At 42.4% G+C, this 144,179-nt stretch overlaps 2 protein-coding genes and 1 pseudogene across 2 annotated transcripts; all 3 read right to left on the reverse strand.

The window, feature by feature from the left end:
• Positions 1-5,721: 5,721 nt before the first annotated feature.
• On the reverse strand, positions 5,722-32,390 carry COQ2 (coenzyme Q2, polyprenyltransferase). Its single transcript, XM_061420666.1, has 7 exons — positions 32,101-32,390; positions 19,797-19,963; positions 14,870-14,991; positions 13,064-13,149; positions 11,083-11,216; positions 7,279-7,467; positions 5,722-6,400 (listed from the first exon to the last, which is right to left on the reverse strand). The coding sequence occupies exons 1-7, from the start codon at positions 32,351-32,353 to the stop codon at positions 6,236-6,238; spliced, it is 1,116 nt and encodes a 371-aa protein (XP_061276650.1). The 5' UTR covers positions 32,354-32,390; the 3' UTR covers positions 5,722-6,235.
• Positions 25,719-28,611, reverse strand: LOC133249792 (recombining binding protein suppressor of hairless-like; annotated as a pseudogene).
• A 7,054-nt stretch (positions 32,391-39,444) lies between the features above and the next one.
• Positions 39,445-90,083, reverse strand: HPSE (heparanase). Its single transcript, XM_061420665.1, has 12 exons — positions 89,502-90,083; positions 68,178-68,323; positions 65,543-65,668; positions 56,224-56,397; positions 53,717-53,885; positions 53,213-53,260; positions 52,574-52,667; positions 52,031-52,137; positions 50,377-50,491; positions 46,817-46,935; positions 45,526-45,672; positions 39,445-40,011 (listed from the first exon to the last, which is right to left on the reverse strand). The coding sequence occupies exons 1-12, from the start codon at positions 90,056-90,058 to the stop codon at positions 39,852-39,854; spliced, it is 1,962 nt and encodes a 653-aa protein (XP_061276649.1). The 5' UTR covers positions 90,059-90,083; the 3' UTR covers positions 39,445-39,851.
• Positions 90,084-144,179: the final 54,096 nt, after the last annotated feature.

The following is a 144,179-nucleotide window of genomic DNA, read 5'->3' on the forward strand; positions in this document are numbered from 1 at the left end:
ACTATGGAGAAAAATAAAGCAAGAAAAGAGAAAAGGAAGTTTGTCTATTTTGAGTGTGTACTTTGAGAAAGGGAAGACAAAGATGTAGGTTTCACCAAGACGGTGGTATTCGGGCAAAGCCTGAAGGAGGTGAGGGAGCAGCATTGATGGAACCCTGGGGGAAGAATTCCAGGAACTGCAAGGAGGCCTGCAGAGCTGGAGCAGGGGAGCAGGGAAAGACTGGAAGGAGAGTTGGGAGGAAACAGATAGCCTTATCACACAACACCAGAGGGCTATGCTTAGGACATTGGCTTTACACTGAGATAACTCGGGCACCCCTGGAAAGTTCTGAGAGGCACGACAAGGGCTAGCTTGTGTTGTTATGTGATCACCCGATGAGAACAGAATGAGAGGGGGCAAAAAGAAAGGAGGGAGGCCAGTTAGGAAGTACCAGTATATTCAGGGTATATCACAAAATACTTGTAGTATATAAGTACGTAGTTCAGAAAAAGATGGTGACGTGGACCAGGGTGGTCGAAGTGGAGGTAAGGAAAGGTGGTCTTCTGCACCAATTTTGAAGGTGGAGCCCAGAGGCTCTTGTGATGTCTTGGATGTGCAATGTGAGAGGAGAGGAACCATAGGCAATCCCAGGATTTGGCCAGAACAACTGGAAGAGTGGATGCCATTACTGAGGCCGTACAGAGGGTGGGAGGAGGTTTGAGAGGGAAGACGGACAGCTCAGTTTTGAACATGTTGAGTTGGAGGTACCTATTTGGAATTCAAGGAGTAGCGTCAAGTAGGCAGTTTAACAGTCAATTCTGTTCAAGTTCAAAGGGAAAGTTTATGCTGCAGGTACACATTTAGGAAAAATCAGTATACAGATGACATTTATTTATTTTGTGTGTCTCTGTTAATAATTTATTTATTTTAGTTGGAGGCTAATTACTTTACAATATTGCATTGGTTTTGCCATGCATTGACATGAATCTGCCATGGGTGTACATGTGTTCCCCATTCTGAAACCCCTCCCACCTCCCTCCCCATCCCATCCCTCTCATCCCAGCACACTGGCCCTGAGCACCCTGTCTCATGTATCGAACCTGGACTGGTGATCTGTTTCATATATGATAATATACATGTGTGTATATATATATATGTGTGTGTGTGTGTGTGTATGTGTATATATATATACATATATATATAAAATACATGTTTCAATGCTATTCTCTCAGATGACATTTAAAGTCACGAGACCAGATGAGATTGTTTTCTTGTGCAATCCTTATACCACCACCACGAGGTAGGTAGTATTTTACTCATTTTAGATATAAAGAATCTGAAGCTGGAAAGATTTAGTTGGCTCTTAGACAGTTAGTGGACTTAAATGTTCATTCTTCTCTCAGTTTTCATCTGGCAATAAATTGTTCTGTTGTTGCTTAGTCGCTAAGTCGTGTCCAACTCTTTTGGAACCCCATGGACTGTAGCCCACCAGGCTCCTCTGTCCGTAGGATTCTCCAGGCAAGAATACTGGAGTGGGTTGCCAACTGCCTTCTCTAGGTGATCTTCCAGACCCAGGGATTGAACCCATGTCTCCTGCATTGGCAGGCGGATTCTTTAACGCTGAGCTACCAGGGAAGCCCTACGGGTAAATTACTGTAGGTAAATTATTTCTTTAGGCCTAGTTTCCTTTCCTGCAGAGTTAGAGGAGAAACAGTTTTCTGACTGGATGGTGTGAGAATCCCACATCTCCCCAGCAGTCCAGCAGGGACGCCACTGATTGAAAATGGGAGCCTCAGAGGAAGGGCTCAGGCACCTTCACAGGTCAAAGGGTCAAGTCTCTGTTTTAATCTGGAATTTATATATTGGGACTTCATGTAAGCTTCTATTTGCAGAATGCATTTCTGTTGCCTACTTAACAAAAGTTAGAGAGATTCACTGGACTAGGTGGTCTCTATGGACACTGCTACTGCCAAGTTGCTTCAGTTGTGTCCGACTCTGCGATTCTATGGACTGTAGCCTGCCAGGCTCCTCTGTCCCTGAGTCTCCAAAAAATACTGGAGTGAATTGCCCTGCCCTCCTCCAGGGGATCTTCCTGACCTTACGTCCTGATCTTACGTCTCCTGCATCTTTACAATTAGCACCACCTGAGAAGCCCTTCTACATCCCCTACCTATTCCAATAAGTCCATTTATTCATCCAACAAGCAATTAGTGGGTGCTCCTACTGTTCTAGGCTCTGTGCACTGCTTTTATGATTCTAGCTCAAGGTTGAGAAGGGAAGGAAAGCTAGGAAGTTTTTTCCCATTTTCTGATGAAAATGTCTATAGATGAGGTGGACTAACTGAAGATCTATGTTTCTACTGGCCGGTTTATCCATCCATCCATTATCAATCTTCTATTAATCATCATCTCTCTCAACTAATTCAAGAAAAAGCATCCAGACAAATAGAAAGACAATACTGTTGGTAGCACTGAACTCTGAAAGTGCTGACATACTGGTTTGCTTCAGTGTTTTTCTTTTTCCATAGCTGCTTACCTTTCAAAGAAGGGAATGGGGGAGAAAGGAACTAACATTCTTTGAGTTTTTATCATGTGCCACGAAATTTATCAGCTTTGCCTCACACCAACCAACTGAAGTTAAATTTTTTCCCCTGTGTTTAGAAGATAAGGAAACTAAAGCTCTGAGTTTATGTAATTTTTATAGATCAAATATTTTGCATATGGATGATGCCATATAGTGTGTTACTATATATCAGAAATATGTTAGTGACTAGTGCAATACAATGTTTTTCTAGTAGCCACATTTAAAAAACAGGTAAAATTAATTGTAATAATATATTTGACTCAATATAAAAAAATGTGATTTCAGCTTGAAATCAGTAAATTACTAATGAGATTTTTGCACCTTTTATACTAAGTCTTTGGAATCTGGTGTGTATTTAACACTTACAGGATATCTCAATTAAGCCACGTGTCAAGTGCTTGATCGTCTCATGTGGCCAGTGGCTACACTGGGCAGTAGAGCATATAGAGCAGAGCCACCAGTTAACCCAGAAATAACATCTTGCTGTTGTTGTTCAGTCGCTCAGTTGTGTCCAACTCTTTGTGACCCCATGGACTGCAGCACACCAGGCTTCCTTGTCCTTCACCATCTCCCGGAGCTTGCTCAAGCTCGTGTCCATTGAGTCGGTGTTGCCATTCTGCTGCTAAGTCGTTTCAGTCGTGTCCGACTCTGTGTGATCCCATAGATGGCAGCCCACCAGGCTCCCCCTGTCCCTGGGATTCTCCAGCCAAGAACACTGGAGTGGGTTGTCATTTCCTTATCCAATGCATGAAAGCGAAGTTGCTCAGTCATGTCCAGCTCTTAGTGACCCCATGGACTGCAGCCTACCAGGGTGCTCCATCCATGGGATTTTCCAGGCAAGAGTACTGGAGTGGGGTGCCATTGTCTTCTCTGCGGTGATGCCATAGAACTAAAGTTTACATTATTAGTTTAAAACATGAAATTTAAGACCAGTGTCTATCTAATGTTATTATAAAGCCATATTATAATAACGTATTACCCATGACATATCTATTTTTCTTTAGTCTTCATTATATATATATGTTTATATATTTTACTCATGTGTATGTGAAAATCTGAGCTTCCCAGATGGCTTAGTTGGTAAAGAATCTGCCTGCAGTGCAGGAGACCTGGGTTCAATTCCTGGGTCAGGAAGATCCCCTGGAGAAGGAAATGGCAACCCACTCCAGTATTTTTGCCTGGAGAATTCCAAGGACAGAAGAGCCTGGCAGGCTACAGTCCATGGGGTCGCAAGAGAGTCAGACATGACTAAACAACCTGAAAATCTGTATTTTTATTATGGTGCCGCACATTGTGAATTTTTTAATGTGTTGTTGAACACCATTCATAATTTCTAACAGTGGCAATTAACCCTGGTTCTGGCACGTATTCAAATGTTAGCTCACTGATGTGATAAAATACAAATATTTTTTGAATGCCTACAGTGTGCTATACTGGGGCTATTTTAGTGGATAAGACAAAGTCCCAGTTATCATGGAATCTGCTTTCAGACAGATGATTCTGAAATCTACAAGATTATTTTTAGCCCCGTTTGAGAAACTGAACCACAGGAAGATCAGGTAACTGGTGTGTGTTAAAGGAGAGACTCAAACCCAGGCGAGCTGACACCTGGACTTGCAATCTCCGCCAGTGCTGCACTGGTACCAAGAGTTGAAAGGACAGGTCACAGGAGCTCAAACAATTGTTCCATTAGTTTACGTGTTGAAGCTGCCATAAATTACCTCAAATTTAGTGGCTTAAAACAACACAAGTTTATGATCTTACAGTTCTGGAGGTCAGAAGTCCAAACTTGGTCTCATGGCACTAAAGTCAAGGTGTCAGCAGGGCTGGGACCCTCAAGGGGCTCAGAGGGGATAAGCTGTGTCCTTGTCTTTCTCTGCTTCTGAAGGTCACCCACATTTCTTGGCTTGTGAACCCTCTATTGCCTCACTCTAACCTCTTGCTTCTGTCATTACATCTCCTACTACTGACTTGACCTTGCCTCCTTCTTGGAAAGACCCTTGTCATTACACTGCAGCCGCCTAGATAAGCCAGGATAATCTCCCTGCCTCAAGATCCTCCTCAATTATACCTGCAAAGCCCGCTTACCATATAAGGTGATATATTTTCTGGCTCTGGCATTAGGACGTGGACATCTTTGGAGGGCTGTATTCAGCTTACTACTGTTATGGGCATCATATGGGTAAAAACTTGTGCTTTGAGAAAAAAAAGTCACGGTTGGGGTGGAAAAGGGAGTGCTTTCTAGTAATTGCATTTGTAAAGTATCTTTTCTGTACAGTTCAGTACTACAGCTTGGTATTAAGTTTGCTTGGGCTGCCTTAACAAAAAGGTGGTTAAAAACCACATTCACTTTCTCATGTTCTGGAGACCAGAAGTCTGAGGTCAAGGTGTTGGAAGTGCTGGTTTCTGAAGCCTCTCTCCTTGGCTTGTAGGCGACCATCTTCTCCCTGTGCGTTCAGTCATCTCTCTGTGTTTGTGTCTCTGTGTGTGTCCAGATTTCCTCTGACAGGGACACCAGTCACAATGGTTTAGGGCTTACCCCGGCAACCTCATTTTCACTTACTAACCTCTTTGAAGACCTTGTCACCAAATATGGTTATGTTCTGTGTTACTGAGGGTGGGTTACAACTTTACTATATGAATTTTAGGGCAAAACAATTCAGCCCTTAACAGGTTTTAACATATACCAAACTCTATCTAATGGGGGCTTCCCGGGTGGCTCATATGGTACAGAATTTGCCTGCAGTGCAGGAGACTCAGGTTTGATCCCTGGGTTGGGAAGATTCCCCTGGAGAAGAGTCATAGACAAGGCCAGATCATGGCGGGCTTGCCAGGTGACTAGACTTTTAGTTTGTACTTGGTGACTGGGAAGGTCCTGGAGGGTTCTGAGCAGAGCAATGCCATGATCTGATAGAGGACTTAAAAAAATGATTCTGGTTCCTGTGTTGAGAATATTCTGAAGGGGGCAAGGAAAGAAATAATTATTACACTTAACAAATATACCACTATCCTATAAATTACAATCGGCTGAGATAAAAAATAAACAGAGACTAAAATAGTCCCTGGTGACCGCCTGCCCATTCTAGTCCCCATGGCTGCACACAGAGGCTTTGCAAATAAACGTCAGGGGTGAAAATAAGACCAGTATGTACAGGTAGAGTAGGTAAAAAAAAAATTTATTTAATTACTTAAATTCTCCTAAAATATAAAAACCAGAATCGTTTCCTGAATTATAGCTTTTGGCAGTAAGTAAAGGTCAATGCAAAGAACAGTAAGCCCCAACTTTCTATAACAGCTTTTATTTTTTCCCCTAAAAAGAGTCCACTTTCCTCGAGACATTCATTTAGATGAGACATATATGAGGTTTTATGGCTAAAGTGCTAAAAATCATATAATTCCTGTAACTCTAGATGAGGATTACACCAGGAAGAAAGCATTAATTTAAACACTCCAGGTCCTAAACTGCAAATCCTAAACAGGCCCTGGTTCCTGTGACAGTCTGACATGTACATACTTGAACTAAAATCTAGGCCAAAATGCTCTAAAACTTCATCCACTAGTCTGTAATTCAGTTACACACTATAAGACTTATTCAAATCTAATTATGTGGTAACAAGACCTGAAAGTATTTTGTAAAAGTTTGTTTTAAAAATCCCTAGATAAACGTAATCTGCTAATTTTCCATTCTATTTTCTATATTTTTCCTTGTTTTATCTGTCTCCTTTGCTTTGCACAAGTTCCCAAGGACAATCCCTAAAAAAATTATGAGTCCTATTGTTCGGTTGGAGGTGAACTTTTCCCAACAGTCCTCAGGTCTGTGGATGTCCAGAGTGTAAATCTAGGAGGAAAGAGCACATGCTGTGTGAGACCGCAGCATCACAGATAAACATGTCACTATGAAGAAGATAACGTTGTAGAATTTTAAGCAATAGGAAGCCTTTAATGCACCTGAGACTATTTCCCAACTAGAAAACAATTGACCATATCTTTCAATGGATAGCCTCTAAGCTGTCCTAAAAAGCAGCACTTGACAGGTGGAGGAACACTTGGAGAGGCAACACATGCTATTTTTAGTTCTATTTAGAAAGTTCTTTATACTGATTGATCTAAGATCTGCTTCCCCCAGCTCCTACCCTCCCTTTTAGCTTTATCCTTTGGAGCAATGTTTCTCAACAGAAGAGCAAGTTACATTTGGGCAGGACAGCTTTCTACTGTGCAGGGCTGTCCAATGCATCAAGAGATGTTTAATGTACCTGGCCCTTACTCTGTCTACATCTTAGCATTTTGTATCTTATCTTGCCTTGATCTCAATGCCAGTGGGACGTGAACATGTGAGTGATTAGTTTGCTAACCATCGATAGATGCCCACATTTAAAAAACATGGTTGTGTTGATCAGTTTGCTTCCAGAGTAATTCAACTCAAGTCACAACCTTAAGACATTGCTCAAATTTTCCTAGACATGCATCAGAAATAATTCCAAGAAAATCAGAAGGAAAAAAATATCTAGGTTTAGGTTTATACTGTTTCTCTAAAATAATACAGCTAGCTTTTTTATATGGCATACTGGGGCAGGGAAGGGACAGTCAAATCAGCATAAACCAACCAACTGTTTTAGGAAGTGTCTTGCTTGGTAAAACACAGAGGGCATTTTGTTTAAATGATTTTTATAATTTATGCCAAGGAAAAAAGAGGGAAAGGAAAGAAAAAGACCAAACCTGGTGAGCGAGATGGGCTCCCACAGCAGCCAGGGCAGTGTAATAGGGCACAGTCTGACCACTGTTCACTCCCACCAGGCTCAGTGCCCCCAGCATGGCCACACTGAAGCCACTGAGCCACTTCTTGGTGTCTTCACGGAACAGCAGTGCCGTGGACTTAAGCCCAATCAAAGCATCATCCTTCTTATCCTAACGTTGGAAAGCAGTAAGATTGATTTTACTGAGATTTTATTCACATACCACAAAGTTCACCATTTTGAAGTATGTAATTCAGTGCGTGTGTGTGTGCTCAGTCCTTCAACCATATCCGACTCTTGGCAACCCTATGGATTATAACCCACCTGGCTCCCCTGTCCATGGGATTCTCCAGGAAAGAATAATGAAGTGGGTTGCCATGTCCTCCTCCAAGGCATCTTCCTGACCCAGGGATCAAACCCACATCTCCTGCATTGGCAGGTGAGTTCTTTACCATTAGGGCCACCTGAGAAGCCTTGTGCAACCATCACTAATATTTGATTCCAGTAGAAACTGTGTTTTAAAGACCACGCAGGGACTCCCTAGTGGTCCAGTGGTAAAGAACTTGCCTTCCAACGGAGGGGATATGGGTTCAATCCCTGGTTGGAGAACTAAGATCCCACAGGCTGCAGGGCAACTGAGACCATGTACTGCAATAAGAGAGCCTACAAGCCTCAGCTAGAGAAGCCCACGTGCCACAACAAAGACCCAGCATAACGAAAAAATAAAAACATAAAAACCATGTGGATATACCGTAAGTTGTGAAACATGACAGTAACTCAGAAACACAGTTGGATCAAAAATGAATGTGCAGGCCAAGTCGAAGTTAAATGTTACTGCTAAAATGATCTTCCAGGTCTATTTCTATGTATCACTGTACTTTTACAATCCTATACTGACTTTTACTAAATTAGAAATCAAACTCAAGTCTAATTCTTCACATAGCTCTTCTTTACTTCAGAGTTCTCAAACTTCATTTCCTGTATATTTCAATCTTGCTAAAATCAAACATGTAGAAAAATGAACACTTGCTACCTAACCACATCCATTCAGATTTCACTTCCAGCTCAGTTTATTCCTTGCTTCTCCCATCAAACCCTTCCTGTTTAAGTAGAGCTAGGTCTTGATGATACACTCACACGTGGCAGACTGGTCTCCTCTAGCAACTTTTATTTGTAAGCATTTCTATTTATTGTTGTAATCACGGTCATGTGACATTAGAGACTGCATGCAAAGTGGGCATGGAGGGAATGTACCTCAACATAATCAAGGTCATAGAAGACAAATCCACAGCAAACATACTCTATGGTGAAAATCTGAAAGCTGTCCTTCCAGAATCAGAAACCAGATGAGGATATCCACTCCTGCCACTTTTATTCAACATAGTACTGGAATTCCTCGCTAGAGCAATTGAGCAAGAAAAAGGAAGAAAAGACCCCCAAATTGGAAAGGAAGAAGTAAAACAATCACCAGCTGCAGATGACGTGGTTTCAGATATAGAAAACCCTAAAGACGCTGCCAAAAAACTACTAGAAATTATAAACGTGTACAGCAAAGCTGTAGGGGACCAATTTTATATACAGAAATTTGTTGTGTTTCTATACACTGAGTCTGCAGAAAGAGAAATTAAGAAAATAATCTCATTTACAGTCACAACAACAAAATACCTAGGAATAAATTTAACCATGGAGGTAAAAGACCTGTAGTCTGAAAATATGAGATATTGTTTAAAGAAATGGAGACACAAAGAAATGGAAAAATATTCCATGCTCATGGATTCAAAGAATTAAAATTACTAAAATATTCATACTTCCTAAAGCAATCTACAGTCAATCCAACCTCTATCAAAATACCAACAATTTTCTTCAAAGAAACAGAACAAAAAATCCTAAAATTTGTATGGGACTACAAAAGACCCTAAAAAGCCAAAGCAATCTTGAGAAAAAAGAACAAAGCTGGAGGTATCATATATCCTGATTTCAAATTATACTACAAAGCTATCATAGTCAAAATCGCATGGTATTGGTAGAAAAACAGACACATATAGATCACTGGAAACAGAACTGAGAGCCCAGAAATAAGCTCACCTGTACATGGACACAGAGAAGGCAATGGCACCCCGCTCCAGTACTTTTGCCTGGAAAATCCCATGGACGGAGGAGCCTGGTGGGCTGCAGTCCATGGGGTCGCTAGAGTCAGACAAGACTGAGCAACTTCACTTTCACTCTTCACTTTCATGCACTGGAGAAGGAAATGGCAACCCACTCCAGTGTTCTTGCCTGGAGAATCCCAGGGACGGGGGAGCCTGGAAGGCTGCCGCCTGTGGGGTCGCACAGAGTTGGACACGACTGAAGCGACTTAGCAGCAGCAGCAGTACATGGACAATTAATTTACAACAAAGGAGCAAAGAACACAAAATGGAAAAAACTTTCTTTAATAAATGGTGTTGGGAAAAGGAATGAAACTAGAGCACTATCTTACATCATATATAAAAATGAACTTAAAATGGATTAAAGATTTGAATGTAAGACCTGAAGCCATAAAACTCATAGAAGAAAACATAGGCAGTACACTCTGACTGATGTCAGTCTTAGTAATATCTTAATGGATATATCTTCTCAGGTAAGCAAAACAAAAGCAGAAATAAATGAATAAGGCTACATCAAACTAAAAACCTTCTGCACAGCAAAGGAAACCATCAACAAAGTGAAAGGACAAACTACCAAATGGGAGAAGATATCTGCAAATCATATATCCGGTAAGGTTAATGTTCAAAATATATAAAGTACTCAACAACAACAACAAAAACCCAGTTAATAAGTGGGCAAAGGGTCTGAACAGACATTGCCCTGAAGAATTTTTCTAAAGAACACATACAGATGGCCAACAGGCATATGAAAAGATGTTCAGCATGATTAATCAATAGGGAAATGCAAACCAAAACCACAAAGAGATACCACCTGAGGCTTGTTAGAATGGCTATCAGAAAGACATGAAATAACAAGTGTTGACAAGGTGAGGGAGAAAGAGGAGCCTTGTGCACTGCTGGTGGGCATATGAATAGGTGCAGTCACTGTGGAAAAACAGAGTGGAGATGTCTCAAAAAGTTAAGAACACAACTACTGTATGATCCAACTGTTCCACTTCTGGGTATCTACTAAAGAAAACAAAAGCACTAATTCAAGAAGATACATATGTACCCCAGTGTTTATCACAGCATTATATACAAGCTAAGATATGGAAGCAACCTAAGTGCCCATCAACAGATGAATTGACAAAAGACATGTTATATACATACAATGGAATACTATTTAGCCATAAAAAGATAAAATCTTGCCATTTGCAACAACATAGATGGATCTTGAGGGTATTATGCTAGATAAAATACTATATTAAATAAAAAGTCAGACAGAAAAAGACAAATACCATACAATTTCACTCACATGTGGAATATTAAAAAAATAAACGAACAAACAAAACTAAAACACATAGATATAGAGAACAGATTAGTGGTTACCAGAGGGGAAGGGGCTGTGGGCAGGGCAAAATGGATAAGGGGAGTCAACAGTATGCAGATGGGTAGAAACTAAACTTTTGGTGGTCAAAATACAAAGTGTATATAGAAGTCAAAATACAATGCTGTACAAATGACACACATAATGTTATAAACCAATTACCTCAATTTTTTTTAAAAAAAGCCTAAAGAAAAACCTTTCAATTTGCTTAAAGTTATTAAAAAAAAAAAAACCAACAGTTAAACCAAAGTTACAAAAAAGGATATTTCTTTACCTGATGGGCATAGATAGTATCGTATATCAGAGTCCACATAATTCCAGAAAAATAGAGAGGAAGGCAAACAGATGGATCACAGGAGCCCTTGACAGCAGACCATCCAAGCAACGCTCCCCAATTAAATGTCAACCCTGCAATCAGTGAAACAGAAAGAGAAGACAAGTCTAAATGTACTTTAGAATCCCACAGGGGAGGCAGCAGGCGTCTGCATGTATTGAGCGCCTCCATGAATCCCACAGGGGAGGTAGCAGGTGTCTGCATGTACTGAGCGCCTCCATGGACAAGGCTCTGTGTGTGCTGCTGTCTCGTGTTTCTTTCTTAAAATCTCCCAAGTGTCTGTCGTGGTTATTAGCAACACTTTAGAAAACAGGAAAACAGAGCCAGAAAGGGTAATTAAAAATTACATTGCTAACAGAGAGAATCAGAGAAGGCAATGGCACCCCACTCCAGTACTCTTGCCTGGAAAATCCCATGGACAGAGGAGCCTGGTAGGCTGCACTCCATGGGGTCGCTAAGAGTCGGACACGACTGAGCGACTTCCCTTTCACTTTTCACTTTCATGCACTGGAGAAGGAAATGGCAACCCACTCCAGTGTTCTTGTCTGGAGAATCCCAGGGACGAGGGAGCCTCGTGGGCTGCCGTCTGTGGGGTTGCACAGAGTCGGACACGACTGAAGCGACTTAGCAGCAGCAGCAACAGAGAGAATAATATCCCACGATAAACAGGGGGGTTCGTGGGAAGAACATGTGTCCTATGTAGTGTGACGCCTGGCACAAGCAATAAATAGTGATGCCTTAGGGCTTGCACTCAGACCTGTCTGAGTCAAACTCCTGTGTCCTTTCCTTTATTGCTGTATTTCCCCTTCAAGTTACAGAAACAAAGGGTACAGACAGAAACACTGGTTCCTCACCCCCTCCCTAAGGGCTATAAACAAACATCCGCATGGCGACAACTCCTAAGTATCTCTGTGTCAGCCTAATCATGTCTCTCAGCTTCAGATCAGATCCTGAGCTGCCTGCTAGACATCTCCCACCTGCAAGTCGCTCAGGCACGCTGACACGCATGCTCTGTGGGACCACAGACGAGAGGCACTTCATCAGCTGAGGAAGAAGGATTCCAAGTGGAAACAGGCAACGTTGGAGGGGAAAAAAAAAGGGTATCTGAGAAAAGAAGTCTAGGACTCACTGAGTCTGAGGTACCTGAGGGACTTGCTCATTCAAGACGGTGAATGTGTTTCAGTCATTTTTATTTTTCTAGCACTCGGTATGATTCCTGACACAAAGTAAAAGTTAGGGTTTCAATAAATACTTAAAAGTAAATATACTAGCTTTCTTAATACGCTTCAAGATTATTCTAGGAATAGAATAGAAAAGTCTAGAACAGTTATTTTTGCAATAGATTTTGACTTACGTACCTATCTTCCTCTTTCTACCAACTGACGTGCCAAGTGCTATGTTAGATGCGGCACCATCCATATATAAAGAATACTTTATCTTCCAGGCGTTTACAGTTTATTAGCTGGGACAGAGGGCAGACTCTCAGCACCTTCCTGTTGAACTGCTGCTGTTGGAATGAGTAAGTGTCACGTGAGAGTTCTACGAGAGAGACTGGCTGAGTCTAAGGAGGCTTCACAGACAGGGAGGAAGCGCTCACAAACTGTGACCCTTCTCAGTACACTGCATCTTCAGGACGGGTAGGCCGAGGTGGCTAATTGTTTTCTTCATGACATACCCAGATTTTTCAGACCATTTCAGGAAACAATGATGATGACCTTAGCAATCGTCCAAGACTTTTTAGCCAAAAAAGCAGCTAATTGCCCTCTTTTAAAATATGAAAATTTATTCCTGGTTTGGAAAATTTCACAACTGACCTGACATTTTATCTCTGTCACATTACACACACATGTGTATGTATTATATATAAAAGCACAGCTTGAGGGTATTGAAGGAGATACTTATGTAGTTATTTCAAGCTCACCCAAGGCTAACTGAGGCCAGTATGTAATTCGTTTCATTAGCGGGTAGGTGGTGACAAGAAGTAGGGATGCTGCTCCAAGAGCTATACTGAAATCAAGAAAAAAAAAAATTAAAAAGATTAGTGTCACCATCCCTTAAAAATCACTAAAAGATAACAATAGTAACACTAATTAGGAAATGATTTATCTTAAATTATACCTTTTTATTTGGTAAAATTTTCTTCCTAGACCTTGATTCCTGAACTTTAATTAGTATAAAGGATGATTAGAAAATACCTAAAGTGCTATACACAGGGACCTCAGCTCAGTGCTCTGTGATGACCTAGAGGGGTGCAGTGGGGGGTGAGAGGGAGGTTCGAGAGAGGGTATATACGTATACTTATGGCTGATTCGCATTTATGGCAGAAACTAACACAACACTGTAATGCAATTATCCTCCAATCAAAAATAACTTAAAATACCTTCAGTGTTATAACAACCAAACAAAATAAGAATAGCCAACACGTATATTGCTTTCATGTATTAGACTTCCCTGGTGGCTCAGATGGTAAAGCGTCTGCCTACAATGTGGGAGACCCAGGTTCAATCCTTGAGTTGGGAAGATTCTCTGGAGAAGGAAATGGCACCCTACTCCAGTACTTTTGCCTGGAAAATCCCATGGACGGAGGAGCGTGGTAGGCTACAGTTCATGGGGTCACAAAAAGCTGGACACGACTACTACTCTAACTGCTCTACATATGTTAAGTTGTAATAATCTTCGCTACAACCCTAAGAGATGGGCAGTTTTATCTTACTTGGTTGATTGGTTGTTTTTTGTTTTTTTTTTTTTTGGCAGAGGGAAAAACTAAAGCAAAAAGAGAAAGTAATTTGCCACGTGTCCTAACAGCTAGTCAGCAGGGCTGGACTCAGGCCTAAGGCGTCTGGTCCGAGTATCCAACACAATATTCCCCATATGCTACTGCCTGTCTAGATTTCGCTTTAAAACATCGAGACAGCAGGTAAACTGAGATGTCCTAACAGAGAATGGGAGTCCAAATACCCCTCCCTGTATGCAGGACAAGGCATTATTTCTCTGGAAGATAAGGTCACAAAGCACCTAGGAAAGGAGGACAACATCAAATGTTCTCAGGATGCTCACAGCTCACCTGGCATTACACCTCTAGGAATAACCTTTCAAAGTGTTATCACTCGACTGATAAGATACCACTAGACTATCAGGATAAGACATGCAGTAAGTCTAGTCTCCATATGCTTATTCTCTGAGCTCCTCCTCTTTTCTGTCTTATTGAAGCACTATGTAGTCAGCAGCTGTCTGATACACAGAAGTTTAATTCTGTCTGTGTTTAAGAGGTTCACAAATGACTCCTTTGTTCTTCTGTCACTGATTAGGAATACGACTCTGGGAAAGACCTTTTTTTGCAAAGTGAGTACAATCATTCCTGCCTCTCCTGCCCCTACTGCTTCAGAGACACTACGTGGATAGGAAAGATTACACAAAAGGGTTTATACACACACTCCTGTGCATGCACCTAGAAAACCTAGGAAAGTGCCTTGAGTCCTTCAGGGAACACACAGTGCCAAGTGCTGGAGGTGGTGTGGGACACACGAAATTGCTGATCTCATCATTCCTTCGGCCGAAAGCATTCCTGACTTTATACAAGTATGCGGTGATTTACTCAGATTGTTAACTTTACAGATGCTTGATTAGGTAATAAACAATTTTGTGGTTCAGGTACTTCAGTTCTATATCTACTTCTGTACCAAACGAGAGATTTTATGCATGATTATGAAAAACACATTTACTGTACCTGTAGTAATTCAGACACAGAAGAACGCCCAGGGCCAAGGTCAGCTGTCCCCCAAGAAAAACAAAGGACCGAAAAGTTGAAATGTCTCCAGCAGCTATTGGGCGACTTGCTGTTCTTGTAACCTTAACACATAAAACAGATCCCTTAGTGTCGAGAAATAGCTCAATTATTTACTTAAACATTGACTCAAGAGACTGGCCCACAGTACCCACTAAGACAGACACATGAATAAAAAGTGAGCACTGGAAGTACTGCCGAGAATCAAAGTTCCTATTTAAACCCGCTTTGAAAAGAACTAAAAAGTCCCACCATTCACTCCTCTTTCTGTCGCCCATCCCCATCTACAAGCAAAACAAAGCCACTGCCCGATCTAACTATTTAGCTACCCAGCTTAGCAAGTACATGCTCAATTTCCACAGAACAGTGAGGGACAAAAATAACGGGACTGTCAGGAAGGGAAGCTGCAGAGCATGTCAGATAAGGGTGCTATCACGTGAGTACGGGAAGCACCGCAACAGATGTCAGATATGAGGAAAGAAGACAGATTATCTGAGTCTGAAAGTGGGAATGGGACTTCCATGGTGGTCCAGAGGCTAAGGCTTCAAATTCCCACTGCAGAGAGCCCGGGTTTGAAACCTTGTGATTATTCTAAACTCAAGCACAAATAAACAACATAACCAAAATCTTCAGCACTGCTGGAAGTTGAGAACTCAGGATCTGGTATCAGAGAGCCCAGCATTTGAATCCAATTCCATCACTTATTGGCTCTGTGAATTCTGGCAAATTACTTGACCTCCCTCGGTTTAGGTTACTTACTTACTAAAGGAAAAAGAGCAAGAGAGGGAGAGGTAATAATAGCACCTACTTCACAGTGCAGTGTCTGATGCCATAAATATTAACTCTAATTAGTATATTTTTGTATGACTTATATCAAGGGTTTAGCAAACTATGGCCTGTGAGCCAAATTCAGCCTTCTGTGAGGGCTGAAGAATTGATGTTTTTGAACTGTGGTGTTGGAGAAGACTCTTGAGAGTCCCTTGGACTGCAAGGAGATCCAACCAGTCCATTCTAAAGGAGATCAGCCCTGGGATTTCTTTGGAAGGAATGATGCTAAAGCTGAAACTCCAGTACTTTGGCCACCTCATGTGAAGAGTTGACTCATTGGAAAAGACTCTGATGCTGGGAGGGATTGGGGTCAGGAGGAGAAGGGGACGACAGAGGATGAGATGGCTGGATGGCATCACTGACTCGATGGACGTGAGTCTGAGTGAACTCCGGGAGTTGGTGATGGACAGGGAGGCCTGGCGTGCTGCGATTCATGGGGTAGCAAAGAGTCGGACACGACTGAGCGACTGATCTGATCTGATCTGATCTGATGAGCTAAGAATGGCTTTTACTTTTTTTGGTGATTGAAAGTAAATCAGAGAAAGAGTATTGTGCCACATGCAAGCAGGCTGAAATTCAAATTTCAGTGTCCACAAATAAAATTTTATTGAATCAGTGAAACGCCCATTTTCTTACATACTGTATGTGTCTGCTTTCATGCTGTAACAGAATGCAGTAGTTACAACAAAGACTACACGGCCCACAAAGCTAAAATATTTACTATCTGGCCCTTTATAGAAAAATTGTGCTGACCAGATTTACAGCATGCCTCACTGTGTAATGAAATAGTTTGTCAGAAACTGTAATGATTCATCTTGGTTAGTGCCAGAACTGAACATTTTATCCTTGATTTGGTTCTTGTAGTTTCAAGTGGAAATAATATTTATGTTCTTTTATTTGACTTAGGATATTATGCTTATTCCTGCCAGTATTTGAGTGTTACAGTATGCTACTTAATCTAAGAGTTATATACACATCACCCTGTTGAATCCTTATAACAACTGTTTTTAGCCACTTGAAGGTTCTTGCCACTTCTAGGTTTTGGGAAACTGAGACAGAGAGGCTCAGGAACTTCCCAAGGTCACAGACATGAAGGCGGCACAGTCAGTCCAGTCCCACCAAGCACGGTACTAATCAGAAGATTACACTGCCCCTTCAGTACGAGGGAAACTGCCTGGCTAAACGTGAGAGCTGAAAATAAAGCACCCATCAAAAGACTAAAAATGATGTAACATGATAATAAAAACAGATTCTATGTGATTTTTATGAAACTAGAATGCTCACAGCTGACAAAACCAAATCATTAACACCTGTGCACTGAGATTTTTGGACATAATGTTTATCACATGACTAGCAGACTACATACCTTATGAACAAAACACATTTAGTCCAGATAACCTGATAGCAATTCACTTATCATTTAATGTATCAGCAATTTACTTAGTCATCTACTATATTAACCAAATGGAGAAGGAAATGGCAACCCACTGCAGTATTTATTCTTGACTGGAGAACTCCACAGACAGAGGAGCCTGGCGAGCTATAGTCTATGGGGTTGCAAAGGGTTGGACACGACTGAGCAACTAACATACACGCATACGTATGTGTGTATGAAGGTTTAAGCAAAACCTTCAGCCATAAACATATACTTAAGGATATACAGCCTTTAAGAAACTGTGAGGTAAGCATTACAATTTGACCAAGCTTTTCAACTCACTCCCTCAAAGAGATGCTCATAACATTTTAAAATTCATGTTAGCAAAACCACAGCTATAAAACACTCACTTAAGTGGTCTGCTGTATGTCAACACTGACTCTGGATTCTTCTAATCAGTGCAAAATGGCATGGGGGAGATGTAAGATATCTAATCAGTTCCCTTTTATCTAGGGAGAAAAAAAATTCACTTAAGAGAAAACTAAAATGGCTCTATTTTGTTAATTTTAGAAGTAGAAACAGTTGGTCGGTTTGATTATGTTATTCTAAAGTATGTTATTTTTCAATTAAATTTTTAATTAAACTTTTTTTGAAGATAATTTGTGGATTACTAGGCAATTAAAAAAAATGTCTGTATTTTAAGAAATATAGAAACCCTATGTATCCATTATCCAGTTTCCTCCAAGGGGAACATTCTGTAAAACTTTACAATATCACAATCAGGAAACTGACACCAAGCTGCTCTAAATGTGTTCAATAATTATTCTGAAGGGATGTACACTAGAAGCCTCATTCACATGGTTATACAGAATGAAAAATCGACCAGGAAGTGCAACCTCCCAAATTAAGAAAGTGTGCATCGCTTGGCATGGATCAAGGCATCCTAACTGGGTCAGCGAGACACAGAGATGCCTTTACTGTGCATCACGTGACTCTCTGCCACTGTCCTACCCTCCAGCCACACATACAAACCCACAGTTGCAGCCATCGAGCATCACAGACTTCAGCTCACAGCCTGCCTCTGGATCTGCTACTCCCTCTACCTAGGCTGACCTTCACCTTCCAGCCCAGCCTTTATTTTTGGCATCTTATTCTGTCATAGTGTGAAGGTCACCTTACCCTATCTGAAAAAGTTCTCTCTAACCCCGTCCATGATGCTAAGGTAAGGTAGGCGGTCTTCAGTAAGTTTCTTTATGGACACTATCTCTTGATAGCTAATAGTACTAAACTGAAGTCAGCAATGTTATCTTTCATCGATGCAATCCCAGAATCCATCACTGTGTCTCATTCACAGTAGGTATTTGATAAATGTTTTTGTATTAAAAACTAATGTGAACTAAAAATCTAGATAGCATATTAAACCTAGATAGCATATTAAAAAGCAGAGACATTACTTTGCCAACAAAGGTCCGTCTAGTCAAGGCTATGGTTTTTCCAGTAGTCATGTACGGATGTGAGAGTTGGACTACAAAGAAAGCTGAGTGCCAAAGAATTGATGCTTTTGAACTGGTGTTGGAGAAGACTCTTGAGAGTCCCTTGGACTGCAAGGAGATCCAAGCAGTCCATTCTAAAGGAGATCAGTCCTGGGTGTTCACTGGAAGGACTGATGCTAAAGCTGAAACTCCAGTACTTTGGCCACTTCATGCAAAGAGTTGACTCATTGGAAAAGACTCTGATGCTGGGAGGGATTGGGGGCAGGAGAAGGGGACAACAGAGGATGAGATGGCTGGATGGCATCACCAACTCGATGGACATAAGTTTGAGTTAACTCCGGGAGTTGGTGATGAACAGGGAGGCCTGGCGTGCTGCAATTCATGGGGTCGCAAAGAGTCGGACACGACTGAGCGACTAAACTGAACTGAACTAAGAATCATCATAGGTGTGCTTTACTTAAGGAAAACTCAGACTTATAGGGAAGGCAAACCCCGGAAGATTATTCACTTTATGTGTTATATGATTATTTACTTCACATAATTCATCCTGGATTTCTTACAAATTGAATATTTACTTGATCTTTTACTCAAGCATTTAATGAGCTTGTAGTTGTTATAGTATGGCTGCTGGAATAAAGGGAAAACAAAATGGACCTTTCCCTTGGGAGAAGAAATATAATGTATCAAGTTTTAAGTGAAGTTTTCTCTGGGGGCTTGGGGAGGGGGGATAAGGAAGACTGGCATTTTCTATCCTTTCTATTCTTTATATTGAGTGTTTCAGACTAAGCATGTATTGTTTTTTCTAAGGAGAAAAAAAAGATGAAATTATGTTTTGCAAATGCTAGTAGGGCTGCCTTGGTTCATTTAAATTAAGGTTTGATTTACACAGAAATAGTTATGGTCCCAAAAGTTCTCAAAGGAAGGGCTGACAGTTCTTTCAGACACCCATGGGTTCTGGATGGAATTTTCACTTTCACTTCCAATATCCTTACTCTGGCCTTCCAAGTTTGAATTCATGTTGTAAAAAGAAAGTGCACACGGCCCCCACAGCTGCTCCTGGGTTAAGAAAGGCAGCTCTCTGCACTTTACAACACCAGCTATTCAGAGGATACCAGCACTTGCTATTTCAGCGAGGACACTGAGGAGCCCCTGCGCCTTTCTGGGATGAATCTACCTTTTTATCATAGTCCCGGTCCCACATGTCGTTAATAGTACAGCCGGCTCCACGCATCAGAACAGCTCCAGTGCCAAACAGGGATAACATGTACCAGTCTGGGAGACAACCTGGGTCTGCTGCCAGACCAATGCTCCAAGTACACGGCAGATACAGCAGCCAGGTTCCTGAGCAAAAATAAAGAGACAAAAAAAGGGTACATATTCAAGTTAGTTAACTGCTTTCATTTGCTTGAACACTGCAGCCAAAAGAAGCAAGGAACACGAAGTCAAAACCACATGACAAAACTGGGAAAATAAACTTGAAACTCAGGTCACAGACGACTAGTCTCCCTAATAGGTAGGGTTCCCAGAAACTGGAGAGATATCAACAGCCCAACTGAAAAAAATGGACAAAAAACGTAACGGAAAATGCAAATGGCTTTTATACCAATGAAAAGATACTCAACCTGATAAACACACATCAAAATTACATTGAGATAATATTTTTCACCTATCAGGTTGACAAAAGCCAAAGTCTGACATACTCTGGGGATTTGGATACTCATGTATTTCTGATGAGGTTTGGAGGACAAACTGAGAATTTTTTCCTATATATGTGTGTGTATGTGTGTACATATAGGCACATGTGTACACATATTAAACAAATATATACATTTGAATGTATATTCATAAACTATGCCAGGAAGGACACATTAGAAACTGATACCAACAGCTGCTTTCAGGGAAGAGAATTGGTACGGAAATAGGAGTGGAAGACTTAGTTTTCACTTTACATACACCCTTGTACCTTCTGAATCATGTCATATGCATTATTATATGCATGTATTACCTGCTCCAAAAAGTGAATAAAACTTTATTTACTGTTGTTAATACAATATAATAAAATGACTTGGGGAGAGAGGGATTAACCTACTTTTTTTCAATAAAATACTTTGCTAGAACAATACATGCACAAACGTGAGTAGTTCTGGTACTCAGCTCCTAAACTAGATGCTGCTGCTGCTAAGTTGCTTCAGTCGTGTCCGACTCTGTGCCAGCCCATGGGGCTACCCCGTCCCTGGGATTCTCCAGGCAAGAACACTGGAGTGGGTTGCCATTTCCTTCTCTAATGCATGAAAGTGAAAAGTGAGAGTGAAGACGCTCAGTCGTATCCGACTCTTCGAGACCTCATGGACTGCAGCCTACCAGGCTCCTCCATCCACGGGATTTTCCAGGCAAGAGTACTGGAGTGGGGTGCCATTGCCTTCTCTGCCTAAACTAGATGAAATTAAGCTAATTCTTTAGAAGGACTGATGCTAAAGCTGAAACTTCAGTACTTTGGCCACCTCACGAGAAGAGTTGACTCATTGGAAAAGACTCTGATGCTGGGAGGGATTGGGGGCAGGAGAAGGGGACGACAGAAGATGAGATGGCTGGATGGCATTACCGACTCGACGGATGTGAGTTTGAGTGAACTCCGGGAGTTGGTGATGGACAGGGAGGCCTGGAGTGCTGCAATTCATGGGGTCGAGAAGAGTCGGACACGACTGAGTGACTGAACTGAACGGAACTGAAGCTTTCCTTTCCTATTGAGAAATATAATACAAACCGTCCCACCCCCACCTCAATCCCTCAAACGTGTCCCTCTGGCATGAGGATTAATTTAGGCTGATTACCTTTAAGAAACAGAAGACCGAGGAAGTTTTCTTGTTACAGAATAGTGCTATTATCAGATAACTGCAAAAAATATGGGCTAGGTGTGCTGTGGGAAACTTGGTAGGACCTGGAGACCAGAGATAACTGTTTACTAAACATTTGCTTTTCTATCTCCAGTGAATTATCTTCCTCCCCACCCCTTTGAGGTTCCAAACCACTACCTGCAATATCCTGCCATGTCTTTAGCTGAAGATGGTATTTAAGATGAGGATATTTTGACCATTTTGGTGAGTTGCTCAGTCTTCTTGGGTCTCTCTCCAGCATTCATACAATTAAACTTTTGTTTGATTATCTCCTATTAATGTGTCTCATGTCAACTTAATTCTTAGACTTAGAAGGGTGGAGGATAATTTCTTCCTCCTCAAAAAGTGAAATAGGACATTTGGCTAAAGAAATCAGATACTGCACGAAAATGGTCAGATGACAAAGTCCTTAGGATCATGTTTAAGCCTCATTAAATTTAAGCTTTATTCATCTGCAAATATTTATAAAGCGCATGCTTTGTACCAGAGATGTTCCAGGAATTGGGAATACAATGGTGACTAAGAAGAGAGATGGTTTCTCCCTTCATACAGCTTGTAAATCAGAAGGGAGAAACCCAGTTAAGCAAATAATAACAATAAAATAGACCAATTCAACAACAGGGCAAGTACAGGATCCTACAAAGGCATAAGACAGTGCCACCCAAGTTAACTGGGGACAACGGAGCAGAGAAAAATCAGGAAAGCTTTTCCAAAAGGGGTATAAGCACACACTGCAGAAAAGGCAGATCAGATCAGATCAGATCAGTCACTCAGTCGTGTCCGACTCTTTGCGACCCCACGAATCGCAGCACACCAGGCCTCCCTGTTCATCACCAACTCCCGGAGTTCACTGAGACTCAAAGGCAAGGCAAGGAGAGGCTAAGACACAGGAAGGAGCAGTCTACAGCTGAATTTAGGTCGTCCTGGGGAGACTCACATTCAGTGTGTCCCATCTCAAACAGTAACAACAATACCGTTCAGTAAACGTTTGTGCAGTGTCAGGCAGTGCTCCTGACGCTCTCTCCATACAGACTCATTTAATCGTCAAAGACACCCTTATAAAGCAGGCACCGTTATTACTCCCATTTTACAGATGAGGAAACAGATGCACAGAGAGGTTAAGTAATACACAGTGGGTTTCAGAACTTCCTTTTCCCTGCACTGACCAGTAGAGTTCAGAGGAACAGGAGTGGCTAGCTAAACCTGTTCTGATAGAAAAGAAAGGCCACTACTTCACAGGCATTTTCCTGATGCAATAAGAACTGAAGGTTTTACTTAAAAAAGAATTCTAAAGACAAAGATGTGTAACCACCTATAGCATTTTATGTTGGTGTCAAGATTTCCTTGGCTGTAAGTCTGTGTTATAGGTTCCGCATGCACTGATGGGAAGCTGTAGGGTACTCCTACAAATGAGGAAGCTTTCTGTAATGAAGGTTCTAGTGTCTGCTCCTAGCAAGTGATACCAGACACTCAAGTATATTAAATTTGAACGTTCAGTCTTTCTTATCTACAAAAGAGGCGAAAGAACATCTATCTCTTAGAGTTGTTACGACAATGCTAATAACAGTGATAATGAAAAACAATTACAAATTCAGTGTTACCTGCGACAGGTGCTGTCATATACTACTTTTGATTCTCACAATAAACATATGCAGTAGGCTATTATATTTACTTAACAAACACAGAAACTGAAGCACTGAGAAAGTAATTTGCCCAAGGCCACGCAGACAAACCTAGCCAAACCTGAAAGTGAAAGAGTTAGTCGCTCAGTCGGGTCTGACTCTCTGTGACTCCATGGACTGCAGCCCACCAGGCTCCTCTGTCCATGAAAATTCTCCAGGCAAGAATATCGGAGTGGGTTGCCATTCCCTTCTCCAGGGGAATCTTTCTGACCCAGGGATTGAACCCAGGTCTCCTGCACTGCAAGCAGATTCCTAACCTCCTGAGCCCCTGCTGCTGCCGCTGCTGCTAAGTCACTTCAGTCGTGTCCGACTCTGTGTGACCCCATAGATGGCAGCCCACCAGGCTCCCCCGTCCCTGGGATTCTCCAGGCAAGAACACTGGAGTGGGTTGCCATTTCCTTCTCCAATGCATGAAAGTGAAAAGTGAAAAGTGACAGTGAAGTTGCTCAGTCGTGTCTGACTCTTCACGACCCCATGGACTGTAGCCCTCCAGGCTCCTCCGCCCATGGGATTTTCCAGGCAAGAGTACTGGAGTGGGTTGCCATTGCCTTCTAGGCAGCATATTAAAAAGCAGAGACAACACTTTGCTGACATAGGTCCGTAGAGTCAAAGCTATGGTTTTTCCAGTAGTCATTTACAGGTGTGAGAGTTGGACCATTAAGAAGGCGAGCACTGAAGAACTGAAGCTTTGAAACTGTGATGTTGGAGAAGACTCTTGAGAGTCTCTTGGACTGCAAGGATATCAAACCAGTAAATCTTAAAGGAAATCAACCCTGAATATTCATTGGAAGGGCTGATGCTGAAGCTGAAGTTCCAATGCTTTGGCTACCTGATGTGAAGAGCCGACTCACTGGAAAAGACTCTGATGCTGGGAAAGATGAAAGGCAAAAGGAGAAGGGGGCGGCAGAGGATGAGATGGTTAGACAGCATCATGAACTCAATGGACATGAATTTGAGAAAACTCTGGCAGACAGTGAAGGACAAGGGAGCCTGGTGAGCTGCAGTCCATGGGGTCACAAACAGTCCAACACAACTTAGTGACCGAACAACAACACAGACAAACACGGCAGAAGTCAACAAAACACGGCGGAAGTCAACGTGGCCGGAAGTCAAATCCAGGCAGTTTGCCCCTAGACTATCACTCTAAACCTCTACATAAATCTATCTAAATCTCTACATCTCTAGCTAAATCTCTACATAACCATGAATTCTTTTTCTTTTGCCCTCCTGATACTCAGCAATGTGTTTTTGTCTTCCCTATGACACTTTTGCGACTGATTATCAACATGATATTTTCATTCTGTTCTCTCCCATGAAGAAAGATAGTGAGAATACAAATAGGTGTTAGAAAGATATATTCATTACATAAAAAGTAAAAACTCTCCGCACAACAATGTGAATTTACTCAGTCCCATTGAAGTGTACAGTTAAATATGGATAAAATAGTATGATTTATGTTATGAGACTTTTACCACAATAAAATTTTTTTAAAAAAGAAAAAGTAAAAACTCTCTGGGAAATTATAAATAAATTGAGCAAGCATTCTGAAAGGTGATGAGTGGACCAGGAGCTTGTATAAACTGAGTCTAAGATTCATGTACTAATAGATACACGTATTAGTAGATAATAATAGATACATGTACTAATAGATAATAATAGATAATCTTCAAGACAACACCAACAGCCATAAATGCAGTAAAACCAGTTATACCACCAATTTAGTGGAAAGAGCACCACCTACTGAAACTTCCTAAAATAATGTAGTCTGTGACATGGTTGTAGGAAGTTGTAATCCTTTCTGAAAAACAGTGAAACCCACTTTTTAACAATAGCAAACTTCAGCAAATTAAAACATCACACATAGGGGCTTCCCTGGTGGCTCAGTGGTAAAGAATCCACCTACTAATGTAGGAGATATGAGTTCGATCCCTAATCCAGGAAGATCTCACATGCCACAGAGCAACTAAGCCTGTGCGCCACAGCTATCGACCCTGTGCTCTAGAGCCCGAGAACCCCCACTACTGAGCCCATGTGCCACAACTGCTGAAGCCCGTGGGCCCAGAGCCTGTGCTCTGCAACAAGAGAAGCCACCACAGTGAGAAGCCCACGCACCACAGCTGGAGAGTAGCCCCTGCTCGCTGCAACTAGAGAAAAACCCACGCAGCAACCAAGACCCAGCACCGTCAAAAATAAATAAATAAAATTATAAAACCATACACATAATACCCACAAAAGAAGAATTTAAGCAAAGAAAAATCATATCTGGAATTCTGATACTGTCAATAAATTATTCCTGGCATACAGTAGGGGCTCAAAAGAATGCTTGCTGGATGAATTCTAATAGTACTGAGACTGCCCAGGTGGGGCTAGTGGTAAAGAACCTGCCTGCCAGTGCAGGAGACATAAGAGACCTGGGTTCAACCCCAGAGTCAGGAAGATCCCCTGCAGGAGGGCATGGCAACCCACTCCAGTATTCTTTTTTTTTTTTTTCCAAGTTCAAAATAAAATGTTTAACTTACACATAATACAAGTTATGTACAACCTGAACAAATGTTGACTGAGTAGATACATTTCTGCACAGGAAAAGGGGAGGGAACACTGTAAAAATCAACATGTTCCATGCCATTAACTCATTAATGACTAAATGGCCACATTTAATTTCAGTAAATGTTAGAACCTCTTAGATTACCACTATAAATACATTTAAAAAAAAAAGCAACACAGAGAAATAACTATCAATGGTATTTGAGAATAGAGACTAAGTACACTGAATGTATTGCAGGCAAGGCAGAGGCATTTTTTTTTTTAAAGCTTTTGCACAGACTTCATATAATCTTAAAAGAAACATGAATGCAGGCCTTTACAAGATTTGACTTGCTGAAATCAAAACACCTTCCATTCAAAAAAAGTCCTAAGACTTCAGCTTTTAAAAAAATAATAAAATAAAAAGAACAGTTCCAGCCTTGGACCAGAAAAGACCTGGAAGAGTATGGTAATTAGATTAAACAAGCATGGTCAGGCTTGGAACCTGAATGTACTTAAGAGCAAAAGCTCAAAGTGGGTGGGGAGGAGAACAACCTATTTGGTAACAAAGGTGTATTATATATGTGATATAAAAAAGGTATGGTGAAAATGTACCTTTTACTAAAGCTTATACAAGTTCCTTGGTCCATAAAAACTATGTTAGATTTTTGTCTTCTAGTTTGATTAACATTTTTTTTTTGAGGACTTCCCTGGTGGCTCAGACAGTAAAGTGTCTGTCTACAGTGCGTGAGACCCGGTTTCGATCCCTGAGTCGGGAAGATCCCCTGGAGAAGGAAATGACAATCCACTCTAGTACTATTGCCTGGAAAATCCCATGGACAGAGGAGCCTGGTAGGCTACAGTCCATGGGGTCGCAAAGAGTCAGACATGACTGAGCGACTTCACTTTGATTAACTTTTACTCCAGCCACATCTCTATTTCTCGCCCATTTAAACAAAATCAAACAAAAACCAACCAAACAAAAATAACAGCTGAAAAAAATCGATTTCCAGAAGTTTGTATATTTAGATGTTTTTTTGTTTTGTTTTACTGTGGCTTCTGCACTTCAAATCAGCACTTGCAGGTAATGGGGTTTTTGAACAGTATAACCCGGTATGAAAAGTTTTCCCAAAAAACCACAAAAGAGTGTTCATTTTTTTCTTTTTTTTGTCAACATTTTGCCGCACTCAAGTCAGTGTAAGTCCTAGCAAAAAGACGGTAGTTAGGACACAACTGTTGCTGCAGATGATGTGACACTGGTTGAATTTGTGCTGACGTTTGTGTAACTTCCCTCGCTCTTGTGTTTGATCCACTGGGGGGCACTTGGCTTGAGTTGGCTCGAAGGATTGCTCCCGCTGCACTGCAGTGTGGCCGTGGCCCTGGTCCTGGGGTACAGGTGAAGGTAAGGCTGGTGGAATAAATGATTCCATCATTACGGACCAAAGTTACTGGAACCTGGACTGGCTGCCGGACCCATCTCCAGCCTTCTCGGAATGCAGAAATGTCTGGGACAACACAGAGCACACTCTCTCCACATCTACATAGTTTCAGCTTCTACATCCCCAAACCACACTCGTAAATTTGGAGTGAAATTCTGTCCTGTAAGTTCAAGCATTGCTAGTCCCCACCGCCATTCAACTGAAGACTTTCTACGACAGGCACAGGTGTGACTGGGGCAAGGACAGGGCCCATCCCCTCATAAAATGTATACTCTGCCTTATCTGTACTAATGATTGTCCAGGAAGCTCCATCATTTATCATCTCTTTATTTCGTTCTTTTGGGCATGGAGTGGCCTGAAACTGGATTATTCTTTCTTGAGAAGGGCACAAGTACATTCTTTCTGTATCCTTAAGGTAAAACGCACATTTGTGGAGCTGTGACACAGGATCATCGGCATCCAGTAACGCGGTCTGCTTATCAACCTTCCTAAATTATCAATCTTGGGAGTGCCATGCCAGTAACTGAACACACAAGTTTGACTGTTTGTCCATAATGGATGTATCCATCGCGGACTGTGAATTCTTCTCCTTCTGATTCATCATCATCCAAGAGATGAATGTAAAATGCTCCCCACTGCTGAGAACTGGCATGGAAATTACCACCTTCTACATGCAAGTATCTGGTGCTAACTGTCTGGGATCGGAGTCTATTAAACAGAGCCACTTTTATTCCTGAGGCAATGCAGAGGTCAGCATTTTTCAGTGACGGCTTCTTTTTGGAAGGTTTGGAGATGACTTTTATCCGCTTGCTTAGGAACACACCAATGTCATCACTGTTGCCATAGAACATCTTTACAGACAGCATGAAGTGCTTTCTCTTGTCTGAATCAGATATATACAATGTTTTGGCTGTGCAATAGTTCTTTTCTTCCAAGTTCAGTTGCTGCATTTCTTGGTCACTATTTCCTATTCCAATAAAAGCACATGGTTGAGATTCCTGTTCTGAACAACCATCGCGTTCCATTTGTTCTTTTTTTTTTGTTCCATCCACTGCCCATAAGATACACACAAGGAGGAGGGCAAAAAAACCTTTTTTCATTTCCATATGACTTCTGTGCAACTTTTGCATGAAGAATAAGCACTGTTTGATCCCCTCGTTCTTTTAAATAATTTCACATAGCTTCCCTAGTAAGTCGTTTAGGTGGAAGCTGCTCACCAGATTTTCCTGTCACAACAGGCGCCATCTTCCACCTCACTCCAGTATTCTTGCCTGGAGAATCCCATGGACAGAGGAGCCTGGTGGGCTAGAGTCTACAGGTTCGAAAAAAGGCAGACACGACTGAAGCGACTTAGCACACAGCACAGTACTGAGACTATTAATAGGTTGTCTGAAAAGTCCTACAGTCATCTTATGTAGAACCAAAGCAAGCAGGCAGGTATCCTCCTAACATCAGATCAGATCAGATCAGATCAGTCGATCAGTTGTGTCCAACTCTTTGCGACCCCATGAATTGCAGCACGCCAGGCCTCCCTGTCCAATACCAACTCCCAGAGTTCACTGAGACTCACGTCCATCGAATCAGTGATGTCATCCAGCCATCTCATCCTCTGTCGTCCCCTTCTCCTCTTGCCCCCAATCCCTCCCAGCATCAGAGTCTTTTCCATACTTAATACTATTTACCCAATCTTCTCCAATTCCAATTTCTCAAGTAATGGCTAACACTCTCGTGCATGTATTATGTCAAGCACTGTTCTAAGGACTTGACACTTACTAACAAATTCTCATGACAACTTTACAAAGTCAGTATTCTTAGTATCCTCATTTTACAGATGAGACATGAAGGCCCAGATGGGTAAAGTAACTTACCAGAGGTCCCTCAAGTGAGCAGAGTGAAGATTCACTGGCTCTACAGTTTTACTCATATATAAACTCTTTACAGTCTCTTATTATGTGGTTGAGCCTCTAAGGGAGAAGCCAGAGATTTATGGAAATGGGACTTAGAGCAGTTGCTGATATTAGATGCCCATAAGCCTACACTACATACGGCTCTGTGACACATATCACAACAATAGAATAACAATGATTAGGCTTCAGGTTAGAATTAGGCTTAAAATTTTATGCCTATCCACTTCAATCTGGCCCCAAAATGCCATGGGTCGTGATGACAAGACTGTGCCTACCATTTAATTGACTTTTTCACTTTAACTGCTGATTGTTATAAATTCTTAGTGCTCTGATCTCAAATTCGTAGTGCATAAATTTAGAATACCAAAAACAAGGCCTAATTTGGGGGTCTTAGCTGAGCAAAGGTGGAGGGACTATATCTAGGCATTTGAATGTATTTACCATCCACTGCTTAAAAAAAAAGAAAAAGTTGGCTTAAAGCTCAACATTCAGAAAACTAAGATCATGGCATCTGGTCCCATCACTTCATGGAAAATAGATGGGGAAACAGTGGAAACAGTGGCTGACTTTATTTTTCTGGGCTCCAAGATTACTGCAGATGGTGACTGCAGCCATGAAATTAAAAGATGCTTACTCCCTGGAAGGAAAGTTATGACCAACCTAGATAGCATACTCAAAAGCAGAGACATTACTTTGCTAACAAAGGTCCGTCTAGTCAAGGCTATGGTTTTTCCAGTAGTCATGTATGGATGTGAAAGTTGGACTGTGAAGAAGGCTGAGCGCCGAAGAATTGATGCTTTTGAACTGTGGTGTTGGAGAAGACTCTTGAGAGTCCCTTGGACTGCAAGGAGATCCAACCAGTCCATCCTAAAGGAGATCAGTCCTGGGTGTCCATTGGAAGGGCTGATGTTGAAGCTGAAACTCCAATACTTTGGCCACCGGATATGAAGAGCTGACTCACTGGAAAAGACCCTGATGCTGGGAAAGATTGAGGGCAGGAGGAGAAGGGGACGACAGAGGATGAGATGGTTGGATGGCATCACTGACTCAGTGGACATGGGTTTGGGTGGATTGTAGGAGTTGGTGATGGACAGGGAGGCCTGGCGTGCTGCGGTTCATGGGGTCGCAAGGAGTCGGACACAACTGAGCGACTGAACTGAACCATTCACTGCAATGGTACATGCCGTCAGCCAGATTACCTGGAGTTCAGCCTCCACCCCACCCTCCCCTCTGTCCATTCTTATTCTGTCCAGCTCTTATTCAGCCTTGATGCCCACTATTTTCTATGCTCAACTGGGGTTCCAGACGAGCTTATATCCTTAGTGTACCAACACTCTAACTCTACCCTTGAGTCTTTGCAAAAATAATTCCCCCACCAATGAGGAACTCTTTCCTCCTCTGCAAAATCTACCTGTCCTTTGAGGCAGGGGTCCCCAATCTCTGGGATCTAATGCCTGATGACCTGAGGTGAAGGTGATGTCATAATAATAGAAATAAAGTGCACAATAAGTTCGATGCACTTGAAAAGTGAAGTGAAAGTCGCTCAGTTGTGTCTACCTCTTTGCGACCCCATAGACTAAATAGTCCATGGAACTCTCCAGGCCAGAATACTGGAGTGGGTAGCCCTTCCCTTCTCCAGGGGATCTTCCCAATCCAGGGATCAAACCCAGGTCCCCACACTGCAGCTGTATTCTTTACCAGCTGAGCCACCAGAGAAGCCCAAAATGCACTTGAATCATCCCAAAACCATGTCACTCCCCTACAACCCCCAACATTGGGAAAAATTGTCTTTCTTGAAACCAGCCCCTGATGCCAAAAGTGTTGGGGACCACTGCATTGAGGTACTTTCTTCTCAACTTTTTCCAGCAATGAACACTCACAATAATTACTCTTTTCCTGCTGTACTTACTATCTGTATCACTTATATTTGATCCCATACTTTCCCAACTCACCTAATCCTTTGTTTCTTTTTTTTTAACCAGACTGGGAGTTCTCTGAAAGGACAAAGTTGCCACAGCTCTTTCTATCCCTAAGGCTAGGCGATGCAGTAGGACTTCAATCTTTCAATATTAACTGCCACGGTCTTCTAGACACTAGAAATAAAAGTCCCATATAAGTGGAGTTTATGCTGTATTGGAAAAGTGTATCAACCAATAAATGCATAAGGCTAGTGGCGAAGGTAATGAAGAAAAATGAGAGGTAAAGAGAGAGAGACTGCAGTGAAAGGTGAATACGTTACACGGAAAAGTCAAGGAAATCCTCCCTTAGCAGGCGACCATGAGCTGATTAGTCCACAAGTGCAATGCCTGCTGCATTCGAATGAATTAAATCTTTGTGCTACGAACAGTGCAGGGCAAAGAACTAAGAAACTCGGCATCATCCGGTCTGGCTCTCCAGAGAGCCTTGGTTTCCTCTGCATTTGCTTTGGGGGCCTTGCAGCATTATGGGAAAGATGAAACATAATGAATGTGGAAATGCTTGCACACTGTGCTACTGCTAAGTTGCTTCAGTCGTATCCAACTCTGCGTGACCCCATAGACGGCAGCCCACCAGGCTCCCCCGTCCTTGGGATTCTCCAGGCAAGAACACTGGAGTGGGTTGCCATTTCCTTCTCCAATGCATGAAAGGGAAAAGTGAAAGTGAAGTCGCTCAGTCGTGTCCGACTCTTCGCTACCCCATGGACTGCAGCCTACCAGGCTCCTCCGTCCATGGGATTTTCCAGACAACAGTACTAGAGTGGGGTGCCATCGCCTTCTCCGCTTGCACACTGTAAATCTGCGCAAATGCAGGTATGCGGGCACGGAATTTCTGCTCGATTCATAACTTACGAACACGGTCTGTGGGATGAGCGGAGTTTCTGCCCCGCTCAGATGCTCAGGATTCAGGGAGGGGGTGACAGCCGGCCGGGCACTTTGGAGATCGCCCTGTTCGGGTTTCTCGAGGGTAACGAGCACCTGGAGGCCAAGTCGCGGTTTCGGGATTCATTTCCATGACGCCCGCAGCCCCCGGACTGCCGCGTCCGTACGCACTCACCTATGGGCTTATCCAACCGCATGAGACGCAGGTAGGGCTGCAGAGGGCGGGGCGCCGAGTTTACGACCGCGGCTGCCGACAGGCTCAGCGGACGCCCGCGCGGCCCCTGTCCGGGCGAGGGCTGCCAGTTCGCCGCGTGGAGCCCGCGGGCCGCGTGCACCAGGGCCAGGGAGCGGCCGCGCGTGCCCCACAGCCATGCCTGAGTCTCTGCCCGCAGGCCCCGCACGAGTCCCGCGCCGCACGCACCCAGCATGGCGCTCGGGAGAGCCCGGACCCACGGGGGCCTGACGTCATTCCCGAGCGTCAGGTCAGCGGCAGGCTGCGCGGTGACGTCAGCGGGATGACCGTCCGCGCCAGTCCGGCCCCATGGTCCAGAGGCCTGATCCTTTCGAGTAACGTGAAAAGTGTCGCGGTCACCTAGCGCTGTGAAGGAGTTCCTCAGAGAAGGGAATTCCTGGTATCAAAATACGTAGCAGTTATTATAGGGAAAAGTAAAATAAAGCCACCTGAGAAAAACCTACTGAAGCCCAATACTGGTTTGCAGTAGAAACTGTTTCCTTTTTAAAGCTAAAAGGTCACCAAGAATGTAAACTAAAGCCATATTCAGGGTTAAGGACGTTCATTGCGCAAATGAAAACCTTAAATTTGATAGTCAATTCAGAGTTCGTATAACCCAGAGGCAGCGAGTGTGTGGGGTCCTGTGAGCTTGCAGCTGGGACATCTGGTCTGAGCACTTCATTCTTGTCAACTCCTGGGTGGCCTTGTGTGCCAGGCCCCTTGACAGGCACTTTACATGTATTATCCCATTTAATCATTACTGCGTGACTGTGGGCAAGTCTTGCGTTTGAATTTTAGTGTTCTAGGGAATTAGGTTAGTCTTTAAGTGCCTGTCTTAAAAACCCCGATCAGTAATTCAGTGATATCTTGAGTCTCCAGTGGTGGTGGCCAAGGAAGTAATCCTTTATAAATTTAGGAAACTAGTTCACAACTAGTTCAATAACTCCCGAAGCTTGCTCAAACTCATGTCCATCCAATGGGTGATGCCATCCAACCATCTCATCCTCTGTCTTCCCCTTTTCCTTCCAGCATTATGGGAAAGAAGAAACATAATGAATGTGGAAGGGCTTCCATACTGAACACTCTGCTTAATTGTAGACAGCAGGATCCAGGCACTGGGAAATTGTATTCTATATTTGTAAAGGAAAAAATACATTCTCCTGTACCTGTTTATTCTCAACTACAGCACTGTATGACTTGTGACACCAGACGTGTGGATTTTCCACACATCAAACACTTCTGCAACACCCAAGTGTCCTGAAATTTTACTCAATTCTGGTGCTATCTAGCTGGAGTTTGCATCAGCTCCCACAGGTTTTAGGCTGAGTCCTATAAGACTGTTGATAGTCCCCTTTCAGTGAAAGTGGCTCAGTTGTGTCTGACTCTTTGGGACCCCATGGACTGTAGCCCACCAGGCTCCTCCTTCCATGAAATTTTCTAGGCAAGAATACTGGAGCAGGTTGCCATTTCCTTCTCCAGGGGATATTTCAAACCCAGGTATCGAACACAGGTCTCCTTCAGTGCAGGTGGATTCTTTACCTTCTGAGCCACCAGCGAAGCCCATCAAAAGTCTAGATTGTTACCTGTGCTTCTGAGCTATCCTTGTTGGGAGGAAAAAAGTTTGCCTCTCTAGGTTCTTTTGACTAGTCTCAGACTTAATTGACATGAGACAGATTAATAAGAGAAAGTAAAATTTAACTACATTTGTAGGAGGAATCCTAACATGAGGGCCCCCAGAGACAGTCAGGTAAAATGAGGTATAGATGATCTCCTGGATTAAAGAGAAGGGGATAGGGGTCTGGGACTTCAAAGAGAAAGATATTTCACAGAGAGAACAAAAAGAGCAAATGTTTGGTAAACAAATATTTGCTGGGCCATATAGAAATAATAGGACACAGAATTTTATTTTTTTATCAAATGTTTTTTAAATGAAGTTTTATTTATTTTATTTTATTTTGGTCATGCTGCATGGCTTGTGGGATCTTAGTTTCCTGGCCAGGGATTGAACCTGTGGCCTCTGCAGTGGAAGCTGAAGTCCTAACCCCTTGACTGCCAGAGAATTCCCCAGACAGAGAATTTTAACAGACAGATTTTTCTAGGTTCCTCCCTGTCTACCAAACCTAGCTCACATTGTACTGTACTTATCTATGGTGATAACTCCCTTCCTGGAACACATCCTCTTTCTCCAGTTTGTAGGAAGTTGGAGAGGGAAGGAGGTAAAAGCTCTTCCTGATCTATTTGTTTTTTTTTTAAAAAAAACAACCAGTCTACAGTAATCCTCACGCCAAAGAGACATATTTTGGGGTGATAAATTTTGCTCCCAGGTGGCACAGTAGTAAAAGAATCCACCTGGTAAAAGAATCCAACCTGGTGGGTTGCAGTCCATGGGGTTGCAAAGAGTCAGACATGACTGAGGATGCATGCATTTGCCATTGTCACACTGGCTATAAATTGGAGGTTCCCAAGACCCAGATTAATTTACTAGAGTGACTCAGAGAACTTAGGAAAACATTTCACTTACCAATGATCAGTTTTGCTTTTTTTTTTTAATAAAAGAGCATAACTATGAAACAGCCAGATAGAAGAGATGAATAGGGCAAGCACAGAGCTTCCACTCTCTCTAGACAGATACCACTCTCCCATCACCACCATGTGTTCCCAACCCTGAAGCCCTTGAACCCTGTTCTTTTGGGGTTTTATGGAGGCCTCATTATATAGGCATGATTGACAAAATCACTGACCGTTGATGACTGAACTCAGTCTTTTGTCCTTCTGCCCCCTCTGGAGGTCTGAGTGGGAGTAAAGTTTCCAACTCACTAACAGGTGGTTGATTCTTCTTGCTGCTAGCCTCCATCCTGCAGGACGTCCCACTCCAGTATTCTTGCCTGGAGAATTCCATGGACAGAGGAGCCTGGCTACATACACTCCATAGGGTCACATAGAGTCAGATACAACTGAGCGATTAACACGGTCACTTCTAAAAGTCCCCTCTTTAGTATAAATTCTGCTGTGCTCAAAGGGGGTTCCTTACGAATGAGATAAGACACTCTTACCACTCAGGAAATTCTAAGAGTTTCAGGAACTTTGTGCCAAGAACTGGGGGCAAAGATCAAATCTTTTTCTTATATGACAATATTATATAAATATTTGTAAATATGTGTTCCATATATAAATGTTATATATACATGGATATGTATATAGAAGTCAGAGGGGGACTTAAAGGTATAGCCATTCTAGTCCTAATAGAAACTTAACCTGCATAAACTTCTTCCTTCCTTAAAGAAACAAACAGGCAAGTGTTTGCAATCAGGTCACTAGATTCAGCTTAGGACATTTTCTGTGAAAATAAAAGATATGCTCCAAGGACGAGAGAGAAGTAGCATGCTGAAGCGTACTTGTTCCAGCTGGCTTTGTAACTTACTCTTTCAGTAGCTGGAAACAGATGAGCTCACTGTTAAGGACACATAACTGGAGGGCAATGATATTGAGTAATCTAGAGACTGCCATTCATTTGCAGCCAAAACAAACAGACTGAGACAGATAAGCACTTCAGGCAAAGGGTCATACGCCTGCCTCTGGGGATGAGGTCTAGCCATCCAAGGTGGACTTTTCCTACCTATCCTCCCCCAGTTATAAACGTTACAATATTTTGCCAGTTGGGATCTGCTGCAGAGGGGCAGGCATTCTTGCAACCCTGATTCAGTGGAGGACAATAGAGAGCTTCTGAGGATGCACTGACCCTAGGATAAGGGTACTCTTTGAGGATGTGGGTCTTCATAGGGTGTCTGGGGGACAAGTATGATGTTTAGGCCAAGGGTCAGCATTGCCAGAGAGTACCTCCTGATCACACAACCATCCTCCTCCATGTGTTCTATTAAATTAATTAAACAAGGAGGTTATTAGACTGATGTGATTCTGTGCTGTGGTGGTCTAAATGCATACCTGCTCAGTCACTTTAGTTGGTAACTGCCTCAGGGTTAGGCGATCAAAATACTAAGGATAACCAGTCACAAATAGCCAAACTAAGTTTCAAATGATAGCCAGAAAATTTCTTCTTTCCTGTTTCCACACTTTGTTTGTATGTCTTTCCCTTGGCTCCTGTCTGAAGAGAGTTCCTCACCACTTTCAGTTTGGCCTTAAAACTATTTTATGTGAAGCAGATGTTCTTTGTGAAAATTATAATTGACAATAAAGTGAGTATGAAATGATAGCTGCTAAGAAACATGAGAGTAATAAGAGAAAAGTTATGAAAGGCATCCGTGTTTCTCATGGTACTGGTGGAACTGAATGCTCGTTGCCTATTGCAGCAAATTCAACAACAAACCGCAATACTGGCTTTTCCTTTTCCTCCATCTCACGCTCCCTGATCTCTCATGCCTGCTTCCTGAGATCCCAAATAAACTACTGGATCCCAAGTATCTCTGACTTTGCTTTAGATGACCCCAGCATCTGCTACCTAAGCATAGGAAGGGGTTGAACCCAACACACTAGTGGTTCCATATCCTGTTTCTAGATTCTCTAATCAAATGCTAACTGTTACCATACTTGGTATAGAGGCCCTGAACTGGGAATTCTGTTAACTCTGGCTAGGATAGTAAATTTGTAACTTTGGCATGACATTTTTGTACAAATTGTGTTTATATAGGTTTTGTGATTAATGTTGTTTTTAAGGTGTTTAAATGCTTAGGGAACTTGATCTACTAAATTTGTGTGTGATTTTTTTTAGATGTATAAGAATTCTTTTGTATGTGTTTTAAATTTTTTTAACGGATGTTTAGAAATATTATGTTAACTATGCAGATTTGCCTTATTAAGTTTGTTGTGCTGCAGTTTCAGGTAAACTAGCCTTGTTAGTGTCCTTTGAAAGGTCTATGGGAATGTAAATAAACATGTAAGTTGCATTTAATAAAGTAACCTAAGAACTAATTTAAAAACTAGTGGACTATCCTCAACTGTACAAAAATAAATGTCTAAACTGCTATAGGAGCAAAGAAATATGACTAAAGCCACTCAGATGATGGGGGAGGCATTGCAACTGCTGTTTGAGCTGGGTCTTTTCTCTTTTTTTACTATTTATTTATTTGGCTGTTCCAGGTGTTGGCTGCAGCTTGGAGGATCGTCCATCTTTGCTGTGACGTGTGGGATCTTTGGGGCTTCCCAGGTGGCACTAGTGGTAAAGAATCCGCCTGCCGATGCAGGAGATGTGAAAGACTCGGGTTCAATCCCTGGGTGGGGAAGATCCCCTGGAGGATGGAATGGCAACCCACTCCAGTATTCTTGCCTGGGAAATCCATGGACAGAGGAGCCTGGTGGGCTCCAGTCCGTGGGGTCGCACAGAAGTGGACGTGAACAACTCAAGCAACTTAGCACGCACGTGGGGTCTTTAGTTGCAGCGTGTGGGATCTAGTTCCCTGACCAGGGATCGAACCTGGGCCCTCTGCATTGGGAGCTTGGAGTCTTAGACACTTGACCACCAGGGAAGACCTTGGGTCTTAATAAACATAAAAGTTTGCCGCATAGAGAGGACGGTTAGAAGAGTCCAGATGGAGAGCAGAAGGAGCAGCACTAAAGGTACAGAAGCAAAAGGTGGAAGAGGCTGTTTGTCCAGATCATTCAACCAGCGTATGGGTGGGAGAACAGACATGGGGTAAGCAACAGGAATTGAGGCTGAAGAAAACAGCAGGTGCTGTTGTGGAAGGACCTATCTGCTAAGGGAATGGAGAGCCATTTTAATTTTTAAGCACATTTTAAGCTAATTTAAGCCAATTAAAATTTTTAAGAATTTTAAGCAAAGTCAAAGAGACCAATTAGGAGATTATAACAATACCAGTGAAAAATTGGGCCTTGAATTTATTAAGTGGCAGAGGGGACAGGGAGAAGAAAAATAGACTGGATTGAACTTTGATCATGATCTGATCTCCATGATGAGGGAGGAAATTATGTTTGTGCCTGATGGTCTCTTTTCTTCAAGGTCAACTCTTAGTGTAGGGAAGGCTGAAAGGACAAAGGTCAGGGTGTAAACAAAGAAGTGAAGAAAACAAGGGATGTAGGCTTACGCTTTATTAAAAGAATAATCACTGTAATGTTAGGTTACAAAAATTACTTTATTTCAAATGTGAAAATATAAAAACCACTGACATATAAAATTTAAGGATATTAAAGCTTCCAAACTTTAGATACCAGCTTTAGCTCCTTATAAATGTACTTAAATGAGACAATATTCATAGCCGGCATAAATATAATTATATTTCTTAGAATTAAGACACAGGAGAAAATAATACATTTTGTTACTGATAAAAGCAGGGAGCTGCAGTGGTCAGTGTCATAGACTTCTCAACACCCTCTCCATTCCAAAAGATTATTAGGAGACAATTGGAGGAATCTCACTGATGTTGGCAGTTGGAGACAATGGCTATGCAACCCCCTCCTGGCCAATATGATACAAGGAGACAGGAAGAGAGGTTTGCTGAGAGAACCTCTGAGAAGTTTAAAAGTCTATGAAGAAGACAGAAAAAATGGCTCATCTTTCTCTGGCTACTGCCAGGTCTGAATGGGCCCATGGAATAGCTACAGGCATTGTGCCTCCAGCTTGAGAATGAAGCTGGTGACAGAGCAGAGAGATACAAGCAACCTGTTTCTTTGGTGACATTTTCAGCAGTGGAGCTCACCCAACTTGAACTTCTCATTATGTGGGATTGTGAATGTCTGGTGGTTCAAGCCACTGGAATCAGGGTTTTCTGTTACTTGCAGCCAACTAAAACAAGAATTTAAGGTAAATTAAAGGTAAACATGGGGCTTCTCTGGTGGCTTAGACAGTAGAGAATCTGCCTGCAATGAGAGAGACCTGGGTTCGATCCCTGGGTCGGGAAGATCCTCTGGAGAAGGGAATGGCAACCACTCCAGTATTCTTGCCTGGAGAATCCCATGGACAGAGGAGCCTGGTGGGCTACAGTCCACAGGGTCTCAAAGAGTTGGACACAACTGTGTCACTAACAGAGATAAACATGAACAGATGCTTATAATGTACGGAGTTGAATTTTCTCCTCCTGGTAAATCAATTTCGTTTGCAGTCATTTTTTATTTCATTTGAAGTGTATATAATCCCTTCCCTCTAAACTGTCATTAATCTTTTTTTAAAATGCTATCACCTCTAGCCATCTGTCTTCTCACATGGTATTACTGACAAAGACAAACAGAACAGAGGGAAGAGAAACAGCAACTGAACTCAGCTCTCTGTTAAGATGCAAAGAGATTGTCGCTCTTTCATAGACGATTTGGAGCTTGTGATAGTAAACTTTTTCTACAGCAGCCTGTAGAGATAGCATATGAGGGAAGAATCTAACAGTTTTCTAGCAACTGTTTTATTTTAAATAAAAACAACTAAATACTTTCTTGAAACTAATAATATATCCTTCACATACTTGCCTCCTGGCTGTATTATATTATGTACATTTTTAATAACCTTAAAATACTACATGCAAAAATATAACCATGGTGTTTGGCATTGGCTTATTATTAGCAGGGGTCCACTTAGAACAAAATTCTGTGCTAAATCTCATACTGAGAGTCTCCCAGGGACTCGAAATCGTTGGGTCTGTAATACATCTGCTCGCCTTCCGATAGTTCGAATTTTGCTTTCCTCTTATCAAAACACTCAAAAATTCAATCTCCAGGCTAGTACATGTCTTTCATTTTCAGATACAAGCAGCAACTTTGGCATTTCTTATCACAAAAAATCCGTATGAGAAAGGTGGCATGCCCAGTGAACTTCCTGGGTGGAGAGGTTTTTCTGTCAAAGCTGGCAGGGTTTGTTCATCCACCATCTTCAGAATTTGGTCATTGAGCTGGACAGATCTGCAAAGGGGAAAGATGCGTCCAGGTTAGCCAAGCTGTACTTCTTCCATCTACTCTATGAAAGTCCTGAGAACTTTTTAAGGCCCCAATTTTTTTTCTGTGGCAGTTTATATTATGTAACTTGTATTTGAACACTATGTCAGGTAGGTATTTGACCGAGAGGAACTTTAAGCTACACTGGTAGAGCTGAACAGTTGTGACAGAAACCATATGGTCTGCAAAGCCACCAAATATTTACTATCCAGCCCCTTACAGAAAATGAAGCACATACAATCCATACTAGGCAAGATGACGGAGGTATAAAAAGGATGAAGATGACATACTTCTGGATTTGTGGCATTTTTGGGGGGAATGGTAAGTAATTGTAAACATTTAGATATGAAGCAAATATAAAAGATGGAATATGAGTTGCACGAATTTAACATACAAAATGACCGTCAATTTCCTACTTGTAACTATGTCCGTAAACCCTCTTACTCCCCTTCTCCCAGGAGGTATGTATTCATTTTCTTAAGCTGTTAAGCTACTTTGGTAGAATATATATTGCTGTGGTGAAGAAAAATGATTTTCTTTAGCTAAACCACGGATTTAAAAAAATAATTATGTTTTCTTTGCATCTCACTATTAATATTTAAATTAAAAACTGAGTCAAAAATAGAAAAAAATCAAGGACAAGTGTTATGTATATTTATTATTATTGAAATCAAATTAATATACTCTTGGGCTTTCCTGGTGGCTCAGACGGTAAAGAATCTGCCTGCAATGTGGGAAATTGCAACCCAGGGATGCAATGTTCCATCCCTGGGTTGGGAAGATCCCCTGGAGGAGGGCATGGCAATCCACTCCAGTGTTCTTGCCTGGAGAATCCCCATGCACAGTGGGGCCTGGTGAGCTACAATCTATGAGGTCACAAAAAGTTGGACACGACTAAAGCAACTAAACATAGAAATATATTCTTAGATTAACAAATCTTATATAAGTAAGAGCTTAGGAAGAAAAGCTTTAGTCTACTTTTCGTTTTATTGATAGTTACTTCCATAATTCTAAATGATATTTTTATCTCTTTCATCTTTTTCGTAAATGGTTTTTATGTTATGAAATTTTTATAAAGAAAAAGTTTTATACTGTTGAAAATTTAGATTAATGCCAGAGTTTATGTCATACATGTAATACATATGTTATATGTAGAACACTTATAACAGTGCCTTGTACATAGTAAGCATGTAAAAGTATTATCTATCATCATCCTTATTATGCAGATAAATATAACAGAAGCAAACTATCTCATGACCATTTTTAAGATTTTGATGTATATTTCTTCATCTCTTTTTTATGTATGTATGAACATACATATTTTCATATGGACAAAAATGAGCATACAGTATATAGTCTCTTAAAACTCGATTCTTTTCCCCTTAACATATCCTAACATCTGCTTGCTCACACCATTAAACATTCATCCACTGCAGCATTTTAATGACTGCACAAGATTCCATTGTACGAGCATATTAGTTTATTTACTGAACTGTCTAGTGTTAGACACTTGTTTCCAGTTTAGCATTGTTATAAAGTTTTCATTTTTAAAGAGCTCTCACACTCTATCCTTACTAAGTATCAGTCAGCAGAGAAATTAGTTTCCATTATTCCTTGCTTTGGAGAAGGCAATGGCACCCCACTCCAGTACTCTTGCCTGGAAAATTCCATGGGCAGAGGAGGCTGGTAGGCTGTAGTCCATGGGGTCGCTAAGAGTTGGACACGACTGAGCGACTTCACTTTCACTTTTCACTTTCATGCATTGGAGAAGGAAATGGCAACCCACTCCAGTGTTCTTGCCTGGAGAATCTCAGGGACAGGGGAGCCTGGTGGGCTGCCGTCTATGGGGTCGCACAGAGTCGGACATGACTGAAGCGACTTAGCAGCAGCATTCCTTGCTTAAATGCCCAGTTGTGGGCTCTGTACCTAAAGATGTAATAAGATAACCATAATTGTGCTGAAGGCTAACAAGCCTGCATTGCAGTTACACTCAACTCACATGAACCCAAGCTTTGTCTCAGCACCTATATCACAGCACTTCCTGCAAGGGGTGGAGAAGGAAACGCCACAACCACCATCAGGAAACCGCAAACAAAAATAGGTCTTGACAACATCTCTAAACGGTGATAGTTAGAGCTCTTCTGCAAGAGATTGAGGACTGTGACAGGGGTGCAAAAAAAGTCAGAAAGTCTTTGGGAGAGGTCACAGTGTTTAAAGGTAAGTCTAATCACTGTAAATTAATACTGCTCTGGGTTAAGATGATGAAACATGGGCAAGATTATATCTAATCTACCTGTCTACACTGTTTAATCAGCTATGAATATAGCTTTAGCTTTATTCACTCAGTATACAGATAACACCCTTTAGGGTGTTATCTGTATACTGAGTGTTAGCTTAAAGCATGTGGAATATTTCCTCATTGGGCTGGCCAATAAGGGTAGGGTTTTATTTGAAGGTAGTATCTTATTTTCTATTTCTAAGTTAGTAATATGCTGACAAGAAATAGAAGACATGCTTGTCAAGTTTCAGACCAAATAGAGCTGGAAGGAATTAGCAAGCAACAGATTTGGTAGAATTGGAGAAGGTGGGCAAAATTCATCTGAGATAACTATAAAATACTGCTTTTTGTTAACGTATATTCAGTTCAAATATTTATTAAATGCTTATGATACAGGACCTTCTATGGGCACTATACAAGTTATTTAAGTGGAAACTAACTTTTTAAAGGTAATCATTATATATTTCATGCTTTATACTTGGAAAACTGGTGAAATCCTCTAAACCCACTTGTCCGCAGGCATGAAGTGCAGATTCCATCCTCTGCTCCAGAGAATAGAACTAAGAGCAGCAGACAAAAGGCCCAAAGGCACCTTCTCTTGCCACAGGAGATCCAACCAGTCCATTCTGAAGGAGATCAGCCCTGGGATTTCTTTGGAAGGAATGATGCTGAAGCTGAAACTCCAGTACTTTGGCCACCTCATGCAAAGAGTTGACTCATTGGAAAAGACTCTGATGCTGGGAGGGATTGGGGGCAGGAGGAGAAGGGGACGACAGAGGATGAGATGGCTGGATGGCATCACTGACTCGATGGACGTGAGTCTCGGTGGACTCCGGGAGTTGGTGATGGACAGGGAGGCCTGGCATGCTGCGATTCAAGGGGTCGCAAAGAGTCGGACATGACTGAGCGACTGATCTGATCTGATCTGATCTCTCCAGGCTCAATATGCCCAGTTTTTTCAGTGATTCTTCTCTATGCTTTTTTACCAGACCCTGAGGTCGTTAGCATGAGCATATGTGCAAACTGTGCATTCATTAAACATATCTGGGATACTTTTGCAACATTTTAAGGAGAGAAAAATATAAGTAATATATAGTCATCAGATTAAGAGTAGCAAACTCAAATGCTCGGGGTCTGGTAGTGACATGTACCAGCAGTAGGACAGGCCTATGACAGCAGGGTCACATAGGGACTAAGGGGAACAGAGAGCTGGATGAGTTGTCTAAAATGAACTCCAGTTCATTTCCATCGAATTGGGAAAACACCCCAGAGTTGCCAGAGCACCTATTTTCAAAGGAAAGCTAGAAATCCAGATATTTTAATACTTGTCAATTTTTACAACATTGACACCTAATTGAAAATAAAAATGAACACAGAGTGTATGCTTCTCTCCCTTACCAGAAAGAGAAAAAAAAAAAAAAATTCCTCTAAACCCACTTGTCCGCAGGCATGAAGTGCAGATTCCATCCTCTGCCCCAGAGAATAGAACTAAGAGCAGCAGATGAAAGACCCAAAGGCACCTTCTCTTGCCACAGAGAGCAGTCACCAGCAGAGGCTGTGAGATCCAACAGAGAGGAAATAAACAGGGCTGGACGGCCCTAGATACCCATTAAGGCTAGACGAAAATGATCTCGAAGACTTTGCTTTTTGCTGGTCACTCAGGATCTTAGTTCCCCAACCAGGGATCGATCCTGTGACACCCGCATTGGGAGCACGGAGTCTCAACCACTGGACCACCGGTGAAGTCCCTCTTAAGATACATCTAACTCTACAACTATTATTCAGCTACTTCAGAGAAGTTTTTCCCTCCTCGGCCTCAGACACAAATATGCTAAGAACTTTAAAAAGTGTCAAAATCCCGAAAGAGAGAAGTATCTGTTATTCAAATATACATTATTTATAACAGGGGGAAAAAGTATGGGAGGAAACAGTAGGAAAATGAGTAAGCAAGCCATGGTATTTTATAAAACGTGCAGCCCATTAAAATGTCTACAAAGACTATAAATGGAAAGATACTTGGGAAAACTTGTGGGTTCTCCTTCAATTTCTCATATTAGAAGTTGTATGATTACAGTTATATATAGTAAAATAAAGGACAGGAAAAAAAATCATGGAATGGTACCCAGTGTTAATAATGTTTGTCTATGCGGATAGGACTTTGGAGAAAGCATGTTTATGGCACTTTTTCAGGTTCTGATGCTGTCACTGAAAACATCACTCATAGAGCATTTGCAGAGATGGGAGATCCACTAGAAGAGGAACTGGCAACCCACTCCAGTACTCTTGCCGAGATAATCCCATGGACAGAAGATCTTGGCGGGCCAGAGCCCATGGAGTGGCAAAGAGTCAGACACAACTGAGCAACTGACCACACACACATGGTGTGAGAACAGCCGTGAAGAAAAGAGCTCCTTCCAACACACATTGGACAGAAATCTTGGGTATTCTGGTTTTATAAAAGTATTTATTTATTTGGCTGTGCCTTATTTGCACATGCAGGATCTTCAGTCTTTGTTCTGCTTGCAAACTCTTAGTTGCAGCATATAGGATCTAGTTGCCTGACTGGGAATTAAACCCAGGCGCCCTGCGATGGGAGCATGGAGTGCTAACCATTGGACCACTGGGGAAGTCCCTTGGGTGTTCTGTTGCCTATAAGCTTTTAAAGACATATTCAATCATGGGCTTTTAAAAGTAAAATGTTTAAGAACCAACTTTAAATAATTCACCTAAAAGGCACATTTCTGACCACTCTTTTTCTTCACTTTAACGAATAAAAAACTATTCTGATATTGTAAGAGAATCACATCCATGACACATGATAATTTATACCAACTTCTATGCCTTTATATAGCAATTACATACAGGTATTTTTGCTTTAGTGACTGTATTACCAAGGATTATTTTTTGGAGCAAATAATCTCAATGCATTGAGTGGATCCTGATATACAGCAGGTTGTTTTGAAATGAAAACATTTCTGTAAGATAACTGTCATTTGTCTTCCCATCCTTCTGCTTTGATTCACCAAATGAGTTACACCTGTATTAGTGTGTATTCACATATAACTTCCTGAATATTAAGAATTGTTAGAACTTGGAATAGTTGATTTTTTTCTTTTGCTCCCTGTCAACACCCAGTATTCTGACAAAGACCAATAAAATTCACTTCGGGTGAAAGTTTGAAATGAACCAAGAAAATTACTCACTTAGAAAGTAAGCCATCGGGTCCTGAAGGTTTTATGAGGTATTTATCCACTTGCTTGTTAAATAAGTGATGTGGTAACTCCAAGTGCTTGGTGACATTATGGAGGTTTAAGGCATAGAGAGTTAAATCTCCTTCTTTATACCTTGGGCTAAAAGCAAATACATGAACTCAATAAAAGTGTTTATTTAATTTAAGCAATTAAGTAGTTGGTGACAGTATAATCACGGATAGTACTAAATGTATTTCGTATTTATAGTGATGCTGCGCCCTCTTTGCATCTTCCAGTTATGATAATATCAGACTGCTGATGTGGTCCTGTTTTGAAAACATGATAAAAATATTGCTCTTTACACAACCGTTTTCTGGACTTCAAAACTTTGCGATCTTTGCTGCTTTGCCAGACTGACTTGTGAGGAAGTCAGTCAGCTCATAACTTAGGAAAGTTAAATGGTAAAAGGGAAATTTTGTGGGCTCATATGAATTCATATTACAAACCATATAAACCAAGACTTTTTCTAACCTTATGAAAAGACCAACACAAATAAGAAAGTTAAATCTACCGACATTTTACAGAGTTTATCCACCTAAATCATTCCCCACCATTTCTAATGGGGCCACTCACCAGAAACAGAGCTCCCACTCAGTGAAATAGGAAACCGTGGATAGCCTTTGTAGCTAAAATTAATATTTTAGTATTATTCTATCAGGAAAGACAAACTGAAACTAAGAAGAGAAAAATCTCAAACTTAGAAATATTTTTTGCTACCTAAAGCCAGAGTATTGTACTATAAAAATCTCTATTGCCTCTCAATCCCAGAAACTGGGTTAAAACTTCTGAAAACATGAGAGTTGTTATCAGTCACCTTTTAATTCTTCTTCTTTATTAAATTAATCAGATATGATTCAAAATGATAAGTATAGTCACATAATTATTCACTCATATGAATTCCTATTTATATTCATAGTCATTCAATTGATTAATCATGCATATGCAATCTGTTTTATGTACTTACATTTGTACTATTCTTTATTTAAATTCAGAATATATTTTTATTATGTATTATGTTATATCATTGTACAAATCTTTGCTGGACTGTAAATGCCTACATTTAACCTTTTTTTTTTTAAGCTAGACTCTGGCACCATATTACTATGAGAATGAAAAAAAATAAAGAACAACGAGACACCTTAGATCCACTGTATAGATAGAAGACAGCAGGGTGTTAGAGTAGGAAGTTGTGTGTTTACTTATTAAAACTTGTTGATTGGTAAAGGGTGTGTTACACACTTACTGTTTGGTGTTTGTGCAATGAAGATATACTCGAAGTTTGCTTCTGTCTGGACCTTTCACACTTGCCATTAACACTTTGTTGCCCACCAGTTTCTTGAACAGAAGAGAGAGCCAATAATCCTAGTTGGAGTGATTGGAGAGGGGAGGGACAAAATAGATCTTTACTTACTTTTTAACAAAAACAGTGTCAAGCAAATAGCTATCCTACAAACAGTGTGAGTGTTATTCTAGAGGTATTTAAAAAGGATTCATCTTTTGGTCTGTGTTGCCACCACGAATCTGAGGGCAGTATCTTGTTTGCTGCTGTTCATCACCAGCGGACTATATTTCCGTGATTCAGAGGGCTATGTCTGCTAGGAGATAGATCTTAAGAATATAACTGATTGCTCAGAGGCAGTTTAAATATTCTGTGTTGTCTGTCATCCAAGAATTCAAAATTTCCTGGGATAGGAAACCGTGGATAGCCTTTGTAGCGAAAATTAATATTTTAGTATTATTCTATCAGGAAAGACAAATTGAAACTAAGAAGAGAAAAACCTCAAAGCAAAAATTTTAGGTACACATACACTCACGTACACATACAGAGCCAAGTTTGAAAGATAAAAACTTCTATCTGTTGAATAGATTAAAACAACTGCCTCTGAAACCTTAGTAAAATGCAGAATGTGGAAAACATTATAGAGCAAATTACCTGGTTTGTTTAATTAATCAATTCCAAGAGACAAAAAAAAAGAGAGGGAGGGAGAAGTTAAAGATTAACAGGCTTAAGAGATATAATAAATGCTTAAAAAAGAGACATAATATATGCAATATATGGACCTTGTTTGGATTCTGTTGTGAATAAACCAACTGTTAAAGACAGTTGAGACAGTAAGGAAAATGTGAAACACTGACTAAATATTTAATGATACTGAGAAGTTATTGTCAATATTTTAAAGTGTGATAATTGTTATGTTTTTCCAAAGGAGAAACATACTGAAATACTTACATATAAAATGATATACCTGAGGTTTGCTTAGAAGTAATCCAGTAAGTGGGAGGTGAGGGATAGGTAGGATTATGGATTAAACAAGATTAGGGCTTCATATATTTTTCCCTTTACTTTGAAATTTTTCATAGTAAGAAAGTTATTTTTTAATTCACTAGATATATATACGTCAACCCTTCCTCCCAGGTCTCCCACATTGCAGGCAGATTCTTTACCAGCTGAGCCATAGGGAAGCTCTTGAACTGAGATAAAGCAGACTTAATAGGCAAACAGCTTTTGTTTCTCTGCTTAAGATTTTACACTGGAGACTTAAGATTTTACAGAGAAGAATCAATTAAATGCTTTCACAAGAGACATAACTTTAGCATGGTTCTATGAGGGGAGGTGGGTGGGTGGATAGAAAGCAAGCAGGTTCAGAGCCAGGACTTGTATAGCATTCTTTAGAATAACAACAGGACAGTGTGACCTCCAGCAAATCCCACAAGTATCCCTTAATTTGAACATCCCCGTGTGAAAAATGAAAAAGCAAATCCACCCTGAATATTCATTGGAAGGACTGATGCCGAAGCTGAAACTTCAGTACTTTGGCCACCTGATGCAAAAAGAAAAGATCCTGATGCTGGGGAAGATTGAAGGCAGGAGGAAAAAGGGACGACAGAGGATGAGATGGTTGGATGGCATCACCGACTCAATGGACATGAGTTTGAGCAAACTCCAGGAGATGGTGAAGGATAGGGAGGCCTGGCGTGCTGCAGTTCACGGGGTCACAAAGAACAGAAAATAACCTAGCGACTGAACAACAACATTTGAAAAATGGGGAGTACAGCCTGGCGTCTTGTGATGACCTAGAGGGGTGGGATGGGAGGAGAGAGGGAGGCTCAAAAGAGAGTGGATATATATATGCTAAATCACTTCAGTCGTGAACGACTCTGTGCAACCCCAGAGACGGCAGCCCACCAGGCTCCCCCATCCCTGGGATTCTCCAAGCAAGAACACTGGGGTGGGTTGCCATTTCTTTCTCCAATGCATGAAAGTGAAAAGTGAAAGTGAAGTCACTCAGTTGTGTCTGACTCTTAGCAACTTAGGACTCCTCCGCCTATGGGATTTTCCTGGCAAAAGTACTGGAGTGGGCTGCCATTGCCTTCTCCTGGATATATATACACACACATATATAAAATTATGATTTATTTGCATTGTTGTACAGCAGAAACCAGCACATTATTAAGAAATTATCCTCTAATTAAACAATTAATACATAGAAAAATGAATCTAAGACACCTGTGTTGCCATCTTCCAGGACTGTTATGCAAATTGAATAAGAAAACAGACATGTACAATAGGTTTAAGGCTGATTCCCTAGGATCCTGCAGATGTCAATGGTACCATTTACTCTTTCAAGTTTTTCTAGCTGACTTGTAAACCTTGAGGAAGAAATATATTTAGCATATATACAAAGAATTCTGAAGTCAAAAGTTTGTGTTTGAAGCTTTAGATAACATTATAAATAGCTGGCATTATTTATAAAGAGTGACAGGGTAAGGTAGCTAATTTCTAGATATTGTACTTAGAGCACATTATGAAGAAATTATTTACTTCTCTTCCTTGTTTAAGGTCCATTTAAGAAATGGCCAGTAGTAGATTTTGGATATTTGTTCAATGAAATGATCATACTTGGTTTAACTCATATTATAAATGACTTGGGGAAGAGATTCCATTTTGTAGAAAGACATTTTGCTAAAAATTTTATTATGAACAGTGTGCTCCATGAGCTTGGACCACTATAGATTAAAAGCAATTTTAGGGGGATATCTGTAAACCACAAAAGCCTAGCTTATATTTGTCATGTGCTTTTTGCAGACCTTCTTAGCTTTCCTACCGTGTTCAAATAATTCCCGTAGGAATTATTCTTAGAAAACAGATATTCTCAAATGCTATTTTAGACAACAAAAATCAAGGTCATACTTCTCAGAGCTATATCTATGCTATTAATATGCGTATCTTCAAGGTGGTTTTTATTTGAAAGGCTACAGTCCCTAATTTAGCACCAGATGTCGTTGGAGATAGGGTGCAAATGAGACTTTATTCATAAATATCTTGAAGATTATTAACAAAATAGCCAATCTTAGGGTGATATTTTTGAACAAATACATGGTACTAGCTTATCTAAAAGTTAAATAAATGATGATTTCATGACATAAAAAATGTTTTGAAACCTTGGATACTAATGGCAATTTCAACTTTGGTTTACTTTGAAAAATAGTTGATTCAAGTTTGTTATCATGTAAAATTGAAGTCATAAAATTTCAAATTACCCCTCTCTTTAAAAAAAATCTCATGCCATGGCCCCAATGATTCACGTTGAAATCATTATTTCTGGGTCTCAATTTCTTGAGACACAAAAATGTTACAATGGATTTCTTCTAAGATTTCTTCCAGTCCACCTTTCCATGGTTTGGCTACTTACTAAGAGCACTGAATTTAGTGAAAGAATTGATTCCTCATAAAAGCTTAAAATGAGAGACCTCAGTAGACTTTAAATGACTCACAATAATAGGAAAATAATGGTCACTTACAGGCAAAGGTTCAAAATTTCCATCCACTAGGTGGTAGTTCCCGGCTCCAAACAACACTTGCCTCATCACCACTTCTATGCCCATCCTGGCCGACAGGCCCAATTTATCCAGCCACCTGGAACAGAGTGAGGCCAAGCTTTCTTCAGATTTGGAAAACAAAATAACTCAATTTTACCTCTACACTATTCTGATTTATTCCTCTGTGTGGGAAGAGTTGACAGAAAACCAGAAAAGTGGTATTAGTCATGAATAAGACATTCCGATGAAGTAGAGACTATCCTTTTCTTCATGTGCTCTCACACTTCTGCATGATAACAAATTCTTGAAGACTATTAATATACCATAGGAGCCCCTATCAGGGTAGGACAACGTCTTACAAAGCCATAGATGCCCACAACTATAGACAATTAGACAACATGGACAATTGTTCTCCATCCTGTTGGATCCATGCTCATCCTCCCACCCACCACCTCTCCACCTCCATCCCCATGTTGAGGATGAAGTAAAGGTTGCTGGTGGTCAGTGAAATGCAAAATAATAAGCTTCTATGGACACCTCTTTCCTCCATCTTTTTTTTTTTTTTTTAATGTGGACCATTTTAAAAGTCATTATTGAATTTGTTACAGTATTGCTTCTGTTTTACATTTTGGTTTTTCTTTTTTTTTAATTTAATTTAATTTTAATTTATTTTAATTGGAGGCTAATTACTTTACAATATTGTAGTGGTTTTTGCCATACATTGACATGAATCAGCCATGGGTGTACATGTGTTCCCCATCCTGAACCCCCCTCCCACCTCCCTCCCTATCCCATCCTTCTGGGTCATCCCAGTGCACCAGCCCTGAGCACCCTGTCTCATGCATCGAACCTGGACTGGCGATTGGTTTTTGATCTAGAGACATGTGGTCCCTAACCAGTTGATTGAACCCACACCCCCTGCATTGGAAGGCAAAGTCCTAGCCACAGGAGCACCAGGGAACTCCCCTCCATCTTTATTTAGTGGCAAAACAAACACCTCCACTCTTTTCTCTATTCCTCATGCCCCTACATAAGGATAAATATGGATAAAGATGTGTGCTTTATTCAGGGCTTCTAAGAATGAGGGTAGAAGAGGAAAGAGAATAAAGTTCAGTGAGGATACAGAACGTTAGGTTAAGAGCGTTAACCGAGTAATAGAATGTAAGTAAACAAGTTGGTTTTCAAGCAATCAAGTTTGTGGAGGTTGGAGAAGGCAGTGATTTAGTAAATCTTTAAATTCATTGGCAGCCCCTCGGGTGTGACCTCCTACTTCCAGGCTCTAAACAGTCTTGAGAATCTATGAATAGAGCTATAGGTACTCAGTATCCTTCTCAGGGTCAAGGCTCTTGATACACTCTTTTACCATGTACTTCTTTAGAGAAAGGAATGCTTCACATAGTTATGGGCCATAATTAAGGAACAAAACTTCTAAAGCAGTTCATTCATACAATGATTAATCTGGGCCATGCATTAAAGATGTCCAACTAATTTAGTAAATCATTTTGTTGCAAAATCTGGCATGAATTTTGGAGTTCAGCCATAGAAACGGTCCTTGATTTTTGGCCGATGAGTTATTTCAGCTGAATAGAACAGAAGAGTACTATGTGGTCCCTGAGACAAGTGCAGGCTCACTCACATAAAGCCAGCAGCAAAGGTGTTGGACAGGAAGGGCGCTCCACCCCCAAACGCAGAGCTGGTCTCTCCTAACCAAACCTTCTTGAGGGGTCTGATCTTCTCAACAATCTATGGAACAGAAAAGTCTCCTTTGTAATTGCAAGCAAGAGGACCAAATACGATGCTAAAGATTACTCCACATTCAAAACCTTGCATTCCCGAGACCCATCATCCAATACAGTTACAAAATATGTTCACAGTCATTTAGGTTTGGGGCAATTAACATTTATTGGAATACTAGGTGTGGAAGGAATGCAAATAACCCCATTCTTACAGACTACAAGAGTTTATTCTACCGAACGGCTGTGGGAAGTATTTTTAATTTTGAATCAATATACATGGGTAAGACCCAAGAGGAAGGAACTGAAGGTAAATAAGACCTAGTGCCTGTTCTCTAAAACTGGAAAAACATGTAAACTTATACACCCACAGAATTTAGGACTAGCTAGACTACAAAGTACTTTGGTTTTACATTAAAAAGAGAGGAGAAAAAAAAGACTATTACCCGGAGAGTTTTTTGCACAGATGAAATAAAAGTGTCCAGTATATCAGGGTTTAGGAAATCTTCTTTGGTAGCAATTCTCCCATTCACATAGTAGCTGAATTATTCAGAAAATATTCAGGAAGAAACACCAAACTTTACTTTCTGCTTTTAAGTTAACTAGCAACCTTTGTCCTCCTTTCTACTTCTTCCCACCCTTGTGCTATTTAAAAAAAAAAAAAAAAAAAAAGGCAGAGGTTCTACTAAGGAGAGAATAAGATGGGAGGAGACCAGTTACTCTGTCTTGAGAAAACATAGTCACAAGTGTAGGTATTGTGGGTTATCCATTCATTGGCAAGTATATTCATTTTAGCCACTTATCTGTTCCACGACTTAAATGAAAGTGTGCTTTGATCTTGTAGAAACCACCATGTTACTTAAAATTAGTTAAAATCTTTGCTTTATTAATATTAAAATCCTAGTACAATGCTGCTTTAGACACTATAAAGTCAATTAGCACTTAATGAAAACATTGTTTTGAAAACTAGGTCATAAGTAGTCTACGGCCATACCACTCTGAACGCGCCCGATCTCGTCTGAAAACTAGGTCATAAGTAAAGCTAGCTGTACTTTCTTAGTATTAACAGTAGGAGACATACTTACTGATGCCATGTAACTGAATCAATCACTTCTCCCCCAGCCTTTAGGAAACTAGAAAAAAAAATCTATTGTATTATCACTTAATCCTTATATGGATAATATATGCACACAATATATGCACACAAGTTATTTTCCCTAGAAATGGGCTGGTTACTACTTTAGGATAAAGCAACACGAACTTCCTAATTCTAATACAAATTTTTAATCACAGGTGCCATTTGCCCCCAAATCTTTGATATTTTGAGCCAGTCAGTGTTTGCTCTTTTGGTAAACCATCTAGTCAGGCAACAAATTGGCTTAACTTATTTATTGGCTGTACCATGTGGCACGTAGAACTTTCCTGGCCAGGGACCTAACCCGGGCCCCGCTGAAATGGAAGCACAGAATCTTAACCACTGGACCACCAGGGAAGTCCAAAGATTATTTAATAACAGGTGGTTTATTGAGGATCCTTCACCAAAGAAAAATATTTTTAAGAAAAATGGTTCTGCTTCCTCTAGCTCTTACCTCTTCAGCATCTTAACAGTGTTTCTTCTAGGCTGGCCAATATCAGGACCATAGAGTTTTGCATTTTTGAAAGCAGATTTTCCTAGAAGTTTACGAAACTCAATAAAATCTTCTCCTAACTGCCGTCCATTGATGAAAATACCAGCCTTCCTCTGGAAACTGTTAGGTTCTGAAAGAGCAATTCTCAAAATAAATGCTCACCTAGAATTTTTTTCTATTTAGAAGCCAACGTAAAAACAACAGAGTATTTTTCACATTACAAAAACTTAGAATCCAAAGTCAAGAAAGGTAAAATACCTAGTTATAAAGAAGATATTACAAGAAAACAGAAATTTAAGTTATATAACTGAAGTATGAGGGGATAATAAAACAGTTGGAAATTAATGATGGGTATATTAAGCCAATGGATATTCAGGAAATAGTCTGTATCCAGTATTTAATAGCCTAATTTACTTTTAAAAAGATTGTGCTAGGAGAAGGCATTTAAAAACCCATTTCTACAAGGTAATTAAAAGTCTTATTGAGCTTATATTGTTTATCTGTGAAATGCCAAACGCATGTGTCATCTTCACTAATTAGAATTTTTTGAAGCTCCATATTGCCTCCATAATGTCAAAAGTTATCTTAATAGCAGATAAAAATTAAGATAAATTCTTTAAAAAAGTCTTATTGAGAATTATAAGGGAAAATTATATATGAAGTGAATCTGGAAGTAACAAAACTGAAGAGATGGGAGGAAGGCACGGGAAATGTCTAATCTACTTCCCAAATTACTTTACTCTTCTCCTTTACCCTGAAAACCAGACCTTCTCTTTGCAAAATGGAGCCCAAGGAAGAGGGACACGTGATGACATAACTGTTTTATCTTGCCCTGAAGAGCAGAAGGACTTGGGGATGGGTAGGGTAGAAAAGTTGGGAGGCAGGGATGTACAGAGACAGGTAAGGATGGTTCACGTAGTTGCTGCAGGAAGCCTGGATATGGTTGCCTCTATCCTTCCATTCTGCTTCAGTGCTTCACCTTATTAGTTATCCTTAGCCACCGAGCCCTAAAATCTGTGGCTAGACTTTATCATAACACATGCCACTATAGATATGTATCACTTCTTTGCTTGCTTTCTGGTAGGTCTGGCTCCTTACCTCCAGAACAGAAGTCTCAAGAGAGCAATGACCTCATTCTAGAGCCAGATGGCCTGGGTTCAAATCCTAACTCCTCTAAGATTTCTCTAATTCATAATTGCCTAGCATTATAAGTAAAGAATCTGCCTACAATGTAGGAGACAGGAGACATGGGTTCAATCCCCGGGTTGAGAAGATCCCCTTGAGGTGGAAATGGCAACCCACTCCAGTATTCTTGCCTGAAGAATCCCATGGACAGAGGAGCCTGGTGGGCTACAGTCCATGGGGTCACAAAGAATTGGATATGATTGAGCAACTAAGCACAGATGTACGCACACAGCTATATATTTAGTTAATGTTTTTTGTGCCTCTTTGGTCATCTATGAAATGAAGGTCAAAACTGTATTCACCATCTCACTTTCCATTTTCTGTTCAGTTCCATTAGCTGATGTATAGACAAAGCACTGCAAATGCTTCAGTGAATGTGGCTAATTAGCACTTTGAAAGTGAAAGCGTCAGTCATTCAGTTGTGTCTGACTCTTTGCAACCCAATGGATTGTACTCACCAAGCTCCTCTGTCCATGGAATTCTCCAGGCAAGTATATTAGAGTGAGTTGCTATTTCCTTCTCCAGAGGATCTTCCCCACCCAGATATTGAATCCGGGCCTCCTGCATTGCAGGCAGAATTCTTTACCATCTTAGCCACCAGAGAAGACCCACTTTAATTAGAATTTATAAGTTCCTTGTAAAAAAAGAATGAAGAAGGAGACACTCAAGAGCTTGACCCAGAGGGAACTCTGTCCTGGAACTTCTAGCTTGAACCTAAGATGAATATCAGGATGGGGTTGCCGAGATTAAATAACAAGAGGAGAACAGAGGAAGGGATGGAAAGGTAGAAGCAAACTGCTTGAGTCCAACCTGCCAAGCCACCTGCCAAGTGACCCTAAAGATGTCAAAGGAATCAGGGAGCTGTGCGTGCGTGCTAAGTTTCTTCAATCGTGTCCAACTCTTTGTGACCCCATGGACTGTAGCCTGCCAGGCTGCTCTGTGCATGGGATTCTCCAGGCAAGAATACTGGAGTGGGTTGTCATTTCCTCCTCTAGGGGATATTCCCAACCCAGGGATTGAACCCTCATCTCTTACAATCTCTTGCTCCCTCAGGCAAGGGATCTGTGGAAGTGCTCAAATGTAAACTGGGATGAGCAATAACATCTGGGCTATGTAAGGAGTTTTCTGCCACAATTCCAAACTTACACCATTGAGCATTTATACAAATACTCCAAGACAAAAGTCATACTTACTATTATTAAAAAGGTCATAAATAGGAACAAATAATGCCAAAGGGGAATCTCCTTATTATTGAAATGTTTCTGGAGGTGGGAGGCACTTACCGTTGCCTAGTTCCCAAGAAATGTTATAATTCTTGGAAGAGCAGTAGTCCAGGAGTAACTGAGCATTGGAGCTGTCCCAGTGCATATCTGTGGTTCGTAGTAATGCATTTAGACCAAAGATCAAGTTCAGTCCTGAGCAACTGGCAAAAGTGTACAGCATATCCACTGAGTGTTCTAAAAGAAAAATGTTGCCATTTCATGGTTAGGTCGGCAGCTGAAATGTCAAAGTGATGAAGGCTTCCAGATTTGCTCCTCGTAATGAATTACTATTTCTGTATTAAATGGAAGGAATTCTAGTCCTAATGAGTGCTTATAATTATGAATAAGAGTCCAAAAAAATTGGACTAAAAAAAAAAGCCAATGTGACTTTGTTTGTTTTAGCTGCTGAATCAAGTCTATGGAAGGTACCAGAGGCTTTGGTCTGACACTTGGGTTTCGCTCAAGTGACCTCAGGTGAACTGGGAAAACTCAGTGCTCAGCACGCACAGGCCAGACTTTTCATTAGTCAGCACAAGTCCCAGTCCTCATAACCTAAAAATCTCCACTCACAAACTCAGGCACAAAATAACTTGGTAATTTTGATTAGCTTTTTAAAACATTATTTGAAAAAATCATGTATATAATGTATTAATCCAAAAGACTAACAAATGGAATTTTACATTTAAAAAACTGGTTTAGGGCTCTAGGGACGTGGTTTCCAAACTCAGTGCCAAGGTAGCCTTTCATCGTTGTTCAGTCGCTAAGTTGTGTCTGACTCTTTGTGACCCCATGAAGTGCAGCGTGCCAAGCTCATCTGTCCTCCACTGTCTCCTGGAGTTTGCACAGATTCATGTCCATTGAGTCAGTGATACTCTCTAACCACCTCAGCCTCTGTTGTCCACTTTTCCTTTGGCCTTAAGGCACCCTGAGGAGTGAATTTACCGGGACAGTTTAGAAGATAAATATACAGGACATCTGACATTAGTTAAATTTGAACTTCAGATAAATAATAAATAGTTTTTAGTGTATGTCAGAAAGCTGAGTGCCAAAGAATTGATGCTTTTGAACTATGGTGTTGGAGAAGACTCTTGAAAGTCCCTTGGACTGCAAGGAGATCCAACCAGTCCATTCTGAAGGAGATCAGCTCTGGGATTTCTTTGGAGGGAATGATGCTGAAGCTGAAACTCCAGTACTTTGGCCACCTCATGCGAAGAGTTGACTCATTGGAAAAGAGTCTGATGCTGGGAGGGATTGGGGGCAGGAGGAGAAGGGGATGACAGAGGATGAGATGGCTGGATGGCATCACTGACTCGATGGATGTGAGTCTGAGTGAACTCCGGGAGTTGGTGATGGACAGGGAGGCCTGGTGTGCTGCGATTCATGGGGTCGCAAAGAGTCAGACACGACTGAGCAACTGAACTGAACTGAACTAACTGAAATACAATATTTGAGAAAAACCTGCAGTAAAGAAATGATTGTTTATTTGAAATTAAAATTTAACCAGGCAACTTGACTTACAAGGGTACTGCAGGATCTTTTAAATTTGCAAGGGAACACATCAACATCTGTTGGACATGATGAAAACTATTACTATTAGGTTGTTCGGACCTAACAGTTTAATTGAAAACTCTTAGGCATTTCTTTTGGGCTAGATGTGATGCGAAAAAAAAATTACGGAGTCACTAAGGGATTTTTAAAGCTTTGGAACTTTTGAACTCAGTTTTTTAACCATTAGCTAGCCTCTAACCTCTGAGAGTGGCAACCGTGTATTTATTTACTTATTTGTTTTTATTTTTGGCTGTGCTGGGTCTTTGTTGCTGCGTGGGCTGTTCTCTAGTGGGGGACAGTGGTGGCTACTCTCTAGCTGTGGTGAACTGGCTTCTCGCTGCGGTACCTTCTCTTGTGTGGAGCTCGGGCTGTAGAGAACTGACTCAGTAGCTGGTGTACATGGATTTAGTTGCCCTGTGGCATGTGGAATCTTCCCAGACCAGGGATTGAATTCCACATCTCTCACCTTGGCAGGCAGATTCTTTATCATTAATCCACCAGGGAAGCCTGGCAACAATTTTTGAGTGTCATCTTTACATCAATTAGTATCTGCAAAAATCTGGTGATCTTCATGTATATTTAGAGTTATCTATTAAACAGAAATTCACTCCTTTAGTTCATTTTCCTTTTTTTAAATTTCTATCTTTTCTGGCCATGTCCTGTGGGTTCCCTGACTAGGGATTGAACCTATACCCCTATATTGGGAGCTTGGACTCTTAACTACTGGACTACCAGGGAAGTCCCTCCCCTAGTTTTAAAAAAATCTGTATCTGGCAAATTTACCCCCTTTCTCCTTAAAAGAGGTTTTGTCTTGGTTTTGTTTCTGAGTCTTCAGCCTGAACTACTTGGGTTTCCATAGCAGTGAAATCATAGATTTAATACTGCCCATAATAGCTGAGGAGCGGTAATGACACTAGCAAGCTATTTTTGGTGTTTTGATATTTGCTCTGTCACCCACTTCCACAAAACTACTGCCTACCATCAAGGACTTACAGACATCGGGGGCTGAAAAGCTCTCTGAGTCTTGCAGCTTTTTCCTGGGCTCTTAGGGCTGCAGTGGAGGACAGCGTGGGCCTTTATGGCCTTTATGGAGTCCTCCTCAAGTGTGGCAACATCAATGAGCTTCTTAGATACTTATTCCTACAATGAGTTGGTGCCCATCCTCATTTTTCTATGAGGAAACTGACACCCAAAGAAATAAAGAGCTTTGCCCAATATCACAGAGCTATTTGGTGACAGTGCCATATTACTAGAGCCTGTTATAAAGGCCCTCTGACTGGCATGGTCACAGCTGTATTCTACACATCTATAGCAAATCAAGTTGAGAACATGTCCTCAATCAAGAATCAGATATCTGAGTTTCGGCCTTACCCTCCCACTTACAGACTGAATCATTAGCGATGACACTTCATCCTGCATGAGCCTCAGGTACTGATCTACAGACCTGGAACTAGTACCATCATCCATCTGCCTCACGGAACCAAGTTGAAATAGCACATGGGAAAACCCTTTGTAAACCACAGAAAACTCTTATAGATGTAAAGCACTGTTATTGCCTAGAACCACAACAAAGCTTATAGCATTTTCAAGAAACCTAGAATGTTTACATTTTCGAGGATTTATTCAGTTCATACCTTACTCTTCCTCTATCTCCTCATTATTCCAAATACACTTGAAGTAGCTTCAAATTGTATAGCAGTAACATCTCCTAGGATAAAGGCTGTATCTTACAGAGTTCAAATCCACTCTTGACCAATAAAACTGCAGGACTTCTCTGCTGGTCCATCGGTTAAGAATCTGCCTGCCAATGCAGGAGACATAGGTTCAACCCCTGGTCAGGCAAGATCCCACACTTTTGAGTACACTTTTGAGTACACTATTGAGTCTGTACTCTAGAGCCTGTGAGCCTAGACTACCGAGCCCCTATGTCACAAGAGCTGTAGCCCTCGTACCTAGAGACTGTGCTCCCCAACAAGAGAAGCCTCTGCAATGAGAGGCCCTCGCACTGCAACTAGAGAAAGCCCCAGTAGAGTGACAAAGACACAGCGTAGCCAAAAAAAATTAAATAAAAAAACCCACTAAGTGGCAGGGTGGGGGTGGGGGTGGGAGGGTTGTGGGGGATGGGGTGAATTAAGAGATTGAAATTGACATATAGACACTATTGATACTTTGTATAACATAGATAACTAATGAGAAAATATTGTATAGCTCAGGGAACTTGTCACAGTGCTCTATGGTGACTTAGATGGGAAGGAAATCCAAAAAAGAAGGGATATATGTATACGCATAGCTGAGTCACTTTGCTGTACAGCAGAAACTAACACATTGCAAAGCAACTACACTTAAATAAAAATTAATTTAAAACATAAAATAAAACTCACCCAACCTATTCCTTCCTCAAAATAAGAATAAGAAAACTCATAGTTAATTATCCAATTTCCAGTCGTTATCCAGTCTCTTATCTCTCACTGTCTGAGAGGGTGGAAAACTCCCCAGGACCAAGATAATCTAAATGAACCATTAAACATAGGCACTGACTATTGTACCATTTCCATTTATGTAGGTGTGTCCAGCATCCAGTCTGGGAGTGGAACAATGAGGAAAGAAGGTGGAGAAGAAAGAGAGAAAAAAAATAGCTCATTAAATATGATTATTTTAATAAAGGAATCCTCCTTTCTGCAGTCACACCCAAAATCACACCTGTAACACTGCTTCCTTTTCCTGCCCAGACAGATTTACAATGTGAATTTATATTCTCATGACAAATGTTGTTGTCATCTTCTACTTAAGTGAAACACAGCATCCAATGTGTCCTGTAATTAGAAAACTTACTTAGAGCTTCTAGGACACCTGTTTCAAAGGGACAGGCCATTAACTAAGCAAAGAACAAAACAGACTTTTGCTACCTCTTCCATCATATGATACCACTCTCAGTTACTCAGAAATTACCAGCCTTGGCCATGGATGCAGAACCAGGTGTGGCAACATCTATGAGCTTCTTAGATACTTATTCCTGCAATGAGTTGGTGCCCAGACCAAATGCAGCAAATTTTCTATCTCTATGTTTCTAAGACATGCAGAATAAAATAGAAATTTTCAACTCAGAAGTCAAAATATTTCCAAACACAATTAACTGTCTGTAGTATTTGTCATACACTGTAGCATTGCCAACAGGGTGGCTGGGCTTATACTGACCCAGAAACACAGTTAGTGAAAGAAGGGCTTTCCCCTGGTGTAGAAACTAGGAAGGTCCAAGTTCCAGAGGCAGGGAAAAGATGTTGAAAACCTACCATCTTGGTTCTAAAAAGATCATGTGAGGCAGCAAACATTTTTAAGGAAAAATTTAAGGTAAATTGGAATATGTTTAAGATGATCAAGAAAAAATGTGTGGCTCTATATGCCTAATACCATGGCCTCTTCTCCTAGCAGGCCTATATCAGATGATTTATTACAAATGAGACCTTCCTGCTGTGGGCTTCTTGGATTTCTGTCATTCTTTTAATGGGATCTGAGAAAGCCCTGTTATGCCAAATTTTGTTCAACCATGGATCATATTATTTTTTTAATTTTTTAAAATATATTTTAATGTTTGGCCACACCATGTGGCAGATGGGATCTTGCTTTCCCAACCAGGGATCAAACCAATACTCCCTCCGTTGGGAGTACAGAATCTTAACTACTGGACTGCCAGGGAAGTCCCATAGATCATATCAGTAAAGGATTAGAGTATTTCCCCCACAGTCCTCTGCTTCAAAATGCAAAAAATAATTTAGAGGACTACATTTTCTATTAGCATATAACCTATTTTCTGATTTCTTACATGTTATTTTGCTCCTGTACCTTATACATTAAAAATATTTTTAAAAATTCATTGGATACACTGGAATTCAGATAGTTTATAGTAAAATCTTACAAAGAAATAATTTAATGTCAAAAATATACTCTTAGAAATGTTGACTAGCCCAATTTAACTTCAGTTCAGTTCAGTTCAGTCACTCAGTCGCGTCTGACTCTTTGTGACCCCATGAACCGCAGCACACCAGGCCTCCCTGTCCATTACCAATTTCCGGAGTCCACCTAAACCCATGTCCATTGAGTCAGTGATGCCATCCAACCATCTGACCCTCTGTCATCCCCTTCTCCTCCTGCCCTCAATCTTTCCCAGCATCAGGGTCTTTTCCAATGAGTCAGCTTTTCGCATCAGGTAGCCAAAGTATTGGAGTTTCAGCTTCAACATCAGTCCTTCCAATGAACACCCAGGACTGATCTCCTTTAGAATGGACTGGTTGGATCTCCTTGCAGTCCAAGGGACTCTCAAGAGTCTTCTTCAACACCACAGTTCAAAAGCATCAATTCTTTGGCACTCAGCTTTCTTTACAGTCCAACTTTCACATCCATACATGACCACTGGTGAAACCATAGCCTTGACTAGACGGACCTTTGTTGGCAAAGTAATGTCTCTGCTTTTGAATATGCTGTCTACGTTGGTCATAACTTTCCTTCCAAGGAGTGAGCGTCTTTTAATTTCATGGCTGCAGTCACCATCTGCAGTGATTTTGGAGCCCAGAAAAATAGAGTCAGCCACTGTTTCCACTGTTTCCCCATGAAGTGCCATGAAGTGATGGGACCGGATGCCATAATCTTAGTTTTCTGAATGTTGAGCTTTAAGCCAACTTTGTCACTCTCCTCTTTCACTTTCATCCAGAGGCTGATTAGTTCTTCTTCACTTTCTGCCATAAGGGTGGTGTCATCTGCATATCTGAGGTTACTGATATTTCTCCCAGCAATCTTGATTCCAGCTTGTGCTTCCTCCAGCCCAGCATTTCTCATGATGTACTCTGCATATAAGTTAAATAAGCAGGGTGACAATATACAGTCTTGATGTACTCCTTTTCCTATTTGGAACCAGTCTTCCTATTTGGAACCAGTTTTCCTATTTGGAACCAGTTCCATGTCCAGTTCTAACTGTTTCTTCCTGACCTGCATGCAGATTTCTCAAGAGGCAGGTCAGGTGGTCTGGTATTCCCATCTCTTTCAGAATTTTCCACAGTTTATTGTGATCCATACAGTCAAAGGCTTCGGCATAGTCAATAAAGAGAAATAGATGTTTTTCTGGAACTCTCTTGTTTTTTGATGATCCAGTGGATGTTGGCAATTTGATCTCTGGTTCCTCTGCCTTTTCTAAAACCGGCTTGAACATCTGGAAGTTCACCGTTCACGTATTGCTGAAGCCTGGCTTGGAGAATTTTGAGCATTACTTTACTAGCGTGTGAGATGAGTGCAATTGTGTGGTCGTTTGAGCATTCTTTGGCATTGCCTTTCTTTGGGATTGGAGTGAAAACTGACCTTTTCCAGTACTGTGGCCACTACTGAGTCTTTCAAATTTGCTGGCATATTGAGTGCAGCACTTTCACAGCATCATCTTTCAGGATTTGGAATAGCTCAACTGGAATTCCATCACCTCCACTCACTTTGTTTGTAGTGATGCTTTCTAAGACCCACTTGACTTCACATTCCAGGATGTCTGGCTCTAGGTCAGTGATCACACCATTGTGATTACCTTGGTTGTGAAGATCTTTTTTGTACAGTTCTTCTGTGTATTCTTGCCACCTCTTCCTAGTATCTTCTGCTTCTGTTAGGTCCCTACCATTTCTGTCCTTTATTGAGCCCATCTTTGCATGAAATGTTCCCTTGGTATCTCTGATTTTCTTGAAGAGATCTCTAGTCTTTCCCATTCTGTTGTTTTCCTCTATTTCTTTGCATTGATCACTGAGGAAGGCTTTCTTCTCTCCTTGCTATTCTTTGGAATTCTGCATTCAGATGCTTATATCTTTCCTTTTCTCCTTTGCTTTTCACTTCTCTTCTTTTCCCAGCTATTTGTAAGGCCTCCTCAGACAGCCATTTTACTTTTTTGCATTTCTTTTTCTTGGGGATGGTCTTGATTCCTGTCTCCTGTACAATGTCATGAACCTCATCCATAGTTCATCAGGTTCTCTGTATATCAGATCTAGTCCCTTAAATCTATTTCTCACTTCCACTATATAGTCATAAGGGATTTGATTTAGGTCATTCCTGAATGGTCTAGTGGTTTTCTCCACTTTCTTCAATTTAAGTCTGAATTTGGCAATAAGGTGTTCATGATCTGAGCCACAGTCAGCTCCCGGTCTTGTTTTTGCTGACTGCATAGAGTTTCTCTATCTTTGGCTGCAAAGAATATAATCAATCTGATTTCGGTGTCAACCATCTGGTGATGCCCATGTGTAGCATCTTCTCAAGATCATTTATTTTTCAGAAGTCAAAAGAAGATAGTTGTAGAGTATCTACACAGGACATTTTCTTAACTGAGATCTCGGGCAACATCATCCCTTAGCTGGGTATAAAGCATCAACTTTCAGATAAAAGTATATTTCACGTTCGATAAGGATTGCTTGTTTGTTTTAGAGACCTGCGTAACAACATCAGGTGGCAGAGTGGTAAAGAATCTGCCTGCCAGTATAGGAGATGCCAGAGACATGTGTTTGATTTCTGGGTTGGGAAGATGCCCTGGTTTAGGAATGACAACCTGCTCCAGTATGATTACCTGGAGAATTCCACAGATGGAGGAGCCTGGCAGGCTACAGTCCATGAGGATGCAAAGAGTCAGACACGACTGAGCACAGAGCACACCCACAGACACACGTGACAACATCATCCTGTTTAAACACTGGAAAACTGTTTCCACGAATGGAAATAAATTCCTGGCTAGCTGAGCTAGTCTTATGTTTTCAAAGCCATGCAGGAAAGAAAATGAGAACGCTGCCCTGCCAGGGATACACAGTTCATCACAGGGGCTGTTTTTGAGAGGGGAAACAGAATGGACAAAGAGGTGTGAATGATTTCACATTTCACTCTTCCCACTTTTGTATTTTACTTTTTCTCAAGAAATGTATTCATGTCTTCCTTGACTTCCTAATTCTTCAGAGCAGTTAAGGTTATTATTAGCTTGTGAATGAATGATTCTTTTTAAAAATTGTTGTTGTTTTACAATGTTGTGTTAATTTCTGATGTACAGCAAAGTGAATCAGCTGTATGTATCCATATACTCCCTCTTTCTTGAATTTCCTTCCCATTTAGGTCACTACAGAGCACTGAGTAGAGTTCCCTGAGCTATACAGTAGGTTCTCATTAGTTATCTATTTCAAAAAACAATATGTGTATGTGCATGCATGGTATATTGCTTTAGTCGCAACTCTTTAGTCGCGACGCTATGGTCTACAGCCCACCAGGATCCTCTGTCTATGGGATTCTCCAGGCAAGAGCACTGGAGTGGGTTGCCATGCTCTCCTCCAGGGGATCTTCCAGACCCAAGGATTGAACCTGAGTCTCTTATGTCTCCTGCATGGCAGACATGTTTTTTTTTTTACCACTAGCACCACCTGGGAAGCCTAGAAAAATGGTACAGATGATCTCATTTGCAAAGCAGAAACTGAGGTACAGATGTAGAGAACAAATGTATGGAGAGCAAGAGGGGAAAGCTGGGGGTGTGGTGGGATGAACTGAGAGATTGGGATTGATATATACACACTATCGATACTGTGGATAAAATAGACTGAATGACTCCCTGGCTAGTAGGCAAAGTCAGGTAAAGAAAACAGAAACTTGGGGTTCAAGATTGTCCACTAACTCTTGCTAACATTTGAGGATTATGCAGCTTTCCATGACTGCTATAGGGCCTCTTAAATTTTAGTCCAAGTTCAAGCCATCCAAACATTTCGGGGGCTGGGACACCAGCAGGGTGCCTTTCATTTCTTACTTGAGTAGGTACTGTTTGTGAACTTTTTCTGATACTGTTCTCTGAGCAGCACTTGCTCCTGGAAGGGCCATTCCAACCGCAGCTTCTCCTCCACATCAGAAGGGATGGATCCGGATTTGCAAATATCTGCAAATGAAATGAATAATTCAGAGAATCTACTTGTACAATGATAAGTTTGAAATCCCATATGCTTATTTACCTAGCTATATATGTGAACTAAAGCAGGATAGCTGAGTTTCTGGTTTTGGGGTCTAAGATCAGAGAAAGATGTATTCTGTTATACATGTCAAATTTGCTGCTTGACCAATCACCACCAAAAAAAAAAACCAAACAGCCAAAGGGCATGTTTCCTAAGAAACACCACACGTATACTGGACACAGATACACTGCACATAACTTCAAGTTATTTAGCAATTCAGGAGGCTTCTCCGAAACTTGAAATTACTAGAGAACCCCCCTGGAAGACAAAACATTGTTCAGTTCTCTTAAAATTCACTTTCAAAATACATAGCAATTTGCTTTGCATGGACTGTATCTGCTTTGTGGCAATCTCCTCTTGCCAAAATGGTAGGACAGGGAATGCTGACTTATATTACTTCATATCTGGTATCATCAAAGCTCCCGAGACCACAGCGTGTGTACTTGGACAAATCCACCCCATCCTGTCTGGCAGGACAGTACTTGTCATACTTCTTTATCACGAGGCAGCAGGGCTGCCAGGCTTGGGCTGCCAGGACTGGCTGGCCCCCCGTGACTTCCTTTCTCAGAAGCTTCAGTCTGACTTCCTGACAGTGGGTGCCTCATCCATCCTGTGTTCATAAAAAGGATGTTTCAGAAAGCGTTGGTCGCTCAGTCGGGTCTGACACTGTGACCCCATGGACTGTAGCCCACCAGGCTCCTTGGTCCAAGGAATTCTCCAGGCAAGAATACTGGAGTGGGTTGTTTAGTCGCTAAGTCATGTCCAACTCTTAGAGACTCCATGGACTGCAGCATGCCAGGCTTCCCTATCCTTCACCATCTCCCAGAGCTTGCTCAAACTCATGTCCATTGAGTCAGTGATTCCATCCAACCATTTCACCCTCTGTTGTCCCCTTCTCCTCCTCCCTTTAATCTTTATCCCTACCATAGTTTGGCCTCAGGCTGAACTACAGGGAAGGAACACAGCCCCAGCCATTGGCAGAAAATTGGATTCAAGATTTACTGAGCATGGCCCTGCCCATCAGATCAAGACCCAGTTTTCCCCACAGTCAGTCCTTCCCATCAAGAAGTTTCCATAAGACTCTTATCCTCATCCATCAGAGGGCAGACAGAATGAAAACTACTGGAGTGGGTAGCTATTCCCTTCTCCAGGGGATCTTCTTGACCCAGGGATCAAACCTGGGTCTCCTGCACTGCAGGCAGATTCTTTACAGTCTGAGGCACCAGGGAAGCCCCTCATAAAGGATGTTTCAGAAGCACTGGGATAATCCCAGTGATCCTGTCTCCCCACCAGGATGAAGAAAACTGATAAACGAAGGACAGTCTCCTATGTAAACTTATGAGAACTTCAAAACGCATATGACTGACTGGGGAGAAAGGGCCAGGTCTAAACATACTCCAATCTGTTATTCCAGGAAAACCCTCCTGGCTTTTGTTCATTTTTTCTAATTACTATTCTATCAACTTTGGCCCAGTTACTGATTAACAGTTCTAAACACTTCCTAACCACAAAAAAATGTAATATATAAAATAGCAAAATATTGTTCATTAATATATACATAGTACATTGTTGTAATTCAGATGTACATGGTAGTTTCAATAATTGTTAACATACTAATTTAACTTCCATTTGATGTCTGTATAGCACTTATGAAAGACACAGGGCAAATCCTTGTGGTGCCTTAGCATATTTCTCAGATGAAGCCCACAGACTCCTAATATTTAGAATCACAAGGAGGAGCTTGCTCAAGTTGTAATCTAAGGTTGGCACCCAGGAATTCAAATATTCAAACTCCCCCTGGGTGACTGTGTATAGTCAATAAAGTCTGAGAACCACTGCCCAACAAATCAAGCCTTAAAATCCATTCTTAGACACAGAGCACATCTCCACATCCCCTTATTACACCTTTCATCCACATTTTCTGGAATAAATGAGCTTCGATCAGTGCTGTCTTTTCAGCAGGGAATATTCTCTGTTTTGGTGCATTTCTCCCCACAGGTTCCTCTAGGCAGCTCTGCCCTTTAGCTACAATCTTTGTTCTGTTTACAGCACAATTAACTCTCCTAAGGGCTTCCCTGGTGGCTCAGATGGTAAAGAATTCTCCTGCAATGCTGCAGACCTGGGTTTGATCCCTGATCCCCTGGAGGGCTGCAGTCAATAGAGTCACAAAGAGTCCGACAAGACTGAGTGAGTAACACTAACTCTCTTAAAGCCATGTCCAGCACCTTCCCTGTGCCCCCCCATGTCTCACATTCCTGAGAACATCAAGAGGAGAAAACCTGCCCACTGCTTCCTCCTTTTGTGTAGGCATCCCCACAGTTCCACTGGGAGCCCTTCATCTCTTATCAATTGATGTGACAAACCGCTCTTCTCTGAGAATGCTCGTGACCGACTCAAGTGAATTCAAATAAATGGGTAATCTCTAAAAAACTTCACCCTGGTTGCTTTGAGATAGCCAGTAACTTCTCTCTTCAAAGGCTGGTTCCTTCTTGGGGTCAAAAATGAGAAAGTCTCCCTTGTTGCCACCAAATCTTAGGTATGCAGGAGCCAAACCTCTGGCCAAGGTACGAAGCTTTGAAGAACTGTTATGAAGACAAGCAAGAAATTAAAATTATTTTTTTTCCCCAAGACAATGACTTCTACACATTGACTCCCTTCTCTCTTGGTGGACCCATTTTCTAACATCTAGCTGCAAGGGCACTGGAGAGAGAAGTCATATCACTCTAACGGGGACATCGTCTCAACTGGAATCTTCCTAATTGCAAGGCTGCTCTTCTAGGCATCTGAAAGCAACTGGGAGTGCTGACTCAGCCAAGAGCTTATATTTCAACCTGACTAGCAGGATAGTGTTTAGTGCTTTCAGAGAGTTCTTAATCTTCTGTGACTGATGGAGGAAAAGACATAAGAGAGTGGAAACTACAGGAAAGATGACTCTGTGTTTCTTTGAAAAATATATTGTCCTCAAAAATTTCTGTTCCCAGAGAAGTTAATAAATGACTTACAAGTCCTTTTCCTCTCCCTCACCAACCTCCACCTCCACCCCAAGGAAAACTATCCTTTTCAGTATAAGTCAAATGACTTAGAATGGTGTAAGATTCTAATTCCTATCCACCAAGGACACTTCCTATTCAAGCAATTCTAAAGGCATACGTCATCAAGCCAAAAATCCTCCTGTTAGGTGCTCAGAATAGTACAGAATGTTATAGAACCTAATTCAAATGATTTATAATCCATTCTCTCAGAAAGATGAAGATGTCATGAATACTTAGTGAACAATACTAAGAAAACAGAAGACGCAGGTAACAGGAACAAGCTTCCATGTATTTCTGAAGCCTCACATATGGGATCCTGGCCACCATGCTCTCTGGAAAGCTCTTAAAACACATGGGCCTGATGTTGTGTGTTCACAAAATGGCCCAGTTAATTAGTTTATATGTGGGTTTGTTTCAAATTGGAAAATCATGCCAGAGAACTAATTGCCAATATTTCTTGACATCCTGTTCCCCCTTCCTACAGTTTAGCTTCATTTGGGTTCGTAGCAAAGTGGAAACGACTTTCTTCTGAATCCTTACTTGGTCCGAGCTAACATTCCCATTTGTTTTCAAGAGGTTCTGAGGATTTCCTGGCAGATGCCACCATTCCCTGAGTTCTCTGGTGCTGCTGGGGATTTCAATCAATTCCTCACTGATAACATCCCTGAACAAATTTCACTCTGTGCTTCATCTCCTTGTGCCAGGACCCACTGTAGGTTCAGGGACCCTCAAAAATACTTCAAGTTCTTTTAAGATGCTTAAGGTGTGGCTTGAGCCTAGAGACTGGGGGCAGGGAGGTGTGGGAGAGGATAGACTGGTGAGGCAGGCAGGACCATATCATGGATGGCTGGTGAGCTGCCATGTCCTGGAAGGAGTTCTGGTTTATAAGATGGCGGCCATGGGAGGATTTAAAGCAACGAAATGACTGCACCAGACTTTTGTTTTAGAAAAGAATCCCAGGCTGCAGTGTAAATCACTGAATAGAAGGACCAAGACTGTGGTCATGTTAATATTGAAAAAAAGTGATGGACTGAGGTCAGGTAACAAAAGTAGGGATGAAGCGAGGTGAATAAATTCAAGACACAAGTGGAGATAGAAATACTAGTGTGCATGCATGCTCAGTCATGTCTGACCCTGTAACCCCACAGACTATAGTCCACCAAGCTCCTCTGTCCATGGAATTTTCCCAGCAACAATACTGGAGTGGGTTGCCATTTCCTCCTCTGGGGGATCTTCCCCACCCAGGAATTGAAACTGCACCTCATGCATTGGCAGGCAGATTCTTTACCACTGAGCTACCTGGGAAACCCAGAAATACTAGCTTGAGTATTTAATGGAATGTTGGAGAAGAATCCAAGATTACTCCTGGGAAGCATCTTGGAAGATGGTAATATCATTTGATGAGATGAAAAATAAATAGGCATTAGACTGGAGACAGGGATGAAGGCAGGCATGGGGCTCAGTGTCGCAAGATACCAGTGGTGCACCAATAACCATTTCCATCAGGCCCCTGGCCATGTGTGTTTGGAGCTCAGAAGACACATAAAGTGGAGGTGAGTCCTCAGTCTAAAAGTCAGTGAATGCTTAGTGTGAACCACTAGTGTGGTTACCCTTTTGTGGTTGTTCACTCAGTCATGTCCAACTCTGCAACGTCATGGATTGCAGCATACCAGGCTTCTTTGTCCTTCACTATCTCTTGGAGTTTGTTCTAACTCAGGTCCATGAAGTCAGTGATTCCATCCAACCATTCATCCTCTGTCGTCCCCTTCTCCTCCTGCCTTCAATCTTTCCCAGCATCAGGGTCGTTTCCAATCAGTCACCTCTTTGCATCAGGTAGCCAAAGTTTTGGAGCTTCAGCTTCAGCATCAGTCCTTCCAATGAATATTCAGGACTAATTTCCTTTAGGATTGACTGGTTGGATCTCCTTGCAGTCCAAAGGACTCTGAAGAGTCTTTTCCAGCACCAAAAGCATCAGTTCTCCCGTGCTTATCTTTGGTGCTTTGGCTAGTGTGGTTCCACTAATGTGAACCATTGGTGTGAATTAGTGAACCCCTAGCCCACGGGTAGAGTTGCAGCCCTAAACCTGATACAAGGAACTTCTGCAAAGTCACTTCGGGCTGGCCCCGTCCCACTGCTTTTTGGCCAGGCACTGATACTGGTCCTTGATTTCCATTTTGGTTGTGTGTGGTGACAGAGGAAGTTCTTTTAGATTTGTGGGGCTGATGTCTGTAAGCAATTGAGATGGGAGAGCAATTGAAATGGCGCTCTCTGGGAAATGAAGGGAACACGAGTACCAGCAGGAGCTGTCGGGTCTCAAGGCAGGCGTCTGTGTACTGCCTGCCTCTGAAGTCGGAGCACCACAGCCTGGCTCCCGGAGGTGGTGGCTGTACCCCCTCAGGTCACTCTCAACCACATTACCCTGCCTTTGTTTTCTTCTGAGCATCCAGCAGTCTCTGAAATTAGCTTTCTATTGCATTTCCTTGGTTTAGTATCTATCCCACCCCCATCTCCAGCTAAGCTCTGTGAAAGGAGGGACTCTGTCTGGATCATCAGAATCTCCTCAGCGCCCAGATGAAACCTAGACAAGTACCTGGCACACAGCTGGTGCTTAATAAAGGTTTGTATTCTTGCCTGGGGAATCCCATAGACTGAGGAGCCTGGTGGGCTACAGCCATAGGGTTGCAATGAGTCGGACACAACTGAAGCGACTCAGCAAGCATGCCCAAGTGCATGAAGAGTCGAGTCCAGCCTGACAACAGGGCATGAGGGGTCAGACATAGACTGTTTCCTGAACAAAATTAAAACCCAGTGCTATGACTTCTGCCAAGTAAACGAAATCACATGTTTCAGAGTATTGTATCAAGGACCTTTTTGTCTGTCTCCTTTGCAATGGAATCTTTTCTTGTTTTGAGAAACAATATTGATGCTCTCTGACAAAAGCCAGATTTAAAACACCTGCGAGCTTGTCCTAAAAACAAAACTGAACAAAGGTACGGTATTTCTGTCACACACGGAAAAAAGAAAGGAGGAAAATAATCACCACCACCACCACAATGACATGGAAATAACCAAAGAACACGCGAAAGCTCTGGCAGGTATCGCGTTTCTGGAACAGTTCGTTAGTGGAAAGAAATGTCTGCAGGTATTTTTATTTTACTGTATGTGTAAAAATAAGTTGCTTATCTCTGACACAAAAGCGGAGGTGTGTGGGAGCCACCCTGCACTGGCTGGTACCAGCTTGTGAGAGCCAACTTTTATGTTTTGAGAACCAGTGTTTAACTGTTGGCAGTTTGAAATCAGCCATGGAGGGGGTGTTTAGACTACAGAAATCAGAAAAAAAAAACCCCATAAATCAGTCTCCTCTCCCCTCAGAGAGCCAGTTGTGAAACATTGCTTGACACACCACTGCCTGAACAGTAATTCAAGTGATGAGATGAAACCACTCAGGAGATTATGTAAAGTGAAAAAAGAAGGTCTCGGGATTTCCCTGGTGTCCAGTGGCTAAGACTCTGTGCTCCCAATGCAGGGCGCCCGGGTTCAACCCTGAAGAGTGTGCATGCCACAGCTAAAGATACTGCATGCTGCAACTAAGACCCGGCACAGCCAAATAAATAAATAAATATAATAAAAAAGAAGGTGAGGGCCTAGGTCAGAAGCCTAGGGAACAGCACCACTGAGACAAGCTCGAGGAAGAGGTGGTGAAGAACCTTAGAGTGGTGGGGGAAACCGCCAGACATGGCCGTGACACCAATCTGAAGGGATGAGAAAGTGTTTCAGTTGTCACTCTGGCCAAATGCTTCTAGGAGACTGAATTGGTTTGCTAGGGCTGTAGTCGCAAAACACCACAAACTGGGTGGCTTAAACAATGGACCTGTGTCATCTTAGAGCTCTGGAGGCAAGAAGTCTGAAATCAAGATGTTGGCAAGGCCATGCTCCCCCTGCAGGTGCTGGGGGAGGATCTACTGCAGGCCTTTCTTTCAGCTTCTGAAAGCTTCTCAGAGCAGTACAGCTCCAAGTACACGTGGTGTTCTCTGTGTGTGTGTGTCTGTTTCCAAATCCTGCCTTTTTATAAGGTCATCAGTCATACTGAATGGGGCCCTACTCCATTCCAGTATGACCAGTTCTTAACTAATTGTGTCTGTGTGTGTGCATGCTTAATTGCTTCGGTTGTGACTGACTCTTTGAGACCTTACCAGACTCCTCTGTCCATGGAATTCTCCAGGCAAGAATACTGGAATGGGTAGCCATTTCCTACTCCAGGGGATTGTCCAGACCCAGGGATCCAACCCAGGTCTCCTATGTTGGCAGGTGGGTTCTTTACCACCACACCACCTGGGAAGCCCAATTGTGTCTGCAATGACATTATTTCCAAATAAGGTCACAGACTGAGTACCAGGGATGAGGACTTCAACATAGGAACTGTAGGGGGGCCATCCAGACATTCAACCCATAGTAGAGACAAGTAAGACAAGGATTGAAAGGTATTTATTGGATTTCTCAGTAAATGAAGGTCAGTGAGCATATATTGGGCTTCCCTGGTAGCTTAGGTGGTAGAATCCACTTGCAATGCGGGAGACCTGGGTTTGATCCCTGGGTTGGGAAGATCCCCTGGAGAAGCGAATGGCTACCCATTCCAGTATTCTGCCCTGGAGAATTCCATGGACTGTATAAATTCCATGGATCTTATATTAAATGAAACTTAAAAAATGCATTCCACTATATCAATAACCTCAGATATGCAGATGACACCACCCTTATGGCAGAAAGTGAAGAGGAACTCAAAAGCCTCTTGATGAAAGTGAAAGAGGAGAGTGAAAAAGTTGGCTTAAAGCTCAACATTCAGAAAACAAAGATCATGGCATCTGGTCCCATCACTTCATGGGAAATAGATGAGGAAACAGTGGAAACAGTGTCAGACTTTATTTTTTTGGGCTCCAAAACTGCAGATGATAACTGCAGCCATGAAATTAAAAGACGCTTACTCCTTGGAAGGAAAGTTATGACCAACCTAGACAGCATATTCAAAAGCAGAGACATTGCTTTGCCAACCAAGGTTCATCTAGTCAAGGCTATGGTTTTTCCAGTGGTCATGTATGGATGTGAGAGTTGGACTGTGAAGAAAGCTGAGCACCAAAGAATTGATGGTTTTGAACTGTGGTGTTGGAGAAGACTTTTGAGAGTCCCTTGGACTGCAAGGAGATCCAACCAGTCCATTCTGAAGGAGATCAGCCCTGGGATTTCTTTGGAAGGAATGATGCTAAAGCTGAAACTCCAGTACTTTGGCCACCTCATGTGAAGAGTTGACTCATTGGAAAAGACTCTGATGCTGGGAGGGATTGGGGGCAAGAGGAGAAGGGGACGACAGAGGATGAGATGGCTGAATGGCATCGCTGACTCGATGGACGGGAGTCTGAGTGAACTCCGGGAGTTGGTGATGGATGGGGACGCCAGGCGTGCTGCAATTCTTGGGGTTGCAAAGAGTCGGACACGACCGAGCGACTGAACTGAACTGAACTGAACTGATACATTAGGTGCAGACAAATACTGTTTGAATCCGCTTAGACAAAGTACCTAGAATAGTCAAAATCATAGAAAGTATATTGGTAGATTCCAGGGGCCAAGGGGGTCAGGTAGATGGGGAGTTAGTGTTTAATGGGGACAGAGTTTCAGTGTAGGAAGGTGGAAAATTCAGGAGATGGATGACGGGGAGAGTGGCGCAACCTTGTGAATATACTTACTGCCACTGAACTGTGCAGTTAAACATGGTTAAAAGTGTTGTTTAGTCCCTAAGTTGTGTCTGACTCTTTTTCGACTCTATGGACTGTAGCCCCAAAGGCTCTTCTGTCCATGGGATTTCCCAGGAAAGAATACTGGAGTGGGTTGCCATTTCCTTCTCCAGGGGATCTTCCCAACCCAGGGATCAAACCCACGTCTCCTGCATTGGCAAGCGGATTCTTTACTTCTGAGCCACCAGGGAAGCCCCATGGTTAAAATGTGTGTGTTCGTCACTCAGTCATGTCCGACTCTTTTCGATCCATCACTAAGAACCTTTGACATCTGAACTCTTAAAACTTCTATTCTTGGACTAAACTCCTCACTCTCTTAGGTTTTTTTGAGTCTGTGGATCCCAGTACAACTATTTTTTTAAGTACCTCTACTGAACAGCCTCTTTCTTTTTCTATTCCTTCCGTATCTGATTTAGGCCTCTTGGTTTATTCCATGAGTCATTCTTATGATAACACCCCCAAACTCCTGTCTCATTTTTCTTCTTGCTAAAACCCAAACCTAGCTTAGTCTAGCTATATTTTCCCTCTTGGGAATCTATAAGGTGGCCATAAAGTCTGGAGATGGAAAATATTATCTAATCATGAATAGTCATGTGTATTAATAAGCCAGTAATGGGAAGGGGCTGCAGTGTTGGACAAGGCACAGCTTCTACTCCGGAGGGCTACTTCAGAGGAGAAGTGGCATCTATGTCTCCACTTGGGTCTTCAGAGAAGAGCTCATATGACCAACCTAGATAGAACATTGAAAAGCAGAGACATTACTTTGCCAACAAAGGTCCATCTAGTCAAGGCTATGGTTTTTCCAGTGGTCATGTATGGATGCAAGAGTTGGACTGTGAAGAAAGCTGAGTGCTGAAGAATTGATGCTTTTGAACTGTGGTGTTGGAGAAGACTCTTGAGAGTCCCTTGGACTGCAAGGAGATCCAACCAGTCCATTGTAAAGGCGATCAGCCCTGGGTGTACTTTGGAAGGAATGATACTAAAGCTGAAACTCCAGTACTTTGGCACCTCATGCAAAGAGTTGACTCATTGGAAAACACTCTGATGCTGGGAGGGGTTGGGGGCAGGAGGAGAAGGGGACGACAGAGGATGAGATGGCTGGATGGCATCACCGACTCGATGGACATGAGTTTGAGTGAACTCCGGGAGATGGTGATGGACAAGGAGGCCTGGCGTGCTGCAATTCATGGGGTCACAAGGAGTTGGATGCAACTGAGCGACTGAACTGAAAGAAGAAGCAGGAATTTTCTCCAAGGAGGATGGAGCAGGGTTACCATGCACGGGCTCCAGGCTGCACGGTGAATAGTTTGGGAGGGAAGGGAGCTTAGTGAGCACTGTTCAACCAGAGGGGAGTCTCAGGGGTCAAAACATATGAGCCTATGGCTTGTGATTGCCCTCAGTTGTTTTGCTGGCTGTGGTTCTTTCTTTCAGCAGCAGGCACACAGAAGTGTTAGTCGCTCAGTCGTGTCCGACTCTTGGCGACTCAGTGGACTCGAACCTGCCAGGCTCCTCTGTCCATGGAATTCTCCAGGCAAGAATAATAGAGTGGGTTGCCATTCCCTTCTCCAGGGGATCTTCCCAACCCAGGGATGGAACCCAAGTCTCCTGCATTGCAGTGGATTCTTTACTGTCTGAGCCATAAGGGAAGCAAACATCAGTTGTCCAAACATGCATTTGGCATTGCTGATAAGTGCTTTTCCCAAGATGAAAAGCAACTTTGTCAATGAAGACAAAGGAACCTGATTATTGAAAGTTACAAATAATAAGTATTTGTCAAATTGGCAAAAGGAGATGTATTTTGCTGAAATAAAATAAGCAAACCAGTTTTATTTCTTTGGTCATGCCATGAAGCATGTGGGATCTAGTTCCCTGATCAGTGATGGAACCTGGGCCCCCTGCATTGGGAGCTTGGAGTCTTAACCACTGGAACCAAAGTTCAAATCCTTTTGAAAAGCAAACACAGCTGCATTTTTACTGCATAGTCACTGTATTGCACCACTGTTTTTTTCTCTGTAGCATTCCTGATTTCTACCACTGGCTCAGCACTTTAATTTTTATCTTGAATTAGTGAACTGTGCTTAATATGTGTCTTGATTGAAATGTGGCTGCATTGCCAAGATGGTAACCACATGCAGTAACTCTTGAAATGTCGCTAGTCTGAACTGAGACATGCTGTGAATATAAAATATACACCAGATTTCTTTGAAGACTTGGTTCAAAAATCAGTGTAAAATATCTCATTAATATTTTGTATTGATTGTATGTTGAATGATAATAATTTGGATACTTTTGTATTAAGCAAAATACAATATTAAAATAAGTTCTTCCTGTTTCTTTTTACCTTTTTTAAGTATGGCTACTAGAAGAAATTCCAATACTTTGGCCACCTCATGTGAAGATTTGATTCATTGGAGAAGACCCTGATGCTGGGAGGGATTGAGGGCAGGAGGAGAAGGGGACAACAGAGGATGAAATGGCTGGATGGCATCACCGACTTGATGGACATAAGTTTGGGTGAACTCCGGGAGTTGGTAATAAACAGGGAGGCCTGGTGTGCTGCAATTCATGGGGTTGCAGAGTCAGACACGACTGAGCAACTGAACTGAACTCAACTGAACTAGAGAACTTTAAATTATATTACGAGGCTTGCACATGAGGCCCACATTCTATTTCCATTGAGTTGTGCTGGTCTCTGTCCTCCCGTCTTTGAGAACCAGATCTTCGGGCTTAGGAAGTTTTTGCCTGGGTTGTTGATGAGTTTCCTCCGGGAAGAGGACACACTGAAAAGATGCTCCTTTCTGATTCTAGATTGTTCTTTCACTGTCATTGAAGTTCTATGTACTCCATGTTCTCTAATTGCAAATGTGGGAAACAAACAAACAAACAAACCCCAAAACACATCTGTTTGCCATTATGGGAAACTGGAACCAGAATCATCTGACTGAATTTGCTGAGGTCTTTTTTGAAGTACCATCGAGGTATGGGCCTTGAGTTTCCTATTCTCAATTCCTTCCATCAGTTATCTCAGTTTGTTTCCAGACGATCTTTTTCTCCCATCCCTCCTCTGCTGCCTTTAAAAAAATATAAAGTGCTTTACTTTCTTTTTGTGTCCTCGTGTCTGTGCAATTAGAATCTGGTTTCAAATTCTGCTCCTTCATCTCATAGCTGGCTGACCATGGGCAAGCTGTTGAATCTCCCTAAGGTTCAACCTCTTCATTTTAAAAATGAGGATAATAATAGTCCTGACCTTAGAGTTTTGTAGCAAGGACTAAATGAGCTAATACCCAGGAGATGCTTAGAACAGGGACTGGCCTGTGATGACGGCGCAATGAGTGTCAGCTATTTTTATAATACTGTCCTTCTTAGTATTTCAGCTTTTATCTGCTCAGCTCTTCATCCAAGCAGTTAACTTTTGAGGAAATGAAATACAAAAATGCCCACGTGACTCTCTGCTCCTGTGACAGATAAGCCCTGGGTTGTTTTCTGAGATGGAAGCTAAATATTTTGTTTTTTTGAGATGACAAGTTCACTTTGGGCACTGTGCCAACCCTCCTGGGGAGATGGACCTGCCAGAAGCTCTGACTCAGAAGCTCTGTCCTAGGTGAGAAGGGGAAGGAGCTTATGTCTCCTGAGCTGGGGTCTTTAAGGTCTCAGATGAGAATTGCATGGATATTCCTGCAGATGCCTCTGGGAGTAGACATGGAAGATGAGTAGGAGCTCATACGGGAGCCAGCCCTGGAGCCCTTGGGAACAACAATACTCTGTGTTTTGTAAGCAAACAGTTTTATTAATTGCACTCTATACTGTTTTGGTTTTCATTATCCTCCAGCCTTTAACAAAAAGGTGGAAACCAGTGGGGAAAGAAAGAGTGCTATGAGAAATTAAGAGATGCATTTAAGAAGAGGAGAGGGTATCCCATTCACTAAATCACAGGATGGAAGTTGTGTTTGGGACTGGGACTGGGGCGAGGGCGTGTGTGTGTGTGGGGGGGTATTGCTTGTGAGTTGGTTAGCTTGATTGCAGGGTGATCAGACCCGAACCCCAAAAGTCATACTTCAGGGGTTTTTTGGACTTGTTTCCCCAGGAAGGGATCCTCAAATGCTCTTCTTTGGGGAGGGGAGGGGTAGGGTATATGCTGGCCACAATAGCAGAAAAGGACTTAAGTTCTCACATTTCAGTAAATGGTTATTAGTCTTTCTGTTTGCAGTAAGGCACCTCCCATTCTCTCTTCCCCTATCACATCCTCCCATCCCCACTCCTCACATCCCTTCTAGGCCTGGGGTCCTCACATATGGAGCCCTGTAGCCCAGTGTTTCTCCAGAGTAATCTTTCTCTCAACCAGCACTGGGGGCTGCCCAGTATCAGCTCACTATGAGTAAGGGGAAGGGCTCAAAGTGGGAACTCCTTCCCACCAGGAAATTCTTGATAGAGGTTAATGACCATCGAAAGAAATCCACAGAGAACTGATGAATGGTTAGCAAATATTCATCAATTTCTAGGAAGCAATTAACAAAAAAGCAATTAAACAAAAAACAAAAGAAGCAATTAAAATTTGAGCACTGTCAAACATTATGCTAAGTACTTATTTATTATCTCATCAAATGCTCATCACAATCCTACAAGAAGGTTTTAGAAGTTCCACTCTAAAGTTGAAGTTGCCAAGCAACCTGTAAAAACCAAGCCACCCATTTTTGACAGAGTTGGGAATCAAGGCTCCTCTCAGTGTCAGTCGTGCGACCATTAGGCTATGTGCTTTTATTTGCACAGTGCTGCTGCTGCTGCTGCTGCTGCTTAGTCACTCAGTCGTGTCTGACTCTGTGCGACCCCATGGACTGTAGCCTTCCGGGCTCCTCTGTCCATGGAATTACCCAGGCAAGAATACTGGAGTGGGTAGCTATTCCCTTCCCTAGGGATCTTGCTGACCTAGGGATCAACCAGGTCTCCTGCACTGCAGGCAGATTCTTTACCTCTGAGCCCTATTTGCATAGTAAATAACTAGAATTAGCAATGACAACAGAAGGCCAGACTGTAGGTGTTTGGTAATGGCAGGACACCCAGTTGTTTTGAGTTGGGTGAAAGGTGTGGCATTTTCTGGAGGCTCACATGACCCAGATGAATGGCCTAGATGACCTGGGTCTGGCAGTGCCCTATCTCAGGATCAGCCTACACTCACCGGCAGGGGTCAGGGAACCTGCCTACACCAGGCTCAGTCTTCCTCAAAGGAGAAAAAAGTTCCAGCTGATAAAGCAATGCCACATTTTGCAGCCTTATCTTGGAGAGAGAGCTTTTTGTTAAGGCTCTGTACGTCACTATAATAATCTCCCAGGTATCACTGATGTAACATTAAAAAATTTTAAATGACTGTATTACGGGAAATTTCTTTACCTAGGGCACGATTTTGCTGTGAACCTAAAACTACCCTTTAAAAGTTTTATTGGGACTTTCCTGATGATCCAGTGGCTGAGACAATGGAAGGGGTAGACTCACTCACAATGTAAGGGGCTGGTGTTCCATCCTTGGTCTGGGAGCTGGACCCCCACATGCAGCAACTAAAAATCCTGTGTGCTTATGCAGCCAAATAAATAAACATTAAAAAAATAAAAGTTTTATTATAGGATAATAAGTAAGCTTTTTCTCCTTGATGACCTTTTCCACCTCCTCCTTCTTTCTTTAACCATCCTACTGAAGCAGGAAACAGACAGAACAGGCTCCATCTTGAAAGCAGGACTTCATCTTGGGCCGGACTGTGGACTTTGAGCCATGTGCCCAGTATCTATGGAAGCGACATACCAACTGGAAAACCAGGCCCCTTGGATAGAAGAGCCCCGGGGCTCGTATCTAGACTCTACATTGCCTAAAAGAATACTCTAATTATCTGTGTAGCCAAATAGAATCATAAATTCTATTATGCTTATTGGGGTATGACCACAGGCCTAATTGCCCCCTGTTAACTTCCTAGGCTTAAGGCATATGAATGACGGGTTAACTTTGATTTTATCTTTCTTTTTCTTTGTTCAGACTAGTTTCAGGGAATTTGGGGAGGTGGGTTTGGCATGTACACTTAGGGTATATAAGGTTTTCAGAAAAACTGGTCAGGGTCCTTGGTTAAGAGGAGACTCCGCCTGGGGCCCGCCGGTGTAATAAACTGCACTCCACTATCTGCATTGTCCTTCTGAGTGAGTTTGTTTCCCAGAACGCGTGGCTACAACATTTGCTGCATGGGCTGGGAAACTCCTCACTTTGAGGAGACAAGTCCCATTTGGGACTACTCCTCGGCCTTGCAGCTCGAATCTTCTAGAGGGGGGAAGGCGCCTCGCCCTTCTGGAAGGATTCTGCTTCTCAATGCCCGGACCTTTCATGTTAGCAGGTAGTGGACAGCAGCAGGAGAACTGAGCGCTCAGGTGAGGAGGAACCCACCTGGCAGGGTGGAAGAGGGGGCCTGATCACCGCCCCTCCCCAGGAGGGATTAGAAGGGGCATGGACCCACAGGGGCCTGGAATAGGCAGGTGGCAGCGATTGCTTGGTACACAGGTTGACGAGCGTGTTAGGGCTTAGAAAGGAAATTTGTGAAGGTCATTTAGGAGGTGGTGTCCACGCCATCTTGGGGGAAATTATTACCAAGCAATTGCCAGGGGATTTTTAGGAGAAGAAACTTGGTTTTGTGTGCTCGTACTCTGCCCTCCCCAAGGAGGTGTCCCATCTGAAATTCTTGACCCCTCAGAATTGTCAGGCTAGAAGGAGGGGGATATATAAGGGAGTACGAATTGGCTTTTCCAGAGACGGCCTGAGACATGGGATATTTAACCCATCTGTATTTTCATTCGCACCTGATCAAGCCCACCAAGACAGAATGGACTTTAAAAGTTAAGGGAGAAACAGTCTTGGACCACGTGGTGTTCTGGTTTGGCTGTGTTGACCTGCAGGTGAAGACACACCGATCCCCCTTCTCCCTCTGGGATCTGGCAGGTAAGGCTCTTCTCACCCCAATTAGGAAGGAGGCAGAATGGAAATTTAAGTGTCATTGAGTGGAAATATCAGAAGTACATAGGGTACTGAGAACTTCGTAGACAGAACAAAAAGGAAAAGTAGAAGAAGGTCCTAGAAGATAAGCAAGATGGGAGGAAGTGAACCTAAGGCAACCGTATTGGAGTGCATGATTAAAATTTTAAAGAAGGGTTTTGGAAGAGACTATGGGGTGAAGATGAAGCCTAACCGCCTCCACATACTCTGTGAGGTCGAATGGCCCCTATGGGAGTAGGATGGCCGCCAGAGGACACCATGAACTTAAAAATAGTGGATGCAGTCTATACAGTAGTCACAGGAGAGCCAGGACACCCGGATCAATATCCATATATTGACTCATGGCTAGGGTTAGCTCAAGACCTTTCTACTTGGACAAGGTTCTGTATCCAGAAGGGAAAGGGAAAAATATTAATGGCACAAAAATTCACTCATGATAAAAAAGGAAATTCTACAGGATTTGAACATGGACGACCTGACCCCTCCCCCATACTGGATAATGATGGGCCTGCCTCCCAGCGCTCCACAAGGACCGGAGGCTGCCTCACTCCCCAATCCAGGGCCAGCTGAAGTTCCTGCAGCAGCCACTGCTCTTGCACCCGCTCTCCCGGAGTTCATAGGGCCGCCGTTTTGGCAGGCTCCAATCCCAGCAATGGAGACCTCTGGTCAATGCCCCCAGAATTCCACCTCAGCTGGAGCTCCTAGACTGTATCCACCTCTCCCGGTGAGTACTGATGGGAAGGGGGAAGAAAACACAGCAATTAGACAGAGGCTGTGCTCTGCCAAGGAACAGGGGGAAAGAACCCCACTACAGATGCCCCTCAGAGAGCTACAACAGCCTCCAGTTCAGGACTAAAGAGGCACTACCATCAGCCCCCTGTAACCTAGTATTACCAGCCATTTTCCTCTGCGGATATATTAAACTGGCAGAGACACGCTCCACCGTACTCGGGGGAGCCACAAGCCACGATTAGGCTAATGGAGACTATTTTTCGAACCCACCTCCCTGCATAGGATGACATAATCCAACTACTAGTTTCCCTTCTCAGCACTGAGGAAAGACACAGGATCCTTTTTTTTTTTTTTTTAAAGACACAGGATCCTAACTGAGGCCAAAAAATGGTTAAGAGAAATGGCACCTGAGGGTACTGCATACCCGCAGCGGTGGGCAGAATTAGCCACTCTCGATGAGAGGCCCAATTGGGACTGTAACACAGAAAAAAGGAGGGGCCACTTGGAGAGATATTGGGTGACTATTTTACAAGGTCTCAAGAGGGGGGCCTGAAAAACTATGAGTATCGCAAAACCCTCCGAAGTGATTCAAAGGAAAGGAAAGCGAATTACCCTCTGAGTTCTGCGAAAGACTATGCCACCTTATAGACTTTATACGCCAACAGACCCAGCCAGAGGCTGCTGGGTCTCAGATGGTGATAAATGCAGCCTTTGTGTCTCTAGCCTACCCTGAAAATGTCAGATGGGGGACACCAAGTGGCTCATGAATTTTTATACATCCCTGAATGCTCAGTGCCTTTGTTAGGAAGAGAATTGCTGTCTAAATTGGGGGCACAAGTGACCTTTCCTCCCACGAAAGACCCACAGTTCAAGTGGGCTCAACCACCTATTACTCTTCCTCTCAGTAACCCCTCAAGATGAATGGAGGTTGCACGATCTCCGGGAAGGGAAACCTAACGGGCTAAACAGTCCAGAGAGAAAGTTAACTCAACAATTCCCTGAGGTCTGGGTGGAAGACAACTCACCCCAGATTTGCAAAACAAGTCCCACTGGTAATAGAACTCAAACCCGGTACAATTAAGTCAGCACCCACCTTGGGTCTGCCAGACCTTGCTAAGCCATTTACTCTTTATGTGACTGAAAAGGACAAGGTGGCTATGGGAGTATTGTCCCAGACTATGGGGACACAGGACAGACCTGTGACTTATCTCTAATCAGCTGGACAATGTTGCCACTGGGTGGCTGGGGTGCTTATGGACAGTTGCTACATTTGCCTTACTGGTCCGGGAGGCAACTAAGCTGACTTTGGGTCAAGATTTGTTCATAAAAGTCCCGCATGAGGTCAACACTCTCCTGCGAGGCGACCCCCATAAATGGCTGTAATGTAGCAACTGTCCAATATTGTAAAGGGTGACTGGTGGAAAACTATATTTACCACGGTTATATTTGCTTTGATAGTTCTGCTTTGTGGACCCTTTATTTTACAATGATTTTATCTTTCTTTTCCTTTGTTCAGACTGCTGCTGCTGCTGCTGCTAAGTCGCTTCAGTCTTGTCCGACTCTGTGTGACCCCAGAGATGGCAGCCCACCAGGCTCCCCCGTCCCTGGGTTTCTCCAGGCAAGAACACTGGAGTGGGTTGCCATTTCCTTCTCCAGACTAGTTTCAGGGAATTTGGGGAGGTGGGTTTGGCATGTACACTTAGGGTATATAAGGTTTTCAGAAAAACTGGTCAGGGTCCTTAACTAAGAGGAGACTCTGCCTTGGGCCCGCCAGTGTAATAAACTGCACTCCACTATCTGCATTGTCCTTCTGAGTGAGTTTGTTTCCCAGAACGCGTGGCTACAATATTTGCTGCATGGGTTGGGAAACACCTCACTTTGAGGAGACAAGTCCCATGACAAGTCCCATGGACTTGTCTCTTCAGGGGACTACTCCGTGGCCTTGTGGCTCGAATCTTCTAGAAGGGGGAAGGCGCCTAGCCCTTCTGGAAGGATTCTGCTTCTCAATGTTAGCAGGTAGTGGACGGCAGCAGGAGAACTGAGCGCTCAGGTGAGGAGGAACCCACCAGGCAGGGTGGAAGAGGGGGCCTGATCACCCCCCTGGGAGGGATTAGAAGGGGCACGGACCCACAGGGGCCTGGAATAGGCAGGTGGCAGCGATTGCTTGGTACACAGGTTGACGAGTGTGTTAGGGCTTAGAAAGGAAATTTGTGAAGGTCATTTAGGAGGTGGTGTCCATGCCATCTTGGGGAAAATTATTACCAAGCAATTGCCAGGGGATTTTTAGGAGAAGAAACTTGGTTTTTGTGTGCTCATACTCTGCCCTCCCTAAGGAGGTGTCCCATCTGCTATGAAATTCTTGACCCTCTTGGAATTGTCAGGCCAGAAGGAGGGGGATACATAAGTGAGTACGAATTGGCTTTTCCGGAGATGGCCTGGGATATGGGATATTTAACCCATCTGTATTTTCATTCGCACCTGATCAAGCCCACCAAGACAGAATGGACTTTAAAAGTTAAGGGAGAAACAGTCTTGGACCACGTGGTGTTCTGGTTCGGCTGTGCTGACCTGCAGGTGAAGACACACCGATCCCCCTTCTCCCTCTGGGATCTGGCAGGTAAGGCTCTTCTCACCCCAATTAGGAAGGAGGCAGAATGGAAATTTAAGTGTCATTGAGTGCAAATATCAAAAGTACATAGGGTACTGAGTACTTTGTAGAACGAAACGGAAAAGTAGAAGAAGGTCCGAAAAGGTAAACAAGATGGGGGGAAGTGAATCTAAGGCAACTGTATTGGAGTGCATGATTAAAATTTTAGAGAAGGGTTTTGGAGGAGACTATGGGGTGAAGATGAAGCCTAACAGCCTCCACATACTCTGTGAGGTCGACTGGTGACATAATCCAACTACTAGTCTCCCTTTTCAGCCCTGAGGAAAGACACAGGCTCCTAACTGAGGCCAAAGAGTAGTTAAGAGAAATGGCACCTGAGGGTACTGCAAACCAGCTCGGTGGGCAGAACTAGCCCCGACCCCACTCCCCAACCCCCCCTCCATGAGAGGCCCAACTGGGATTGTAACACAGAAAAAGGGAGGGGCCACTTGGAGAGATATCAGGTGACAATTTTGCAAGGTCTCAAGAGGGGGGCCCGAAAAGCCATGAGTATCGAAAAACCCTCTGAAGTGATTCAAAGGGAAAACGAATCACCCTCTGAGTTCTGTGAAAGACTGTGCGACCCTATAGACGTTATACGCCAATAGACCCAGCCAGAGGCTGCTGGGTCTCAGATGGTGATAAATGCAGCCTTTGTGTCTCTAGCCTACCCTGAAAATGTCAGATGGGGGACACCAAGTGGCTCATGAATTTTTATACATCCCTGAATGCCCAGCGCCTTTGTTAGGAAGACACTTGCTGTCTAAACTGGGGGCAAAAGTGACCTTTTCCCCCAGGAGAGACCCACTGTTTGAGTGGGCTCAACCACCTATTACTCTTCTCTCAGTAACCCCTCTGAATGGAGGTTGCACAATCTCCCGGAAGGGAAACGGGATGGCCTAAAAAGTTTAGAGAGAAAATTAACTCAACAATTCCCTGAGGTCTGGGTGGAAGACAACCCACCCCAGGGTTGCAAAACAAGTCCCACTGGTAATAGAACTCAAACCCGGTACAATTAAGTCAGCACCCGCCTTGGGCCTGCCAGACCTCGCTAAGCCGTTTACTCTTTATGTGACTAAAAGGACAAGGTGGCTATGGGAGTATTGTCCCAGACTATGGGGACACAGGACAGACCTGTGACTTATCTCTAATCAGCTGGACAATGTTGCCACTGGGTGGCTGGGGTGCTTATGGACAGTTGCTACATTTGCCTTACTGGTCCGGGAGGCAACCAAGCTGACTTTGGGTCAAGATTTGTTCATAAAAGTCCCGCATGAGGTCAACACTCTCCTGCGAGGCGACCCCCATAAATGGCTGTCAACATCCCGGTTTACTCAATACCAGGGACTGTTATGCGAGAACCCCCATGTTACTACTGAGCCTTGTCAGGCCCTGAATCTGGCCACTCTCTTTCTTGTGGGAGGGGGTGGGCCCTCACATGATTGCAAGGAAATATGCCAGCAGACCTGACTTGAGAGACCAGCCAATCCCGGACCCAGACTGGGTCCTGTACACCAAGGGCACCAGCCTGGTGAAACAAGGACAATGACTGTCGGGATATGCAGTAGTCACGGAAGAAACCATCGTAGAGGCTCGCTCTCTGCCATCACACTGGTCCGCTCAAAGGCCGAACTATATGCTCTAATCCAGGCCCTCCAGCTGTCAAAAGGTAAGAAGACAAACATTTACACAGACTCCAGGTATGCTTTTGCCTCACTACAGGGCTCTGCATAAGGAGAGAGGCCTTTGACAGCTAGTGAAAAAGATATTAAAAATAAGGAAGAAATTAAGACCCTATTAGATGCTGCCTGGGAACCAGAAAGGGTGGCAGTCATACACCACTGAGGACGTCAAAAAGAGGATACCCGCCGGGCTCAGGGAATAGACTGACAGATAAGACCGCTAAACAAGCAGCCGAGGGCTTGGGGGTGACAAGAGAAGCCCCTGTTAAAGCTCTCATATTGGCAGAGCTACCTCAGGTAACGCTAGACTCTCCAAAATACACTGAAGCCCAAAACCAACTAGCCAAAGCAGAAGGGGTCATCAAGACTGAAAAGGGATGGTGGGAATTGCCAAGTGGCAAATTATTGGTACTGGAGAAGCTGGCACCCACTCTGGTAAACCAAATACACCAAGCAACCCATCTAGGCCGTGATAAACTGGAAGAGCAAATTGGAAAATATTTCTTGGCTCCCTGCCTCTCTTCCCTATGCAGGACAAAATCTCAGAACTACACCGCCTGCTCACAGGTTAATGTTGCCTCTCAGCACAGACAGAAACCTCCAGGGATTCAGGTAAAAGGCACGCTGCCCTTTGAACACCTGGAGGTGGACTTCACTGAAATGAAACCTCACCGACACTACCAATACCTGCTGGTCATAATATGTACCTTCTTGGGATGGGTAGAAGCTTTTCCTACCCGGACTGAAAGAGCATCAGAAGTAGCCCGGTGCCTGCTTAGGGAAATAGTTCCCAGATTTGGACTTCCTACCAGCATTGGTTCAGACAGTGACCTGGCTTTTGTAGCTGATTTAGTATAACAAGTAAGCAAAACTTTAAACATCAAGTGGAAATTACATACAACATATAGGCCCCAGAGTTCTGAGATGGTGGAAGGAACCAACTGGACACTTAAAGAGACACTCTCCAAGTGGATCTTAGAGACTGACTGTTTCTGGGTGGACTTGTTTCTGATAGCTCTGCTCAGGCTCAGGATGACCCCACAGTCCCATGGCTCTTCTCCATACAAAACTGTGTATGGGAGGCCCCCTCCCATAATAAAACAGGTAAAATAAAAATAATAAAAAATTTGCCTCATGTAAGGGGAGATGAGATTTCACAGCAGATGGAATAACTGAGTAAGGTAATAAATCAGGTAACGAATTTTGTATAAGAAAGGGTGCCATTCCCCCTTGGGGCACGGATTCATGAACTTGTGCCTGGGGATCAGGTGTGGTCAAGGACTGGAAACACCACTCCTTGGCCCGACATTGGAAGGGTCCATATACTGTTGTTCTTAGCAGCCCTACTGCAGTTAAAGTTGCAGGTGTCTACTCCCTGGATCCTCCACATGAGGGTGAAGAGAGCATACCACGAGACCCGGAGGACACCGAGCGGACTACACAAAAGGACCCCGATGATCCCCGTGAAACCAAGATAATCTTAAAGAAGAAAAAGAGGTGAAGCTCTATGATCAACTGCTGGTACAAGGATTTGCTGGTATCATCTTGAGATTAACCATAGTTTCAGTACAAAGAGGGACCTGTGCTCTAATTAAAGTTGAATGTTGTCTATATATTCCTAGTTCATCTGGCTATATATGAGCCACCCTAGATGACATGAAAGGTCAGGTAAAAGTTACATCTGATGATAATCTTCCTTTTTGGACTTCGGTCCTATCTTGGGTGAAGGGTGACTGGTGGAAAACTATATTTACCATGGTTATATTTGCTTTGATAGTTCTGCTTTGTGGACCCTTTATTTTACAATGTATCATGAACTTTGTAACCCAAAGGTTGATGTCGTTCTCCCAAATTAGAGGTCGGAGAGTCAGGGTGCAATATAGCCCTATGAATGATGCTCATACTATGAGTTAAGAGCATCAAGAGTGGAGAATGAAGGAGGAAACAGACAGAACAGGCTCCATCTTGAAAGCGGGACTCCATCTAGGGCTGGACTGTGGACTTTGAGCTATATGCCCAGTATCTATGGAAAAGACATACCAACTGGAAAACCAGGCCCCCTGGATGGAAGAGCCCAGGGCTCTTACCTAGACTCTCTGTTGCCTAAAAGAATACCCTAATTATCTGTGCAACCAAATAGAATCATAAATTCTATTATGCTTATTGGGGTATGACCATAGGCCTATTGATAATTGTCCCCTGTTAACTACCTAGGCTTAAGGCATATGAGTGACGGGTTAACTTTGATTTTATCTTTCTTTTCCTTTGTTCAGACTAGTTTCAGGGAATTTGGGGAGGTGGGTTTGGACATGTACACTTAGGGTATATAAGGTTTTCAGAAAAACTGGTCAGGGTCCTTGGCTAAGAGGAGACTCTGCCTTGGGCCCACCAGTGTAATAAACTGCACTCCACTATCTGCATTGTCCGTCTGAGTGAGTTTCTTTTTCAGAACGCGTGGCTACAACACTACCAGCGTGTAAGAGACTGGAGCCTGGCACAGAGTTACTTGTCCTACACTGGGCAGCAAATTCAAGCGCTCAAAGCCCTCCAGGTGCGCTTGGTGGGTACCCTCCTGCCTGCAAGTTTCTGGGGGCAGTTGTAAAGTTTCTTTTCTCAATGTCTCCCCTAATATCTAGCCGTCAGTTGGCGCTCAGGCACCACTTGCTGAATGAATGAAGGCGGAAAAGGGCGGTTCGGGGGACCCAGCAGCGGGGGTGGCTGGGGAGAGACAGAGAGAGAGAAAGGAGAGACAGAAGGTGAGAAGGTCCCGGAGTAAAGAGAGGAGGAGTGGCCGGCGGGCCGGCCGTGGACGTCAGGGGATCAGGAGCGAGGAGGCCAGGGACCCGCAGGCCGGCACTTACCCCAGGAAGGTGAAGAAGCGCGGGTCCGTGGCCAGGTTGGCGTCGATGGTGAAGGACAGGAACGCGGGACTCACCAGGTGCAGCGGCCGCTCGGTGAAGAACTCGAGCTCTGCGGCGTCGTCGGCCGGCGCGGCTGCGGCTGGGGTGCCCGGGGAGCAGGGACCCAGCGGCCCCAGGAGCGGCAGCAGCAGCAGCAGCGGCGGCCGCAGCCCCGGCTTCCTGCACGCGAGCATCCCCGGCTCACCTGGCCGCCCCTGCAGCCGGCCTCGCGCAGACAGCGCCGAGACCTTGTGCACTTCCTCACGCCGGGGGCGCGGCGTCCTTTCAGCGGTCCTCCCTGTCTCCCTCCTCCCCTCACCCCTCCCACCGCGCCCGCCTCCAGGCTCACTCCCGCTTCCCGGTACGCTTTCCCCCACGGTGGCTGTGTCACGTCCACTTACGAAATCACCCACACCCGTTCGAAGGGTGCGGACGTGGCCCAGAGCCAAGCGTCCGGGAGGCCCGGGGAGCTCTGGGGGAGGAGCGCTGGGCACGCCGGACCTGGCTCCCTGAAGCATGAAGTCAGTTAGCGAAAAGGCCAGTGGTTCCTCCTTCTAGGTCCTCCCCGTGGCGCCCACGGGGCTTCTGACTTCAACTAAAGCCTCCAGTGAGCATACATCGCTTCACTCTCGTCTGGCGTTTGGAACACTTGCCTGTCACTTCGTGTCCCATTTTTGGGGGCCCCATAGCCTGGGGCCCACCAGGAACCTCTGTCCTCTGTCCATGGGATTCTCCAGGCAAGAATAACTGGAGTGGGTTCCCATTCTCTTCTCCAGGGGATTTTCCCGACCCGGGGATCAAACCGGGGTCTCCTGAATTGTAGGCGGATTCTTCACCAGCTGAGCCACTGAAAGTGAAATTTGCTGAGTCTGTGTCCGACTCTTTGAGACCCCCATGGACTCTACAGTCCATGGAATTCTCCAGGCCAGAATACTGGAATGGGTAGCCTTTCCCTTCTCCAGGGGATCTTCCCAATCCAGGGATGGAACCCAGGTCTCCCGACCATCTGAGCCACAAGGGAAGCGCAAGAATACTGGAGTGGGTAGCCTATCCCTTCTCCAGGGGATCTTCCCAATCCAGGGATGGAACCCAGGTCTCCCGACCATCTGAGCCACAAGGGAAGCGCAAGAATACTGGAGTGGGTAGCCTATCCCTCCTCCAGCGAATCTTCTCCAAGGCCTGAATCCAACGGGGGTCTCCTGCATTGCAGGCGGATTCTTTACCAACTGAGCTATGAGTGAAGCCCTTACAGCTTGCCAAAATCTGATGAACTGTGTGTTCTCTGGCCGGAGTGCTGTTTCCCAGTCATCTTACTTTTGCCTGAAAAAATTCTGACCTCGGCATTAGCTAACCTACACCTGGAAATAGATCGAAACTCCAAACATTTCTTATCAGTTTCTCATGAAAACAGTATTTAGCAGAGCATTGAAGTATTCCATGTTCCAACATCTGAAACTCAGGACGTAAAGCCACACAACATGTTCAACACCGAAATCAGATTGATTATATTCTTTGCAACCAAAGATGGAGAAGCTCTATACAGTCAGCAAAAACAAGACCTGGAGTTGACTGTGGCACTGGTCATGAACTCCTTATTGCCAAATTCAGACTTAAATTGAAGAAAGTAGGGAAACCACTAGACCATTCAGGTATGACCTAAATCAAATCCCTAAGGATTATACAGTGGAAGTGAGAAATAGTTTTAAGGGACTAGATCTGATAGACAGAATCTGATGAACTATGGACGGAGGTTCGTGACATTGTACAGGAGACAGGGAGCAAGACCATCCCCAAGAAAAAGAAATGCAAAAAAGCAAAATGGCTGTCTGAAGAGGGCTTACAAATAGCTGGGTAAAGAAGAGAAGCGAAAAGCTAAGAAGAAAAAAGGAAAGACATACCCATTTGAATGCAGAATTTCAAAGAATAGCAAAGAGAGATAGGAAAGACTTCCTCAGTGATCAGTGCAAAGAAATAGAGGAAAACAATAGAATGGGAAAGACTAGAGATCTCCTCAAGAAAATTAGAGATACCAAGGGAACATTTCATGCAAACATGGGCTCAAAAAAGGACAAAAATAGTATAGACCTAACAGAAGCAGAAGATATTAGGAAGAGGTGGCAAGAATACACAGAAGAATTGTGCAAAAAAAGACCTTTATGACCCAGATAGTCATGATGGTGTGATCACTCACCTAGAGCCAGACATCCTGGAATGTGAAGTCAAGTGGGCCTTAGGAAGCGTCACTATGAACAAAGCTAGTGGAGGTGATGGAATTCCAGTTGAGCTATTTCAAATCCTAAAAGATGGTGCTGTGAAAGTGCTGCGCTCAATACGCCAGCAAATTGGAAAACTCAGCAGTGGCCACAGGACTATAAAAGTGTTCTTTCCAATACCAAAGAAAGGCAATGCCAAAGAATACTCAAACTACTCCACAACTGCACTCATCTCACAGCTAGCAAAGTAATGCTCAAAATTCTCCAAGCCAGGTTTCAATAATACATGAACTGTGAACTTCCAGATGTTCAAGCTGGTTTTAGAAAAGGCAGAGGAACCAGAGATCAAATTGCCAACATCCGCTGGATCGTCAAGAAAGCAAGAGAGTTCCAGAAGAACATCTATTTCTGCTTTATTGACTATGCCAAAGCCTTTGACTATGTGGATCACAATAAACTGGAAAATTCTGAAAGAGACGGAAATACCAGACGACCTGACCTGCCTCTTGAGAAATCTGTATGCAGGTCAGGAAGCAACAGTTAGCACTGGACCTGAAACAACAGACTGGTTCCAAATAGGAAAAGGAGTACGTCAAGGCTGTATATTGTCCCCCTGTTTATTTAACTTCTATGCAGAGTACATCATGAGAAATGCTGGGCTGGAGGAAGCACAAGCTGGAATCAAGATGGCCAGGAGAAATATCAATAACCTCAGATATGCAGATGACACCACCATTATGGCAGAAAGTGAAGAAGAACTAATCAGCCTCTGGATGAAAGTGAAAGAGGAGAGTGACAAAGTTGGCTTAAAGCTCAACATTCAGAAAACTAAGATCATGGCATCTGGTCCCATCACTTCATGGCAAATAGATGGGAAAACAGTGGAAACGGTGTCAGACTTTGTTTTTTGGGGCTCCAAAATCACTGCAGATGGTGACTGCAGCCATGAAATTAAAAGACGCTTATTCCTTGGAAGGAAAGTTATGACCAACCTAGACAGCATATTAAAATGCAGAGACATTACTTTGTCAATAAAGGTCCGTCTAGTCAAGGCTCTGGTTTTTCCAGTAGTCATGTATGGATGTGAGAGTTGGACTATAAAGAAAGCTGAGCGCGGAAGAATTGATGCTTTTGAACTGTGGTGTTGGAGAAGACTCTTGAGAGTCCCTTGGACTGCAAGGAGATCCAACCAGTCCATCCTAAAGGAATTCAGTCCTGAATATTCATTGGAAGGACTGATGTTGAAGCTGAAACTCCAATACTTTGGCCACCTGATGCGAAGAGCTGACTCGTTAGAAAAGACCCTGATGCTGGGAAAGATTGAGGGCAGGAGGAGAAGGGGACGACAGAGGATGAGATGGCTGGATGGCATCACTGACTCGATGGATGTGAGTCTGAGTGAACTCCGGGAGTTGGTGATGGACAGGGAGGCCTGGCGTGCTGCGGTTCATGGGGTCGCAAAGAGTCGGACACGACTGAGCGACTGAACTGAACTGAACTGTTGTAGTTTAGGCTTTTGTTACACTGGCATTTATATCAAATGTAACAGCATGACCCAAGTCTATTGACTGTAGGTCTTACACCAAGAGAGCAAGGAGAGGCTATGATTGATAAGAGAGAGGAAAGTCTCTTTTTGTCATCCCAGAAAAGAGCAGAGTGGTTTAAAATCTCCTTAGCAGAGCAGTGACACCCACCAATGAAATCCATCCATCACTTACGGAGGCATAGCCCTACATATCCAGCAGTTGGAAGTGTTGTGGAAGTCTGCGTAGGAATGTGCCCGTGAGATGAAAACATTGTCCTGAGTTGAAACGGAAGTTAAATTCAAAATCACGTTGATGAGGCCAAGCAGCAGGAGTTGATTGTGTGGCTTCATCCTGAAGAGGCTCGTCCAGGATCTTCTATTCCTTCTTCTTAAGGATGGTCTTAGTCTCTTGAGGGTCAGCGGGGTCCCTCTGTGCAGTCCACTGAGCGTTTTTTGGGTCTGCGTGGTATGTTCTCTTCACCCTCATATGATGGATCCAAGGGACAATACGTGCAACTTTAACTGCAGTAGGGGTTAAGGGCCCTTTCACCAAGGGGCTAGCAAATCATGTTTCTAATCTTTGACCCATACTTGGTCACCAAGCGTAAACTCATGAATCTGTTCCCCAAGGGAGAATGGCACCCTTTCTCGTACAAACTTAGTTACCCGATTTATTACCTTACCCTGTTCCATCTGCTGTGAAATCCTATCCCCCCTTACCGAAGGCAAATTTGTTGACACCTGTTTTATTATGGGAGGGGGCCTGCCATACACAATTTCATATGGAGAAGAGCCATGGGACTGTGGGGTCATCCTGAGTCTGAGCAAAGCTGTCGGAAGCAAGTCCACCCAGGAGCAATCAGTCTCTATGATCCACTTGGAGAGTCTCTATAATGTCTGGTTGGTTCATTCCACTATCTCAGAATTCTGGCCTATATGCAGTGTTCAGTTTCTATTTGATGTTTAAAGTTTTGCTTACTTGTTATACTAACTGAACTGAACTGAAGTCGCTCAGTCGTGTCCGACACTTTGCGACCCCATGGACTGTAGCCTACCAGGCTTCTCCATCCATGGGATTCTCCAGGCAAGAATACTAGAGTGGGTAGCCTTTCCCTTCTCCAGGGGATCTTCCCAACCCAGGGATTGAACCCAGGTCTCCCGCATTGGGGGCAGATGCTTTAACCTCTGAGCCACCATAAAAAAAGCCAGGTCATTGTCTGAACCAATGCTGGTAGGAAGTCCAAATCTGGGAACTATTTCCCTAAGCAGGCACCAGGCTACTTCTGATGCTCTTTCAGTCCAGGTAAAAAAGTTTCTACCCATCCCGAGAACATACATACCATGACCAGCAGGTAATGGTAGTCGGTGAGGTTTCATTTCAGTGAAGTCCACTCCCAGGTGTTCAAAGGGCAGCGTGCCTTTCAGCTGAATACCTGGAGGTTTTTGTCTGAATACCCGAGAGGCAGCATTAACCTGTGAGCAGGCAGCATGGCCTAGGTGGGTCGCTTGGTGTGTTTGGCTTACCAGATTGTGTGCCAGCTCCTCTGGTGCCAATAATTTGTCACTTGGCAATTCCCACCATCCCTTTTCAGTTTTGATGGCCCCTTCCGCTTTGGCTAACCTGACAGCCATTGTCCTTGTTTTATCAGGCTAGTGCCATCAGTATATAGGACCCAACTAGGGTCTGGAACCTTGTGTCCTTTAAAAAAACCCCAGATACCTTACCTCCTCCTTGCAGATCTGGGCCTTCTTCTTCGACACCCGGTAACCTGCTTCCATCAGCAGCTGGAGCAGTGCTTTTGTCCCTTTCCAGCATTTTTCCTTGGTCTCTGCAGCCAGCAGCAGGTCACCCCCGTATTGTAGGAGCCAACATCCATACTCTTCCGGATGGAATGAGTTCAGGTCAGAAGCAAGGCTTCCCCAAAGATGGTTGGGGAGTTCTTAAACCCTTGTGGGGGAGTCCAGATGAACTGTTGTTTGGTGCCCCCGACTTGATCTTCCCATTCAAAGGCAAAGATGGGCTGTGACGCTGGGGCGAGGCGTACGCAGAAGAAGGCATCCTTGAGATCTAGGCAAGTATAAACTTTAGGCCTCTGCGGGAGGAGGCTAAGTAAGGTATAGGGGTTTGTAACAGTGGGGTGTAAAGTCACAGTAGCTTGGTTGACTAGCCTGAGATCCTGTACAGGCCTATAGTCTTGTCCTGCTTCCTTTTTGACCGGCAGGATCAGCATATTCCAAGCCGACTGGCACTCTACTAGAATGCCCGCTTGTTTCAATCTATTGATGTAGGGCAGTATGCTGGCCAGACCTCTATTGGTAGTGGGTACTGGCGCTTTCTAACGGGGATGGTGCCTGCTTTGAGTTCTATTATCACTGGGGCTTGATGTTTAGCCAGCCTGGGGGGAGGGGGGTTTGTCTTCTGCCCAGACCTCAGGGAATAATTGAGTTAGCTCTCTCTCACGCTCTTCTGGCCCAGCCGGTTCTTCCTTTGGAGGCTCATGCAACCTCCACTCATCTTGGGGTGGTATTGAGAAAGACAGCAAATAAGTCATAGTGTCCATCTGGAAGGTGAGCCTCTCCTCAGGGGAGAAAGTCACTTGTGCTCCTAGTTTGGAGAACAAGTATCTTCCCAACAGGGGTACTGGGCACTCAGGAATGTAGAGGAATTCATGAATCACTTGGTGCCCCCCATCTGACATTTTCTGGGCTGGCAAAATGATTTAATCACCACTTCTCCCGATACCCCAGTTACAGCGGTAGTCTTTTTGGACAGTGGTGCCACAGGTTTTGTTACTACTAACAGTTCTGCCCTTGTATCCACCATGAAGTCAATGTTTTGGTCCCCCAGTTTTAAGGTTACCATGGGCTCTCGGGGACCTGATATCTCAGCCCCAGCAGCCCTATTTAATTTCCAAGTCAGCAAGCCCCACAACTGCGGGAGCTTCCTCTTCCTTCCTTGCCTTAGGGCATTCATTCTTCCAGTGGCCAAAAGCTTGGCACCAGGCACACTGGTTTGGCTGTAACGGGGTCCAGGGCCTCCGTTGGGACCGGTTGAAGGACTGTCCTGTCCCTGGGGCAGATGAGGTTTTCTGGAGGGCCCAAGATAGACTTTCCCGGAGCAGCAGCTAACATTGCAAATCTCTTGTCTGTTCTCTTTCGTTCCCTCCGGCTCTCTGGCAGAGCGCAGTCTCTGCTTAATTCCAACATCTCCCTCCCCCTCTTGTCAGTACTTACCGGGAGAGGTGGGGGTATAGCTTGGGCAGTTCAGCTGGAGCTGGATCCTGGAAGTGTTGGCCAGAGGCTTCTGTCACCGGAATCGGAGCCTGCCAAGGTGGCGGCTCTACAACCTCGGGGAGAGCTGGCAGAGGAGCAACAGCCGCTGCAGGACTTCACCTGGCCCTGGATGGGGCATTAAGGCGGCCTCCGGTCATGGTGGAGCACTGGGAGGCAGGTGCGTCATTATCCAGTATGGGGGAGGGGTCAGGTCGTCCTTGTCCAAATCCTGTAGAATTTCCTTTTTTATCATCAGTGAATTTTTGTGCCATTAATATTTTCCCCTTTCCCTTCTGGATACAGAACCTTGTCCAAGTAGGAGGATCTTGAGCTAACCCTAGCCATGAGTCAGTATATGGATATTGATCCGGGTGTCCTGGCTCTCCTGTGACTACTGTCCAGACTGCTTCCACTATTTGTAAGTTCATGGTGTTCTCTGGTGGCCATCCTACTCCCATAGGGGGCCATTCGACCTCACAGAGTATGTGGAGGCGGTTAGGCTTCATCTTCACCCCATAGTCTCCTCCTAATCCCTTCTTTAAATTTTTAATCATGCACTCCAATACGGTTGCCTTAGATTCACTTCCTCCCATCTTGCTTACCTTCTCGGACCTTCTTCTACTTTTCTTTTTCGTTCTATGAAGTTCTCAGTACCCTATGTACTTCTGATATTTCCACTCAATGACACTTAAATTGCCATTCTGCCTCCTTCTTAATTGGGGTGAGAAGAGCCTTACCTGCCAGATCCCAGAGGGAGAAGGGGGATTGGCGTGTCTTCACCTGCAGGTCAGCACAGCCAAACCAGAACACCACGTGGTCCAAGACTGTTTCTCCCTTAAAGTCCATTCTGCCTTGGTGGGCTTGATCAGGTGTGGATGAAAACACAAATGGGTTAAATATCCTATATCCCAAGCCGTCTCCGGAAAAGCCAATTCATTCTCGCTTATGTATCCTCCTCCTTCTAGCCTGACAATTCCGAGGGGGTCAAAAATTTCACAACAGATGGGACACCTCCTGGGGGAGGGCAGAATACGAGAATACAAGGACCAGTTTTCTATTCTAAAAATCCCCTGGCTATCGCTGGTAATAATTTTCCCTGAGACAGCGTGGACACACCTCCTAAATGACCTTCACAAATTTCCTTCCTAAACCCGAGCGCACTCGTCAACCTGTGTACCAAGCAATCGCTGCTGCCTGCCTATTCCAGGCCCCTGTGGGTCCGTGCCCCTTCTAGTCCCTCCCAGGGGGGTGATCAGGCCCCCTCTTCCACCCTGCCGGGTGGGTTCCTCCTCACCTGAGCACTCGGTTCTCTTGCTGCCGTTCACTACCTGCCAAAGCGAAGAAACCGGGCGTTGAAAGGCTGAATTCTTCCAGAGGGGTGAGGCGCCTTCCCCCCTCTAGGAGATTCAAGCCACAAAGCCGCGGGGTGGCCTCAAATGAGACCTGTCCCCTCAAAGTGAGGAGTTTCCTGGCCCATGCACCAAATGTTGCAGCCATGCACTCCGGGAAACAAACTCACTCAGAAGGACAATGCAGATAGTGGAGTGCAGTTTATTATACTGGTGAGGAGAGTTTATTATACTCCTCTTAGCCAAGGACCCCGAGCAGCATTTGTGAAAATCTTTTATAGCCCATGTGTACATGTCTGAACCCACCACCCCAATTTCCTTGAGATTTACATAAAACAAAGGACGGGTAAATACAATCACAATAATCCCATCATTCATGTGTTATGTGTTCAAACAGTTAATAATCAATAAGAATTTATGACCTGTCCGGAGGCAGGGAGGGGTGATTAGAGTATGTTTTCTTAGGCAATGACTAACCTGGATGTGATCTTCAAGACTCCCCTGTCCAGAGGGCGTCTTATCCTTCTATTGTAGTTTCCATAGGCACTAAGCACAGAGTTCAGAGTCCATTGGAGAGGTAGCTGAGCATGATCAGCATGAACACGCCTAAGATGGAGTCCAGCTCTGTCTGTTTCCTCCTTCACAACCAGTCTATCCTAAAGGAAATCAGTCCTGAATATTCACTGGGAGGACTGATGCTGAAGCTGAAACTCCATTATTTTGGTCACCTGATGCGAAGAGCTGACTCATTGGAAAAGACCCTGATGCTGGGAAAGATTGAAGGCGGGAGAAGGGGATGACAAAGGATGAGATGGTTGGATGGCTTCACCAACTCAATGGACATGAGTTTGAGTTAACTTTGGGAGTTGGTGATGGACAGGGAGGCCTGGTGTGCTGCAGTCCATGGGGGTCACAAAGAGTCAGACTCGACTGAGCGATTGAACTAAACTGAACTGAAACCCTTACAAATAAGGGGTAGCGACTGTCCCTTGAATGTGGATCCTTCGCCAGGTTTCCTCCTGATGCATTTATCTTTACCTGTTGGCCAAATTTTTCTTCAGTTTCCCTTTGATCCCTACACTGATAATTCATTATTTAAGGAGGAAACAGAACAGGCTCTATCTTGAAAGCAGGACTCCATCTTGGGCCGGACTGTGGATTTTGAGCTATGGCCCAGTATCTATGGAAACGACATACCAACTAGAAAACCAGGCTCCTGGAACCCTCACCTAAAAGAATACCCTAATTATCTGTGTAACCGAATAGAATCATACATTCTATTATACTTATTGGGGTATGACCACAGTCCTATTGATAATTGTCCACTGTTAACTACCTACGCTTAAGGCATATGAATCATGGGTTAACTTTGATTGAATCTTTCTTTTCCTTTGTTCAGACTAGTTTCAGGGAATTTGGGGAAGTGGGTTTGGGCACATACACTTAGGGTATATAAGGTTTTCACAAAAACTGGTCGAGGTCCTTGGCTAAGAGGACACTCTACCTTGGCCCCACTGGTGTAATAAACTGCACTCCACTATCTGCATTGTCCTTCTGAGTGAGTTTGTTTCCTGGAACATGTGGCTACAACATTATAACAAGCACCACTTGCGTGGTGGTGCTTGCGTGGTGCCTGCTCAGTTGTTGGACTTTTTGTGACTCCATGGACTGGTCTTCTCAGGCGGCACAGTGGTAAAGATTCTGCCTGCAATGCAGGTGTCTTGGGTTTGATTCCTGGGTTCGGAAGATTCCTTGGAGGAGGAAATGGCAGCCCACTCCAGTATATATGCCTGGAAAATCCCATGGACAGAGGAGCCTGGCTGGCTACAGTCCATGGCGTTGCAAAGAGCTGGAGGTGACTGGGCACACCTGGGAAACCCAGCCGTGCACTTGGGATTGGCTGCGCCTGGTACAGCGAGAGATGCTTTACCTGCGCCTGGTACCGCGAGAGATGCTTTACCTGCGCCTGGTACCGCGAGAGATGCTTTACCTGCGCCTGGTACCGCGAGAGATGCTTTACCTGTCTTCTCACTTACTCCCACAACACCAATAAGTGGGTATTATCCTCATTTTACATGTGAGCACCCAAGCTCTGAGACATTGACATTTCCAAGTGTCAGAATCCGCATGGGAAAGCAGTTATAGAACCCAGAGGAAACAGCAGCCTGTCTCAGCTGAAATGTTAACTTCCTCAAAGACTTTGCCGGAATCTCCAGGCAGCTGAATTTCCCCATGACACACTCTCACAGCATCCTGAACTTGATAGAACTTAAACCACATCTGTTAGTATTGCTTCCCTGTTGGCCTCACCTGCTGGATTATAAACTCCAGAGATGGGGTTTATACTACTACTGCATTCATGGAAGCTCAAATCACCCTCACATCAATCAACGTTGAGTAAGCAAATGACATTAAAACCCTTAGAATTTTCTGCTTAGATTGTGCCTCCAATAAAGCAATAAGTACAAATGAATTATTCTGAAATTTGTATCTAATTTTCACAGATCTGTCTATTCTTAAGTAATTTAGAAGTTTTTTTTTTTTCATCCACACCACGGAGCTTGCAAGATCTTAGATCCCCAACCATAGATGAAACCCAGGCCCCAGTAGCAAAAGTTCTAAGTCCTATCCACTGGGCCTCCAAATTCTCATTAAAAATTAAATGTATAGTTAATTGAGGAAGGTTACAGTTTGGATATTTTACATATGTATGTATCCGTGACTTAGTAATTTTGCAATCTGAATCAGGTTTATATCCTTCAGCAATCCATAAGAAAAAAATTCCTGCATAAGCACCTAGTTCCCAGGAGATCATATGGCCACAGACATGGAGGTGGAAAAGCAGATGTCTGGGCTCCTTTTCTGCCTCTGTCATGACATTGCTTCTACAACCACCCCACCTCACCCATGCCCTTGTTGTCATGAGGCAAGAGTCACACCGGTTTCTCTGGAATATTTGGGCAATTTGAAAAATCGATCATTGCAAGTTTCCTAAAGAGTAAGTTCTCGTGACATCCTGAGATGTGGGTCATTGTGGTCCACATGTGAGTTACTAATATGGAAACTGGGAAAACATAAATGAGGAAGTGAAGAAAACTGACTTCATAAATGATGGTTGAGATCCGATGAGTTCCTGGATCCTGATCTCGGTTGGATCCACTATGCCAGATAAAAATATATTAGTAACATAAGAGTATACAGGCACATGGGAGGGAAGCTGTATGGTGATATTAATAGATCTTGTCATTTCAGAGACACTTTATAATTAGACTTCTTTCCAGCTTACATACATCCTAGCTAGAGTGCTTTAATTGGGTTGGCCAAAAAGTTCGTTTGGAGTTTTTTGTGAACCCCTGTCTTACGGAAAACCCCAAATTAACTTTTTGGCCAACCCAACACAAGCATCGTAGCCCTGCAATTTGGGAGGGTGCAATTTGGGCCAGTTTTTCAACTTCCCAGAGCCTCAACTTCCTCATTGGGAAACTGGGTGTAATAATGCATAGTTCACAGTGCTTGCTTTGAGACTTAGCTAAGCTTATACATGTAACACAATCTAGCTCCATATGCAATATGAGGTACGTGTTCATGAGATGAGTACTTACTATTATGATTCATTTAATCTTCACAATAATCTTATAAAGTAGATTTGGACCCAGCTTTCTAAGTCCAAAGATTTCCCCCTATTTTCTCCCAGATTCAGTGACTCCCAAATTTTGTGATGATCATGATTTAGAAATAAAAACCTTCAAATAAACTAGGACCAGTACATGTGAATCTCAATAATTGTGGAGGGGCATCATTTCTGTGTGACCTTGGATTGACTTCAGTTGTGACACTGGGTTTTTAGGGACTCACAGAAGGTTTACCAGGGTCTACAACTGCAAACACTTGTAGGACAACAGCTGATTTCAGAGCATCATCAGAAAATAATATTTTCACTTTTCTGTCTAGAAAAATTAAGATTTTCCTATTGCAGAAATCCCTTAGTGAGAGCAATCTCTCAGGCATTTGTGGCTCCCTTCAGATTGTGGTGCATGCGTGCTAAGTCACTTCAGTCGTGTCTTTGCAACACTATGGACTGTAGCCCGCCAGGCTCCTCTGTCCATGGGATTCTCCAGGCAAGAATACCGGAGTGGGTTGCTGTGCCCTCCTCCAGGAAATCTTCCCAACCCAGGGATGGAACCCATTTCTCTTTATGTCTCATGCATTGGCAGGCAGGTTCTTTACCACTAGCATGGTACACAGCTACTGTGTTGTTTTCAGTTATTGGGTTAAGACTGACCAAAATTAAAAAAATTTTTTAGTGATCCCACTGTAGTATAAAGCAAAGAGAAACTAAAAGCAAGTATATGCCAGAGGTTGGAAAGAAGGAAGTTAACATGTACTGAGCATATGTTTTTCTTCAAGGAGCTCTTACATGTTTATTAATTCATCTAGTGATTCCAAGTTGTGCATGCATGCATGCTAAGTCGCATATTGTGTTCAACTTTCTGCAATCCAATGGACTGTAGCACACCAGGCTCCCCTGTCCATGGGATTCTCCAGGCAAGAATACTGAAGTGGGTTGCCATGCCCTCCTCCAAGGGATCCTCCCAACCTAAGGATCAAACCTGCGTCTCTTATGTCCCCTGCATTGGCAGGTGAGTTCTTTACCACTAGCCCCATCTGGGAAGCCCCTCAAAGATGTATTGGGTGCCTATAACATGTCAAGCACTGGGCTGGGCAGTAGGAAGCAGCAAGCAGAAGGAGTCCCTGTGCTCTGCAACTCTCAGTCTCCCTGGGGAGGCAGATGGTATTAAAAATAAAAATCGCACAGAAGTGAAACTGCAAGTGTGGCAGATGTTTCAAAGATGATCATGATGCTTTACATGCATATGTTGAAAGATTTGAATTTGGGTGGGTGGGGTTGTTCCAATGGAGGTAAAACTTAAGTTGAAAGCTGAATGACGAGTAAACAACATGGCAAAGTTGGGGAGTGGGAAGCATTCGAGGCCAAGGAGATGGCTTGTGCGTGGGTGAGGGTGCTGGACTGGAGAGTGCGGGGACTGGCATTGCAGGGCCTTGAAATATCCCTGTAGCAATGGGGCTAGAGAGGGGCACTGGAAGGGCTTCAAACTTTTGGCAGGCAGAGAAGGGATGTGATATGACAATATTTATATTTTATATAATATTACAATTTTTTTCTAAATTTTGGTCTTCACTGCTGCATGGGGGTTTCTTAAATTGCAGCAAGTGGGAGTTCCACTCTAGTTGCAGTGCTTGGGCTTCTCACTGCGGTGGTTTCTCTTGTTGCACAGCATGGACTCTAGGCATGCAGACTGTAGTAATTGTAGCATTGTACTTGTGGGCTCAGCCTGTGGGATCTTCCTAAACCAGGGACTGAACCGATGTTCCCTGCATTGGCAGGCAGATTCTTAACCACTGACCACCAGGAGAGTCCTAGATTTATATTTTAAAAAGCAAACTGTAGATATTCTGTTTCCACTCTTGGGTGGACGTCTGTTTGTACAACATGGATGTGCATCAACTGTAGATATTCTGTTTCCACTCTTGGGTGGACGTCTGTTTGTACAACATGGATGTGCATCTCTCTACAGCTCTAGACTAGGTTCCCAGTTTGTTTCTATGAGCTTTATGTCGATGTATACCTGTAAATGTGTATTTCACTCTATGTCTATAGGAAAGTAGGTACTTGGAGCCAGGAAGTAAGCCTAGGGGTGTCAGAGAAAGCAGGAAGTATTCCTAGAATAAGGACCTATAAGTCGCAGTGATCACTCACGGTAACCAGGTAGGTTATTGTGGTGTGAGCTGAGGATTTATTCAGAGGTCCCCAGAGGAAACAGACTGCTCAATTTTGGTCACTTATCTCTGGGATGATGAAGGCCCTGGGCGTGCATGCATGCTCAGTCGCTTCACTGGTGTCCAACTCTTTGTGATCTCATGGACTGTAGCCCACCAGGCTCCTCTGTCCACGGAATTCTCCAGGCCAGAATACTGGAGTGGGTTGCCATGCCCTTCTCCAGGGCATCATCCTGATCCAGGGATCAAACTGCGTCTCCTGCACTGCAGGCAGATTCTTTACCATCTGAGCCACCAGGGAAGCTGGAAGAGCCTGGAAGACCCTGATAATTATTATACTCATGCCAAAAAAAGCACAATGAAGTGAATTAAGTGGGACATTATTCATTGTTATCTCTGGTTCTATAAACAGTATAAACAGTGCAAACGTGGGCGAAGAGGAAATTTCCTGCAAATGCCCTGGAAATAGGGAAGTAGTTGAGGAGATAGGGAGGAGGTGTCCTATCCCATGTTACATGTAGCATTCACTATCTATTGTGTTCTTGGTTTGGGTCCAGGCATCAGGTAACTGCCAATGCAAGAGACTTGGATTTGATCCCTGGGTTGGGAAGATCCCCTGGAGAAGGAAATGGCTACCCACTCCAGTATTCTTGCCTGGAGAATACCATAGCTTAGTGACTGAGCAATCAGCTAGCTTGGGGCTCTCTTAAGAAATAAGTGCTATGAAGTGGAGTGGAAATATTGCCTGCTTTGTTGACTCCAGATAAGGAGTTAAGGTGGCCTGTGTAGGAAACAGGCCTTGTGGTGGAACTGATTTAGTGCTGGTGACTTGGGCCTTGTAATGGTAATTGTTTGCATGCAGATTGTGGCCAAAGTGCATGTTGGAATGCTCAATGAACTGGATGGTCAGTGGCTTCTACAACTCTCATTGAACAGTTATTTGGGCATGATTGTGCAATTATTTGAATATTGCATTAAACTTTGTCATCTATTCATAAAATGAATAGAAAATGGAAAACACTATGGCTGAGAAACTTGGGTCTTGTTAACTTACTTCATTTGCAACTAGGTGGGAAATCATTAGGTGTGGTGATAGAGGCAAACCTTGTTTTTTTTTACATTAAAAAAAATTGAAGTACAGTTCACTTACAATGTTGTGTTAATTACTGCTGTACAGCAAAGTGATTCAGTTATACATGGACACACACACACATATTCTTTTCCATTATGGTTTATCATAGGAAATTGAATACAGCTCTCTGTGCTATACAGTAGGACCTTGTTTATCCATTCTACACATTGAAAGCTTACATCTGCTCCCCCCAACCTCCCACTCCATCCCTTCTTCAACCTGCTCCCCTTAGGCAACCACCAGTCTACTCTCTCTTTCCATGATTCTGTTTCTGTTTCATAGATTTATTTGTGCCATATTTTAGATTCCACATATAAGTGATATCATATGGTATTTGGTTTTCTGATTTACTTCACTTGGTATGACAATCTCTAGTTGCATCCATGTTGCTGTAAATGGTATTATTTAGTTCTTTTTTATAAGTGAAGTGAAGTCGTTCAGTTGTGTCCGACTCTTTGCAACCCACTGGAGTGGGTTGCCATTTCCTTCTCCAGGAGGTCTTCCCCACCCAGGGATCGAACCTGGGTCTCCCGCATTGTAGACAGTCGCTTTACCATCTGCGCCACTGCTAAGAAGTATTCCATTGTGTATGTGTACCGTGTCTTCTTTGGGGCTTCCCAGATGGTGCTAGTGATAAAGAATCCTCCTGCCATTGCAGAAGATGCAAGAGATGAGGGTTTGATTCCTGGGTTGGGAAGATCCCCTGGTGTAGGAAATAGCAGCCTTCTCCAGTATTCTTGCCGAGAAAATTCCATGGACAGAGGAGCTTGGTGGGCTACAGTCCATAGGGCTGCAAATCATCAGACATGACTGAGCAACTAAACACACACACACACACACACACACATTTTCTTTATCCAGTCATCTGTCGATGGACATTTAGGTTATTTCCAAGCTTTGGCTGTTATAAATAGCGCTACTCTGAACACAGGGGTGCAGGCATCTTTTTTAATTATAGTTTTCTCTGGTTTTTATGCCTATGAGTGAGATTGCTGGATCATATGGCAAGTCTATTTTTAGTTTTCTGAGGAACATTCATACTGTTTTTCACAGTGGCTGCACCTAGAGACAAATGTTTATCCTCAATCCGAAGTTCTTCAGACATATGCAGGCCAAATGTGCATTCATACTAAAGAATCTATCCAAAAATGCTAGAAATAACCTTATTCCAATCCCAATTCAAACAAAGAAACTTTGTTTTAAAACATTTGTGAGGCAATTAGGGAAATATAGGCTGGATATCTAATGATATTAGACAAGTTGTCAATTTTTTTTTTTTTTTAAGTAGGACAGTGGCATTGTGGCTATTTTTCAAGAATCTTTATCTTTTAAAGGTGTATGCTGAAATGTTTATGGTTACTGTGATATGATGTTTGCTATTTTCTTCAAAATAAAACTCAGCCAGAGGAGGATTTGGGTGTGGATGAAACAAGATTGACCCTGAGTGAACAGTTACTGAAGCTGGGTGATGGGGATGCGATTTTATTTTCTAAATATAGAAGTAACAGTATTTCCCAAACCACATGTCCTCTGTAACTTGGCCTTTCCATCCCACATAGAAAGGTGAGGCTCTATGCTTCTTCCCTTGAATATTAGGCAGGCTTATAATGACTTTGATCAATATGGCATAAGATAGTTGATCCACTTTGCTGTATAGCAGAAACTAACACAACATTGTAAAGCAACTATACGCCAATAAAAATTTAAAAAGAAAGAAATATAAAGGTGAATGGGAAAGTTTCACATTTCCTTTAGGTGTGAAACTGATTGAAGAGTATAGTGACTTCCCTATTCAGAGCAGATAAGAATTGTCAAATACAGTTAACCGTGTAAAATATTCTAATTTTCAATTAACTAAGAATAGAAATTGGAGAAGGGAATGGCAACCCACTCCAGGATTCTTGCCTGGAAAATTCCATGGACAGAAGAGTCTGGTGGGCTATAGTCTATGGGGTCGTAAAGAGTTGGACATGACTGAGTGACTAACATGGTGATTTTCATTTTTGGCTTTCCCTACTTTCATAAGGATTTAATGATTGTCAATAGTGTGACCAATTTATAAAAAACGTGGCATAAGAGAAATGATGGAAGGTGACTTCTGAGGCTAGGTCATGAAAGCCATGCAGCTCCCACCTGATCCCCTTGGTTCTCTTGCTTGATCGGGATGCTCCCTCTGGGAACCCAGTTGCCACATTAGAAGAAACCTAAGTCAAAGGGAGACACTCCAGTCGACAACCTCAGTTAATTTCAGCCTTGCCGTCATCCCAGCACAGGGACAGACCTGTGAGTGAAGAAACCTCCAAACGATTCCAACGTGGGTGATTCAAATCACACCACTCATTTTGCTCTTTTCAGTTGAGGCCCCAGACACTGTGGAGCAGAAGCAAGCCACGTCTGCCATGTGCTGTCCAAATTCCTGATCTTTAGATGCCAGGAACCTAGTAAAATGGTTCTTGATTTCTATCACAAAGTTTGAGGTTATATAACAACAGAGGAATGAAATAGAGGGGCATTTGGCTCTTTATCTACTTTTGTATATATTTGAAACTGTCCATAATAAAAAGTTTTCAAAAGATGTGTATGGGCATTAAAAAAGGAATGCTCAGAGGGACTTCTCTGGTGGTCCAGTGGCTAAGACTCTGAGCTGCTAACAGGGGACCCGGGGTTTGATGCCTGGCCAGGGAACTGGAATCCACATGCTATAACTAAGACTCTGAGCTCCTAACAGGGGACCCGGGGTTTGATGCCTGGCCAGGGAACTGGAATCCGCATGCTGTAACTAAGACTTGCAGCCAGATAAATCAATTTTTTAAAAAATAAAATGCTAGAAATACAACATCAGGTTGTCTAAAAGATACGATGCCATGAAGGATTTTACAATGGTTTTAGCTCCCTGGGGATAGAATACATCTTACAGTATGGTAACTTTTCAGATTCCTTGATCATGTGCACGCAGCCTATGAGAAAGTCAGAGAGTGTCTAATGAGATTTCTTGTATAAATTTGGAGAGGAGAGAGTTTGGGGAGATAGTGGGCAGGGGAGACTCTAGTGTTCAGAGTAAAAGGGTCAAATTCTAGATAGATTTCTACATTTTATGCGCAGAGAAGCTGTCCAAACCCATATTTCTTCTTCATTAATATTTGGATTATGAAGTAAAATTTATATTTTATGGCAAGACAAGAAAAATTTAAACATGAAAAATGTTATCTACCCTTTAGTTTCCTCTCTTCCCACACAGTGTATTGTGTATCTGTGTTACTGCATTGAGCAAACCTCCCCTGTAGACGGAAATATCTGCTCAGCCGTAAGGTGCAACATTCTTCCAGCATTAGTAAGACGACTCCTTAAAAGATAGCATTCCTTCCTGATCTTATAAGGGGTCATGATGACACTTAGCTCTGGATTGTGTAAACTGTCAATACTACATCATCCAGAGAAAAATAGATATCATATGATATCCCTTATATGTGTAATCTTAAAAAAAAGCTACAGATGTACTTATCTACAAAATTGAAATAGAGTTACAGATGTAAAAAATAAACTTATGGCTACCAAGGGGTAAGGGAAGGAGGGATAAATTGGAAGATTGGAATTGACATAAACACACTACTGTATATAAAATAGATAACTAATAAGGACCTCCTGTATAGCTCAGGGAACTCAACTCAATACTCTGTAAGGTCCATATTATGAAGAATCTAAAAAAGAGTGGGTATGTGTATTTGTATAACAGATTCACTTTGCTGTACACTTGAAACTAACACAACACTGCAAATCAATCATACTCCAATAAAAATTAAATAACTGAGACATAAACACACAAAGAAAGTAAACACTTGACAATTTAAAAAATATGTCATCTAATGTACAGCCCTCTGTCTCAGAAAAAGGATACAGCTCTGCCTTGCCTTTTTTTTTTGCTTGGCTTCACCACAAGCTGGAGAAGGAAATGGCAACCCACTCCAGTACTCTTGCCTGGAAAATTCCATGGACAGAGGAGCCTGGTAGGCTATGGCCCATGGGGTTACAAAGAGTCGGACACAACTGAATGACTTCACTCACCACAAGTGGCATGTGGGATCCTAGTTCCCCAGCCAGGGGTCAAATCTGTGTCCTCTGCCTTGACTTCTAAAAGGAGAAACAGTTCTTGGAGCTTTTTGAACTTCTCAAATTTAGTTCAAATAAAATTTTCCATTTCTTTCTTTCTTGATTAGTTTTTCAGTGACAGGATTATGGATAATCTTTTCTTTTCCTTAACAGGTGATTAAATTCCCAGGAGTGTTGCACAACAGGCTGATCAACTAAATTAAGGAATTCTGAAACCTACCTTTCCTTTCCCTGTGCTTTGTAAGGGAGAATGTGTCATCTTTTTCCAAAAATGGAAATAGCCTATTTCATTTCTATTTCTAAAGTAAATTCATGTTCTTTAAAAAATCAAATAATTAAAAAATTAGTATGTTTAGAATCAACTCAAATGCCTACTGGTGAATAAACATGTAAACAGATGTGGTATATACATACAATGAAATATTATTGTCTTAAACAGGGAGGAAATCCTGTCACAAGCTATACCATAGATGAATCTAAGGGATATGGCTCAGATGGTAAAGAATCGGCCTGCAATGCAAGAGACCTGGGTTCAGTCCTTGGGTTGGGAAGATCCCCTGGAGAAGGAAATGCACTCCAATATTCTTGCCTGGAGAATTCGATGGACAGAGGAGGCTGGTGGGCTGTAGCCCACCAGCAGTTGGACACAACTGAGCAGCTAACACTTTCTCATTAAGGAATATAATTCCATGTAAAATAGGGCAGCCACACACACACACACAAATAAATACTGTGTGTTCCACTTATATGAGGTTCCTAGATTAGTGAGATTCATAGAGAGAGAAAGTAAAATGGTAGCTGCTAGTGGCTAGTAGTTTGTGGGATGGGGAGTGGTTGTTTAATGAGTGTAGAGTCTCAAATTTGCAAGATATAAAAGATCTGGAGATATGGTTCACAACAATATGAACATACTTAGCACTGCTGGATTGTACACTTGAAGAGGCTGAGATGGTGAGTTGTAAGTTAGGTATTTATTACCACAATAAAGTGTTTTATATTAGTACATAAAGAAATGAAGCACAAGCTGGAATCAAGATTACCAGGAGAAATATCAGTAACCTCAGATATGCAGATGACAGCAGCCCTATGGCAGAAAGTAAGAAGAACTAAACGGTCTCTTGATGAAAGTGAAAGTGGAGAGTGAAAAAGTTGGCTTAAAGTTCAACATTCAGAAAACAAAGATCATGGCATCTGGTCCCATCACTTCATGGGAAATAGATGGGGAAACAGTGGAAACAGTGTCAGACTTTATTCTTCTGGGCTCCAAAATCACTGCAGATGGTGATTGCAGCCATGAAATTAAAAGACGCTTACTCCTTGGAAGAAAAGTTATGACCAACCTAGATAGCATATTCAAAAGCAGAGACATTACTTTGCCAACAAAGGTCCACCTAGTCAAGGCTAGGGTTTTTCCAGGGTCATGTATGGATGTGAGAGTTGGACTGTGAAGAAAGCTGAGCGCTGAAGAATTGATGCTTTTGAACTGTGGTGTTGAAGAAGACTCTTGAGAGTCCCTTGGACTGCAAGGGGATCCAACCAGTCCATTCTGAAGGAGATCAGCCCTGGGATTTCTTTGGAAGGAATGATGCTGAAGCTGAATCTCCAGTCCTTTGGCCACCTCATGCGAAGAGTTGACTCATTTGAAAAGACCCTGATGCTGGGAGGGATTGGGGGCAGGAGGAGAAGTGGACGACAGAGGATGAGATGGCTGGATGGCATCACTGACTCGATGGACGTGAGTCTTGGTGGACTCCAGGAGTTGGTGATGGACAGGGAGGCCTGGAGTGCTGCGATTCATGGGGTCGCAAAGAGTTGGACATGACTGAGTGACTGAACTGAACTGAACTGAAAGAAATGAATAAAGAAAATAGGTGTCTTCATAAGCTTACAGCCTAGAAATAGTTAGCATTAATCAACATATATCCTTCTGTACATTTTTCCTATGGTGACACACATACCCAGTTATTTTAATTAAATATGGGATCACAGGACTACCCTGATGGTCCAGCAGTTAAGACTTTGTCTTCCAGCGCAAAGGATGTGGGTTTGATCCTTGGTCAAGGAGCTATGATCCCAGGTCTTGTGGACAAAAACGCAAAGCATAAAACAGATGCAATACTGTAACAAATGCATAAAGACTTTAAAAACATTCCACATAAAAAATGCTTTAAGTAAATAAATATGAAATCCCATCATATCCACTTTAACAAACAACAGGCTATCTTTTCATTCAACAGATAGGTTTCCATGTTCCATTTCCATGGTTGCAGAGCTTTCTGTCATACTAGATGTGTGACAGAATAAAACTTTGGCAGTGATTCTCAAAGTTTTTGACCTCAGGACCCCTTTACACAATTAAAATTTATTGGGAAGTCAAAAAAACATTTTTGTGCATTATATCTGTGATATTTAATGTACTAGGTATTAAAACTGAGGAATTTAAAATGTTTATTCATTTTAAAATGATTATTATAAACACATTTAAAATTAATATAAGTAACACAATTGTGAAAATAAGTATATTTTCTTGAGTAAGACACCTCATATGAGACCCGACTCATTGGAAAAGATCCTGATGCTGGGAAAGATTGAGGGCAGGAGGAGAAGGGGGCAGCAGAGGATGAGATTGGTTGAATGGCATCACTGACTCAATGGACATGAGTTTGAGCAAACTCTGGGACACAGTGAAGCCTGGTGAGCTGCAGTTCATGGGGTCGCAGTCAGACATGACTTAGCATCTAAACAATAACAAAGCAAGATAATTAGTGAGAAGGGTGGCATTGTTCTACATTTCTGCAAATCCTTTTCATGTCTGGCTTAATAGAAGACGGCTAGATTCTCTATCAACTGCTAAAGTCAGTCTATTACATTATTACATGTGTAGCTTCTGGAAAACTGTACTGTTATCTCCTAAGAGAACGAAGAGAGCAAATAACATTTTAGCATTATTATGAAAAGAGTTTTGACCTCATAGACCTCCTGCCAGGATATTGGGATCCTTTAAGGTCTATGGGCTGCATTTCAAGAACAGTTGTTTTATTGATATTATTCTGGGTCTTTTAAAGAATACTTTTAAAATTTCAGCTTTATTGAAGTATACTGACAACATGTTAAGATTTTTAATGTGTACATAATGGTGATTTGAAATATGTATGCATTGTGAAAAGATTCCCCAATCTTGTTAATTAATATATCCATCACCTCACATATTTAGCGTATGTGTGTGTGTGTGTATGTGTGACAGAGAGAAGACATTAAAGTTCTACTCACTAAGTGAATTTTAAGTATACAATACAGTGTCATCAACTACAGTCATCATGTTTTACATTAGATCCTCAGACCTTATTCACCTTATGGTTGAAATTTTGTTTTACCAACTTATGCTTTTTTTTTTCCTTGTCTTCCCTTTATAACAAGTAGTCCACCAGACTCATTATCCCATGGGAAGGATGTAACAAGGCAAAAAAAGAAGAAAAAATTTAAAAAATAAAAAAAACCTTTCATTTCCAAAAGCCTAATCCTCTAAGGAGATTGTGTGAGGTGCATCAGAGGTAACATGTCACCAGAATGCAGTTGCCCAACCTTGTACACTTGGTGAAAAAAATCATTCCATTTTGTGTATTATATAAATATGATAAGAAAAATAAAATACAGACCATGTAGTTGCTAAATATTTGATTTGTACACAACTTGCAAATACTGTCTCTTCCATTTTCTTAACAAAAGACTTGAGCTTGATTCCATGAACAAAACTTTTTAATATCCCATGTTGTGCTTGAAATGGTTGACCATCATCTTGATTAAATTCTTTTTCAAGCAAGAGTACTGGAGTGGGGTGCCACTGCCTTCTCCAATACAAGTATATAATAAACAGCAAAAAAATTTTAATAGTTATAATTCTATTATAAGAATCTTACAGCAATTCCTTTTTAATTTCATGACAAAAATAATGCTGAAATCTGCTGTGATAAAGTGAATATATTTTTATATATAATTGAACTTTTTCATAGTAAGTATTTCAAAATTACTGATGAAGTTGTAATTGGCAGAAAGGTCTTGACAATGACCAAGAGGCAGGTGAGCCAATGGGTGTTCCAGCTGACACCAGAGTTGGTGATTACCTGGAAGCTCAGTTGGGTCCGTTACCTGCCTGCTCCTTACAAATACTACCCCTTGGGACCATGCAAGTGCCCCTCCTCAAACTCAGATATAATCCCACAGGATAGGAAAATTTTCCTTTCTTAAAACTCTTTATTCTGTATTGGGGTATAGCCAATTAACAATGTTGTGATAACAGCAATATCAATGTTGTAATAACAATAACAACAATAACAATATTGTGATAACAATATAGCCATATATCAATGTTGTGATAGTTTCAGGTGGAAATTTTTTACAATCTTTTTCTATTTTAAAATGTTTTTCTTTTCTGTTTTGCTTTGTTATAAGATATTGAATGTAGTTCCCTGTGCTATACAACAGGACCTTGTTGTTTATTTATTTTATATAAGTAGCTTGTATCTGCTAACCCCAGACTTCCAATTCATCCCTCACCCCACCTCACCACCAACCCCTGGCAACCAGAAGCCCATTTGCTGTGTCTGTGAGTCTATTTCTGTTTCATAGATGTATTCATTTGTGTCATGTTTTAGATTCCATGTATAAGTAATGTTATAGGGTATTTAATATATAGAGTTTTCCCCTTTTTACTTTGCTTAGTATGATAATCTCTAGTTGCATCAGTGTTGTTGCATTATTTAATTCCTGAGTAATATTCATATATATATATGTGTGTGTGTGTGTGTGTACACCATATCTTCTTTACCCATTCATGTATCAATGGACATTTAGGTTCTTCCATACCTTGGCTATTCTGAACAGTGCTGCTATGAACATAAGGGTTCATGCATCTTTTCAAATTAGAGTTTTGTCTGGATATATGTGCTGAAGTGGAATTGCTAGATCATATGGTGGCTCTATTTTTAGTTTTTTGAAGAATCTCCACACTGTTCTCCATAGAGGATGTACCAATTTACATTCCCACCAACAGTGTAAAAGGGTTCCCTTTTTTCTACACATGAAGAGGGAAAATTATTAATTGACTGAGATTGTGTCTACTCTTCCTATGGAATGGGCTCAAAGTAAAAATTGAGTTGTCATAGAAAAAGTATTTACAGTTTTATACTTAAGGCATACCTCAATTTGAGCTCTGAGAGTCATCTCTGCCACAGTGTTTGTTTACTGTGTTTCCAAAGGTTGTGTTATGATAAACAACACTTTGGAAACTTCTTCTCACATACTTTTTTTTCAGCTAACTTGTCATTATTTCCTTAGATTAATTTGCTGAAGCAGACTTGCTGGGTCTCAGGTTTGCAACACTTGTTATTTTCTGTCCTTTTAAAAAATTATTATTATTATTATACTTATCCTAGCAGCTGTGAAGTGATATTTCATTGTGATTTTGATTTGCATTTCTCTAACGAGAAATGATGCTGAACATACTTTATGTTCTTATTAGCCATTTGTACATTTTCTTTGAAGAAAAGGCCATTTAAATTCTTTGCCCATCATCTTATTTATTGATATTGCAATGTAAGCTATAGACAGTATACCCTTAAAGACTTCAGTTCAGTTCAGTCGCTCAGTCGTGTTTGACTCTTTGTGAGTCCATGAACTGCAGCACGCCAGGCCTCCCTGTCCGTCACCAACTCCCGCAGTCCACCCAAACCCATGTCCATTGAGTCGGTGATGCCATCCAACCATCTCATTCTCTGTCGTCCCCTTCTCCTCCTTCCCTCAATCTTTCCCAGCATCAGGGGTTTTCCAAACGAGTCAGGTCTTCGCATCAGGTGGCCAAAGTATTGGAGTTTCAGCTTCAACATCAGTCTTTCCAAAGAACACCCAGGACTGATCTCCTTTAGGATGGACTGGTTGGATCTCCTTGCTGTCCAAGGGAATCTCAAGAGTCTTCTCCAACACCACAGTTCAAAAGCATCAATTCTTTGGTGCTCAGCTTTCTTCACAGTACAACTCTCACATCCATACATGACCACAGGAAAAACCATAGCCTTGACTAGATGGACCTTTGTTGGCAAAGTAATGTCTCTGCTTTTCAATATGCTATCTAGGTTGGTCATAACTTTCCTTCCAAGGAGTAAGCATCTTTTAATTTCATGGCTGTAGTCACCATCTCAGTGATTTTGGAGCCCAGAAAAATGAAGTCTGACACTGTTTCCACTGTTTCCCCATGAAGTGCCATGAAGTGATGGGACCAGATGGGATCAGATGCCATGATCTTCATTTTCTGAATGTTGAGATTTAACCAACTTTTTCATTCTCCACTTTCACTTTCATCAAGAGGCTCTTTAGTTCCTCTTCACTTTCTGCCATAAGGGTGGTGTCATCAGCATATCTGAGGTTATTGATATTTCTCCCGGCAATCTTGATTCCAACTTGTGCTTCCTCCAGCCCAGTGTATCTCATGATGTACTCTGCATAGAAGTTAAATAAGCAGGGTGACAATATACAGCCTTGACGAACTCCTTTTCCTATTTGGAGCCAGTCTATTGTTCCATGTCCAGTTCTAACTGTTGCTTCCTGACCTGCATACAGGTTTCTCAAGAGGCAGGTCAGGTGGCCTGGTATTCCCATCTCTTTCAGAGTTTTCCACAGTTTATTGTGATCCAAACAGTCAAAGGCTTTGGCATAGTTGATAAAGCAGAAATAGATATTTTTTTTGGAACTCTCTTGCTTTTTCAATGATCCAGTGGATGTTGGCAATTTGATCTCTGGTTCCTCTGCCTTTTCTAAAACCAGCTTGAACATCTGAAAGTTCATGGTTCACGTATTGCTGAAGCCTGGCTTGGAGAATTTTGAGCATTACTTTACTAGCGTGTGAGATGAGTGCAATTGTGTGGTAGTTTCAACACTTCAACATGAAAATCATTATCTATAGTTCAATATTTGTTTATGATTTCTTTGTTTCTAGGAAAAATTTATGTACAGTGTGTTAAAAACAAGACAACAGGCCCCAGATCGAGTCACTTAGGCAAAGATTCATGTCACTAAACTGAGATAGGACAGTTTCAGCACTGAAATGGAATCTTCAACCAGTCAGTCAGGAATCACTTGCTCAGCACTAGTTAGGTAATTGGCCTGTTAGATCCCTGCCATCCTCTAAGGCAAGTGACCCTGCAATAACCAGTCTGCTATTTTGCCTGCTACAACTTCCTTGTTCCATTCCCTTCTACCTATAAAAGTCTTGCATTTTGTCCAGCTCCTCAGAACTCTGTTCTCACTGTTACATTGGATGTTGCCTGATTCATGAATCCCTGAATAAAGTCAATAAAATGTTTAAAATTTACTCAGTTGAATTTTGTTTTTAACAGGTGAAGTGCACAAATTCTACATGTAACACTGGATGACTTTTGACAATGTGTGAATCCAAATCTCTATCACTCTGGAAACTTTCTTTAAACCCCTCCCCAGTAAATCCCTTCCCCCATCCCTCAAAGCAATCACTGTTCTGACTTCATTCATCAAATATTACTTCAGCCTGCTCTAACTAAAAAACAAAAACAAAAAACCCTAGAATCATGCATTATGTATGGTTGCATAATACTCCTTTCAGTCAGCATGATGTCTTCAAAATTAATTCAGGCTGTTGTATGTATCAGAATTCTGTCATTTTTTTCTAGGCAGTTTCCAGCCTATGTAGAGAAGGAAATGGCAACCCACTCCAGTACTTTTGCCTGGAGAATCCCATAGACAGAGGAGCCTGGTGGGCTACAGTCCATGGGGTTGCAAAGAGTCGGACATGACTGAGTGACTTCACTTTTATCCTATGAATACACCACTGGTTGTTTTTCCATTTTTCTATCAATGGGCATTGCCAATTTTGGACTAATATGAATAAAGCTACTTAGAAGATTCTCTTTTCTTTTTTAAAAAAATCTTATTATTTTATTTATTTTTATCTTTTGACCATGCTACAAGGAATGTGGAATCTTAGCTCCCTGACCAAGGATTGAACCTGTGCCCCCTGCATTGGAAAAGCAATCTTAACCACTAGATCACCAGGGAAGTCCCCAGAACATTCTTATCTTAGTCTTTCTGTGGACATATATTTTCATTTCTCCAGGGTAAATATCCAGGAGTAGAATTATTTGGGTCATAGGACCTGCCAAAAATTTTTCCAAGTGACGGTACCACGTCACCCTCCTATAAACCATGTTTGGGGTCTTGGTTTTTCCATATCTTTGCCAACATTTAGCGTTGTCAGTTTAAAAAATTGTACCCATTATATGCCCATATAGGGCATTAAAAACCTATCTCATTGTGGTTTCAATGTTCATTTTGCTGATGACTAATAATATATTTTATATGCTCAATTGCCATTTGAAAAGCTCCTTTTATGAAATGACTGTCTAAAAGTTTGTTAATTGTATAGTGTTTTGACATACGTAAGGGTTGTATGTCCTTCAAGATAGTAAAAATTTAAAAAGAACACAGTCTGATCCTTAAGTATCTTAAAAGCCAAGGAAATGCACTGGTATGAGGGATGCATCTAGGTGAGGTGTGAAAATTCTGTAGATTGATCTAAGAATGAGAGCTTGATAGAGTTCACACCCAGGGAAGTGGGCTAAGGGGCCAGGGTGGCCTGATGATTTTTGCAAGCTTTGGGCACTTTTGTTTTTGTGGGAAAAAATTTTATTGTATTTTTACTACTGCATTGGAATAAAGATGAATATAATCCAAACTTGATTTGGTATTATACGTACATTGTTATCATATTAATATTTTCTTCTGATTTTAAAAGAAATTAAAATTAGAATATATTTGTGGGCACCAGTTCGATCCTGGGTCAAGGAGAGCCCCTTGAGTAGGAAATGGAGACCTGTTCCAGTATTCTTGTCTGGAAAAATTCAATGGACAGAGGAGGCTAGTGGGCTACAGTTCATGAGATCGCAAAGAACTGGACATGACTGAGCATGACATGACAGGCATGCACACACCAAGTCCTAGACACTGTGCCACTCGCTTAATGGATGTCAGCCTTGCTGTTCACTACCCGCTCCCTTAAATGATGGCACAAAAAACTATAGTAATTAGAGGTGGGAACTCAGCCTAGGCCGGGTTGTGAGAAAAGCTGGTCAGGCTGAAACTTCTGGCTGTTCTGCTATGTCTCAAGCACCTGAGAAGATAATTTCCTGCGTGTGGGATGACATCATCTTTTCCTTGGTGGATAAGCACCTCTCCACCTTAGAAGGCAACTAGTATAAGAGTGTTTAGGAAAATCATATGAATATCTTTGGGTTAAAGAAACTGTACATATTTGATTTTTAAGTCTTTAAGAGAATTTGGCCTGTTTTCATAATATTTTAGCTTTGTAACTCCCAGTTAAATGTATAACTGAGTAACTGATTTGGCTCCTGATTTTAAATTGAGGTGTTATAAGTTTAATTTATGAGATTTTAACATAGGAAAGTTTTGTTTGTTTCAATGGTACTTGAAAGGTAAATCAAATATGTTAAAAGTATAAACATAGTTGGAAATATTCAAGGGAATCTACTCACTTAAAAAATTTATCCTTAAGGGGAGTGTTAAAATTGTCCAGATATATAAAAAGGATTATGTGTTTTAAAAAAAACTGTGGGACTTCCCTGATGGTCCAGTAGTTAAGAATCTGCCTGCCAACTGCAGGGGACATGGGTTTGATCCCTGGTCAGGGAACTAAGATCCCACATTCATAGGGCAAATAAGTCCACCGTCCGCAACAAGAGAAGCCGCCGCAGTGAGAAGCTCGCACAGCACAGCTAGAGAGTAGCCCCCACTTGCCACAACTAGAGAAAGCCCACATGCAGCAATGGAGACCCAGCATGGTCAAAAATAAATAAATAAAAACTTTTAAAAAGACTGTGACTTCTTAAAAGCTTAAGAAATAATCAGGTTTTAAATAACTGAGATACTAATTTTTTAAAAAATAATTTTCTGTACATAGACACTACCTATGAGGACATTAAAATAAAATTTAAAAAAGATGTTGACAGTATCTATTGCTGCAGTGGAGGAATCTTGCTTTAGATGAGGGTTGAAGAGAACAGGTTGTAAAGAAGGGGAAGCCTGGAAAGCAGTGATATAGGAGCCTGCTCCTCTTACGAAACTTCAGATATGACATGTTGGGGCTTCGGCTCCGAACTCAGATGTGTATCTACAGTGGTATATGTGCTAGATACTGACACCCCAATGTCAAAGCCTCATGTCAATCAATTTGCTATGGTCTCCAAGGGCTTCCCCAGTGGCTCAGCTGGTAAGGAACCTGCCTGCCAATGCAGGAGATGTAAGAGACGTGGGTTCAATCCCTGGGTCAGGAAGAGTCCCTGGAGAAAGAAATGGCAACCCACTCCAGTATTCTTGCCTGGAAAATTCCATGGACAGAGGAGCCTAGTGGGCTACATTCCATGGGATCGCAAGGAGTCGGATGCAACAGAATGCAGGCACACATACCTTTCTATAAAACATACTTTAAATCTTTCCATCAGTACCTGACTTCTCAAATATGACTTCCACCTTGGCCCGGACACTCTGCTTTTGCATTATTTATCTGGCTATTTATTCCAATCAGATTCTTCTTTTTATTCCCTATGTGCAAATTAGAGCTTTTAGAAGCAGTCTCAAATTTTTCAGTCCCTAGCGTCCTTTTTACCCTGACTTTCCAGAATAATAATTCCTCCAGTGATGCTCTGGAGGCCTGAATAAATGGATGTCCCTTCCAGATGGCCTAATTTGCACCCCCAGGATGATTTAGCCACCCAGCAACACCCACGAATTCTGCTTTTATTTATCTCATTAGATACTTTTTCTAGTTACTTTGATAACTATTCTCAGAGCCATACCATACTGCTTAGATAAGGGATATACTAAAGTGACAGAGCTAATGTGGTTTATTTTAAGTGGCCATACACAAACACACTTAAAATGCAAATGCACCTTCACATGAAAAGAGCATCGTTTTTTAAATGTGAAGCAGGATACTCCTATATGCAGGCAGTATAACAGTTATATCAATTTCACATTAAAGCAACAAAGTCCTTGTTCCCTATGAAAATGAAAGTGAAAGTCACTCAGTCCTGTCCGACTCTTTGCGACCCCATGGAATTCTCCAGGCCAGAATACTAGAGTGGGTAGCCTTTCCCTTCTCCAGGGGATCTTCCCAACCCAGGGATCGAACCCAGGTCTCCCGCATTGCGGGCAGATTCTCTACCAGCTGAGCCACAAGGGAAACCCAAGAATACTGGAGTGGGTAGCCTATCCCTTCTACAGAGGATCTTCCCAACCCAGGAATCAAACCAGGGTCTCCTGCATTGCAGGCAGATTCTTTACCAACTGAGCTATGGGGGAATTGTTACCTGAGACATTGTCAAATACACAGGATGGTGTGTTTACCTACTCTCTGTGCCTCCAAGAACTGCCCCTCCCACCTGTTCACAGAGCTGATTCTACAGGAAACTTGTATTACATGATGGCCACTGTTTCCTACTACAGTTGATTGACCAAGGTTGGGAATGCAAACCAAACTTGGTCATTTCTTTCTAGGAAGTTGAGACTTAGAGATGTGGGAGAGTGTCTGCTGGTCTGTAAATGGGAGGCCCTGTGAAGAGGGTTGTGAAGCTACTACGGTGGGGCAGCCATCTTGCACCTCACGTCTCTGGAGCCCAAGGAGCTTGTGTGCAGAGAGAGAGAGAAATGAAAAGAGAGCGAGACAGGCAGGAGTGCTGGGCGAAGCAAAGGAAGGTATGCGCTAGGCAGCATGGGAGACACACAGGGCAGCTGTCTGGCCTCTTTCTGGCTCCTGGTTCAGTCCCCTGTGAGCCCAAGGGCACACATCCTGTCCTCTGAGTCTGTGCAGTGACCCTGCATTTTAGAATAAAAATCCCCCTATTCACCCTACCTTCCTCTGCTTGGTTTTCTCTAACTTGTAACCCAAAGAACTTTGACTAAGAAATAAAGACTACTTACTAAATAGTAGCCACAGAATCTGAATATCTTTTTAAAAATTAACTTATCTAGTTAATGCAATTTTAAATGAGAGAGGTATCACGGTTTCAGTAGTTTCATTAGGTTCTACTGTGTTAGGACTTCCATTCTCAGTTCAGAGCAAATAAAATGCACAGTAAATTCAATCTAAAATACCAACCTAAAACATGCATGGAAATAAGCACACCGTCATTTTCCCTCAATTTCCTCAGAAACTTAGTTCTCAGTGGAGATGTGGGATTCTGTAATACGCCCTGTTCAACAGCTCAGTTCAGATATATAACAAACACGTGATAAACAGAATAGATTGTGCCAGTACTGGGGCTACAAGATGAATACGATTGGTCTTTTGCCTCCAGAGGTATGTCCAACACAGGGGGGATGTCAGTAAAGGACAAGTTCCCTTCCCCCTTCTCTGCTGTCTGCTCTGTGGGGAGGTGGGGCATGATCTCTAGAGTCAGTTGGCAGCTCTAGACAGGACATCCTCCTTGGAGTCCGATCGAGCAGAACAGTGTTGAGCAGGACCCTTGGGTTCCAGACGGCTTTGCAAGACAGCTCTGTGACGCCTTCTAAGCCAGTTTTCCTGTTCATTTTCAGAACTCTGAAAATGGGCAAAGGGACACTGAGAAAGGCACATTCAGGATTCAATTGTGGTAACAGATGCATACGCAGAAAGGGCTATTGAAAATGGTAATTAAGCACTTACAAAATCACTGCAGGAGCTGGAAGAAAGGGCTCCAGGCTGGGCCTCTGCAGTAAGTCTCAAAGGCATGTTGCAAAATTGGCCCACCATGGAATCAGAGGCTGAGTGAGCCTTGTTGACTTCAAAGAAACGCTTCCACAGCCCTGATCCACAACCAACTGCCTGGGACACCTAGGAAGTTAATGAGGGACCCCAAACCCCGGCTGTAGAAATCCCCAGGGCAGAGGAAGACAGCTATACAGCTGAAAGGTAGCCTGCCCATCACTTCCACCTTCAAAATAACTACCATGACAAAGATGATAATAAAGGTAATACTTACTGATACTGTTGCAGGAAGGGGGACCCCTTCCAGGGCCCGAAACTGGGCTCTTGTCTAACACTTGGAAATGAATTGTCCAAGGAGACACATGTGCTGACAAAGCAAGAGATTCTATTGGGAAAGGGTACCCGGGTGGAGAGCAGGAGGGTAAGGGAAACCAGGAGAACTGCTCTGCCGCGTGGCTTGCAGTCTCGGGTTTTATGCTGATGTGATTAGTTTCTGGGTGGTCTTTGGCCAATCATTCTAATTCAGAGTCTTTCCTGGTGGAGCACACATTGCTCAGCCAAGATGGATGCTAGGGAGAGGGGTTCTGGGAAGTGGACGGACACGCGGTGTCTCCTTTAGACCTTTGCCGAACTCTTCCGGTTGGTGGTGGCTTATTAGTTCCGTATTCCTTATCAGAATCTCCTGTCATAAAACAACTCATGCAAATGGTTACTATGGTGCCTGGCCAGGGTGGGTGGTTTCAATCAGTGTGCTTCCCCTAACAATACTATGTGCCAGGCTAAGCAATTTATATAATTTAATTCACTAGTCCTCATTAGAACCCTATGAGGTAGATGCTGTGATCTCTGTTTTACACACAAGGAGCCTAAGGTAAAGAATAGTAGCTGTAGAGGTGAACATGCATCTTATGGTGTCGTCTCTTTCATATCTAGGACCGTAGCCACAAAGAAGTATAGGCAACAAAGTGTGGCTCTGGGTTTTCCCACCTCCACAACTTTCCAGGTCCTCTAGAAGGGAATCAGGATGCGATGTGCGACTGTCTGTGTGACTGTCCACCACATACATCCCCATGAGACAGCTACAGACCCAGGGCTGACAACGGCAAAGACGCTACAGCAACAGTTACTCAGCACAAACAGATTCAGTGTACCTAATCTGTTTGTCATTTTTTTCCCGTAAGATTAGCTCACCACAAAACCCTATCAAAGCAACACAGACCAGAGAACAGCAAGGAGAGATAAGAAGGCCTTCTTAAGTGAATAATGCAAAGAAATAGAGAAAAGCAATAGAAGAAGAAAGACTAAAGATGTCTTCAAGAAAATTGGAGATAGCAAGGGAATATTTCTTGCAAAGATGGTCACTAGAAAGGACAGAAATGGCAAGGACCTAACAGAAGCAGAAGAGATAAGAAGAGGTGGCAAGAATGCACAAACTATATAAAAAAGGTCGTAATGACCTAGATAACCACCATGATGTGGTCTCTCACTTAGAGCCAGACATCCTGGAGTATGAGGTCAAGTAGGCCTTAGGAAGTATCACGATGAACAAAGCTAGTGGAGTGATGGAATTTCAGCTAAGCTACTTCAAATCCTAATTCACAAAGATGATGCTGTGAAAGTGCTGCACTCAATATGCCAGCAAATTTGGAAAACTCAACACTGGCCACAGGACTGGAAAAAGTCAGTTTTCATTCCGATACCAAAGAAAGGCAACATCAAAGAATGTTCAAGCTACAACACAATTGTGCTCATTTCCCATGCTGGCAAGATAATGCCCCAAATCCTTTAAGTTAGGCTTCAGCAATATGTAAACCGACAACTTCCAAATGTACAAGCTGGATTTAGAAATGGCAGAGGAACCATAGATCAAATTGACAATATCCATTGGATCATCGAAAAAGCAAGGGAATTAAAAAAAAATCTACTTCTGCTTCATTGACTATGCTAAGCCTTTGACTGTCTGGATCACAACAAACTGATGAATATTCTTCAACAGATGGGAATACCAGACCACCTGACCTGTCCCCTGAGAAATCTTTATGCAGGTCAAGAAGCAGCAGTTAGAATTGGATATGGAAGAATGGATGGGTTCCAAATTGGGAAAGAAGCACGTCAAGGCTGTATATTGTCACCCTGCTTATTTAACTTATATGCAGAGTGCATCATGTGAAATGCCAGGCTGGATGAAGCACAAGCTGGAATCAAGATTTCCGGGAGAAATATCAATAGCCTCAGATATGTAGATGATACCACTCTAATGGCAGAGAGTGGAGAGGAACTAAAGAGCCTCTTGATGAGGGTGAAAGAAGAGAGTGAAAAATTTGGCTTAAATCTCAATATTGAAAAAATTAAGATCACGGCATCTGGTCCCATCACTTCACGGCAAATAGATGGGGGAAAAGTGGAAACAGCGACATGTTTCTTTTCTTGGGCAGATGGTGACTGCAGCCATGAAATTAAAAGATGCTTGCTCCTTGGGAGAAAAGCTATGACAAACCTAAACAGCAGAGACATCTGTATAGTGAAAGCTATGGTTTTTCCAGTAGTCATGTATGAATGCGAGAGTTGGACCATAATGAAGGCCAAAGAATTGATGCTTTTCAACTGTGATTGGGAAAGACTCTTGAGAGTCCCTTGGACTGCAAAGAGATCAGACAAGTCAATCCTAAAGTAAATCAACCCTGAATATGTCCCAATTCTTTGGCCACCTGATGCGAAGAGCCTACTCATTGAAAAAGACTCTGATACTGGGAAAGATTGAGGGCAGGAGGAGAAGGGAGTGACAGAAGATGAGATGGTTGGGTGGCATCACCGACTCAATGGACATGGGTTTGAGCAAACTCTGGGAGATAGTGAAGGACAGGGAAGGAAGCCTGACGTGCTGCAGTCCATGGGGTCGCAGAGAGCTGGACATAATTTAGCTACTGAACAACAAGAAGTTTGTATCTGACATACATCTGTTTCAACAAGGCTTAAAGTAGTTTGTTGCTAGTGTTTATTTCATTGATACTCAATTACAGCCTTAAGTTTGGTGTTTTGGATTTACTCATTTTTTTATTAAGTCAGTGGTTACATCAGTGATTACAAGCTCACTGGCTGTCAACAATTTCCTTTTGGTTTTTAGAGCCAGGCTCAAAAGTCATCTCTTTAATGAAAATTTCCATTCTGCCTTTGAGTAATTTTATTAATTGTATTTTTTCTGTAAAAGATCTATACATGTCTGTATTAGTTTACTAGGACTATGATAAAAAAAAGTACACCAGACTGGGTTGCTTAAACAAATTTATTGTCTCACTATTCTGGAGGCTGGAAGCCCGAGACCAAGATGTTGACAGTAGTGGTTTCTATCCAAGCCTTTCTTCTTGGCTTGTAGCCAACCGTCTTCTCCCTGTACCTTCAGATGGCCTCCCTCTGAGTGTCTGTGTCTTAATCTCCCCTCCTTATAAGAACACCATTAATATTGGATTAAGATCCATCCTAATCTCATTTTACCTTAACGACCTCATTAAAGACTCCTTCCAAATGCAGTCATATCCTGAGATGTTGGGGGTTATGGCTTCAACATATGAGTTTCAGTTCAGTTCAGTTCAGTCGCTCAGTCGTGTCCGACTCTTTGCAACCCCATGAATTGCAGCACACCAGACCTCCCTGTCCATCACCAACTCCTGGAGTTCACCCAGACTCATGTCCATCGAGTCAGTGATGTCATCCAGCCATCTCATCCTCTGTTGTCCCCTTCTCCTCCTGACCCCAATCCCTCCCAGCATCAGAGTCTTTTCCAATGAGTCAACTCTTCACATGAGGTGGCCAAAGTACTGGAGTTTCAGCTTCAGCATCATTCCTTCCAAAGAAATCCCAGGGCTGATCTCCTTCAGAATGGACTGGTTGGATCTCCTTGCAGTCCAAGGGACTCTCAAGAGTCTTCTCCAACACCACAGTTCAAAAGCATCAATTCTTTGGCACTCAGCCTTCTTCACAGTCCAACTCTCACATCCATACATGACCACAAGAAAAACCATAGCCTTGACTAGACAGACTTTTGTTGGCAAAGTAATGTCTCTGCTTTTCAATATGGTGTCTAGGTTGGTCATAACTTTCCTTCCAAGGAGTAAGTGTCTTTTAGGGGGAAACAATTCAGTTTGTAACAAAACCCTTGCCAACTAAACTATTTTGTTCCCAGCAGTTTTCATAGCACATAGATTTTTTTCCTAAATCTAATTTTATTTTTACATGTAACAGATAAAAATTTTATTTTATCAGATAATATATATATATGGTCAAATATTCCCATATTCCAATTCTTCGATAAAAGCTTATTTCTTAACCAAGTGCTTGTTCTGTATTTTCCAAGTCTCCTGTAAATGTTTTATCATACTTACATAATTTGAAAAGTTAAAAATTAAAAAAATTTAAAAGCTTATTTTTGTTCTGTTTATTCATGTAATTTTAAAGTATCTTGAGGTGGTTTTGACATTATTCAAGTGAGAACTTAAATAGATTTTATTTCTCTAAAATTTAAACTAATTTTCCCAACATCCTCTTCTAGATACGTCTTTCGTTACTCATTTGAGTAATAATAACAAAATAAATAGTAATAATAGATAAATAATAATAAAATGAAGAAGTAATAAAGAAAGTTGTATTTTTATGTAACTCTGTTGTTTTGTACCCAAGACCTATATAAGGTTCAGACCTTTACCAGAATGAATGACACCATATTTCTTTATATTTTCAGTTGACACATCCTTTTGTCTGGAGGCATCTTGGGATGGTAATTTGCAAATGGCATAACTTGCCTCCTTGCTCCGGTCTCCTCTGCTGTCCCCCAGGGTCCAGCCTCGATTTTGCATCACTCCTAGCTGTTGGGGTTGGGATCACTTGCTCCTGGCCTCTGAGACAGAAAGACAGATTTTTCTTTTCATCCTGTTGGGCAATGGATCCTTAAAACCTTCAGAGATCTGAGGGGTATGGAGGTTTAAATAGCCATTCTGTTGAGTGGAAGAGGAAGTTGATCAGAGAAATGTAGTCTGGTTTCTGGGCAGGGCTGAGCCCATTTGAGGTTGGTGATCATGAATTTAAGGCGGACACCGGCAGCTCCATCGTGTGAATCTCTTCAGTAGAGACTGGAGAGATTTGAATTCCTTTTGTGGGGATTGAAAACAAATGGCGTGGAGAGGTTAAAATCAGAGAAGAGACAGAGACAGTGGACAAGAAAGAAAATACTTTATCCTCTCTGGGGAGGGAGGAAACGAGAGGGAGTGCGTGCGTGTGTGTGTGTGTGTGTCTGTGTGTGTGTGTGTGTTGGGCAGTGGGGGTGTGCAGAAGTCCCTGCCTGACTATCCCAGTGCCCTCCCTCTGATAGTGGAAGCGGAAATGGGAGGACACCGCTCTCCCATCCCTTGGCAACCAGGAGCCCTCCACCGGACACGGGGAGTTTGAATCTGGAGCAAGCGGCTGTCCTTGGCACCTGCAGTGATGCTCTGTTGAGATGGCAGCAGTGTCTGGTGCCAGTGTCCCTCCCCACTGTCACGGCTCAAAAGATACTGCATATACTTTCTTTTTTATCCCCTAGAGCTTCCTTGGTTGCAGCTAATTTTCCAAGTCTGGTTCTTAGGCTTCAAGCCAATACAGTGAACACCCACCATCCTTTTGTTATAATAGACAGTGCCAATTTCTGTGACCTGCAGCCAAGAAACCTGACTATTGCTTGCGGATGGGCTATGGAACTAAACACAGGTTTTCATCTCAGCCCTAGGGGCTTCCTTGGTGGCTTAGATGGTAATGAATCTGCCTGTAATGCAGGAGATGGGGGTTCAATCCCTGGGTTGTGACGATCCCCTGGAGAAAGGAATGGCTACTCCTCCAGCATTCTTTCCTGGAGAATTCCACAGACAGAGGAGCCTGGTGGGCTACAGCCCATGAGGTTGCAAAGAGTTGGACACAACTGAGTGACTAACACTTTTCGTTTTTCATCTCAGCCCTGGTACTAGCTTTGCAGCCTTGAGCAAAACACTTAAGCATTCTAAGCCCCAATTTCTTTCGTTTTATAAAGGAAGAATATCTATCTTGCAGAGTTGTTGTTAGATCAAATGAAACAATAAGTGCAAAATATCCTCAAAAACACCTGCATTTTGTTGAGATGTTGATGAAGAACAGTTACCTTTTCACAAACTGTTTCCATGTGTATAATGTCTCATGACCATCATACAAGGCAGGGTAGAAATCCCTATTTCACAGAGTTGTAAACTGAGGTTCAGAGAGGCAAGGTGACACCCTCAAGCTCACACAAACCTGGGATTTGATCCAGACTTTCTGAATTACAGCCCAGCTTCTAAGAGCCAGGGCTGCAGGCTTGCAGGTGAGTAAGTTTCATTGGGTATTCATGGTAACATTTGGGGAAAGGTGATTTGGAGACAGGAGTGTGGAATTTAGGACAAGCAAGATTTGTTGTCATCTTAAGATGATAGTGGAGAGTGAGGTCTGTCTGGTGTAGACCTGCTCAGAGGGGAAAGATGTACAAACAGAAGGTGTGGAGTAGTGCGCAGAGAATCGGTGTCTGTACAAAGCCTGAGAATAAATAAGATCTTTGGATTGATGGACAGAATCAGGCATTTCAAAGATGTCACACAGAAAGAAGACTGAGAACAGGCCATTGGACATAGCTACAGAGACATTAAATTGAAGGAAGTAGGGAAAACCACTAGACGATTCAGGTATGACCTAAATCAAATCCCTTATGATTATACAGTGGAAGTGAGAAATAGATTTAAGGGCCTAGATCTGATAGATAGAGTGCCTGATGAACTATGGAATGAGGTTCGTGACACTGTGCAGGAGACAGGGATCAAGACCATCCCCATGGAAAAGAAATGCAAAAAAGCAAAATGGCTGTCTGGGGAGGCCTTACAAATAGCTGTGAAAAGAAGAGAAGCGAAAAGCAAAGGAGAAAAGGAAAGATATAAGCATCTGAATGCAGAGTTCCAAAGAATAGCAAGAAGAGATAAGAAAGCCTTCTTCAGTGATCAATGCAAAGAAATAGAGGAAAACAACAGAATAGGAAAGACTAGGGATCTCTTCAAGAAAATCAGAGATACCAAAGGAACATTTCATGCAAAGATGGGCTCGATAAAGGACAGAAATGGTATGGGCCTAACAGAAGCAGAAGATATTAAGAAGAGATGGCAAGAATACACAGAAGAACTGTACAAAAAGATCTTCACGACCCAGATAATCACGATAGTGTGATCACTGACCTAGAGCCAGACATCCTGGAATGTGAAGTCAAGTGGGCCTTAGGAAGCATCACTACAAACAAAGCTAGTGGAGGTGATGGAATTCCAGTTGAGCTATTCCAAATCCTGAAAGATGATGCTGTGAAAGTGCTGCACTCAATATGCCAGCAAATTTGGAAGACTCAGCAGTGGCCACAGGACTGGAAGAGGTCAGTTTTCATTCCAATCCCAAAGAAAGGCAATGCCAAAGAATGCTCAAACGACCACACAATTGCACTCATCTCACACGCTAGTAAAGTAATGCTCAAAATTCTCCAAGCCAGGCTTCAGCAATATGTGAACCCTGAACTTCCTGATGTTCAAGCTGGTTTTAGAAAAGGCAGAGGAGCCAGAGATCAAATTGCCAACATCAGCTGGATCGTGGAAAAAGCAAGAGAGTTCCAGAAAAGCATCTATTTCTGCTTTATTGACTCTGCCAAAGCCTTTGACTGTGTGGATCACAATAAACTGTGGAAAATTCTGAAAGAGATGGGAATACCAGACCACCTGATCTGCCTCTTGAGAAACCTGTATGCAGGTCAGGAAGCAACAGTTAGAAGTGGACATGGAACAACAGACTGGTTCCAAATAGGAAAAGGAGTTCGTCAAGGCTGTATATCGTCACCCTGCTTATTTAACTTCTATGCAGAGTACATCATGAGAAACGCTGGACTGGAAGAAACACAAGCTGGAATCAAGATTGCTGGGAGAAATATCAATAACCTCAGATATGCAGATGACACCACCCTTATGGCAGAAAATGAAGAGGAACTCAAAAGCCTCTTGATGAAAGTGAAAGTGGAGAGTGAAAAAGTTGGCTTAAAGCTCAACATTCAGAAAATGAAGATCATGGCATCCAGTCCCATCACTTCATGGGAAATAGATGGGGAAACAGTGGAAACAGTGTCAGACTTTATTTTTTTGGGCTCCACAATCACTGCAGATGGTGACTGCAGCCATGAAATTAAAAGACGCTTAGTCCGTGCAAGGAAAGTTATGACCAACCTAGATAGCATATACAAAAGCAGAGACATTACTTTGCCAACAAAGGTCCATCTAGTCAAGGCTATGGTTTTTCCTGTGGTCATGTATGGATGTGAGAGTTGGACTGTGAAGAAGGCTGAGCACCGAAGAATTGATGCCTTTGAACTGTGGTGTTGGAGAAGACTCTTGAGAGTCCCTTGGACTGCAAGGAGATCCAACCAGTCCATTCTGAAGGAGATCAGTCCTGGGTGTTCTTTGGAAGGAATGATGCTAAAGCTGAAACTCCAGTACTTTGGCCACCTCATGTGAAGAGTTGACTCATTGGAAAAGACTCTGATGCTGGGAGGGATTGGGGGCAAGAGGAGAAGGGGACGACAGAGGATGAGATGGCTGGATGGCATCACTGACTCGATGGACGTGAGTCTGGGTGAACTCTGGGAGTTGGTGATGGACAGAGAGGCCTGGTGTGCTGCGATTCATGGGGTGGCAAAGAGTTGGACACGACTGAGCGACTAATCTGATCTGATCTGACAGAGACATCACCCCACTCCAGTTCTCTTGTCTGGAAAATCCCATGGACAGAGGAGCCTGGTAGGCTGCAGCCCATTGGGTCGCTGAGGGTCGGACACGACTGAGCGACTTCACTTTCACTTTTCACTTTCATGCATTGGAGAAGGAAATGGCAACCCACTCCAGTGTTCTTGCCTGGAGAATCCCAGGGACGGCGGAGCCTGGTAGGCTGCCGTCTATGGGGTTGCACAGAGTTGGACACGACTGAAGCGATGCAGCAGCATAGAGACATCATTAGTATTCAAAGACTCCACACTCTTCCCCAATCTAGGCTTATCTAGATCATAAAATCAACAAGCATTTTAAAACTGAGGTATAGATGATTTACAATGTTTCTGGTGTACAGCAAAATGATTCAGTTTTACATGTATATATATTAAATCTTTTACAAATTATTTAATTAATTTAATTTTGGCTACACTGGATCTTCACCGCTGTGCACGGGCTTTCTCTAGTTGCAGAGAGTACGGGCTTCTCTCTTGTTGCAGCGAGTGGGCTTCTCACTATGCTTCTCTTATTTTGGATCATGAGCTCTAGAGCACAGGCTCAGTAGCTGTGGCACATGGACTTAGTTGTCCTGCAACATGTGGAATCTTCCTGGACCAGGGATCAAACCCATGTCCCCTGCACTGGCAGATTTTTAACCACTGGACCACCAGGGATGTCCTATACATCCTTTTTACATGGATAAGCATCTTAAAGCATTTATTTCATTTACAAAAGTAGTCATAAATAGAATAAGTAGTCATAAATAAATAGAATAAGAAGAGTGACATCTTTCATAAATTATACTGTATTATGGTTTTCACTAAATATCATTAATCTTCTAAACGGTAATGTTCCCAGAAGTGGAAGTATATAATAATTTCTAAAATCACCACCATTTGCTGATCTTTAGTACATTTCTCTATTGATCCCAGGAAAAATGAATAGTTTTTCTGATATATGTAATGCACAGTTAAAAAATTTTTAAAAAGCCAGCAATACAGGTGATGTAAATCTATTTCCTTATGTCTAGGAATAGGAAGTATATAATACCAGAGAGCAGTTTGGATTTTTTGTGTGTGTGCAAGTTTCAGGAGTATAAATGAGTGCTGAGCCTGACAGTTTCACTCAGCTCTAAAATTATAAGACAGGGAGGAGGCGGTCCTAAGATGGCAGAGGAATAGGACGGGGAGACCATTTTCTCCCCCACAAATTCATCAAAAGAATATTTAAGCGTTGAGTAAATTCCACAAAAACAACTTGTGAATGCCGGCAAAGGACATCAGGCACCCAGAAAAGCAGCCCATTGTCTCCGAAAGGAGGTAGGAAAAAATATAAAAGACAAAAAGAGAGACAAAAGAGGTAGGGACGGAGCTCCATCCCAGGAAGGGAGTCTTAAAAGGAGAGGTTTCCAAACACCAGGAAACACTCTCATTGTTGAGTCTGAGGTGAGCCTTGGAACCACAGAGGGCAACATGACCTGGAGGAAAAATAAGTAAATAATTAAAACCCACAGATTTCATGCCCAATGGTAACTCCCCCAGCAGAGAAGCAGCGCAGACGCCTGCACCCGCCACTAGCAAGCGGGGGCTGGGCAGGGAGGCGCGGGCTGCATTGCTTAGAGTAAGGACTGGGCCTGAATGCCCTAAGGGCAATCTGAGGAAACTAACTTGGGCTAGCAAACTAGACTGTGGGATAGCTACCACGCAAAAAGCCCTAACCTAAGACACTGCCAAGCCTGCTCACAGAACAAAGGACTGAACAGAGCTGGCCAGCTGCAGACCATCCCCCTGTGGCGACAGGCAGCCAGAGCTGGAAGGGGGCAATCGCAGCCCCAGAGAGGCATTATCTACCAAACTGCAAGCAGGCTTCTTTGCTAACTAAGACTTCTTGGGGTTCTGGACAGTCAACATCCACCTGAGAAGGTGCTCTGGGTGTACACCCAGAAAACCGAGCAGCAGGGATGGGGGAGGTGATAAGTCGCAGGGACCGTGCTCACCAAACACCTGATCACCTGAGCTGCTCAGAGCTGGGAAGGGCACAAAACGCAGGCCCAACCAAGTCTGCGCCTCTGAGGACTACCTGAGTGCCTGAAGCTGAGCGGCTTAGACCTGGGAAGTGCATACAACCCAGGGCCGGCCTCAGACAGTTCCCTGCAGAGTAACCTAGAGCCTAAGCAGTGTAGACAGGGAAAGCACACTCGCCGTGAGCGGGGGCAGGCCCAGTATGGCTGAGACACTGCAAGCACACGTCAGTGTTATTTGTCTGCAGTGTCCCTCCCTCCCCACAGTGAGATGGAACAAGTGAGCCTAAAAAAGTGTCCACCACCGCCCCCTTGTGTCAGGGCGGAAATTAGACACTGAAGAGACCAGCAAACAGAAGAAGCTAAAACAGAGGGAACCGCCTTGGAAGTGGCAGGTGCAATAGATTAAAACCCTGTAGTTAGTACCAACTACATAGGAAGGGGCCTATAGATCTTGAGAAATGTAAGCTGGACCAAGGAACTATCTGAAAATGAACTGACCCCACACTGCCCACAACAACACCAGAGAAAGTCCTAGATATATTTTTACTATTTTTACTATCATTCTTTATTTTTTTTTAATTTTTTTAAAAAATTTAAGTCCTCTATTACTCCCTTAATTTTCATTTTTATAACCTACTATTACTTTGCAAAAAAATAGAGACCCTATTTTTTAAAGCAAATTATATATATATATATATATTTTATAATTTTGTGACTTTTTTTTCTTTTCTTTAATATTGTATTTTTGAAAATCCAACCTCTACTCTAGATTTTTAATCTTTGCTTTTTGGTATTTGTTATCAATTTTTTACCTTTAAGAACCCAATATTCAGTACCCATTTTTACTTGGGAGCAAGATTACTGGCTTGACTGCTCTCTCCCCCTTTGGACTCTCCTTTTTCTCCGCCAGGTCACCTTTATCTCCTCCCTCCCCCTTCTCTTCTCTACCCAAGTCTGTGAATCTGTTTGTGTGTTCCGGACTGTGGAGAACACTTAGGGAACTGATTACTGGCTAGATCTGTCTCTCTCCTTTTGATTCCCCCCCTTTATCCTCCTGGCCACCTTTGTCTCCTTCCTCCCTCTTCTCTTCTCTGTATAACTCCGTGAACATCTCTGAGCAGTCCAGACTGTGGAATGCACATAAGGAAGTGACTACTGGCTAGCTTGCTCTCTTCTCTTTTGATTCCACCTCATCTCATTCGGGTCACATCTATCTCCCTCCTCCCTCTTCTCTTCTCCATGTAACTCTGTGAACCTCTCTGGGTGTCCCTCACTGTGGAGAAACTTTTCGTCTTTAACCTAGATGTTTTATTAACGGTGTTGTATAGATGGAGAAGTCTTGAGGCTACTGTAAAAATAAGACTGAAAACCGGAAGGAGGAGGTTTAAGTCCAAATCCTGAGAACACCAGAGAACTCCTGACTCCAGGGAACATTAATCGACAGGAGCTCATCAAACGCCTCCATACCTACACTGAAACCAAGCACCACCCAAGGGCCAACAAATTCCAGAGTAAGACATACCATGCAAATTCTCCAGCAACACAGGAACACAGCCCTGAGCTTCAATATACAGGCTGCCCAAAGTGACTCCATACCCACTGACATCTCTAACTTATTACTGGACACTTCATTGCACTCTAGAGAGAAAAAATCCAGTTCCATCCACCAGAACACCAACACAAGCTTCCCTAACCAGGAAATCTTGACAAGCCACCCGTACAACCCCACCCACAGCAAGGAAACTCCACAATAAAGAGAACTCCACAAACTGCCAGAATATAGAAAGGCCACCCCAAACACAGCAATATAAACAAGATGAAGAGACAGAGGAATACTCAGCAGGTAAAGGAACAGGATAAATGCCCACCAAACCAAACAAAAGAGGATGAGATAGGGAATCTACCTGATAAAGAATTCTGAATAATGATAGTGAAAATGATCCAAAATCTTGAAAACAAAGTGGAATCACAGATAAGTAGCCTGGAGACAAGGATTGAGAAGATGCAAGAAAGATTTAACAAGGACCTAGAAGAAATAAAAAAGAGTCAATATATAATGAATAATGCAATAAATGAAATCAAAAACACTCTGGAGGGAACAAATAGTAGAATAATGGAGGCAGAAGATAGGATTAGTGAAGTAGAAGATAGAATGGTAGAAATAAATGAATCAGAGAGGAAAAAAGGAAAATGAATTAAAAGAAATGAAGACAATCTCAGAGACCTCTGGGACAATGTTAAACGCCCCAACATTCGAATCATAGGAGTCCCAGAAGAAGAAGACGAAAAGAAAGACCATGACAAAATATTTGAGGAGATAATAGTTGAAAACTTCCCTAAAATGGGGAAGGAAATAATCACCCAAGTCCAAGAAACCCAGAGAGTCTCAAACAGGACAAAACCCAAGGCAAAACATCCCAAGACACATATTAATCAAATTAATAAAGATCAAACACAAAGAAAAAAATTTAAAAGCAGCAAAGGAAAAACAACAAATAACACACAATGGGATTCCCATAAGGATAACAGTTGATCTTTCAATAGAAACTCTTCAGGCCAGGAGGGAATGACAGGACATACTTAAAGTGATGAAAGAAAATAACCTACAGCCCATATTACCGTACCCAGCAAGGATCTCATTCAAATATGAAGGAGAAATCAAAAGCTTTACAGACAAGCAAAAGCTGAGACAATTCAGCACCACCAAACCAGCTCTCCAACAAATGCTAAAGGATTTTCTCTAGACAGGAAACACAAAAAGGGTGTATAAACTCAAATCCAAAACAATACAGTAAATGGCAACGGGATCATACTTATCAATAATTACCTTAAACGTAAATAGGTTGAATGCCCCAACCAAAAGACAAAGACTGGCTGAATGGATACAAAAACAAGACTCCTATATATGCTGTCTACAAGAGACCCACCTCAAAACAGGGGACACATGCAGACTAAAAGTGAAGGACTGGAAAAAGATATTCCACGCAAATAGAGATCAAAAGAAAGCAGGAGTAGCAATACTCATATCAGATAAAATAGACTTTAAAACAAAGGCTGTGAAAAGAGACAAAGAAGGTCACTACATAATAACCAAAGGATTAATCCAAGAAGATATAACAATTATAAATATATATGCACCCAACATAGGAGCACTGCAATATGTAAGACAAATGCTAACAAGTATGAAAGGGGAAATTAACAATAACACAATAATAGTGGGAGACTTTAATACCCCACTCACACTTATGGGTAGATCAACTAAACAGAAAATTAACAAGGAAACAAACTTTAAATGATACAATAGACCAGTTAGACCTAATTGATATCTATAGGACATTTCACCCCCAAACAATGAATTTCACCTTTTTCTCAAGTGCACATGGAACCTTCTCCAGGATAGACCACATCCTGGGCCATAAATCTAGCCTTGGTAAATTTTAAAAAATTGAAATAATTCCAAGCATCTTTTCTGACCACAGTGCAGTAAGATTAAATCTCAATTACAGGAGAAAAACTATTAAAAATTTCAACATAAAATTCTGAAAAGCCTTAAAGTAAAGAAATAGGGAAATTTTGAGTTTCCCAACTATGATCACTTAAAAGCATATTCCTTTAATACCTCTTAACATTCTCCATTGACTGTATTTTACAAATACACTTTGGGAGTACAGTAGTGAAGTCATTGTGTCCCAAAGAAATTGATACAAGTGTATTATAAATATTATGTCCCACATTTACTTATACTGTTCTAAGTCACCTCTTTAACATGTCTAGATAACACTCTCACGAACTCTGGAAGATGAAGAAGAAAGTTGATGTGTTCTTTTCCTGTTATGCATGACCCTCCAAAGTGTTTACCTGGCATCTGCATTCAGTCTTGAGTACCTTTCTGCCCAATGCCATAATTTTTCCTCCTATGAAATAACAATAGTGCTACTTTATTATAACCATTATATATTTTTTCTGATTATAAAAGTGATACATGTTTATTAATGAAAATGTAGTAAGTCCAGAGAAGTTCAACAAGGAAATAAAAGTACTGAAAGCCTAAAAAAAAAAAAAAATTCAACATATGGAGGCTGAACAACACGCTGCTGAATAACCAACAAATCACAGGAGAAATCAAAATATGCATAGAAATGAATGAAAATGAAAATACAACAACCCAAAACCTATGGGACACTGTAAAAGCAGTGCTAAGGGGAAGGTTCATAGCAATACAGGCATACCTCAAGAAACAAGAAAAAAAGTCAAGTAAGTAACCTAACCCTACACCTAAAGCAACTAGAAAAGGAAGAAATGAAGAACCCCAGGGTTAGTAGAAGGAAAGAAATCTTAAAATTTAGGGCAGAAATAAATGCAAAAGAAACAAAATAGACCGTAGCAAAAATCAACAAAGCCAAAAGCTGGTTCTTTGAAAGGATAAATAAAATTGACAAACCATTAGCCAGACTCATCAAGAAACAAAGGGAGAAAAATCAAATCAGCAAAATGAGAAATGAAAATGGAGAGATCACAACAGACAACACAGAAATACAAAGGATCATAAGAGGCTATCAGCAATTATATGCCAATAAAATGGACAACGTGGAAGAAATGGACAGATTCTTAGAAAAGTACAACTTTCCAAAACTGAACCAGGAAGAAATAGAAAATCTTAACAGACCCATCACAAGCACAGAAATTGAAACTGTAATCAGAAATCTTCCAGCAAACAAAAGCCCAGGTCCAGATGCTTCACAGCTGAATTCTACCAAAAATTTAGAGAAGAGCTAATACCTATCCTACTCAAACTCTTCCAGAAAGTTGCAGAGGAAGGTAAACTTCCAAACTCACTCTATGAGGCCACCATCACCCTAATACCAAAACCTGACAAAGATGCCACAAAAAAAGAAAACTACAGGCCAGTATCACTGATGAACATAGATGCAAAAATCCTTAACAAAATCTAGCTATCAGAATCCAGCAACACATTAAAAAGATCATACACCATGACCAAGTGGGCTTTATCCCAGGGATGCAAGTATTCTTCAATATCTGTAAATCAATCAATGTAATACACCACATTAACAAACTGAAAAATAAAAGCCATATGATTATCTCAATAGATGCAGAGAAAGCCTTTGACAAAATTCAACACCCATTTATGATAAAAACTCTCCAGAAAGCAGGAATAGAAGGAACATACCTCAACATAATAAAAGCTATATATGACAAACTCACAGCAAACATTATCCTCAATGGTGAAAAATTGAAAGCATTTCCCCTAAAGTCAGGAATAAGACAAGGGTGCCCACTTTCACCATTACTATTCAACATAGTTTTTGAAGTTTTGGCCACAGCAATCAGAGCAGAAAAAGAAATAAAAGGAATCCAAACTGGAAAAGAAGAAGTAAAACTCTCACTGTTTGCAGATGACATGATCCTCTACATAGAAAACCCTAAAGACTCCACCAGAAAATTACTAGAGCTAATCAATGAATATAGTAATGTTGCAGATATAAAATCAACACACAGAATTCCCTTGCATTCCTATACACTAATAATGAGAAAATAGAAAGATAAATTAAGGAAACAATTCCAATCACCATTGCAACGGAAAGAATAAAATACTTAGGAATATATCTACCTAAAGAAACTAAAGACCTATATATAGAAAACTATAAAACACTGGTGAAAGAAATCAAAGAGGACACTAATAGATGGAGAAATATACCGTGTTCATGGATTGGAAGAATCAATATAGTGAAAATGAGTTGACTACTCAAAGCAATCTATAGATTCAATACAATCCCTATCAAATTACCAATAGTATTTTTCACAGAGCTAGAACAAATAATTTCACAATTTGTATGGAAATACAAAAAACCTCGAATAGCCAAAGCAATCTTGAGAAAGAAGAATGGAACTGGAGGAATCAACCCGCCTGACTTCAGGCTCTACTACAAAGCCACAGTCATCAAGACAGTATGGTACTGGCACAAAGACAGACATATAGATCAATGGAACAAAATAGAAAAATATTAGAGATAAATCCACGTACCTATGGACACCTTATCTTTGACAAAGGAGGCAAGAATATACAATGGAGAAAAGACAATCTCTGTAACAAGTGGTGCTGGGAAAACTGGTCAACCACTTGTAAAAGAATGAAACTAGAACACTTTCTAACACCACACACAAAAATAAACTCAAAATGGATTAAAGATCTAAACATAAGACCAGAAACTATAAAACTCCTAGAGGAGAACATAGGCAAAACACTGTCCGACATAAATCACAGCAGGATCCTCTATGACCCACCCCCCAGGATATTGGAAATAAAAGCAAAAATAAACAAATGGGACCTAATTAAAATTAAAAGCTTCTGCACAACAAAGGAAACTCTAAGCAAGGTGAAAAGACAGCCTTCAGAATGGGAGAAAATAATAGCAAATGAAGCAACTGACAAAGAACTCATCTCAAAAATATACAAGTAACTCATGCAGCTCAACTCCAGAAAAATAAATGACCCAATAAAAAAATGGGCCAAAGAGCTAAACACACATTTCTCCAAAGAAGACATACAGATGGCTAACAAACACATGAAAAGATGCTCAACATTGCTCATTATCAGAGAAATGCAAATCAAAACCACTATGAGGTACCATTTCATGCCAGTCAGAATGACTGCTATCCGAAAGTCTACAAGCAATAAACGCTGGAGAGGGTGTGGAGAAAAGGGAACCCTCTTACACTGTTGGTGGGAATGAAAACTAGTACAGCCACTATGGAGAACAGCCTGGAGATTCCTTAAAAAACTGGAAATAGAACTGCCTTATGACCCAGAAATCCCACTGCTGGGCATACACACCGAGGAAACCAGAATTGAAAGAGACACGTGTACCCCAATATTCATCACAGCACTGTTTATAATAGCCAGGACATGGAAGCAACCTAGATGTCCATCAGCAGACGAATGGATAAGAAAGCTGTGGTACAGATACACAATGGAGTATTACTCAGCCATTAAAAGGAATACATTTGAATCAGTTCTAATGAGGTGGATGAAACTGGAGCCTATTATACAGAGTGAAGTAAGCCAGAAAGAAAAACACCAATACAGTATACTAATGCATGTATATGGAATTTAGAAAGATGGTAACGATAACCCTGCGTGCGAGACAGCAAAAGAGACACTGATGCATAGAACAGTCTTTTGGACTCTGTGGGAGAGGGAGAGGGTGGGATGATTTGGGAGAATGGCATTGAAACATGTATAATATCATATATGAAATGAATCGCCAGTCCAGGTTTGATGCATGAGACAGGATGCTTGGGGCTGGTGCACTGGGATGACCCAGAGGGATGGTATGGGGAGGGAGGCTGGAGGGGGGTTCAGGATGGGGAACACGTGTATACCCGTGGTGGATTCATGTTGATGTATGGCAAAACCAATACAAAAAATTGTAAAGTAATTAGCCTCCAATTTAAATAAATAAATTTATATTAAAAATAAATAAAATTATAAGACAGGAACACATTATTTGAAATTGACTTTGGAGGTCAATTAACATAGACAAGAGAATATTTAAAAAAAAATCTTACCTGTTTGGGGCTTTGCATGGTCTTCTCTATATTTTCTGCGGCTATCTATGACACTAGGTTCTCTTCATGACAATGAAAAAGGACATTATTTGGAGAATATAATATTATTCTCTATTGTTATTTTTTGAAAATTTATTTTCAAATGTATTTTAATGTAAAATATAAACATATTTTATCAGAATGTACTACTAACATATTTACATCATCACAATTTATGATCTTTGACCTCTTTTTCAGGCTGAAAGAGATACTGGCTACTTTTGAAGTCAGTTTTTGAAATTTTTGAAACCACTTTTAAATTAACTTTTAAAATTAATTTTATTTATTTATTTTTGGTTGCTCTGGGTCTTGGTTGCTGAGCATGTTTTCTCTAGTTGCAGCGTGTGGGCTTCTCATTGCAGTGGCTTCTCTTGTTGCTGCCCATGGGCTTCAGTAGTTTTGGCTCTGGCGCTCTGGAGCGTGGGCTCCAATAGTTGAGGCACACTGGCTTAATTGCACTGAGGCACGTGGGATCTTCCCGGACCAGGACTTGAACCTGTTTCCCCTACCATGGCAGGCTGATTCTTATCCACAGTACCACCAGGGAAGTCTATTTTTTTTAATTAATTTTATTGGAGTATAGTTGCTTTACAGTGTTGTGTTAGTTTCTGCTGTACAGCAAAGTGAATCAGCTGTACGTATACATATAGCCCCTCTTTTCTGGATTTCCTTCACATTTAGGTCACCACAGAGCACTGAGTAAGACCCTATGTTATATACAACAGGTTCTCATCAGTTATCTACTTTAGTAGTGTGTATATGTCGATCTCAGCCTTCCAATTCATCTCTTCCCCGCCTTTCCCCTTTCATGTCCCGGCTTTTGTTCCCTATGTCTGTGTCTTTATTTCTGTTTTGCAAACAAGATCATCTGTACCTTTTTTTCTAGATTCCACATGTATGTGTTAAGACATTGGCTACTTTGATAGGCTCAAAACAGGCTCCAGGAAAACCATCAACACCATAGCCTTTGAGGCCAAGCCCAACAACCTAACTTCATCATTTTCCTCAGTGCAGTTCGAGCAGCCATCTCTGCTTGGCCAGGCACCTGGCAGAATTTGGCTCTTTGGCTTTGACCGTACTTGTCCCAGCACCTCGGAGGTGCTGGCTCTCAGGGCTGTGCTATCTGGGTTTCCCTGTACTGCATTTCATGCCACTTCTGGTCCACTGGGTGGCTCAGAGCTTCTTGCCAGCACTGCAGGACTGATCATGAGAGCAAGTAACACAGGCTGTTTTGTCAATCTAGGGCTAAGTATTCAATTCAGTTCAGTATAGTCGCTCAGTCATGTCCGACTTTCTGCGACCCCACGAATTGCAGCACGCCAGGCCTCCCTGTCCATCACCAACTCCCGGAGTTCACTCAAACTCACATCCATCGAGTTGGTGATGCCATCCAGCCATCTCATTCTCTGTTGTCCCATTCTCCTCCTGCCCCTAATCCCTCCCAGCATCAGAGTTTTCTCCAATGAGTCACGCATGAGGTGGCCAAAGTATTGGAGTTTCAGCTTTAGCATCAGTCCTTCCAAAGAACACCCAGGACTGAGCCCCTTTAGAATGGACTGGTTGGATCTCCTTGCAGTCCAAGGGACTCTCAAGAGTCTTCTCCAACACCATAGTTCAAAAGCATCCATTCTTCGGTGCTCAGCTTTCTTCACAGTCCAACTCTCACATCCATGCATGACTACTGGAAAAACCATAGCCTTGACTAGACAGACCTCTGTTGGCAAAGTAATGTGTCTGCTTTTCAATATGCTGTCTAGGGTTGTCATAACTTTCCTTCCAAGGAGTAAGCATCTTTTAATTTCATGGCTACCATCACCATCTGCAGTGATTTTGGAGCCCCAAAAAATAAAGTCTGACACTGTTTCCACTGTTTCCCCATCTATTTGCCATGAAGTGATGGGACCAGATGCCATGATCTTCGTTTTCTGAATGTTGAGCTTCAAGCCAACTTTTTCACTCTCCTCTTTTGCTTTCATCAAGAGGCTTTTTAGTTCCTCTTCACTTTCTGCCATAAGGGTGGTGTCATCTGCATATCTGAGGTTATTGATATTTCTCCTGGCAATCTTGATTCCAGCTTGTGCTTCTTCCAGTCCAGTGTTTCTCATGATGTACTCTGCATAGAAGTTAAATAAGCAGGGTGACAATATACAGCCTCGATGTACTCCTTTTCCTGTTTGGAACCAGTCTGTTGTTCCATGTCCAGTTCTAACTGCTGCTTCCTGACCTGCATACAGGTTTCTCAAGCCCTAACAGAAGCAGAAGATATTAAGAAGAGGTGGCAAGAATACACAGAAGAACTGTACAAAAAGATCTTCATGACCCAGATAATCACAATGGTGTGACCACTCACCTAGAGCCAGACATGCTGGAATGTGAAGTCAAGTGGGCCTTAGGAAGCATCACTATGAACAAAGCTAGTGGAGGTGATGGAATTCCAGTTGAGCTATTTCAAATCCTGAAAGATGATGCTGTGAAAGTGCTGCACTCAATATGCCAGCAAATTTGGAAAACTCAGCAGTGGCCACAGGACTGGAAGAGGTCAGTTTTCATTCCAATCCCAAAGAAAGGCAATGCCAAAGAATGCTCAAACTACTGCACAATTGCACTCATCTCACACGCTAGTAAAGTAATGCTCAAAATTCTCCAAGCCAGGCTTCAGCAATATGTGAACCATGAACTTCCAGATGTTCAAGCTGGTTTTAGAAAAGGCAGAGGAACCAGAGATCAAATTGCCAACATCCACTGGATCATGGAAAAAGGAAGAGAGTTCCAGAAAAACATCTGCTCTTCTTTATTGATTATGCCAAAGCCTTTGACTGTGTGGATCACAATAAACTGTGGAAAATTCTGAAAGAGATGGGAATACCAGACCACCTGATCTGCCTGTTGGGCTAAGTATTATAAACACTCAAAAAGAATGGAGGAAAAGAAGAAAAGCCAAGGAAGGTTTGGTGTCTAAATGTGATCTCAGTGTGTGTGTCAGTTATCAACTTATTGCCCATCAGCTCAAAAATCTACTCTTTGTTATCTGCTCTGTGGTAATGGGTTAGACCCTCACATCACTTCTCATTTGTGGAGAGCATGTTGTTGGGGTTTGTTAAGAGAAGACACTGGAAGGACACGCAGGAGGAAAGGGCTGTTCCTGGGTCTGGTTCTTCCATTTTATTTCCCCCAGATACACACCCCCCAACCCAGACTGAAGCAGTAGGACTGCAGCTGTTTCCCTGTGCTGGAGGCAGCTAGGGGGACCCAGGTCTGCTTTGCCATCAGATGTACCACTGACACCCTATTTTCTGGGAGTGCGGACTGATAGCATCCCACACTTGCTGCCTTTGCTGGAGAATGGCCCTCAGCTACATAGCTGCTGCCTTGGCCACCCAGGAGGCTCTGTTACCTTCTCACTCACCCTGGAGTTGTCCGGTTGTCCAGTGACCGATGAAGAAGGGTACAAACAGCTTCAAAACAACTAATTCTGCTTAATATATAAACCTTTGACTTTAACCATTTAACTAGCCAGCTGCTTCTTTTATTGGCTTCTGTGTGTATACCACTAAACTTTTTTCTCTTGTTAATCTTTTGTCAGTTTAAATCACAGGCCCCAGGGACTAAACGTAAGCGGGTGGAAGAAAAAGTTTTTCCTTCCGTATAAAGGCTTTGGAAAAGAACTGCTATTTCATTTGTGGTTGTGTGGCTTGACTATGTGCAAATGCAAACTTCCCAGCTCATTATCTTAACAAGGATGGATGATTCTTCCAAATAAGATGTGATCATTATTGCTCTCATCAGCTTCTAGGCACTGCTGGACCATGTCTGATCCACAGATGTTCACAGTGACCCTTCTCTCCCTGACACAGGACTAATAGGCAGCACATTCGTAACCTTGTTAAAAATGTAGACGTTTGCAAGGGAAGAAGAAATGAATATATGCCAAAGTGTCAGTATGAGTTATTTCTGGATGAGACCATTTTTTTACAACTCAAATTTTAATTTTTAAT

This window comes from Bos javanicus, chromosome 6 (genome assembly GCF_032452875.1).
Source record: "Bos javanicus breed banteng chromosome 6, ARS-OSU_banteng_1.0, whole genome shotgun sequence".
NCBI lineage: Eukaryota > Metazoa > Chordata > Mammalia > Artiodactyla > Bovidae > Bos > Bos javanicus.

Excerpts from the sequence above, each read along its gene's own strand:
- HPSE (XM_061420665.1), bottom strand. The coding sequence starts at position 90,058 with ATGCTTCAGGGAGCCAGGTCCGGCGTGCCCAGCGCTCCTCCCCCAGAG. Across the intron at positions 56,398-65,542 it reads CACAAACAGTACCTACTCAA|AACACTCAGTGGATATGCTG; the intron begins GTAAGAAATGAA and ends TTTTTCTTTTAG. Across the intron at positions 40,012-45,525 it reads CCCGATGGCTTACTTTCTAA|ATCTGTCCAGCTCAATGACC; the intron begins GTGAGTAATTTT and ends TCCCCTTTGCAG.
- COQ2 (XM_061420666.1), bottom strand. The coding sequence starts at position 32,353 with ATGCTGGGTGCGTGCGGCGCGGGACTCGTGCGGGGCCTGCGGGCAGAG. Across the intron at positions 19,964-32,100 it reads GCGGTTGGATAAGCCCATAG|GAACCTGGCTGCTGTATCTG; the intron begins GTGAGTGCGTAC and ends ATTTTTGCTCAG. Across the intron at positions 11,217-13,063 it reads CTGGCCTCAGTTAGCCTTGG|GGTTGACATTTAATTGGGGA; the intron begins GTGAGCTTGAAA and ends CACTGATTGCAG.